The following is a 121,706-nucleotide window of genomic DNA, read 5'->3' on the forward strand; positions in this document are numbered from 1 at the left end:
GTGTTTGGCTCCCCTGCCATCCTATGGGGACATGCTAGGCTCCCCTAGAACCCCATGGGGACATGCTGGGTCCAGCTGGGGTGCACTGGAATGATGCTGGGGCAGGTGAGCAGATTCACGGGTGGCTGGGGGGGCTATATCACACTGGCACCTACAGCCTCCATACTTCCCTCTTCCCAGTGGGGCTCCTAACGTTGCTCGTCCCTCACCCCATCGCCTCTCCCCTCCGCGCGACGTGGCGTTGGGGGGGGGGGGGGCGAGGGGGAGCGGGGTGCCCCCCACCCCGGGGTGCCCCCAGCGCTGGCCGCTGAGCGGAGCAGAGCTGACAGGCTCACGTGGCTCGGTCCCCAACTGCGTTGCATTCACAGTTCGGGGAGCACGTCAAGGCTAAGGGGAGCTGACAGAAAAACCTTTACTGGAACAAACGGGAATATAGTATCAGGCAAGGCTGACCGGAGCGTGAACCGCAGCCCAACACGGAGCAAATTAGCATCAACCAAAATAGCAGGCAGCTCCGGCCGCTTATGTGCGAGGTACCAAATGCAACCGGCCTGTCAGGCTGCATCAGGGCAGGGATGCATAAGGAATGGGGCTCAGCCCCCGCAGCCGCTGCCTCCCTCTTCCTGCCTCTCCCCCCCCCCCCCCCGCCCAGACCCAGAGGGCGGGGGGTGGGGGTGGTGTGGGATGGAGGAGGCATCCTGGTGTGGGATGTGTGCAGGGATGGAGTGGGCAAAATCCGTGTCTGTGGGGCTGGGGGGCGCTGAGAAAGCTCCATCCGCGGGGATGCATGGGGCTTGGGGGCAAAATCCCATCCAGGGGGCTGCTTGGGGCTTGGGGGGGGACAAAATTCCATGGATGGGGACACATGGGGTTTGGGGGCAAAGTCCCATCCATGGGGATGTGTGGAGTTTAGGAGGACAAAATCCCATCCATGGGGATGCTTGGGGCTTGGGGGGGCAAAATCCCATCCACGGGGATGTGTGAGGCTTGGGGGGAAAATCCTGTCCATGGGGATGCTCAGGGTTTGGGGGGCAGAATTCCATCCATGGGGATGAGAAGGGCTTGGGGGGCAAGAACCCCATGCCCATGGGGAGGCACAGAGCTGAGAGGTGGCAGGCAGGTTCCGTGGGCATCCACGGAGGGGGGAAAGCCCCCACCCTGGTCCATGAGGATGCAGCGGGGCTGGGGGAGCATGAGAAACCCAGATACCTGCGGATGCCCGGCGATGCTGGGGGGCCATGGTAGCAGACGTTGGGGTGCCCACGCCATGGGGGTAGGGAGCGAGGAGGCAGAGAAAGAGGCAGGGGGGGTGGTGTGGGGGCGTTGTGGGGGAAGCAGCAAAAAGCTCTGTCAAATACATAAAGAGCTCAAAAAGAGAAGGGAAAAAGCCGGTCGCGCCTCCTCCCGGGGTGCTCTCGCACATTACTCACGCTTGGGTGCCCCGGCAGCACGGGCAGGGAAGGCAGCTCCCAGCGGGGCGCGGGGATGAACTTCGCAGCCATTTTGTTGTTGGGTTGAACTGGGGAAAAAAAAAAAGGGGTGGAAAAAACCCCAAAAATAGCCCCAGGACGCAGCCCAGTCCCGCATACGGCGTGGTGCCGTGCCCACCCACCCACTGCCAGTCTCAAATCCATGGCTGTTCCCAAACCCCTCACCACAGCCAGGTGGGATCCCCAAGGCCCCTCCAGGTCAGATCCTGCACCCTCTGGTCCCCAGCATGGAGACTGAGCACCGCTGTGCAAGCATCCCCTGAGGCTGCAGGCTCCAGGACAGGGACACAGTGTCTTGGTGGTCCCCAGTGCCCATGGGACGGGGAGTGGGGTGAGATGGGTGCTTTGCTTTGGGTGCCGCATCCCGTTTGTCCACGGATGGAGGCGACGTGGGGGCTGCAGGAGATGAGGAGTGCCCTGTTTGGGTGCCTGGGGTGCCCAGGGTTCTCAGGGTGTCCAGGATACTCGGCGTGCTTGGGCTACCTGGGATGCCTGGAGTCCCCAGGGTGCTTGGGGTGCCTGGGGTACCCGGGATGGCTGGGGTGCCCCGGGTGCTCGGGATGCTCGTGGTACCCAGGGTGCCCAGGCTGCTTGGGGTGCTCAGGATGCCTGGGGTACCCAGAGTGCTTGGGGTGCTCGGGTTTCTCGGGGCGCCCAGCATCCAGGCGGAGGCAAGGGGTGCTGATGCCCATGGCAGTTGCAGAAAAACTGCCCCCACCCCCTCACACCCCACTTCTCCCCCTCCAATGATTGCTGCTGCTTCCAGCCCCGAGCTCAAGGCTCTCGCTCCAGCCGGAGCTTCCCCCTGGGAGCAGGCAGCCGCCGGCCGAGCACGTGAGCAGCCCCTGCAGCAACGGCAGCTCCCCAAAGAGGGAGAACAGCGGGATTTGCGGGGAAAACAGGAAACCTTGGGGCAGGGGGACACAGAGAGAGAGCAACAGCCCACGAAAGCTGGGCACCACGGTCTCTGCTGACCACCGCTCCCAGCACGAGTCCCTGTAAATCCAGGTCGTCGTCTCTCCAAAGGACTTCCCAGCAGTTTCCAGCGGCCATTTTTTGTCAGATGTTTCCAGAACCGGTGTGAAAACCTGCTTTTTCCAGCAAATCCCAGACGGTGAGCACCATTTTGAGAAAAACACGTATTTTGCCATGGAAAGCGCTCGGCATTTCGGCTGTTCTGGGGGGCTCCCTGCTCCGTGGGGGGAGCTGGTGCCTCGTACCCCCGAAACTCTCCGGGTTTGCCATTACACCCTGCCACAGCCCAGCCCCCAGGGGCAGCTGAGCCCTCCGTCTGTGGCACTGCTGTACGGGCACGGAGGGCAGGAGCATGGCAGGCAGGATTCAGGCACGGGGCTTGGCCAGGGATGCTGGTGGGGAGCGCAGGGATGCTGGTGGGGAGCTCAGGGATGCTGGTGGGGAGCGCAGGGATGCTCTGCACCCAGCAGGGCGGGGATGGGAGAAGAGGAGCAGAAGGGGCTTCCCAGGGGACACGGCAGCACCCACCCATGCCTGCATCCACAGGGGCTGGGCACCGGCCCCGCAGCACCTTCCAGCCCCCCAAGCAGCCCCAGGGCCGGGGCTGGGGGGAGGCCGGGCTGGAGTCCCTGCGTGGGGGTCAGTGCTCGGTCACCGAGCCCCCGGGGTCAGCGCCGGGACCGGCAGCCGCCAGACGTGACAGGGTGCATTAGCACCGGGCTGCCACCGCCACAGGAGCGTGGGGGCCGTGGGTCTGCCCACCCCCCCGTCATGCACACACACACACCCCCGCACACCCCCCCCACCCCATGCACAGCCCCCCGTGCATGTAGACCCCGTGCACACATACCCCCCACGCACATACATGTCACGCACACCCCCCCCCCATGCATGTGCACCCCTGCACACACATATACAGTGCACATACACCCCTCCACACGTCCCCCACGCCCCCCCGCCCCCCCCAGGAATGTGTGTCCACGCACTCCCCAGGCACAGCCCTGCATTCACACATACCCCGTGCACCCACCCCACATGGAGATGCACCCCATGCACACCCCCCCACGCCTGTACCCGCTGTGAACAGCCCCCCAATGCACCACCATGCACTTACACCCCACGCACACACACCCCCCCATGAACACACAGCACCACGCAAACGTCCCCCAGGGATGTATACACCATGCACAGCCCCCGTGCACACCCCCCGCCACGCACACCCTGCAATGCACCCTCCCATGCACTTACACCCCATGTGCACACTCCCCCATGCACTTACACCCCATGTGCACACCCCCACACATGCATCCCCCATGCAGATACCCACCATGCACACACCCCCCATGCATGTACCCACCGCGCAGCCCCCCCCTATGCACACACCCCGCACACGCTCCCCGGAGCCTCAGCCATGTTTGGGGGCTGAGATGCTGTGGGGCAGCAGCGGCTGAGGTTGGAGGGGCCCCATGGGTGCTGCAGCCCCACACACACCCACAAACACACACACACACACGGCTCCTGGGGCTGGGAGCTGCTGGCAGGTGGGAGAATGCTGCTGTGCTCCGAGTGATTTTGGGGTGAATCCAGCGAAGCTGAGCGGGCTGCTTTGCTCCCTGTCACCCCGTGGGGCACCCCAAGCTCGGCGGGGGACGGGGATGTCACACACCCCAAGACGCAGCCAGAGCTGCCGGCGGGGACGTGGCGACGAAGCCTTCGTGGGACCCCCGAGGGAATGAGTTGCACCGAGGCCGGATCCTGTGCCAGCACTGGACCCCGCGCCCCGCTCGACCCCAACAGCGAGTGCTGTCCGGCTGCCCCCGGAGGGGTGCGCAGGGGGGGCACAACTCAGGGCAACCCTACGAAAACATCCCTGGGTACGCAACCTGGGACTTGCGCAACCCTACAACAACAGGTCGGGTCGGGTACGCAGCACGGTGCAACCCTACAACAGCAGCTCTTGGGGCACAACCCACTTCCCCCGCAGCCCTGTGACAACACCGTGGGTAAATAACCCACTGCTCTCGCAACCCTACAATAACACTTCGCTGCAGGCAGAGGCAGGAGCTGTTTCCTCCATCGCCCCCTGCCCTGCCAGGCTCCTCACTCCCCCTCCCCCCGGGGATTTTCCCACTCCTGCCCAGAAGAGCCCGGGGTGGGGGGGGGACGAGCTGCACCCCGCTGTCCTGCGGGTGCTCCGGGCACCAAAACAGCTACGTGGGCCAGGAGAGATGGGAGATGGGGGGGAGACAGGCAGCACCTGTGGAGGCAGCGGGGAGATGGGGGGTGCGGGGGGGGGATGCAGGAGGGATATAGGAGGGATGCAGGGGGGGTCCGGGAGGGATGCAGGGGGATGCAGGGGGGTGCAGGAGGGATGCAGGAGGGATGCAGGGGGGTGCAGGAGGGATACAGGAGAGATGCAGGAGGGATATAAGAGGGGTGCAGGAGGGATGCAGGGGTTGCAGGAGGGATACAGAAGGGATGCAGGTGTGGCACAGGGGGTTGCAGAGGGACGCAGGAGAGATGCAGAGGGATATAGGAGGGATGCAGGTGTGAGAGGGGGGGATGCAGAGAGATGCATGAGGCATATAGGAGAGATGCAGGGGAGTGCAGGAAGGATGCAGGTGTGATACAGCAGGGTGCAGAGGGGTGCAAGGGGAAGGCAGGGGGAGCAGGGGGATGCCAGGAGCGTGCTAATCATGCCCCAAAGCTGCAGACCCGGGGAGGTGAGTGTGAACTGGCCCATGCCCGGCACAGGGTGGCAAAGTGTGGGTGCAAAGAGCTCTTCTGAGCCCCCTTCCTGCTCCCTGGCCAACTCTGGTGGGGGGGACCAGCGGCTCCGAGAGGGGGACACCAGCTCTGCCCCGCTCTGCCCCTGGGGTTGTGCAAGGGTGTGGGGGTGCACACATGGGTGCATGTGCGTGGGTGCACGCACAGAAATGGGTGCATGCACAGAAATAGGTGCATGTGTGACAGGTCCTGCCCATGAGCTTGGCCTGTCCTATCTCTCCTCGAGCTCCTGGGGACATTGCCTCACCCCCCCAACACACACACAGAGCAAGGACCCCAGCATGCTGCAGCGAGACCCTGAGCACCCTGCAGCAAGGAGCCCAGCACCCACCAGTTAGGGCTTCCACGCTGGCACCCCAAGGTCTTCCCTGCGGTAGTTGCTCCCCCAAGGATCCAGCCGGGGCGGGGGGCTGCTGGGTGTCCTGGCAGGGCTGGGTGGGGGGTTCCAGGCACCCCCCAGGTGTGGGGGAAGGAGGGGATGGTTCCAGCAAGAGCCTTGGCCTGGATGCACAGCCCAGCACTAGCCCAGTACAGCCCAGTGCAGCCCAGCGCAGCCCAGTGCAGCCCAGCACCAGCCCAGTGCAGGTCAGTGCCAGACCAGTACTAACCCAGTACCAGCCCAGTGCACCCCCACTGCAGCTGCAGGGGAGGAAAGAGGCTGAGAGTCTCCCCCTCGGGGGGGCTCAAGCTTTGGGGTGGGGAGGGCTTGGTCCCAGACACACAGTGGGTCAGGATCCAGCCCAGTGCGAGGGTGCTGGGGTGGGGGTCCCTGCAAGGTCCCTATGTGGGTGCAGGGGGTCCCAGCCCAGGGTCCCAGTATGGGGCAGAGCTTGCCCATAGGGATGTGGGGGTCGCAGCCTGCGGTCCCCATGTGGGTACAGGGTGTCCCTATATGGATGGAGAGGGTCTCCATGTAGGTGGAAGGGGCCCTATATAGGTGCTGGTGTCCTAGCCCAGGGTCCATAGGTAAATGTAGGGGTCTCTATATGGATGGAGAGAGTCCCTCTATGGGTGCAGAGGGTCTTTATATGGATACAGAGGTACCTATATGGCTGCAGAGAGTCTCAGTATGGGAGCTGGGGTCCCTGGCATGCCCACCTGGCTTCTGGGTCCCTATACAGGTTGTGGGGTCCCTATACGGGTACAAGGCTTCCTATACTGGTGAAGGGACCCTCTTTATGGGCGCTGGGGTCCCTATGTGTGCTGCAGGGGGGGTCCCTATATGGGTGCAGGCGTCCCTATACAGCAACAGGGGTCCCTCCACGGGCGCAGAGGGAGGCCCTGGGGTCAGGGGGGGAGCCTGTTTAGGTGCAGCGGACCCCTATACAGCTGCAGGAGGGGTCCCTGTACATGGAGGGGGATCCCTATACAGGTGCAGGGGGGTCTCTATATGGTTTCAGGGGGTCCCTACACAGGTTTAGGGGGGTTCCCTGTACAGTTTGGGGGTGTCCCGTGCAGTCTTGTGTCCCTGTACGGTTTGAAGGGGTTCTTTGTGTCCTTTGGGGGTCCCTGTACGGTTTCAGGGTGTCCCCGTACTGTTCGGGGTCCCCATATGATTTTGGGGGGAAGTGTCCCTGGGCAATTTAGGGCATCCCTGTGTGGTTGGGGGTCCCTGTGTGGTTTTGGTGCATCCCTGTACAGTTTGGTTTTTTTTTTTGGGGGGGTGTCCCTGTGTGGTTCGGGGTCCCTTTACAGTTTGGGGGCTCCCTGTACGTTTCGGGGTCCCTGTACAGTATGGGGGGGTGGGGTGTGTGTCCCTGTATAATTCAAGGTCCCTGTACGGTTTGGGGGGTCCCTATAAGGTTTGGGGCCCTGTACAGTTTGGGGAAGCCCCGTACGGTTTGGGGGCGCCCCCTGGCGTTTCGAGGCCCCCCCGGGGGTTCGAGGTGCCTGTACAATTTTGGGGGTCCCTGTACGTTTCGGGTTGGCCCCGCGTCTCGCCCTCTCCCCCCCGCCCCGCCCCGCGGAGGGCGGCGTGGGCGCCCTCCCCGCCTGCAGGGGTCGCTGTAGCGGCGGGAGGCGGCGGCCGGGCCGGGCCGGGCGGGTCTCGCTTGTTCCGGCGCCGCGTGGTCAGCGCCGCGCGCCGCCGCCACAGCGGGAGCAGGAACCGGGAGCGGCGGGGCCCGGCCCGGCCCGGCTCGTCTCGTCTCGTCTCGACCTGACCCCGCCATGTGGTTCATCTACGTGCTGAGCTGGCTGTCCCTGCTCATCCAGGTGGCCTTCGTCACCTTGGCGATCGGTGAGCCCGCCGCCGGGGGTCTGCCGGGGGGACGGGCCCCTCGGGGGTTGCCGCCGTGCCGGGGCCGGGCCCGGGCCCTGCCGCAGGCTTCTCCCGGGGGTTGTCGCGATATGTCGTGCGTTTGTCGGCAGGGGGCTAGCTCTGGGAACGGAGCAGCCTGGGCTCCTGCTGGGATCGGGGCCGCCGGTCCGGCACCTCCCGTGTGCCGGGGCTCGGACTGGGTGTCCCGAGGCCCCGTGGGTGCTCCAGAGATGCCCTTGAGGCCTCCGAGTGCCCCGCGGGTCTGGTGGATGACCCAGAGACTGGGTTGGGGGTGGAGGGGGATGTCCCATGGGTGCTCACGAGTCTTCTGAGTGCTCCTGAGGTCCTGTGGAAGCCCCGGAGTCTGGGGGTTCCCTGGGTTCCCCCGAGGTCCCCTGGGTGCCACAGAGATTTGCTCGGGTGCACCCCGTCCTTCGGTCTGTCCCAGACTGTGTGAGCATGGACCCCCACGGCTGAAGACACCGGTGTTTGCCCCAGTCCCTCCCGATCTGTGGGGCTGAGCCAGGTATTTCTCCCACAGCTGCAGGGCTGTACTACCTGGCAGAGCTGATCGAGGAGTACACGGTTGTCACCAGGAGGATAATCAAATACATGATCTGGGTAAGTCTCTGTGCTTGTAAAAATGGGTGGCTCCTTGCCAAAATCACCCCTGGGGCAGCAGCGGGGCTGGCAGAGTGGCTGTGGCATGGTATGTCAGCTCTGGATGGAGTGGTCAGGCTCCTGCTTCTCCTGGCACCAAGGCAGCTCTGTCTCCAGAGGAGGGAGGTTGTTAGGGGCAGCTACTTCAATCGGCACCTCGCTTAACTGGGGAGGTGTTGATCCTGCCTAACTCCTCCTGTGTGACACCTCTCCCCGCTGGCTGGGGAAACTGAAGGCCAGGTGCCGCAGCAGCAAGGTGGGATTCCTGTTTAGACGTTCCCCAAGGGGCTGGTGCAGAGTGAGGGGTGGGTGGGGAGATGCGGTGCTGTCAGAGTGCATTAAAAGTCACCTTGAACATGGCAGGATTTCTGGTTGCGAAGCTGCCCACAGTCCTGCTGTCTGCACCCCTGTTTTTTTGCCCCAGGCAACCCCTGTTCTCTCTTCCAGTTCTCCTCAGCTGTGCTGGTCTGCCTCTACCTCTTCGAACACTTTCCCGGTTTCATGGTGGGTGTGGGACTCTTCACCAACCTGGTCTACTTCGGTTTGCTGCAGACCTTCCCCTTCATTGTCCTGACGTCCTCCAATTTCATACTGTCCTGTGGTGAGTGGTGCCATCGCCTTCCCACGGGGGTGGGTGCTGGGGCGGGAGTGGACTCTAGGGCGGAGAAATCCTCATCACCCCTATCACTGGGTGGGCTCTGGGTGGCAGCAAAGGTTTAGGTTTTGCGGTTGCAGCCCCCATGGCGTTCGGAAGGACTTTGAGCTTTGTGCAGCGCTTCTTAATTGCGCTTTATGATGTGGCTGTGATAATTGTGGGCTGGGCTTGGTGGTTGGGAAGTGCCTGTGGTAGTGTGCCCTGGCGCAGAGCTGGGGACATCGGACTTTCTTGGGCACTATCTGCTTCACCCTGTGGCCAGTTCCGCAACAAACCTAGGCAGCAGCACTAGGGAAACAAGGTCCCAGCTGGCCCAAAGCTCGGCCTCCTCCCTGCAGACCTCCTGTTTTGGGCATTCACCGTGTCTTGGTAAAGAGCAGGAGGGATTTGAAGCAAACTAAAAAACCTGACGTGTGTAATTACAGCCTGATGTCAGGCTGGGCTGTGAAAGAGACTGTATGCGTGTCATCATAAGAAGCTGATGTTTAGAAAAATGTCCACAATTACTGTGTGAATTCATCAGGGAGAAAGTCCTGTTAGAAAAGTACATCGCTGAGCTTAAATCAGGGATTTTTATTTTTCACGTTTGCACCTTTCTTGTGGTGTTTGCTGAGCCCATGACTCTGGCTGCCGTGGCCCCGTCCCCAGCTGGGCTGTGGGCTGCCTGGCCCTGCCTGGCAAGCCCTGGTGCGAGATGGGCATAAGGGTCTTTCCTCTTTTCTGAGTGGCTGGCATGGGCACAGGGTTTTGGTGTGAGGTCAGGCAGAGACTTAAATTAGCAGCACCAATATTCTGGGCAAAGTGGGCAGCTTAGTTCTTTGTCTGCCAGACTCGTCTGATGAATGGTCAGAGCCATGTCATAGGCTGAGTCTGGGAGCAGGTCCGCTGCCAGGTCTGGGGTGGTGAGCCAGTAGCTCTGACAATTAAACTGTTTTTTTGGCTGCTCTGAGTAGGTTAAATGGTTTTCTCCTGCCATGAGTTGCTGAGTCTCCTGCATGTTTTAGTGTCCTGTGTGCAGATCTGACTTCAAATCTCTGCTGAGAGTGATTTGTAGTGACACCTTAAGTAGCGAATGGGCAAAATTTTTTCTGGCATGACATTCTGATTCCTTATGCATATTTTAGGGTGCTGTCTGTGTACAACTGAAATACCTTTGCTCCTCAAAGTATTCACATAGGTAGGATTTTATCCGCTACTTGAAAATGAGTGTAGCTCTCCTGTGGCGTGTAGATCAGGAGCTGCGTTTTTTGGCAGACCCAGACTCTCATCTGGATCTTCAGTTTCATCTGTAGACTGGAGCAGATGGATGATAATGCAGCGTGGGACACAGCTTCCCATGTTGGTGGTTGTCTCTTGCTGGGGCTCTACTGACATGGTGCTCCTGGGCTGGGGTTGCTGTGTTGGTATCTCAGATAAAAGGTGAAAGAAGCTCTTAATTCCAGCTCCATAAGAGCTAAGTGGTATTTTTCACTGCTGAGGACACTGTTAACCCCACTATGCTGGCAGCATTTCAGCTTGACTTGGTTTACAGCAGGCAGAAGAGTTTTTCTCTGCAGCAGCTGTTGGGGACACAGGGTTTTTCACTGCTTCTCTCAGCGCTGCACAGCATTAGCGAGTGTCAGGCTGGGCTCTCCCGGGTGCCCTTGGGGACATGGAGAATAAAACACCAGAAGGACGAGGGGCTCGTCCGGGGCTGCACAGAGTAACAAAACGGAGCTGGGATGGGGGAGACTCTGGCTGCTCACACCGTTTCTCACTAGATGCATGAAAATATTTTAGCCACAGCAGGATTCCAGGTGTACAGGGGCTGCAGGAAAGGGGATACGTGGCAGGGAGGAGCTGCTCCTTGTGGAGTGTACAGCAGTGGGAGTGGATGTCCTCCTTCAGGGGACTAATGAAATAAGATGACGGTATTGCTTCTGGGCTGGAGACTGACTTTGCTGTGTTTTCCTTTGGCAGTGCTGGTTATATTCAATCACTACTTAGCGTTCCAGTACTTCGCCGAGGAGTATTACCTGTTCTCTGAGGTGAGAGACCTTTGGGAAGGAGTCGGTCCATGTTCTTCCAGCCAGTGTGGAGCTGTTGGTGGGAGGAGGGAGAGGAAAATGCCATTTTTTCAGTCAGCAGTAAGACACACTGAGGATATTTTTTGCAGCCCTTCCCTGGGGGTTCCTGTGCTTATTCCCTTAGAAGTACCAGGGAAGCTGCAGTCTCTTTTCTCGGGTGTGGACTTGGGGCTTTCTTGGCCAACTAGAGAGGCAGAAGAAATACTGTATATTAAGTGCAGATTTTTTTTTTCTGATATGCTAAAAACTAGGAAAAATAGAAAATAGTACTGTTTTAAATTTTTTTTACAAGCTAACCACAAATCGCTTCCCTTTTGTCATAATTGCTCCTCATTATTTTTACGTCTCTGATGTGCTGTTTCTTCTGTCTCACCCCCTTTGCACCTACCAAGAGGAAGGTCTGCATTCACAAAAGGGCTTGCTTGGGCCCAACAGGAGCTGCTGCTTAGTGTAGACTTTAAAAACAAACAAAAAAAACTCCACCAAAATAAAAAACCAACAACCTTTTTATGAAGTTTAACACTTCTCCAGCATTTGCATGCACAAGGAGGCTGTTGTGGCAGCTCAGCACCATTTGGCTTGGCTCTCCCCAAACCACAGCAGTGGCTGCTCCCGCAAGCACTGACTCCTCCTGCTACACCAGCATCCCACCCTGGGACAGGAGGAGCAAGTCCAGACCTTGACCCTTCCTTTTAGTCCCCAGAAGGTGTGAAGAGGATTTAATTAGTAATAACAACACAGCCAATCTCCTGTTTGTGTCTTTGTGCTGTTTAAAATTCTGGTTTCTGGGAGCAGTAAAGGTTTTCAGACACCTGAAACAGGAGCAAGGGCTTTTCCTGTGCATCCTGTCCTTCCATGGAAGTTGCTGGGTGAATTTTATCCCCTTATCAGCTTCATAGGGCCGTGCTATCTCAGCGCACAAGAGACTCGGGAGAGGTTGAGTTGCAGTTCTTCCCCTTCAGTGCCCTTTCTCTTGGGGGGTTCAGGCAGAAACTTGGGTTGTATCGTAGGGAGGTGCAGCTGGGGCTGAGGCAGCACTTGTGGGTGTTAGCGCGGACAGAATTCAGCCTGTGAAAGGCCACTGAGTGCATTGTGGCTCTGCTCTCACTACCTGTCTTGCTCTGCCCACAGGTTCTCGCCTACTTCACGTTCTGCCTGTGGTTAATTCCTTTTGCTTTTTTTGTCTCCTTGTCGGCTGGAGAGAACGTCCTGCCTTCCACGGTGCAGCCTGGAGGTGAGCGCTCCCAAGGCCCGGGCAGATGTCTGCTGGGTTTTGACAGGGGCTGTGCTCAACACACCGCATTCCCACCGCACTGAGGAGAGATGCGGGGCAGCTGGTTGGGTAAATCCTTCCAAAAGCCGAGGAAGGAAAGGTGGGGTTTCTGCAGGGTGAGGGTGAGCAGAGTGGAGGGCTGTTCCAGCTTTACATGCTGCATCTCTCCAGTCATGAGGCACTGTTGCTTTCCCTGGACTCTCCCTACAAGCTCAAGAAAGGGAGCTCAGGATTTGGGCTCCCTTGCCGTGGCTTACAGGAATGCCCAGATAGGCCAGATCTGAGCAAACCAGAAAGTTTCATACTTTAAAGGCAGCTCGTGCGTCACCCTGAAATCAGACATCCTGTCCCAAGGTTCCTGTGGCTGTCAGTGGGGTTTGTATTTGATTGTTCTTCCCTTTTCTCCACAGACGACGTGGTCTCCAACTACTTCACCAAGGGGAAGAGGGGCAAGCGCTCTGGTATCCTTCTCATCTTCTCTTTCATCAAGGAGGCCATCCTGCCCAGCCGACAGAAGATTTACTGAGCCCCGGATGCAGCCGGCATCGGCTGCAGTGAAGGAGCAGGGCAGACCCAAACTGTGCAGCAGGCTGCGAAGCAGCACTGTCCCTAGGCCTCGCTCGAGCCCTCCTCAATGTCTCTCGAAGGGATTTTGCTAGCAACCTGTAAACTGGACGATGGCCGGAGGTGCCAGCAGCACTGGACAGACACATGGGCAGGGCTTGCGCCTTTTTATACAGCTCTGCCGATCCCTCAGGACTGTACGCAAGAAGGATGTTTGGCTCCAGCCAAGCACAAGGAGGGTCTGGCTTCCCAGTGCTGCCCACCCTGCGCGGGGACCTGGGAGGCGTTGTCATCTGCTGGGGTTTAAAGCCAGAAGTCTGTGCGTGGTGTAGTTTGGCTGTGGGGGAACCGTTCCCTCGGAGTGGCAGCAGAATGCGCTTGATATTTAACTGAGGTTTACACAGAGCCATTAATTAAAAAAAAAAAAGAATAAAGTAACCAAACTGTTTAACTCCCACGTATTCCTACTGGGAGCCTGCCAGCGTTGGAGGATGCTGGTGTCCCCCTGCGGAGCACACGTTGGGAGGGAAGCGTGGGGGCAGGCACCTCTCCCAGCACCCCGCAGCTGCAGGGAGGTAACCTGGAAGGACTCGACATCTCTTTTTGTTTGATTTTAATGTTGGAAATACCCACTTTTCTCTTCTCTGGTTTTGCTGGCAGCCTCGCTGAGCGGCCGGGATGCTGCAGCAGTGCTGGCGGGCTGAGTGAGGCCCCAGGCAGCTGTTTCACGGAGAGCGATTCGCCACGTGCGTAGGCGTGAGGGGAGTGAGATGCTGAGCGAGTTGCCTCAGCATCCCTTGGGTGTCATCTGCTTGTCATTCCCAGTGCTGCTAAACTCGCTGTGTCTCCCTCCTTTGCTAAAAGGAAAAAAAAAAAAATAGATGATCCTACTGAGAAGGAGCTGAACCCTTTGTTCTTGTTCCTTGTAATCATAAGGATTTTTTCCCCCTTTTTTGCTTTGTTGTTGGTCACCGTCAGCCTGTGCCAGAACTAGATGTCCCCAGGCTAGCCGGGAGCCAGGGCTGTTCATGGCTGTAGCGCAGGAGCGCCCAGCTCTGGCAGCAGAGTTTCATCATTTGGGAAGGCTTTTTGAGGAATTTCTGAAGAAAGTGGCTCATTTTAATCTTCGGGCCAGTTCTGGCTTAAGGCAAAGGTAAGGAACATGGTCCCTGCCCCTGGATTTCTTCAGTGCCCAACAACACTGGCATGTTTTGATGCTGATTTAGTAGAAGTGTGGTTTCTGTTTGAGAGCTGCTCGCCTAATAAAGGCTATAGGTGAAGTTCGCCTTATTAGAGAGGCTGGATGCAGTGTTGTCCCTCTGGCTCAGGAGCATTTGTCTCCCGCGTTGAGTCGTTGTTGCGTGAGGAAGTTGTCCTCTGTGCATGCTGGTTATTTTTTATGTTTTTAGAGAAATAGTGGAGGATGAGAGAGCTATCGAGAGGACCTGAGGGCTGCAGAAGGCAGATCACGAAGGCCTTGGGAGATGTAGTCACTGAGAGGGGTTAGCAGGAGGTGTGTATTTTCCGTATGGAGCTCTTTGTTATCACGGAATCAGAAAAGTGAAGGTAAAAGCACTGAAAGCAAAGTGATTAGTAGCAGGCAAAGCACAAAAGAAGATGCAAGGGCACGGGTGGGAGAAAACCATCAGCCTTGCCCGTAGCACTGGGAAGCTCCTGGAGAACCTGCTCCCCAGCTCGGGTGCTGTGCTGTAATTTTGCTTCAAGGCCACAGGGTGGGGGACGCAGGTCCCAACTCTGTCCCCTGCCCCGGCTCGCTGCCGCCTAGGCGTGCAGCGGGACAAGCTGGATGCTTTTGTTCACTGATGGACAGCTTTAAGCTTGACCAAATTTAGGCTGAAAAATAGGTTTCTGCCATGGAGGAGGGAGGAGGATGCTGGCAGTGATGGGGGTGGCACCCCGGGGGGGGGCGGCAGGCTGCCGGGAAGCTCCTGGATATGTTCACAGCTCTGCTCCAAACTGTGTGTAACAGTTTCCATCGTCTCGGGTGCAGCCAGACGGGCCAGGGCAGGTGAGATTCCCTGGCTGGGGGCGGCAGGCGAGGCGAAGCCCCCCTGGGCTGGGGCTGCGTGACGTGCGGGGCACGGCCGAGGATGGCGGGGCAAGTGCCATGCCTCTTGCCATCCTTGGGTCGGGTTTAAATTTAGTTTTGTCTCTCTGAATGTGATACAGGAGGGATGTAAAACTCCTTGAGAGCTGTCACTGCCACCACGGGGAGAGCAGGGCACAATGGAGGGCTGGCCCCGGGGTCTGGGCCCTTCTTTCTGCAGGGTACTGCAGGAAGAGCAGAGGCCCAAGATGTGTCTGCCGCTGGACGAGTGCACAGGATGTAAATAGGGAACATCAGTAGCTTTAATGTCCCTTCTACCGCATCATTTTAATCCTCATTTTCCCATCCATTTAGCCAGAAAGCGAGGGTAGATTACTTTGTATTTTTCCAGATGACAAGTCCATTTTTCCTGACTACTGCTTGTGATCATCGGGTGTTTAAGATGTTAATGACACACATTGCTTTGAGCTGAACCAGATTCAGATGAGTCGTGTAACTGGGTGATAGCGAGTGAAACCCTATAAATATTTAAAAGGCGAGCATCAGAAAAAGCCCCCCTGAAGGCTCCTGCTGTGTGGGGAGAGATAATGCCGTGGGGGCTGCGAGGACCACGCTCGGCTCCCCGGCTCTGCTCTCATCTGCCATACGCAGAGAGGTTTGGGGCTGGCTCCTGAAAACGCACCCTCTCACAGGACAGGAGTTTTGGACAAAACACTGTTCCCTGCCCTGAAACATGGGGACCCCGCAAAATCTGGTGGATAAGATGCAAAACTTCTCGTTGTTCACGGGACGATGCAAGGATGCTCCAGAGGCCACCCACAGAGGGTTTGCAAGAAGCTCCAGCTTAAAAAGAAGTGTGAATTACCGCTTTGATTAAGTATTTAAGAGTTATGTATATTAATACGCAGCTGCCCTCCGAAGCGTCTCTGCTCGGCAGCTCTCCCCTGGCTGCGGTGGCTCTGGCGGCTCGGGGACAGTGCAACTGACGGGGCATGGCTTTCCCGTCCCGCGGGAGCAGAGCCGGCATTGATTTTCATGGGTGTTTGGAGGGTGTAATCAGGGGAGAGGAATTCACTCGATACGGAGCGGGCAGAGCGCAGGCAGCGCGGCGGTGGGAAAGGGCAGGCTGCCGATGAGTAACCGCGCTCGGGACGTGGCATTTCGCCCGACGGCGCCGAGGGAAAGGCCGAATTCGGCAGGGATCGAAATGCAAGAGCCGGGTAGTGCTGTGTCCCTTGTGATGGGAATCGCCCCAAAAGCTGGATGTGGAGAAACTCAGCTTTGTCCAGGGAAGGAGGAGCCGGGGGGGGGTGCGGGCAGCCTGGCTCCAGCCTCCTTGGGCTTTTGGAACTGGTTGAGCTGGTCCCAGCGCTGTGGTCCCTGCGGCTCTTGCCTTCTTTTCCAATAAGAGGTTCTGTTCAACAAGCTGACATTCATCCTTTAGTCTGGTGAGCTTGTACGTCTCGCGAGCAGCCTTTCCTTGTCTGCTTTCCACATGGCAGCCCTCAGGTGTCTGGAGAATCGAAAGGCCAGGACAAGAAACACTTAGTAATTAGAAAGATAAGCTCCTTGCTTTAAATATTTTAGTTCGAGTTGTCTACGTCTTCGAGAAGGAGAAAGAAAATGTATTAAAAAAAGCAGAGAGATGGAGTGCTGTAAGGCGGCAACCTGTCCTGGCTGTCCCCAGGAAACAGGGAGGGCCGTAGCCACCGCAGGTCCCCCAGGAAGGGACCCGACCCTTCCTTGAGTACATTGAAAACCACTCGCCCTTTCTCCAATGCCACTGTGGCCAGCAGAGTGGGTTTCCTGGCACGTCCTTATTCCTTCGGGCCGTTCAGTCTGATCCCAGACAGCTCTTTAATTATTGCGCAAAGGCATCATGAGATCGTTGGCTGGAAGCGGAAGGTACATAAATCCAGACTACAACCAAGGCGTGCATTTTTAACGGGAAGAATAATTAACTCCTGGAAGGAGATGCAGCGTGGAAGGGGGATGCTTGGGATCAGCCACGGTCCTGGCTGCCCCTGCCTGCTCTCATACACAACTGAATAAACTATTTAAGGAAGGAAGGGTCCTGCCCGCACCCTGCCTGTCCCCCAGGGCTGAGCAGCCCTGGATTAACCCCTCTATAGGGGATGCCAGATGTATGTGCCTGCTTCTATAGGGGCCTGAGCCCAAACAAGTGACCAGCAGTGCAAACCTGCCCTGACACCCACCGTGGCATCGTCTGAAGGAAGGGGTGGCCCCTCTGCCCGCGGAAGGGATGTTTGAGGACCCACCAGCCTCCCCTGGCGTGTGGCTTATCCCCACCAAAACCACGCTCCGGGGGAAAGCTGAGGGCCAAGCCACTGCCAGGAGCTCCATTTTCTCCCAAGTTTTAGCACAGACCCAGCCTATCCGCCCTGCCACAAGTTCAGGACCTGAACTGTACAATTTATTCGCAATAAAACCAGCCCCGAGAGGATGAAGGGAATCGCCCTGGCTAATTAAGCATCTGGTGGAAGGGATGAGGATGCTCTCACTTGCTTTCCCCTGCCCGCTGTCTCCTGCCCACAACAAGGCGGTGGAGATGGAGAAACCACAATTAAATTAATGCTTCTGTTGTTCTTTGGATTTAAAAGGAAGAGACACTGCCACGGAATCCAGCCCTTCAACCCTCACATCCCAGCAGTGCTGACTCCCCCGTCTCCCAGTATGTTCCAGCATTGCCAGGGGTCCCGCTGCGTGTTGTTCAAGTTGCGGTGGGCGACTCGACTGTACCAAGCTGTTCCCTTTGCTGCTGAGCGTGAAGGACTGCCTTACAGCACCGAAACACCCCTGCGGCAGCCGGAGGGGAGGGGAGCACATGGGGGGACACCGGCAGGGCAGGGGGCACTCCTGGGTGCCTTGGGGACCACGGGCACTTGGGAGGGTGACCTGATGGAGTAGATCCGTGCTTTCCACCTCCGATTGCCTAAATACAGAGACGCTTTTTCCTGGACTTTTTCCTTTTCCCTGGACCAGCCCCGAGGCTCCTCTGGAGCAGCAAATCTCTGGGACCAGCCCAATAGCTTCGGAGCAAGCAGCTCGAGGGGAAATCCTGTGGCCCTCAATGCTTAAAAACAAGCGTGGGCTTAAGAGCATTCATCCCTTTGAGTAAATACGGGTCTGCCGGCTCCCTGGGGAACCCAGCCTTGGAGCTCAGTGCCTGGAAGGACTGTTCACCCCTGAGCTGCTGCTGGGTGAAGGCCAGGAGTGCTGGTGGGGGGGGGACACAGATATCCTCCTCGCTGCAGGTAAGTGCTGTGTTATGTGTGTCCATGCCCAGCTGCTGGGCACCCTAGGGTGGCAGGAGAGTGGGTGCCCTGCTTCGCTCCCACAACGTCTCTTGGCCATTCCGTTTTGCAGCAGCTCCACTGCCATCCACGCCGGCCACAGCCCCGTCCCACGGCCACCCCCTCACCCAGCAGACGTGCCTCTCCGGTGACAACGTGGCGTGCAAGGACCAAGTGCTACCTCACTTTAATTAAAGCACAAGAGGATGCAAGCTGCTGGAAAACGAGGGTGAAAGTTTGCAGCAGCCATCCCTGCCGCCCGCCATTCTCCCTCCTCCCCCCGCCGTGGCTGTGCAGCTCTGGCGGTGCTGGGCGAAGGGCAGCGCGGTGGGCAGCTGCCTCTACCCTGGCTCCCCCCTGCCTCCAGCTGGGCGGGCAACTGGCCGGGTCCTGGGGAGGCCACCGGCTGCCCGGGGTCTGAACGAGACCCCATTCTCACTCCCCGGCGAGCGCCTGGATGGAGTTGTCCCGTTGTCCTTGTCCCCTGGGGAGAAAGAGACAGAGAGACAGAGAGGAGACATGGAGCGGGGTGAGAGCAAGAGCAGAGTCCACGGGGACCCGTGCCATCGTCCCGCACCTGGAATGGTGACAGGATGGGACCGCAGAGCATCAGTCAGGCTCCCGGCAGGGCAGTGAGGAGACACATGTGTGTGTTACCTCTGTGCCGGTCCCTGGGGACGTTTTCGCTCCACAGGGGTCATCCGGCCCGAGGCCTCCATACCCTCCCCACCAGGCCCTGCGCCGTACCAGTATCCAGCCTCCCCGCAGCCCCAGCATCCTCGTGGTCCTGTTGCAGGGGGAGGGGGGGGGGCGGTGGGGCAGGCAGTGCTGGTGCAGATGCATCCACCACCCGGCGCCGCCGCTGCAGGATGGACTCCAGCTGCCTGTCCCTGCCCTTCAGGTTGCTTTGCCGCCCGCTGGGCCTCCTGCTCGCCCTCCTCATGGCACCCTAGGAAACACCACACAGAGCCCAGATGCTGAGGGATCACACCCAGGCACTGAGACCCCCTGGGGCTGTGCTCCTGGCCAGCCCCAACACAGCCCCACACATGATGGCTGGAGCTGGAAACAATGGCTCCGAGGTCCCTGTGTGATGGCCTGGCGTGACCCCCCCTCCTTGGGACAGGGCTGCTCACCAGGATGCCCTGCAGCTCCATCGCCATGCTCCTCCGCTTGGTGGATGCTGCCGCCGGACCCTGCAGGAGGGGATGGAGGAGATTGGCCCCGCAGCTCCCTGGGGCTGCCAACGCTCCCCAAACCCACCCCGAGTCCCAGGGCTCCCTGAGGACATTCCCCCACAGGATGGGGGTGTCTGGCAGCAGCCGAGCCCAGGTCCCTGCCTACCTGGCCCACTGGCACCCGCTCCTTCGCGGGCCTCAGGACCACCCCGTTCTTTATCCGCTCCATCATCTCCTGCACGGCTCGAGCTTTAGCATCGTCAGCTTCTGGCTTGCCTGCACAGGGAGCACCACGCTGAGACCCCACGCGCTCATGACAGGGCTCAGTCCCTGCCGGGGCGGGGAGCTGCCACCTCCCTGCAGCTCCCCCCATGCCCGGGGTCCCTCCCACAAGGCTAAACCCGGCCGTGACCCAGGGCCAGGTATGACCTTGCTGTGGCTCATCTCCCACCCATGCCGGGCAGGACAGGGGTGCTGGGGCCTGAGCACTCTCTCTTTGGGGAGCGGGGGGCTGGCAGGGTGCTGGTCACCCCCCAGTGGGAACTTGGAGCAACACTTTTGGATGGCTGGGAGATGCCTGAACCAGTGTGGCATTGGCAAACCTCTGTCCCGGAGAAAGTCCATCTTCCCTGTGCCCAGGGACTCTCCCATCCCCATGGTGCTGCCAGCGAGCCTCCACAGTACCAGGACCCCCACCGCCCCCCGGGGTGCAGCGGGACAGCCTGAGGGGACTTACTGCGCTGCAGGTTTGCCATCCCTTTCCTCTGCCTGATCATCGAGAGCGGGCTGGAAGGGAGAGGGGAGGTGAGAGCCTGGCCAACCCGCACCCCTCGCCCACAAAAAGCCAGACATGATGCCCAGCCTGCCCACCCCTTCTCCATCAAGGAGCTGCCTGGACCCTCCCCATCTCAGAGACAGGCCCACCTCACCCTCCCCAACATCCCGCTGGGGTCTGGCCCCTGCGGCCAGCTCTGCTCCCCACCCGCAGCCTGCACCTCCTGCTGGGGACGATGCCCGGGCATGGCTTGAGGACAGCCCGGCATGACGGGCGAGGGTGGTGGGTTGCAGGGGGGAGCAGGGTTTGCCCCCAGCCCAGCTTATTTGCTATGGCAGAGACAAGCTGGAAGCCCCTGGGCTACTGGAACTGCTTTCTGCAGGAGGTAACGGGGATGTCCGGCGGCGTCACTTACTCCACGGGGACAGCGGGTGTGGGTGGTGGCAGTGGCGGTGGCGGCGGCGGCGGCGGCGGTGGTGGTGCGGGTGCAACCGTCTCAGGGGTCTGGCTCTGCGGTGGCGGACCCTGGGCCAGCTTCTCCCGCAGCGACCCCACTGCAATGGGGTGCGGTTGGGGCTGTGCGGGGGGCTGGGGCCCCTCCAAGCCTCAGCCCACCCCACCCATGGGCAGGCAGTGCCATGGGCATCCCTCTGGCACTGCTGCAGGTTCCTGCCTGCGTCAGGCAGGGGGGAAACCACCCACCTTCCTCCTTCAGCCCTGCCAGCCGCCCCTCAGCCTCCTGCAGCCGCTTCCTCAGCTCCAGTTTCTCATCCTCTGCCGCAGCCAGAGCAGCTTGGGCCATATCCAGCTCCTCCGGCTCCGGCCGCCTCCCCAGCTGCTCCTCCAGCTCCTTCACCTGCGGGACGCGGGGGACAGGAGGAGATGGATACAGCCTAGGAGCTGGTTTCCCTCCCCAACACCATCCCTGCCAGGGATGTGGATGCTCCACAGGCCCACAAATCGTCCTCTTGCAAGGAACTTGAAGCTAATTTTAGGGCAATTCTTGTCTGGGTGATGGCAGCCCAGCAGGCTGAGGGGTGCTAGCCCAGTGTGGGGGCTCCCACCGCAGGGTAGCCCAGTTGTGTGACCCTTTCCCTGGCACCCAAAATGCGCTAGTGGAAATCCATGGAAGAACGACCTCTCCAGGCTGCGGCACACGGCGTGGGATGGGCACGGAGGGGGCGATGGAGGGGTCTGATCCTGATTGCAGCCAGTTCCCCCACCCAGGGGAAACCACCACCAGCCCCGGTGCTGTGCCATGCCCCAGCCCTGCTCCCCACCCCCATGTCACCCCCTCCCTGTGGGGATGGGTCCTCACCTGCTGCTGCCGCTCCTGCCTGGCCTCCTCCAGCAGCTGGGTCAGGCGTCCCACCTCCTGCAGGGCTGCCAGCAGCTGGGCGCTGGGCCCCGAGCTCTGCAGCAGGATCATGCTCTGCCTGTTCGCCTCCTTCTTTTGCACCAGCATCTGCCCACAGGGATGGGGGTCAGGGAGGGAGTGAGCCCCCAGGCTCGCCCCAGAGAGAGAAAAACCCTTTCTGGGGAGGCTGGGAGCAAAACCCATCCGACCTCATCCCAGGGGACCATGATGGGTGCCCAGGAGCATCCCCATCCTCTTGAGATTCAGTGGTGGGATGAGGATTGGGGTGTTTGCACCAAGGGACACTGAGAGCAACCAGCCCCGCCCCGCTTTCCCACCCCCCCGTGGGTGCCTGTCTCCTCCCCCCGGCCCAGCACCCATGGGCAGGGTGACCCGGGGCCAGCAGCACCTCATGGGCGAAGGCTTCAGCGTGCAGGCGTAGGTCCTGCTCCAGCTCCAGCTGCTGCATTGCCTCGCAGTAATCCTGGGTGATGATCTGGGACACTGCCGGGGAGAGCGGGAGCTTGCGGGGTGAGGGCAGGCGCCAGGCCAGGGGGTGCATGCCACTGCAGGAGCCTCGGCACAGCCACCTCCCATGGTGGCACGTCCACATCCCGGCAATCCAGCTGCAGCTCCCAATGTTGCACCATTGACTTTGGCTTCACCAGTTCACCAGACTGGGTGGCACTGGTGGCAACAGGGAGCTGCCAGCTGCTCCTTCGCCGGCTTGCAAGGGTGCAGCAAGACAGGGAGGGGACACGGCCACGGAGACCCAGCACAAAATTCACCTTTCTTGAAGGACTTCAGTGCCCGCTGGCTGGTGCCCAGGGCTGCCCGCAGGCGTTGCCGCTCCTCCTGTCCCGTCTCCAGCTGCAGTGGGACAAGCCCCTGCTCAGCCCTGGGCTCAGACAGGGAGTCCCTCCATGCCCAGCCCAGCCCCCTGGGACATCAGGGAGATGGTGATGGGCTGCAGAGGGGGGTCTTTCCTCCCAAAAAACCTGTCCTGAGCTTGGCAAGGAGCCACAAGGATGAGCAGGAGCCAGGGAAGGAGGGGAAGAGCGAGGCTGATGAAGGGGGACCCTCCCCCAAGGGAGTCCTTGCTTGGCTGGGGTGTCCCAGTGGGGGTCCCAGGAGGTACCTGGTCCTTCAGGTCCTGGTTCTGCCTCTGTAGCTCCTGGACCTGGATGGTGAGGTCCTTCCGCTGCTCCAGCAGCCAGGAGATCTTCTCCTGCAGATCTGGGAGCAGAAGGGAGTGAAGGGTGAGAAAGGGGTTACGAGGAGTGGGAGAGGGGAGTGCAGCCCTCCCAGAGCTGGTCCCTGAGGACCAGGCTGGTGGGGCTACAGCATCCTCCTCCCCAGCTGAACCCTCTCCTGGCCGTGTCACTGATGACCGTGTTGGAAGCTGATACTGGGACGTGACCCAGAGGGACAGACACGTGGCAATGGGGTGGAATAGCAATCCACAGGACAGCAGGGTCTGTACTCAGCGCCCTCCTCCCTGCCCAAAGCTGCCGCCGAGCATCCCCCAAGGGTCAGCCCATGGGAAGAGTCACAACATTACCTGAACGTGGGGCTTTGGCTGGAGTGGGCCCCCCCTCCCCCGAGGGGTGCATCCCCCTTAAGGGGTGCATCCTCCCCTAGAAGAGCATCTCCCTGAGCAGTGCATCCCCCAAAGGGGTGCATCCCTCCGAGGCGTGCATCCCCCCGAGGCGTGCATCCCCCCCAAGGGGCGCATCCCTCCTCCCAGGGGTGCATCCCCCAGACCCGCCTCGTACCGACAAGCAGATCTGCAAACACAGCCGAAATTGCCGACATGGGAAAACAGGATGGGAAAGGAGGAAGTGTGAGCAACAGCACTTTCATTTCACCTTTTTTCATTTGACTTTAGTATCACTTTCTCATTGTTTATCCAGAACAAGGCCCAGGCACAACCTAAAGCCGCAAGGCCAGGTTGAGCCAGGCTTAGGGGACAGCGGGACAGGGCAGCCGGGCAGGGGACGGTGCTTCGCCTCTGGTTTCACCGTTTCTGCCTGGGGCTTAGCCAGGACCCCCCAGCCCGGCTCACCCTCCAGCTGCTGCTGGTAGCACTGGGCAGGGTCGGGGTCCTCCTCGGGGGGCTGCTCCTCGGGCAGGGCCGGGGGGGCCGCCGGGGCCAGGCTGAGCCGCTTCAGTTGCTTGTTCTCCTGCTTCACCTGGGGTGGGATGGAGACCCCCAGCATCGGGGTTTTCTACTGCACCACCGAGCCGGGTGCGCCGGCACCCTTGCATTGCACCCTTAGGAGGGGCTGCGGGCATTGGGGTGCTGGAGGGGAGTGGGGGAATGGTGGCGGAGGAGCACTGCCTGACCCTACCTGGGCTGCGTAAGCTTCGGCTCGCTGCCGGCACGTCCTCTCGATCTCAAACTCCGTCTCCAGCGCCGAGAGCTCGGCCAGTAGCGCCTGGGATGCTGGTAGCAGCGGAGGCTGCATTCAGACACCCGCCTGGCCCTCAGCGCCCAGTGCGGGGATCTCGGCTGGCACCCTGCCCCCCTCCCTGCCCGTGGCCACCCCCGCCAAGTGGCCAGCAGAGCCCTGCCAGGTCACCCAGGACCAGGCACGGCACCCGGCTCTGCAGCACCACAGGGATTTTCCCACTTCACCATCCCACTGACCCTGTCACCGCAGGCTCCAGTGAGGGGCTGAAGCCGCCCCCGAGTCCCTGTATGGGACTGTGCTGGGATGTGACACCAGGGCAGGACGGGGCTCACCTTGCTCGAGCTTGGCCAGCCGCTCCTCCGCTTCGCTCACCTCCTGGCCGAGGGGCGGATGCTGCTGGGGAAGAGACACGCATGTGGCATTGCCTTGGTGCGGCATTTCATTGGCACTGCCTTGGTGAGCCCCGAGCTGCCCAGACGCTGCCAGCCGTGCCGGGGACGCTGTGACCTTGACAGCCTGGTGATCAGCACCCTGATGTGCCACCATGGCACAAAGCCGCAGCTGGAGGGGAGGGCATGGAGGGATCAGCCCTTCATCACCTCAGAGTTGCACAGGCAGGAGGAGGAAATAAAACAGAAAACGAGCCTGCGAGTGATACCTGCACTGTAGCTGACTCTTCCTCCTCCTCTTCATCCTCCTCGCTGCTCTCCGATTCCAGGATGGCTGCAGAGGAACCGAAAGCACGAGAGAAAGTCATCAGCGTGACTGGAAATCCAGGAGGTTCCTCTACCTCTTTGATTTTTCCAGCCTCACACTGCTCTGCAAGGGGCTGGGGCTGAGCGCCCCCCGCACCGTGGGCTGGGGGGGCGCTGGCGATGCCTCTGCATCTGATGGAGTCACGTGTCCTAAGGAAAATGGGAAAGTCCCTATGGCAGGACAGCCTGGAGCAGGAGGAACAGCCTGCAAAAAATCCGACCCTACAGTAACCATCAGGAAAGCGGTTACAAAGGCGGCGGGAAAGGAGTGGTGGGCATTGGAGTAAAGGTGCTGCTCGGAAGAGGCAGGAGCACAGCCGGGAAAAATCCCAGTGAGCGATTCTGGGTGAGGAAAGGCCATCCCAGAGCACCCTGCTGCCCCGGCGAGCCCTTGCCCACAGCTCGCCCGAGAGGTGCCACCGCAGAGCTGTGCCCTTGCTGGGCTCGGCTGGTGCTTGTGGGTGTGTGGGGACACCAGGGTGACACGGGGAGGCTGGACAGTCCCCAATACCACTGGGCTTCCCCTCCACCACACTGGGGTGACTGGTCAGGGGGGGACCCATGTGCAAGACCCCACCGAGCGGACACAGGCATGTACGAGGGAGAGTGTCCCTGGGGACAGTAACCTGTGGGCTGGTGGTCCCCAGTGGTCAGGACCTGAGAGCTACTTTGTCCCCAGGTGCTCCAGGGTCCTCCCGTCCTTCCAGGGCAGGGGTCTCAGGGGGACAGCTGCTTACCCACCCACCCCCAGGGCAGCTCCCAGAGGGGCTGTGGTGCGTCACAGCCCCGAGGGGCAGCAGGGCAGGAATCCAGCACCTGCCTCCGACCCTTCCCATCGCAGACCTAATCCGGTGGGGAATGCGCTCTGGAATCTAAATCCCCCCACCCAGCCCGATTTTTGTAATCCAGCCACCACTGCTGGGACCTTACACCACCTGAAAGGGCTGGGGTTCCCCGCGGGACCCACAAGAGGGGTGTGCTGCTGCCGAGCAAAGGCTCTGGGACACTTTGCCAGGACCCTTGTCCTGGGACCCCCACGCCAGCTATGGGGCTCGAGCTGTGCAAATGGCGCTGCTGCCGCTTGGCCTCGGCTCTTTCGAGATAAAGCTGTACAAGCATGCAAACACCAGCAAAAGCCCTAAACTGCAGCTGGCAGCCGAGGTGGGCACCTCCTGCAGCACAGAGCAGCAGAGGGACGGATGGACGGACAGGCGGGCAGACACACTTGGTGCCTGGGAGCTGGGAGTCCCTCTAAATACAACCTACTGGTCATTGGTCCCTCCACGACACAGGGCTGAGTGGAGAAAATCCCTCTCCAGGCTCCATTCTGGGCTGGTTTCACCCCCTACAAGCCATCTCATTCAGCCGGCGGCGCCCAGAAGCCACGGTGATGGTCGCAGGGGACAGTCAGAACCACCCCCACCACCCTTCCTTGAGGTACAGGGTGCCGCGTGTGAGCCCACCAAGCCCACCGCGTCCTCAAACGCACACAACGGACCTTACCTGCGAGCTGCCCAGCACCGTCCCCAGCCCAGTCCATGGTGGTGGGACTGGTGGCACCCAGCACCCCGAGCTCGGTGGGGTGCCTGCCCCCCGCCCCGGCGCTTGCCTCGCCTTCCCCACCCTCTGCAGGGAAGTGAAACCGGGCCGTCCCGGCGCAGGCTCAGTGGCTGCACCACTGCCACCGCCTATGGCGGGGCTGAGCACCCCGATCCGGGCAGGACTGGTCCTGCCACGGCAGCAACCAAGGCCCTGGCAGGGATGCAAAACCAGACCCAGCTGAGCCCTCGGCAGGGATGCAGAGCTGGATCCAGCCGAGCCCTCGGCAGGGATGCAGAGCCAGATCCAGCCAAGCCCTCGGCAGGGATGCAGAGCCAGACCCGGCTGAGTGGGATGGCTTTTGCAGCCGGGGCTGTGCAGGGGAGAAGTGCTGGTGCAAAAGCCACCAGGAACCAAAACTCGCTGCGTCCTGCCACTTTGGCCTGGGGAGACGCTCAGGTCACAGAATCACAGAATCATTTCGGTTGGAAAAGACCTTTAGGATCAGCGAGTCCAACCGCAGACCTAACACTGCCAAGTCCCCCAGCCCCTTCCCCGGGCAGCTCTGCAGCAAACATCCCCCTCTCACGGCCTCTGCACCTCCCGTCTCATCCTAAAATAAAAAATGCCGTGGTTTGAGGAGGTGCCCGCTCAGTGGGAGCATGGGCAGCTTCCTGCCCCTCTGCCCTGCCAGGTGAGGAGCTCTGCCTGCGCCGGGGCAGCCAGCCTGGGCTGGGCAGGGATGCTGCTCCCGCAGGGTACAGGGAAGAGGATGGGAATGGACCAGGCGTCCCCACGGGTGGGAAGGAAACAGCCAGGGTGGGAAGTGCAAGAGCACGGAGGGTTTTTGGTCACCACGGTGGTTTTATTGAGCAAGGAGAAGAGGTTTCTCACCACTTTGTGATGCTGGTGCTGAGGTCCCGCAGCCCTCTGCACCCCCCCCCAGCAGCTAACCCTGGCCAGCCCCACCGGAGGGACCTTTGGATGGTCCGTAGAGGTTTGGGGGTGGGGGGGGAGAGGCTGCTCCCCAAAGCTGACCGTCTCAGCCCAGAGCCAGGGGGGGTTAGAGGGCTGTACTGGCCGCCCCCTGTCCAGATGGCTTGGCCTCACGTGGGTAGTACTCGGCCAGGATGTTCTCGGGGATGCGCTTCAGCAGCTGCTTGGGGAAGATGCGCAGCAGCTGCCAGCCGATGTCCAGGGACTCGAAGATGCTCCGGTTCTCGTAGGGACCTGGGAAGAGATGCAAGCAAGGGAGGTAGAGGAGCTGGGAGATGCTGGGGGTCCAGTCCAGTCCCGAAACCCCCTCCCAGCGCCGGGGCTGGGGTCCGGCCGCCCGCCTCACCCTGGGTGATGAACTGCTTCTCGAACTTCTGCAGGAACTCCAGGTAGAGCAGGTCATCGGGCGAGAGCGCCTCTTCCCCCACCACCGCCTTCATGGCCTGCACATCCTTCCCGATGGCATAGCAGGCATACTGTGGGATGGGTGGGCAGCCATCAGGCAGATGGATGCTCCGTGCAACCCACCGGGCAAGCAGAGGAAGGCGGCAGCACGGGTTTCCCCCTGCCTGGCTTTGGGAACGGCTCAGGGAAACACCAGCCTTCGCTCGGCCATTTGCTGCTGGGTTGTGTCACACTGCACCTTGGGGACACCCAGAGCAGGGTCTGCATGCCTGGGCTCAGCCTGTGTGACCAGGGACTTTTCAAAGCCCTCTGGTGTCTGTAGCATCCACAGCTATATTTATATATAATTATATTGTATATAACAATATACGCTGCATGGAAAAAATCCGGCTTGCTGTCAGCGCGGGATTCTTGCAGCAGGACCAGCTACAGTTCTGCTGCCCCTTGGGGCTCTGCATCCCCTGGACTTTCAACTTCCCAGGGCAAAGCATCCCACCCCCTTCCCCCAACTCCCCCTCAGGGCGAGAAGGTGACAAAATTAAGTCCTTGAGTCCATCATGGCCACGAGCACCAAGATCTCAGCCCCAAGCAGGAGGAGGAGGGCTTTGAAGGGACAAATGATCCCACTCCCCCCACCCCCTACCATCATCCCCCCTTCTGCCCAGCGCTTACCAGCTGGTTGGAGACATCCCCGTGGTCCTTCCTGGTCATGCCCTCCCCGATGGCCGACTTCATCAGGCGAGAGAGGGAGGGCAGCACGTTGATGGGGGGGTAGATCTGCAGGGCGAGAGGGACCCCCCACACACACAAGTTCACCTGCTGCCAGCCCTGCTGGGCACCCCGTGCAGGCAAGGGCACCGCTGCCCCCACTTCGGGCTCCCCCCTGCCCTCGGCACCCCCCCATTATGGTGCTCTTGTGTGGATTCCAGCCTCACGCAATGTCGGTGCGCGTGGCAGTGCTGGATCCATCCTTACTCCACCACGGCACAGAGCTGGGAAGGGGCACGGGAACGAACCTGCCTGTTGTGGAGCTGCCGGTCGACGTAGATCTGCCCCTCGGTGATGAAGCCCGTCAGGTCAGGGATGGGGTGGGTGATGTCTGGGGGAAGGCAGGGTGGTGTGAGCCCCGAAAGTGAGTCTGGCTGCTCAGCTGGGCATAGGACATGGCCGTGCCCCGCGCCAGGGGGTGACCAGAGCAGCACGGCCCTGGGGAAGCTGCACCGGCCTTCGGTTGTGCGCAAGAGCCAATTCCCCCCATCACCAGGCAGAGAACTGCCTCTTTTAGACTCGCCTGTGTGTCTACCCCCACACCCGCACCCCCCCATACCCCCCAAGTCTGAGTCCCCCTCAACCACAGCCTTTGGCTGAAACCCAGAACTCTGCTTTGGCTGCGGAGGGGCAGAGGGATGACTTGAGGGGGAAAAAATAATCCTAAAGCATCCCAGGAAGACCCATTACCCCGATGGATCCCACAAGATCCCCCAAAACTTATTAAACCAAAACAATTTGGTATTTCCCAGCCCTGAGGTTTCCCGGTGCAGGCACAGCGGTGGCACCGCACACCCCGCAGGGACCCTAGTGTCCCCCAGGGAGACTGACCATCATTGGGCATGGTCAGGATGGGGATCTGCGTGATGGAGCCGTTCCTGCCCTCCACGCGCCCGGCACGCTCGTAGATAGTGGCCAGATCGGTGTACATGTAGCCAGGGAAGCCGCGGCGGCCAGGCACCTCCTCCCTGGCTGCTGACACCTGCGGGACGGGGGGGGTTGGCGTTAGCGCTGGATGGGGTCTCAAGAACCCCCAGCATCCTGGGACCCCAAACAGTCCAGGCACCCTGAGCACCCCAGGCATCCCAAGCACCCCGGGCACCCCAGGCATCCCGGGCACCCCAACAGGGCAGTCCTCATCCCCTGCCACATGGGGAGGACACAGGGGACGGGGGCACATCCCGGGGGATGCGCACTGACCTCCCGCAGGGCCTCAGCGTAGGAGCTCATGTCCGTCAGGATCACCAGCACGTGCTTCTCGCACTGGTAGCCGAGGAACTCGGCGGTGGTCAGGGCCAGGCGGGGGGTTATGATCCGCTCGATCCTGCGAGGGGACAGGGCGGTGACATCCCCAGATCCTGCACTACCCCCCCCCTCCCGCAGAGCATCCCTGGAGCCCCACGGGTACCCGCCTGGTGCTGAGCTGCACGGCCTCCCTGCAGCACGCCAGGCTGCTGGCAGGGGTGATCGGTCGCCCCCAGGGACCCCAGCTCTCGGGGTCCCCACGCTGGGACCGGGTGCTGGCCAGGCAGGAGGAGGGTGGCACCCACTGCCCACCCAGGGCATCAGCTCCCAGCTGCTGCGGGAAGGCATGGGGGACCCAAAAGCTGGCCAGCTTTGGTGCCAGCTCCCCTGCTCGTTCGCTGCCCGCTGGGCTGCTCGCTGGCCAGAGCCCAGCATGGCCACAACAGCCCCACCAAGGGGGGGGCCCCCCGCCCCACCCCGCCAAAGGGGCATCCTTCAGCCCCACAGTTCAGAGTGTACCCAGCACAGCCCCCTGCACCCCCATGGTGTCCCTCACTGGACCACACTGGAGGCTGCTCCCCCGTCCCAGCATGAAGGCAGGTTTCGGGGGTGCCAGGAGAGCACATGGAGAAGCCCGAGACACTCAGCACCGTGCAGTATGTGGGCCCCCCCGTCCCACTTCTGCAGCCCCCCAGCTCTGCTGCTCAGGACAGGGCTCACAGCACCCAGGAATGGGGCTGGCCCCTGGGGAGCAGAGGGACCCACAGCCTTTGGGGTCCCAATGCACGGCAGGACCCTGATGACCCCCAGCTGCACCCAGCATCAGCCCCTGCACCTCGATCCACCTGAGGTGGATCAGGTCCTCAGCAGGGAGGGAGGAGAAGGGAGAAGGGAGAAGGGAGAAGGGAGAAGGGAGAAGGAGAGCTGTGTGCTGGAGCCATGGGGCCCACTCACGTGGGGTCATTGGCCAGGTTGAGGAAGAGGCACACGTTCTCCATGGATCCATTCTCTTCAAAGTCTGACTTGAAGAAGCGAGCTGTCTCCATGTTCACCTGCCCACATGGGAGGAGAGGCCAGTCAGCAGGAGTGGGGTGGCTTCGTGCATGGGGAAACTGAGGCAGGTGGGGGACAAGGTAGTGCAGGGAGGTGGCAGCAAGGCTGCCTACAAGCCCTGTGCAATTTGGGCTCCCCACCAACAGGCTTTGCCGAGGTCAGCTGGGCTGTCCTGTCCTGGGACCGACTCACCCCCATGGCAGCGAAGACAATGGCGAAGTTGTCTTCATGGTAGTCCACCACGTCCTTGGACTTCTTCACCAGGCCGGCCTGTCGGCAGATCTGTGCAGCAATCTGCAGTGGGACAGTGACAACTGTGGGGCCAGCACCCATGAACAAGTCCCCCCCAGAGGGGCCGCAGCCCCCCTGGGACGAGGATACGGCTCCTGTGGCAGCGAGGGGCAGGGGGTGGCAGGGATGGAGATGGGACGAAGAGGAGCCAGCAGAGGAGAGAGCATCCCAGGACGGGCACCAGCACCCCCAGCTGCCCACCCAGCCCGCAGCTGGGTACCCACCCGCAGGGTTGGGGGCGAGCGGGGCCTTCCCCCACCACAGCCAGCCATGCTCCCTCACCGTGGCATGGCGCCCATCATGCCAGGCCCTGACTTGACCATGGCCACCCTCCTCTGTCGCACCCAATCTGTCAGGGCTGGTTTTCCATCCCATCGCATCCCTGTCTGTGCCGGGGAAGGCAGGGGCGGCACTGCCCGTCCACCGTGCTGGTGTGCCCGTGGATCAGGCTGACATTTCCAGCGCCTCCTGCTCTGCCCAAGCTCGTGGGTCCATGTGGTGATCTGAGCCCCCCCTGCCCCACAGGCTCGGGCACCCCACATCAGCCCAGATCACCTCTCCCCACCTCTCTCTTGGCGTAGCGGAGTTTGCTTTACCCCCTCATTGTACAGATGGGGAAACTGAGGCACAAGGCAACACAAGCTTCCCTTGTCCTATGTGCAGTAGCCCATCGCCCTGTGTGGCTGGGGGTGTCAGGGAACACAACACACATGCCAAAAGGTTGGTCTGGCCTGTCGCAGCGAGCAGAGCACAGCAGGGAGAGGAGGAGAGATGCAGGAGGCGGGCTCCAGCCCTCCCGAATCCCCCCATGCTGCCTCCTCCAGCATCTTCCTTCTCCCCCACCTGCTGGTGAGGCTGTGCCAGGGGCTCCGCATCCCACGGGAACACACCTCGTTGTGGGGGAGGCCGGCAGCGGAGAAGATGGGGATCTTCTGGCCCCGGGCGATGCTGTTCATCACATCGATGGGCGAGATCCCGGTCTGGATCATCTCCTCGGGATAGATGCGGCCATGGGGGTTGATGGGCTGGCCTGGAGCAGGAAAGGGAATGAGGCACTCGCAGGGCACCCCAAAATGACAGAATCATCCTGGTTGGTGCCAAAAATTAGGCAAGCGTTTCTGGAGCTAAAAAAGAAACATGCTCTTGCACCAGTGCAGCCACCCAGCACCAGCCCTGGGGTGGGATGGGCTCACCGGGCACCACCCCTGCCCCTGTACCCCCACCCAGGGCACCCCAATGGGATGGTGGACGCCCCCAGAGAGCTGGGGTGGGGGAAGCACCGCGGGGCTGCTCTGGCCATCAGGGCACAGCTTTATCCCTGGATGCCCGGCTGCCCCCAAGACCCTCCCGCATCGCCCACGGCTGGTAAAAGGAGCCCGGAAAGCAACGCCGTGCCCAGAGACATCACCGTTAATGTCCAAGAAGTCCTCAGCCATCACCGGGGGACCGCTGTCGATGGGTTTGGCAGAGCCGTTGAAGACCCGACCTGCAAGGAGAGAGCTGCTGGTGCCCTGCTGAACCCACCAGCCGGGGAGGGCGACCCAGCCTGGCACAGAGCCCTGCGAGCGGGCAGCTGCCTGTCCTGCGGCTGCGGGGAAGGGTCTCTAGCCTGCTCCCAGTCCCCTGGGCCAGTGCAGGCAGCACAGGGACAGGCAGCGGTGCTTCCGAGAGCAAAGGTCTGCACCGCTGCTGGGGTTTCTGCAGCACGTGGGGGCACCCGGGGGCTATCCTGCCTCTCGGGGAATGGCTTCCTCCAGAGTACATCCCCCCGGCCATGGGGAAAACCGGGAAATGTAGAGGACCCTTGGGTGACACAGGACATCCCAGCTGCCTCGGGTACTTCAGAGAGGATGCGGGTACCAGTGCTGGGTGTCTGCAGGTGAGGAGCAGAGGATTTTGCACCCGGAGTGGCTGTAGGCACCCACAGCCTCGGGGTTGTGTCCCACAGCCCCCATGCAGGGGAACAAGGTGTTCCTATGTCACTGTACGCGGCGAGCAGGCAGCGTGTCACCCAGGGGCTGGGTGACACCACAGCCCCCAGGGTAGGAAGATGCCAGCGGACAGAGCCAGGTCCCCAGAGACACCCCCCCATGCCATCCGAGCCACCCACCATCACCTCCCCCTTGGGATCCCTGGATGCCGTGCAGGCGGGGTGACACTGAGACCCCCCCCCCATACCAGCACTGGGGAGCCAGGCAGTACGATGCATCACCGTTCACGCTCAGCCTCATCAGCTGGCTTTGAGACACCAGATCGATAGCAGTGAAGCCGGTGTGCCGGCCACACTGGCCTCCCCCCGCCCCCCCTAGCACCCCCGCCTGCCACTGCCGCCCCTATGGGACTTTCTGGTCCCCGACGGGGCCGGGGAAGCATCGCCGTTGTCAGAGCGGATCAAGCTGACGGCAGGGCCGGGGCGCGGGAGCACGGAGCATGAAAGGTCAGTAACCTTGGCGCTGGCTGGGCACCCACGTCTCGCCGGCGCGCAGCGGCTTAATTCAGCGCCGTGGCACAAAGAGTGGCAGAGGGGAGGGAAGGGACGATGCAGGCCAGCACCTGGGGGACCCCAGCCCAGTCTCGGGGGTAGGGAGGGGAAACCACCCCCCGAGCCGGGGAGGGAGGCTTGGGGGGGGACAGCAGGGACAGCCCAGGACAGACTCAGCGCACTCCTGCCCGACCCCTGCCCCCTCCCTGGGGGGACTCATGCATGCACCCTGCATGGGGACAGGGGCACTCTGCCTGGGAAAGGAGTGGGGGGTTCCCACCCCGCTGCCGGGGAGCGGGGACCTGTCAGTCCGTCACCGTGCGCTGCCGTACCGCGCTCGACACCTGCCCCCCCCAGACAGCCTGCCCTTTGCCGCTGCCCTTTGCAGGCAGGGCTCTGGCCGGGTTTCGTGCTGCCGGCAGAGACAGGAAGGAGATTGCAGGAGACACTCGGCCCTCGGCCAGGGAGCGATACCGTGCTTCAGCCCAGGTCCCTTCGCTGGGAACCTGAGTGACCACTGTCACCGGCTGCGACCCCTGAGAGTCCCCGAGGCTGCTTTGGGGCTGTAGGACCCTCGGGAGCCTCTAACACGACTGGGGAGGGGGGTGCAAGACCTGGGACTGAGCTTAAACGGCCCTGAGGGGGCTGCTCAGGGTCATGGGGGTCTGCCAGCACCCAGCTCTGCCTGGGCAGGTGTCCCCATGGGGTGGCCAGTCCCCCTATGTGTCCCAACGCCTGGACACATCTCCAAGCATGGACGGGGAAGATGCTGGGCAGCCCCCAGCTCTCCCAAGGTTGAGGTAATGAGAGTGCTAACGGCATGACCACAGGCTGAAGTTCACCTGTCCTCACCCAGGAAACCTCCTCCCAGTCCAGCCCAAGATTTTTCTCCTGGGACAACTGGGCAGAGTGGACCCAGAGAGGTGTTTTAGCCCCATATGCAGGTGACAGTCGTCATCTCTCTACACTGGATGTGACTCTCCCGGGATCGGAGCGCATGCCCAGGGATGTGCTCAGCCCCTGGGCGGCAGCAGAGCTAAACTCGGAGACCCCAACACCCTCAAACTGCCTGTCCTCCCCGGCTGCCTGCATCTGGGTTACCCCACCACCATCCATGCACCGAGATGTGTCGGGGCTCAGCAGCAGGCTGGGCTTACCCAGCATGTCCTCAGAAACTGGGGTCCGGAGGATGTCCCCAGTAAACTCGCAGGAGGTCTTCTTGGCGTCAATCCCAGATGTTCCTTCAAACACCTGCGGAGACCCCGGGGCAAGAGGCGGGTGGGTGGCAATTAGTGGGGATTAGTGGGCACAGAGGGCCCGGGGACTCGGGGGCAGCCGGGCTCTCCACGGGGAGGTGACGTGATCCGCGCTCACCCGAAAAACCCGTCAGGGTGAGGTGATAAAAGAGGGGGAGAAATCCCAGGGTTAAGAAAACTCCCTTCTGAGGGGCTTCAGCTTGGGGGGAAGCCGGGGGGGTGGGAGCAGGGGAGGGGGGACCACGCTCTTGTTAATGCAATGAGCACGGCAGAAGGGCCTCAGGCAGGGCAGGGAAACCAAAGGCATTTTGATCGGTATAATATTTGACACCGTTTGTATTAATTAACCTCCAGCTCGCTGCTTTAATTAGAGCCGTGTGGCCCCTGGGAGAAGGGCCAGCTTGGGAAAAGCCGGGGGCACCCGTCTGGTGGGGATGCCGGCATGCACGAGGGTGGGTGATGGCCGCAGCACCCGGGTGTGCGCAGGTGCATGCAGGTCAGCCCCCGACATAGCTGCTTCTGCAAAAAGGCTCTTTTTTTTTTTTTTTTTTTTTTTTAACACACTCCCCCCCCCGCCCCTTTCTTTCCTCTCCCGAGGCTGACTCCCTAATAGGATTAAAAGGGCGCTGCAGAGGTCCGGGCAGCATTAGAGGAGGCAGGTTTGGCAGCTGGCCAGCCTGAACCCCGGCCGGGTCGGCTGTGAAGCCACCCCGAGCCCTGGGATGGGCTGATTAGAGGCGGGGGACCCGGGCTAATTGGGCAGGACAGATGCAAACAGCCCCAGTATTCATGGTGAAACCCCACGGCATGGCTGTCCCGGTTCGGGGGGCAGCCTGCCTGCTCCAGGCATCCCAGGAACCCGCTGGATGCCCCAGTTCTAGCCCTGCAGAGGGCTGGTGGCTGTGGGGTGGTGGCAGGAGGGTCCTAAGTTATCCTGCTGGGATGGAGGGGGAGGCAGCCCAGGGAGGCCAATGGGAGGATGTGGGGATGAGGGCTGGGGGGGTCCAAAGGAGGCTGCTGCATCACCCAGCCAGGCTCTCCCTGGCGGGGACACAGGGGGGGGACCTGGAAGGGCAGCTCGGGTGAGGGGAGGACAGACACAGCAGGACGGAGACCCAGCACAGGGGTCATGCCCACATCTGGCCCCGGCATTCTGCTGAAGTTGTGCAGAAGTCAGCATTCTGAACTTGGCACCCAGACACTCGTGCCCTGAGCTGCTGGCACAAGGGCTGGCACAGGTACCAGCCCCATCCCTGCCACTGCCACCCCGCCAGCCCGGGTGCAGCTCCCCGCACTCCAGCTAAAGGGCCATGGGCCAGCAAGGAGCTGTGCCGCAGGATGCTGCCTGTCCCAGGACACCGGTCCTGCAGCCTGCCATGCTGGGAGAGCTGGGACAAGAGCCCGGCAGGGCCCTGCCGGCTGCGACAGCCACCACTGGAGGGGGACAGAACCCTGGGACAGAGCCCCGGGCCATGCAGCGCCTGTGCATCCCTCCCGTCCCACCACGTCCCCGCCGCGCCGGGCTCACCTGGACGATGGCTTTGGAGCCCATCACCTCCAAGACCTGTCCGCTGCGGCTGGTGCCATTGGGCAGCATGAAGTTCACGATCTCGGCGTACTGGGCAAACTGCAGGGACACGGTCAGGGTAAGATGGGTCGCGGGGGAGCGGGGGGGCTTCTCTCCCTGCTGCCAGACCATCCCTTGCACCCCTGCCTGCACGGGCCTGTCCGCCAGTGCTGCCTCAGTTTCCCCTCCTGTGGTTGAGGGGTTTGCACTCCCTGCAGCCACTGAACCGTGCCTCAGTTTCCCCAGCATTGCAGGGTGCCTGTAAAGGGTGCTCTCGGACACAGCAGGCTCCCCAGAGCCTGACAACTAACAAATTCAAACCCCGTTCCCTACCAGAAGCAGACAGACCCATCACCTGCATAGAGCAGCGTCTCTGAGACTCTGCCAAAGCGCATCCACAGCCCTGGATAAACCTCCCCAGAGCTGGTGGCATCCCTCGGGAACCCCTTGGGGACCCGCCCATGGCCAGCCCCCCCGGTGGGACAGAGCAGCCCGGGCTGCCCGCACCACTCAAGACGCCAGGGAGCCGTGGGATCCCCCGTAGTCCCCCCCTGAGCTGTGAAAGGTTAAGTCGGGGATCACACTGACACCACTTCGCATCAGAGTGGACAGAGGGGCGAGCAGGACCCAGCACCCGTGGGGTGCAAAGGCTGCAGCCCCTCCCCCCCAAAGGACAATGACCGACCTCCCTGACCCCCACCCAGCCGGGATCCCCCGAGGTGGATGGAGGGGACTTTTCTGCAACCCCTTGGTGGAGGGACAGGTCCTGCTCTGGGGACAACGTCCAACGGGGTCCACTCCATGAGCGTGCCTGCCCAGCCCTGCCTGCCCAGCACGCTCTGTGTTCCCTTCCATCTCCTCCGCCTCCTCCTCCTCCTCGCTCCCAGCCACCGGGGCTGGCTCCGGTGCTGTGAACTTTGGACTTTAATTCTTCTATAAAGACCTTTGCATAAAGGACAACAAAGCAAAGGAAACACCCGCCACGGTCTGGCTCTTTAATTGAGCTTATTAATTTCCATCCTGCCGGGCTTGGCATGAAAGGGGCCATAGAAATGAGCCACCGGTCAACAAAGCCCCTCGGAGGGTCCCGGCTGGCTGGGCCACGGAGGAATGCTGAGACACCCGGCGCCTACCCAAGTGAACCCAGACCCAGCTCCAGGAGCAGGGACAGGCAGGGTGCCACCAAGGTGCCACCCGGTGCTGGGGGGATGGGCTGAGCTGGGGTTCATGACATGGCCTCGCTCAGACCATGCTCCCAGATGGAACCGAGCGTGGGTAAGGGCACAGGGGACAGGAGCCAGAGCTTTGGCAGGGGCACAGGGGGACGGGGGACAGGAGCTGGAACTTCAGCAGGGGCACAGGGGACAGGAGCCAGAGCTTTGGCAGGGGCACAGGGGATGGAGGACAGGAGCCAGAGCTCGGGCAGGGGACAGAGGGACAGGAGATGGAGCTTCAGCAGGGGGCACAGGGGATGGGGGACAGGAGCTGGAGCTTCAGCACGGGCACAGGGGACAGGAGCCAGAGCTTTGGCAGGGGCACAGGGGGACGGGGGACAGGAGCTGGAGCTTCAGCAGGGGCACAGGGGACAGGAGCCAGAGCTTTGGCAGGGGCACAGGGGATGGAGGACAGGAGCCAGAGCTCGGGCAGGGGACAGAGGGACAGGGGACAGCAGGTGTCTGGGTGCAGGGGCACACGGGACGAGCGCAGGGTGCCCAGGCAGAGCGCACGCATGGCCACCCGTACGCTCACACGCGTCCCCGTGCCTGTGCACACACACATTTGCACACCCACACGCGTGTGCAGGCTGGCACATGGGCTCTGCTGCCGGCCGTGTCCAGAGGAGGGAGCTCGGAGCTGGCTGACAGACCCCAGAGAGGAGGGGACAGCCCAGGGGACAGGGGACACGCTCCCCCGTTGCACCCTCCCCGCCTGGGAGGGGGGCTGTCAGCCAAACCCAGGCAGGGACAGCACGGTGGTCCCCGCACAGCCCAAAGTGACACCCTTGAGATGTCCCCTCGTCACCCGCCAGCAGACAGGGTCCTACCTTCACATTGTCCAGCACCACCAGTGGCCCATTGACACCGCACACCGTCTTGTAGGCTGGGGATGGGGGGGAAGGACACACCATCAGCCCCCAGAGCCAGGGATGCTCCTGCCCCACTCCCGGCATTGCCACCCCCAAACCATGGGCACCAGGGGGGCTGCAGCCCCGGCAGGGCAGGATCCATCCCACCCCAGCACCGTCCATTCCTGCTATCCTATTCCTTATCCTAACTACAGACCAAGTGACTGGCAGCTGCTAAACTGGAAACCCAGAACATCCATCCTGCAGGAAACATCGCTTTTACTAAATTAATTTCATTTCAGTTCATATAAAACATTTCAATAGAAATAAATGTGCAGAAAGGAAGCACATTTAAAGCCAGGAACGTGGCGGCAGTGGCGGCAGCCTGCCCCAGCCAGCAGACTGAAAGACTTTCTGCAAGTCAATTATTTCCCCTGTCCAAGCACAGTTTTTCATTACACCAAGATTTTGCTTAAAACCCCCCCCACCACCACCTTTTTGTGGAAAAAAAAAAAATAAAAAAAAAAATATTGTATTACCAAGTCACAAGAGCCACATCCTACCCAGGCAGAGAAGGGCTCGGGGCCGTGGGCAGTGCAGATGGGTGGGCAGTTTCCATCCAAAAATGGGCCGTCACCCCACACCCTCTCCCACTGCGGAACCCCCTCCTCGCCCACAGAGACCCTGGTGACTCCCTTGTCCCCACCTGGACTGCCAGGGACAGTGGTTCACACCCTGCCACTGCCACCCCTCACCAAACACTGCCTGCAGCGCAATTAAGGCAGGATTAGGTCCGTGTCATTCCCCCCCTCCCCATGGCATGGCTCTGCTCCATGGTGGCTTCCTGCCATCGTGCCCGGTGACAGCGCAGCAGCCAGACCAGCCCGGGGGATGCTTTGCCTTCCCGAGGTTCCCCCAGTGCGCTGGGCAGGGATGCCACAACCAGGGATGACAGCACAACTGGCAGTTTTCAGACCCAGGATAAGCAATGTCCCTCCATGACTCAGCTTCCCTGGCTCAAAACCCCACCAAGCAGCACCAGCAGAGCTCCCCAGCCTTGGGCAGCCCCATCCCAATGGCACAGTTGCCCCGGCAAGGTGGCACCACAGCCTGGTGACCTGCTGGGCACTCCAGTAGCTCCTGCAGGTCCCAACCCCCTTCCCACCAAGGAATCACCATCTCACCAAGCTCCTTCCCATCCACCCTTCTCCACCTCCCATTCCCTCCAGCAGATCCTTCATAGTCCCAGCCCTGCTGTTACAACGCAGCCCCCGCGCCCTGCCCGCAGCCCAGGGACAGACAGCTCATCCTCCAAAAACCATGGCCACGGGCAGAGACAGCAGCCCAGGCGCTGCGTGATGGGCACAGCCCTTCCATCTCCCACAAGGCCCTTACCTTCAGCCACCAGCACATCAGCAGAGCTGCCCCTGCACCACGGCAGCCCAGGAAGTCACCTCTCATCCCCAGAGGAGTCCCCAGGATGGAGAACGCCAGCTGGACGCTGCCGAGCAGGAGGATGGGCTTTTGGGGCCACCACTGCCAAGGCAAGGTCCAGGCACCCAGTTTGGTCCAGGTCCAGTGCAGGGTGGCACTGCCCAGCTGCCGCAGGGTGCTAGCCTGGGACCCCGCGGTTCAGGATGAGACCTCAGAGTGCCAGGGACTCGCACAGCACTGCATTTGGGCAAGGAAATGAGGGTGCTGGGGATGTGACTTCTCCAAAGTGACTTGGAAGACCCCAAGGGATAGCCATGGGGCAGGGAGGCACCTGGGACGTTGAGCACAAGGGTGACAACTAGGGATGAACCCATGTACGAGCCCAGCAAGAGGAGGCAGGTCCCCAAGGCCGGGGAGAGCGAGGGTTGGGAGCAGCTTCCCAGGCGAGTGCAGGTGCTGGGGAACTGATCCGGCTCTTAAGCTGCTCCTTGATCATTTTACCGATGTGTCAAACGCCGTAACGCCTGCCATGGCAGGGCCTGGCTTTGCTGACCCCGCCGGGCCCTTTCATCCCTCTGCCCTCTCTTCTCACACCATGTTCTCTGATTTACTCACGATCCTAATAGGATTGGAGAGGCCAGGCCAGCTGGCGAGCTCGCCGGCCTCCCTCCCCGTCGGCTGCGGGGATGGGTGGTCCACGTCGCGGCAGCGGGATGCGGGTCCCCACGCCACAGCATCCCAGGCACCGGTGCAGCTCTGTGGATGCAGGAGCCGGCCCCGCGTGCATACTCGGCAGCACAGCCCGACCAGCTCCAGGAACTTCATTTCTGGGTCCCATTTGCCCCTTGCTGGCCACATCCCACATCAGAGAGCACCCATCCCTGGCGACCCCACAGCCCAGCGCGGGGTCACCCCCTGCAGCATAACCAGGCCCCCAGTGTCCCCCTTCCCTTGCCCAGCCCACCCCCTGGAGCGGACGCTGGCTGTGCCGGTAATCCCTGCCATTTTTGCAATTAGCCTTGTCCTCGTTTCCCAATTACGCCCAGTTCCTGCTGGTCACCCATTCAGCAGCCTGGGGGGCTGGCACGCCAGGAGCCAACCTCCTCGCCTTTTGTCTCCTTTATTCCCAAAGTGACCATTCTGCCTTTTATTTCCCCTTCCAGCTCCTTCACAAACATCCACCGCCGCCACCTCGCCTGCTTCCCTTCCCCTGGGAGGTTTTGTTGGGCTCTTTTCTTCTCTCCCTGTGTCTCCTCCGCAGCCCCAGCTGTTGGGGAGCCACCCACGTGGGACAGGGCCACAGGGCTCATCCCTCTCCCTCAAGCACGGTGGTCTCCAGTCTAGACCTGATGCCTGCCAGCCCCCTCGGGACCCTCCTGGCTTCCCTCCCAATGCACTGGGCTGTCTTCTCCCACCAAGGACATTGGACTCTCTGACAGCACTGCTTGGTGCCCTATGGCTGTGACACTGGATCATCGGCCAAGCTCTCTGCCTATTCATCCATCCATCCATCCTCCCATACATCCTCCCATACATCCATTCATCCAGCTCTGCATCCATCCATCCATTCATCCGTCCACCCATCCATCTACCCATCCATTCATCCATCCACCTACTTATCTTTAAATAACATACATATATACATATATTAGCCCTCCAGCCACCACTCAGGGAGGGGAGCACTATTCCTCTCATTTCCTCATGGGGAAACTGAGGCAGAGAAGGGTCCCCAGCCCAGACTCGTGGGGGTCCCTGGCAGCGCAGGGTCTCAATGCTGGCTTTCCCACATGCTCCTCTCTGACCACACCAGTCTGTTTACAAAGGAGCTGCCCTCTGCCGTCACCAGATCCCCTTCCTTCCTCACCATGACTTTGTTTTGGGGATGCGTTGTAGGGTGGTGACAACATCACCAGCATCTCCAAGAGAGAGGGAGAAATGTAACCCAAGGGCCTGGGCCTGGCCACACAGCCCTGCAACGTCACCTCCAACTCCAGTGACAATGATCAAGGCTTGCTCTTGGAGTCACAGCATGGTGGAGGTGGGCAGGGATCTCTGGAGATCTTCTGGTCCAAGCGCTGCTCAAGCAGGGCCACCGGGAGCCACTCCCAGGGCTCCATCTGGTGTGGTGTTGAAGATCTCCAGGGATGGAGGCTCCACAGCCCTGGCAGCCTGGCCCAGTGCTTGGCCACCTTTCCAGTGAGAAAAGGCATTTTGGAGACTGGGCCTCCAGAGGATGGACAGTCGGACAGCCAGACTTGGTCACGGAGAAATTAATAGGAAGGTGATAAAAAAAATGTTGCTCCATGATTCCCTGTTCTTCACCTTACAAAACTCCCATGGGCTTTGCCTCGCCAGCCGTCCTGGGGGACTCCCTTCGGGCTTGGCTTGCCTTCCTGTGCCGAAGCGAAACAACGCCCCAGCTGACGCTATGAAAAAATTAATCTCATGCAAGGCATCTGCCTGCAAAATTTTCTCATTTTCTACAAAGGATCCTGCAGCTCCTGGCTTTGCAAATGGGGCAGCCCCAGGGCTTCACCCCCCTCAACGCCTGCCAGCCCCAAACCCAGCCAGCCCTGGCCACTACGGCAAAGCTGAAGCCAGAGTCCCCCTGCCCAGCACTTGTTGCTTCGCTCCAGCCCCCTCACCCATGCCCATCTCTGCGCCGCGAAGGGCTCTATCGCGATAGAGAAGGAAATCACGACAGTAACGCCAAGTGACAGCCCACCAAACGGTCCTGGGGATGGAAGGACTGAGAAGGAGGAGGAGGAAAGGGATGGGGAGGGACGGGGCGGAGGAAGGGGAGCCCCCTGCTACCGGAAAGCACTAATTCAGATAATTAAGACGTTGAGCTGTTATGAACAAGCCGGGGGGAGGAGCGGCGGGGTGGGTGGGCTGCGGTGGCCGGCGGGGACGGAAGGCTGCCGGGGGGCACGGCCGGGGAGCGGGGGGGGGGGGTTGAAGGGGAGGGGGGAAGCACGGGGAGAAGGGCCAAGAGAAAAGAAAAGTCTTTCAACCTGGCCTTTCCACACCCCCAGCCCCAAATTCACAGCTCCTGTCAGATGCAATCTCCGTTAGCCCTGACACTCACGCACTACTAACCACCGCGGCGGCCGGAGCGGGGGGAAAGGGCCCCTGGTGACAAAGAGGACCCGACTCAACTACACCCGCCGCTAATTGCTCCCAGCACTCACCCGCCCTGCCCTCCCCAGCCCCCTGCCCCAGCCCGGCCATCGCTGCCGGCTCCCCCGGCCCGACACACGCCTTAGGGTTCTGCTCCAAAGTGTGACGGGGGATCGCTCCTGACCTCCGGAAGGGACGGTGGTCCCCAGGAGCTGCCATCTGCCGCGGCGAGGGGATGGATGTAGCCCTGACCCCATCCCTCCTCCAGCCTCGGCCACGGGGAAAAAACCTGCTGAGGGTATTACCTTCCCCGCAGAAGTGATGGAGGTTGATTTTGGACAAATTTTGGACCAGTTTGTCACCTGGCCGGTGATGGTCACCTTGGCCGATGAGCTTTGCACATCCCCTACCCCGAATTATGAACCTGGAGTTTGCACGCAGCCGTCAGAGCCTTCCAAACCCTCTCCCATCTTCAGCCCCACGCGCGGGCTGATGCCCGGGATGGAGCGGGCTGAAGGGGAACCGAGCTGGAGCAAAGATAGGAAACGGGACTCATAAATAGCCCCAAAATCCCCCAAACCCTCTGCCCTCCAGCCCAGAGCAAGGAGAGAGATGAAGGGGCATCTCAGGAGGTCCGGAGCCAGTCCTGAGCCACCCTGGGGCACCAGGACAGGTCTCCGGAGTCCCCCAGCACACACCTGGCAGGCACGGAGCGGGGGTTCCACTGCACTGCCCCACTCCTGGCACCCCACAGAATGGGCAGCGGACACCTCATGGGGCAGAGGGGTCTGGGCGTGCTGAGCACAAGGTGCAGGGCAGCCGTGGGCTGCTCCAGATGGGGCTGGATGAATCCCACATCCCCCCAGATGCTGCTCACCATTTCATCACGTATGCCTAATTTTTAACCAAAATGCAAAGCCAGGCTGTCCCTTGAAGTGCTCCCAGGATGGGGCATGAATTCGGCCCTGATGGCAACTTTGAGCTCAAAATCATGGAAGAGGATGCACATCCCCGGCACCGGAGCCGTGGTGGTGACCCATTCTCTGGGAATGGCAGGATCCACCAGGACGCACCTCACCAAGCCCCCTCCACCCCACCCCAAGAGCCAGCATCGCCTGGTGACCGTGTGGTGAGCGTGGCAGCCCAGGGCCGTCCTGGGACTTTTCCGACAGTCCCTAAGTGACCGCTTTCCCCCTCCGCAACCTGCCCATTGTGCCATGTGTCACTTTGTGCCGCGCTGTCAAACCCACCGGCCTGTCCCAGCCCGGCGGGGCCGGTGAAAAGCCCGGCGGGGGGTCGCACTCTATGCCACTAATTAGGGCCCCGGCGGCCGAGGGTTCCCATACACACCTGCACGTCATGTGAGGAAAGGCCAAAGAATGGCAGGACCAGCCGAGCGTGAACCAAACAAGCCAACGCAAGGAAAAAAAAAAAAAAAAAAAAAAAAAAAGGGGGAAAAAAAAATTGCTGGGCTTGCTGTCGCATTTTCTATCAGACAAAACAGGGGCCGGCCAGAGGTGGGGGCAGGCGGCAAGGAGCGGCGCTGCTGGACCCCGGCCCTGGGCGACCAATGCAGGCACCAGCTGGGCTGAGGGTTTTCCAGAAGCCGAGGGGAGATGGCCCCAGGAGGAAAGGAGAAGGGACAGAGAGCGGGACTGTGGGACTGGGGGATCCCGACGCGCCATGGGGCAGAGGACCCTGCTCTGGTGGGATGGAGCGTGAGGTGCTGGGGATGCTGCAGTGGTAGGACGGATGGACGGCTCCTGCAACCGGGAGCTGGAGCACGGGGAACAGACACAACCGGCTTGCCCAGGCTCGGCCAGCAGCAGGACACGGGCATGCAATGGCTGCAGCCCCCAGGAACCCGCCAGCCCCTTCGCCAGCCCTACGAACCCACGGCAGCCACCACCTCCTATAGTCACACCAAGGATGTCAGCCCAGCTCTGCTTCTGAGCAGTCTGGCAGCTCCATCAAAGAGGGCAAGGGGCTCCTGGAGTCTTCTCCAGGGCATCCACAACCCTCCCGTCTGCAGCAGTGGGATGCTGCCGTGGCAGCACTGGGAAGGGGGCAAGGTTCCAGCGGAGCCAGTTAGTTGTGAGACGGGAAAAGAGCCACAGGAGCAGCAAGCTCTCCATCACCAGCAACCTCCCTCTGCTGATGGACGGGCGACCCATGTGTTTATATACGTGAAAACAATCCAATTTCATTTAGGAAATGGCCATAAGGGGCTCGCACCTTCCATAGGCTCCTCCACCTGCAGGTCCCCATGGGGACAGGCTACATCCCCTGCACTGTGCCCCCCCGCAATGCCACCGTCCCCTCCCTCCCTGCCGTGCAGCCCCGGGCTCTGCGGCAGCCGACAGGGCTCCTGGGAACCCTCTGGTGGAGCTAAATTTGGACTCCTCCACCAAGGCTCTGCCAAGCTGTGACTCAGGGTCTCGCCCCCGGTGAGCAATCTCAGGTCTGAAACTGAATCCAAGTTGCTGGGCGAGGCAGGGAATGTCGAGAGAAGATAAACCAAAGAGACCAGACAATTTAATGCTCCTCCGTCTGGCAACTCAGTGCTGAGCCTCGCAAGCCTTTCGCTCCTCCCTGGAGGCTGGGGGGGACCTGGGCTGAGGGCACAGCCCGACATGGCCCCAGGAGGCTCAGCACCCAGCTCCTGCCCAGCAGCAGCCCCCAAGGAGAGACGTGTCGGGGTGCCCAGGGCTTGGGGATCTCCCTGGTTCCTCTCCTCCTGCTTCCCACATTCCCAGCGGGCAATGCCACATCCCAAACCCCACTGGCCACAGCTCCCAAAGGCACGGTCCCCAGCCCAGCGCTGGCACCAGGCCCAGACCCAGCAGGAGACAAGCACCATGGCTAACGGGGCCGGTTGGGACGCAGCAGAGAAGCTGAGACATGTCCCACCAAACTCCCCTTCCCAGGCTGCCATCGCACGGCACAACCATTGTGTCACCGGGCTTGCTGACAGCAAACTCCTGCTTTCTCCATCCATCCATCCATCCATCCATCCATCCATCCATCCATCCCACCCCCTTGCAGCCCAGCCCTCGAGCCGCTTCCAGGCTGTGCTTGCTGAGTTCAAAGTGCGCCGTGGGGCCCTGCCAGGCTGTGGGGCAGGGTGTGGGGCACCCCACTCCGCACAAGCAGCCGGCGAGCCCACGTGCGGGCAGCAGCCCCGAGCCCACGTGCGGGCAGCGGCATTGTTCGCTGGGTTGTTTTTCGTAAAGATGGGTCAAGTCAAAGGCCAGGAGGTGATAAGTGCTTCTTCCACTCGCTTGTGCTAATGGATTTGCAGCGCTAGGAAGCAGCTGCTAATACCTCTCCCGCCTCTCAGGAGAGCCGGCCCCAGCAGAGCAGCGCAGGCAGCGCTCTGCCTGCTCCTGCCAGCCAGCCCTGCCTGCCCGCAGCCCTGCTCGGCCCCCCAGTTCCCCCCAGCTCCAGCTGCTGGGCATCAAGGTGCTGGGGATAATGTAGCTGCTGCTGTGCCCAGTGTCACACTGGGACCCCGCGCTGCTGGGACCCCAGACCTGCCACGCTGCACCCACGTGGCATGGCACCATCCAGAAGCTCAGCTGCCCTTAGCCCCACACTGCCTCTTCCCTCATGCTGGAGGGGAGGGGTCTCCATATACCGCCCCCAGACCCCTCCAAATGTCACCCCAGGACCCCCACATTGCCAGGGTCCCTTCTCCTGGCTCCCACCCTCACCTTCTCCATGCAGCACATTTTTGGGGCAGCCCCTCCCACTCCAGGACCCACCTCTCCCCCCCCCGGCCTCCGTCTCCAGCTCCCCCCAGCACACAGGGCTGCAGAGCATCGGCTTGTTACGGTCCTGTGCTCCTCACACACACCTCTCCAACCTCTCTCCAACAGACGGTGGTGACAGGACATCCCGGGCAGGACTTTGTCCCAACCTGGATGTGGCTGCTGGGGGTCTGGCTTTGCAGAGCCAGCCTGGCAAAGCGGGCACTGCCCGTACAGCCAAGCCATGGAGGGGCAAAACATGGCTTCCTCTAAAATAAAAGTACTTGGCTGTGGTCATGGCAGGCAGGAAGAAACTTGAGAATGGGGATTTTTGCCTTGAAAAGGCAGGAAGAGCGCAGGAGCCACATGCCAGGTTGGCTGGGTCGAAATGGGTCCAGCAGAGAGCTCCAGGGAGGGGAAAGCCCACGGAGACTCTGCGGGAGCTCGGTCCCACGCTGCGCCAGGGGAGGACGACCCACCACTCCACGGGTGCCAGCCAGGTCCCGCAGTGCCAGCCCTCGGTCCCTGCCCTGTCCCCTCCCAGCTGGGGCAGAGAGCCTCGTTGGGGGCTGCTCTGGGGGGCTCCATGTTGGGACCCTCCATGCAGGCAATGGGGGTGGCTGCTCTCCCAGCCCAGCAAACCCTCTCCCATGGGCGTGTGAAGAGATGGCCGCAGCAGGGAGAGTCTGTGCCTGCAGGATCGGGCCAGGGAGTCCACGGGGAGGGCAGGACCTGCCCCTAATAGAACAAAAACCAGCCTTGGCTCCCCACGGCCACCTCCCTGCCCACCCAGTGGCCCTCCTCGGGCCAAGGGCTGGCTCTCACCTGGCGTGAGCTGGGGAGAAGTCACCCATGGGTGGCTGCTCCCTGCTCCATGTTGACAGCAAACACGGGGCGGGTGGCCGGGCAGAGCCGGCTGCGCTCAGCCATGCCGGGAGGGTGCAGCTGGGACCGTGGCAGCCCGGAGCCACCTGGCTCGGGACGAGGGAGGTGACAGCAAAGCCGTCCTGACCCGGGAGCGAAGGCACAAAGGTCACAGCAAATGTCCTTGATGCCTCTGAGCCTGCTGCGCTCAGGGCCGGGATGCTGGGGCGGGAAGGGGTGGGGGGGAGTGTCACAGCCCACCCCCTAGATTTTGGGGCTGGCATGATGCCAGGCTTCCCGAGGTCTGGGTGGGATGGGGGTGCTGTGGGGGGGTGAGGGTGCCAGTGTCAAGCCGGCAGGCCGGTGCTGCCTGTAGGTCCCGTGGGCTGCTGCGAGCAGGGTGCGCGGGGGTGAACAGAGCTGCCGGCACCCATGGGTGCACGCAGTCCTGGCAGTACGGACACACAGACAAACCCCCTCCCTGATGGATGCAGCCAGCTGCACAGGCTCTGGCACACGAGTGTGCTGGGAGAGGCCATGGGAAACGTTCGGAAAACACCTCCCCATCCCCCCCACTGCCCAGGCTGTGCCCCCAGCTCCCCCCCCGCCCAGCATGGCTGACCCCAGGGACACCTTGGCAGGGCCTGCACCTGCGCACAGGAGCACTCCACCGTTTCGGGGCCAGGGAGAGGGTCACACTGGGGAGGTGAACACACAGAGAGGACTCGGAGCAGCAACAGGGGCGGGTGGTCCCTCCCTCCCTCCTGCATTTCAAGGGAGGATGGGGCTGTTGACCTCATTTGCCCCCCCTGCAGCGGGTCGGTACGGGCTCCATCGCCTGGAAGGGCACCTGGTGCACCCCAGCACCGCTGTGGGACCGGACGCTGCCCAGCACGCACCCCACAGTCCATGGGGGGGGCCGTGACACCTTCGCAGCCCCTGCAGCTGCAGACCCAGGAGGGGTGACAGCCCCACAGCCCCACAATAGTCCCCGTGCCCTCCCACACAGCCCCTGTGCTCCCCCCAGGGGTCTCGGCAGCGAAAGCAGAACACCTGCCTGCAAGCAGGGGGCACGGAGGGATGGAGGGCTACCAGAGCCTGGATCCCTGCCCGTCCCAGTGTCACCCACCAGTCCCTGCCACCCCTGCCTGCCCCACTGCCGCTCAGTCATCCCTGCCATCCCTGCCTACTCCGGTGTCACCTACCTGTCCCTGCCATCCTTGCCTGCCCCTCTGCCACCCACCCGTCCCTGCCACCCGGGCCTGCATCAGTGTCACCCACCCGTCCCTGCCACCCCTGCCTGCCCCAGTGTCACCTGTCACTGACACCCCTGCCTGCCCCAGTGTCATCCACCCATCCCTGCCTGCCCCACTGCCACCCACCCGTCCCTGCCTGCCCCGCTGCCACCCACTAGTCCCTGCCATCCCTGCCTGCCCCGCTGACACTCAATCATCCCTGCCATCCCTGCCTACTCCAGTGTCACCTACCTGTCCCTGCCACCCCTGTCTGCCCCACTGCCACCCACCCACCCATCCCTGCCACCTCGGGGGTACCCACGGTGACCCCCCCAGCTCGGAGGCAGAGGGACGCCGTGACCGACGCCGTGACCACCCCCGTGTTCCCCCCCGCGCCTCTCCCCGCACTCACTCAGCCTGGGGCTGCTGCTGTAGTTGCGGGTGACGGCCAGGACGTGCTCCCGGGCTGCGGGCAGGGCTGCCGCCGCCGCTGCGTGCACCTTGGTGGCGGCCATGGCCGGGGCTGGAGCCGGGGCTGGAGCCGGGCAGGGCGCGGGGGCGGGCGGCAGCGCCCGGGGATTTTGTACCCCTCCACACCGGCCCTGGCCGGTCCCGGCCCGTCGGGGCCGCCCCGCCCGCAGTCCCGGCCGCTCCGGCAGCGGCCGCAGCCCCGTGTTGGCTGTAAACAGTGTGAGGGAGCGGCGGGAGCAGCCCCCACCCAGCCCCTCACCCGGGCGGCGGGGCGGCAGAGCCGGGACGGGGCGCGTAGGGGCGGGGGGGAGCCTGAGGGGTGGGGGGGTTAAAGGGAGGGGTAAGCCTAAAGGTAGGGGTAAAAGTAGGGATGGGAGTAGGGGTAAAGATAGGGGCAGGGATGGGACTAGGGATGGGAATAGGGGTAGGTATAGGGGTGGGGATAGGGATACGGACGGGGATAGGGGTAGGGGTAGAGATGGGGACAGGGATAGGGGGAGGGATGGGGATAAGGATAGGGGGAGGGACAGGGGGAAGGATGGGGATAGAGTTGGGAGCAGGGATAGGGATAGGGATGGGGTGGGGTGGGATTGGGGTGGGATTGGGGTGGGGTGGGATTGGAGTGGGGACAAAGTTGGGGTAAAGGTAGAGTTTGGAGCAGCATTAGGGGCAGGGGGAAGGATAGGGATATGTTGGGAGGAGGGCTGGGGTAAGGGTGGTGTTGTGGGTAGGGGTGAGGGGTTTCTACCCTCCACCCACCCGCCCCCAGCACTGCAGGCCCCGGGTGCCGGTGCAGAGGCAGAGCAGGGCTGGGATCGGGCCCAGGGGGAGGGGAGGCTCATGTCAGGTGCGATGGGTGTTGTACGGCATAGAGTCAAAGAATGTTTTAGGTTGGAAGGGACCTTAAAGATCATCTAGTTCCAACCCCCCTGCCGTGGGCAGGGACACCTCCCACTAGACCAGAATCTGGGATGGGGGTCTGTGCACAGAGCAGCCCTGTGCCTGCTGGGGAAGGGGGGGGTGAATGTCGTACAGGGGAGGGCGCGGGGGTGCTGCTGCGGGGAGTGGGAGTGTGTAGTCGAGGTAACTCCGACTGTGCATGCATGGAGGGGGCTCTGATGATGCACAGAGGTCAGGAAGAGCAAGTAATGATGGGCTTCAAAACACCTCCCTCCGAAGCCACCCACTAAAGGTTGCTGGTACTGGGAGAGCTGTGATCAAGAGCGGCTCAGCCGTGGCTCCCGAAAGCGATGGAGGAGGACGAGGCAGGCAGGAGGCAGGACATAACTTTTATTAACTATTAGAAACCATAAGAAACCACATTATTCATTAAAGATTTACATCCAGTACTTTTTTCTTTTTTTACTTCTTTTTCCAATTGTACAAGTCAGGAGGAGCTGCTGAAGGCGAGCAGAGCTGAGTGGGCTGGGGGCAAGCCGGCTCCCCCACAGGACCTTCCTAAACCCCCCCACCGGGACAGCTTCACTGCGGACATTTGCTTTGAGAGAAAAGACTTTGGAGAAGCAGCAGCTTTGGGGCTTTTGTGAAAGCAGAATTTGTGTTTAAATTTGTGGAAAGGGCTTGCTGTTTCATTGCAGGGCAGCCCGTGGCCTCCCTGCCTCACTTTCCACATCTCCTTCTGGCTGCTGAGCAGTGAGAGGAGGATGCAGGAGACCCATGAGGATGCCTGGAGCTGGGCAAACACTCCACGGACCCCACGAAACTCCCAGGCTTTGGGGGCTCTTTGGAAAATACAGTTGGACCTTGCTTTCTCTGAAATGCCCCAAAACCTCCTTCACCCATGAAGGTGCAAAGGGGTCACTTCTCCATCAAACCAGACCAAGGTTCCTCCCAGTGAGCCCAGGGTGGGAGGAACCGGGGTCCGAAGCCTCGGGAAATTCCCGCAGTTCAGCCACTCCCAGGGAAAAGAGGGAAAAGCAAAGCAAAACCAGTCCCGGGGGAGGTTTGCAGGCAGGATCCCCCTGTCTCGGCACAGCCGGGTGGGCACGGCTTCCCCACTGCCCGCTCTGCCCGCCTCGGCTCGCTGGCTTTAAATACCACATTTGCAGACCGGGAAAGGATAAAGAACGGCAATATAAATATAAATTAAGTGACGAGGGGAAGGGAGAAGGTCGTTGTCCTGTCAAAAATCCAAAACCTCAGTCAAACACGTCATTGGGGTGTTGGGGTTTGAGCACCCCAGGGCACCTGGAGGATCCGACAAATACCACACTTAGGGAGAGGTACGGAGGTGTTGGCAGCAAGCTGTGGTCTGAGCTGGGCCGGGAGAGGGGAGCTCGTCACCGTGAACCAAACTCTGTCCCTGCTTTCCCAGGCAAACCCTGCCTCAGTTTCCCCACCTGCAGCAGGGGGTCCCGACCCCTCCTGAGCTCCGCAGAGCAGCGCGAGACCTGAGGACTCGCTCCTATAAAGTGCTCCAGATGTGAGGTGATCAATAAATACTATTTCATAGAAACGCTTGATTTACAGGAAAAATAAAAAAATCACAAAAACCTTTTCATAAAATCGTTTATTTTAAATATTTCCCTGCAAAACCCTGTGAACACGTGGGCTAGCGGCTGTGTCCCCCTTAGGGACCAGTCCCCACAAAGCAGCAGCCAGGGCAGGGGTCTGCAGCCCATGCAGCGATGCTCAGGCCAGGCCAGGCTGGGGGGTTGCTCAGTGGTAATTGTCCTTATTATACATTAAACCACAGCGGGAGGATGCAGGAGCCCCTTGGTTTGGGGGTGTACAGGGTGGGGGGAAGAGCCCCATGGCAGCTCCTGAGCACTGGGAGGGGGCTCAGGGCATCACCTGGCTCCTGCCACAGCAATGTCCCTGCAGGGCGTCCTGCCAGGGCTTTGCCACCAGAGCATCCTGCCAAGGTGATGCCACCAGAGAGTACCCTGCCGTGGTGGTGCCACCGCAGAGCATCCTGCCAAGCGATGCCACCACAGAGTACTCTGCCAAGGTGATGCCATCTCAGAGCATCCTCAAGCTCATGACAGCATCCCAAGGAGGTCAAAGGCTACTTCAGTGTCCCCAAGGGTTTGCCAGGGTGGGACAGCACCAAACAGGGTCTGGGATGGTGGTTTGGCTCTGCACGGGCAGGCACGGAGGAGCCTGAGGATGCCTTATGAGTCAGGGCGGCCCCTGGCTCCTGAGCACAGGGACCACTGGTGCAGGGGGCTGGAGAGATCACCACCCACATCTCCCTTGCCCTCAAAGGACAAGCATCCCATGGGAGCATTGCTTCCCACCAGCAGAGGGGACCTGGATGCCACAGTCACCAGGATGCTCCAAGACAACCTCAGCCACAACACAAAGCCCTTTGCAAGTGGGGAAACTAAGGGCCAACGCTTGCCCAAGGACACCAGGGCCGGGCAGAGACCCCTGTGCTCTCCCTTTCGGGGTGCCCTCCTTGTCCTCAGGGCTTTGGTGGTGACCCCAACACCACAGTCCCCACGGTGACAGTCCAGCAACCCCCCAACATCCCCCCCTCAGAGCTGCTCCTCTCCCAGCCTGCACAGCAAGACCACAGCATCGTCTTCCAAACCCTGAACGGGCGATACCTGGAGGGGGGAATGTGGCCTTGACAGATCCAGTGGTGTCAGCGAGGGACGGGACGGTGCTGGTGACACGGGACACCCTGTTACCAGGCACGACCAGGTTCAGCGTCAGCCCTGGGGCGAGGAGTTGCAGGGTGCCATCCACAGCTGCATCGGTGCGGCTGGGGCGGGGGCCAGGGGGGGCACACTCACACCCCTGTGCGCACACTCGCACACACGCACCCCAGCGGGCAGCAAACCTTCTTCCACATCCCAGTTGCCAAATCAAACCCCGGTGTAGGGCACGGGGTGCGTGGGGGCCGCGGGGACGGGGGCGGGAGGGGGAGACCTTTTCACACTCGTTTTGATTTAAGGACTTGGCTTCTTGCTGGGTATAGAATTGTCTTTCCTTTCCAGCCGCGTGTAAGGCTCAAAAGCAGAAGTGCCCAGTCCGTAAGCGCCCGGGAGGTCGTGCAGGCTGCCCAGGAGCGGCCCCCCAAAACACAGCGGGGCGGCTGGCAGCCTGGGCGAGGAGGAGGAAGAGGAGGAGGAGGCGAGAGAAGGGACCTGCAGGCTGAAGACTCCCGGCCCCGGGGGGCTGCTCCCACCGCTGAGCCCAGGGGAGGTGGTTCCTGGGGTGGCCACGCTGGATCCGTTGCCCGTAGGACTGACGATGGGGTTGGAGGTGGGAGAGAGGAGGCTGGGGGGGGCCGGGACGGAGAGAAGCCGGCCTTGCTCCAGCAGCCGGAGGATGTTGCAGGTGGCGAAGGACTCGGAGGTGGCGGTGGAGCGTTTCTCAGAGTCCCTGCTCTGGTCTTTCTTCTGCTTGGTGCGACGGTTCTGGAACCAGACCTTGACCTGGGGAGGGGGCGGGGGAGCAGGGGGACGGGGCAGGGGGACAGAAAGGCACGGACGGAAAGAGAGCGCAGGGGGGGCCAGGGAAAGAGAGGCGAGAACCAGGAAAGAGTGAGAGATATGAGAGAGAGAGAGACGTATTAAAATAAACGCCCAAGCAAGATCCATCCCCCACCACAGGGACTGCAGAGAAGTGGCTCCCACCTGACGCTTCCAGGGAAATGGCAAAATCCCGCAGGTGCCAAGAGGGTGCAGGACAGGAGCCCGGGAATAAGAGTCCAGGGTAGGAGCCTGGAGCCAGGAGGCCGGGGCAGAGCCACCCCACCACTGCCCCAGCTCTGCCCTGTGCTGGCTCTCCCGGGGCAGCTGAGCTATGGGAAGTGCTGGGTTCTCCACTATGATGGTCTTCAAACCCAAGTTTGTGTGCCCACCCTTCCATCGCTGGGCCAAGACATGGGGCAGGGTGGAGGGTCCCTGGCCTTGCTACGGTGCAGGGGAACACGTTAGGGGACAGGATGGCTTCTGGTGGCCCTGGATCTCTGGGTACAGAAGCACTTCTGTGCCCGAATCCAGCTAGGGACATCCCCACCCCAACCTGCCTCTCGCCAAAGTAAGGAACGAGCCCGGGCTGAGGCCCTGTGGGACCATCCTGCCCCTGACTTGCCCAGTGGGATGTGGTCTCTAGTCCCAAGCCCACGGCTCCCTGTGGCTGCCCCCACGCCCCCTAACATCTCCCCTGGGAGGGCAGCCCCCCACTTCTGTCCCTCCCTGACAGAGCAGAGGGGTAGGAGAGGCAGAGAGAGAGACAGAGAGAGGCGTGAGGGACAGACAGATGGATGGAGATGGAGGTGAGGGAAGGAGATGAATGGGAAGACACTCAGATTAGAGCATGGCAGACGGGAGTGGACGAGTCAGGCGCTGGCCAGGACCCCAGGAGTCAACCCCAGTGCATCGGCACAGGCTTTGTCCCCATCTGCTCCGGGGCCAGCAGGTCTCAAACTCATCCAAGTCATCGGAAACTCATTGGGGCAGGAGAGTCACTCACTGACACGGCCCTCGCGCGTCCCCTGGCACAATAGACCCACAGTACAGAGCTAATGGAGCGTGGGGGTGGAGGAGGTCTCAGCCCCCCGGCCCCTTTCTGGGGACATAATAGTGGAACTGACATCTGGGCGAAGCTGGCCAGAGGCTGGGGATGCTCGGGGAGGAGCGGCGGGAGGTCCTCCAGAGTGACGCGGGGACACTAGGACCGCGGGGCTGAGCTAATATCCCACAGCCAAAACCTCCTGGGACCACTGGCCACTGCCAGCCCGCATCCTACCCCCTCTTACCCACAGGGTCCCAGGTGGAAACTCTTGAGGATGCTCCCTGCACAGGGACCCTGGATGCCTCATTGCCACCGGGACTGCTGCGCCCACATCACAGCCCAGCCGGGTCTCCAGGACTGACGTCCCCTGCCCACCGTCCCCATCAGTCCCTCCATGCCAGCGGGATGGGTTTGTGTGGGGCTGTGTGCTGCCACAGCCTAAGGCATGGTGACCTGATGCAGAATTAGCAGCCGACCAGCTTTTAAGGTGGGGACCTCCTCCAGCTGCCAAATTCTGGGGAACACAGCCCCGAAACACAACCGTTGGGGCTGAATGAGACTCCCACAGCCCCGCAATCCCATGCCATTATTGACATCTTAACAAAGGTCTGGTGTAAGCCCACACAAAAATGCACAGCCCCAGCGTGCTCTGCTCAAAGCATCCCCCAGCCAGCCAACTCTGGAAGAACAAGAGCTCAAAAAAACCCTGCCAGCACGATTATGTCCTTGAGGATGGGCATGAAGGCCCTAGGAGCTGCCCACAAGCTGCATTTTCCAGGCCCAGCCAGATGCACAGCAGGAGGCAACAGTGGGCTCCTCATCTTCTTGGCAGGGAGGGTGCACCAGCACCCACCCTTCCCCCACCCAACACCACCGCCCAGGGATCGGACTCAGCATCTCCTGGCCTTTCCTGGGTGCAGCATCCCAGTCCCAGCCTCACCTAGCCGTGCTGAGGAGCACAGACGCTGAGGGACGTGTTGGAGCCCACCCTCTCAGGTGAGGACCACCTCCATCCCTGTGCCCCAAACCAGAGGGTGCTCCAGAGCCCCGCTGCTGTAAGCCCGACCCAAACCCTGCTTTCTTCAGCCCAGCATACCTCTGAGCCCACTGCAGAGGCTCCAGGGCTGGGAATACACCACCACCTTTCCCCCCTCCCTCCCTGGTCTCTGGACCCTCCTGGTTTGAGTGCAACACCTCCAGGTACTCTGAGATGCTGATGGGTCTCAGAGACCCTCCCCAGCTGCACATGGACAGTGCAAAGGGAAACTGAGGCAGAGACAGCGCCTGCAGAGCTCTCTGCATTGCAAAGCACTCTGAAACACAGCTCCTAACACGGCAGGAGGAGGCTGCAGGACACACAACCACAGAATCATAGAATGGCTTGGATTGGAAGGGACCTTTAAAGGTCATCTTGTCCAACCCCCCTACAATGAGCAGGGACATTTTCAACTAGATCAGGTTGCTCAGAGCCCCGTCCAACCTGACCTTGAATGTTTCCAGGGATGGAGCGTCTGCCACGTCTCTGGGCAACCTGTGCTAGTGTTTCACCACCCTCATCGTAAAAAATTTCATCCTTATCTCTAGTCTGACATCATGCTGAGCAGCACTAGCCAGGGCAGGGTGCCAGTTGGTCGGTTAACACTCTTACCGACTTTGGAGCAAGTTACCTGAGCAGAGGCACCACCCCGTCACTGCACATCAGAGAAGGGCAAGCAGAGACATCAGGGCATCCTGCAGAAGGAAGGACCAAGCCCCAAGGGATGAGGCAGGTGCAGCGCACTCCCGCTCTGCAGCATCACAGCTGGTGCAGCCAAGGGCAACAGCCATGAGGAGACCGGGGTTTTCATAACACGAGGACTAGGAGGCATCAGGTGTGGTCACCAGGCAGCTGCTGGAAACCGGAGTGAGGCAGGAGGCAGAGCCTCTTTGGGCAGCACAGGTGGTGTTAGTCCCTGCTGCAGGGTGCCCTGGAAGTCAAAATGCAAGTGGGCTGAAGAAAGGACTCGGAAAAATTGCAGGAGAACAGATCCATCAAGATTTAACACAATGATCTGGGTACCTCCTCATGGTGAGCGCTCTCCAAGATGCCAGCGGCTGGAAAGATATGGCAAGGACAGGACCACTTTACACCCCACATGCTATTTTCTCTACTCCTCCACCACTGACCACCACTAGGGAAAGGGTCCTCAGCCTTGGTGTCCCCTAAGGTCAGCTCTTACGTTCTGGTTGTCTTCTACTGGTCGTGAAAAACAAACACAGCTCCATAAAAGCAAAGGGCCCTTGTCAGGGTCTCCAGAGGTCTGTTCGATTCCCCCTCCACCTCTGGCTTCCTGTGGGAGTTCATTTTTCCTGGCTGTTTTGGCTTTTGTTCTGTGCTGGGTCTGTGCTGCCGCCTCTCCTGGGAGCTCTTGGTCAGCTGGGGAGTAACTTTCCAAGGGCAGCAAGTCATCTGTTCGGGTATGACGCTGAAAACCAACAATTAATAGCAATACAGATGGGCAAGTCAAAGAAATAGATGGACATAAATTGAAGTGGATATTGATGTGCATGGATTTCCAGTGCTGAAACCCAGTTCCACACCACTGGGGACATGAGGGGAAATGCTAAAGGACAGGAGGGAGAAAGGGTTGAAGTGACATCCGTCCCAAATGTCCCAACACGGGGTTCAGCTGGGGAAGGGTCCTTGGGGAAAGAGGACAAATTGGGTTCCTCCTTCCCAGTGCTGCTGCTGGGAGATCGTCCCAGCACCGAGCCCCTTCCCAGCCTGGATATCCTCTGCTCTCACTCCTCGTTCACTAGGGCTGGCTGATGCCATCGACAATGGTTGCATCTCCATTTATAGGTATAGACAGAAACTTTCTGTAGCCCTCCCTGCCTTTGTTCTACATCTGATCCTCTCACAGAAGGTTCTCCCAGCCTCAACCCACCTCTGTGGTTCCTCTCTGCGCCCATCACTCTTGAACACCATGACCCAAGCTGAACGTGCTATGCTAAATACGGTTTCCTCAAGCCTCGTAGACTGACATGAGCTCTTCCCCATCTGCACTGGTGACATATCAGATGAGTAGGATCACATTTGCCTTCATGGCTAAAGTTCATATACAGCTTGTCATTAATTAGTAGATCCATGTCCTTTTCATCCTCCATTATTATCAAACCCTGAGTTCCTATCACTAGAGATGTAAATAAGCTCAGCCAGACGCAGTCCTTGACAAGTCCGTGAGTAATTTCCCTCTAGCCTTCATCCTTCGTCTTTTCAGCAATACCCTCCATCTTCCCTCGATTACAGTTTATACTCCACACTGTAAGTTCTCTAGTCATCTTTTGCTCTGGTTTCATTCACAACTAACCACCAGCCACCATAGTGAGTGCTTTGCCAAAGTCTGCTTTGGTGATATTGCCTTAATTTCCTTCTCTAAAAAAGCAGCGCTCTTGCTTGTCCAAGTTACTGGGTGAACTGGTGCATGCCTGTGACGTGGCAATGTCACCTTTCCCAGTCTGGCCTGGAGGAAGGGCAGGGAGGACCACGCTGGCACACCCCTGGTGGGCACCACACCTCCAGCATCTATGGAGGAGGTAAGGTAGCCCGTAAGGTAGCCCAGAGCGTGATGTTTTGTTTCTCAGTTACCGACCCAGTGAACTATGGTCATAACTGAAGGTCTGCGGGAGGGAAATAATCACCTCCAGCTCTCCTGCCAGACTGGGGATGGGAAGAAGAAAGTGAGACAAAGGGCACCCTTTCCATAGGAATGGAGAAAAAGGCCAGTCCACAGATGTGTCCCTCTGGGGGACAGCCAAGGCAGCTGAGGAGGGCAAGGGGAGGGAGGGAGAAGCCTGCCCCTGCTGCGAAGGTGTCCCAGGAAGAGCCCACGGCTCCCGGTGACTGCAAGTCCCCTGCCTGGGGCTGTGGGATCCAGAACCATGCATGACAGGCCGGTCAGGTCAAGCCTGGATGCAGACAAATAGACAACAGCACGTATTTGGAGGTGACTGAAGAGCAGGACATGAGAGGTCATGCGTTCACCAGAAAAGGAAGGTGACTCTCAGAGGATGGGGAGGAGGCAAGCTGTACAGAGATGACTCTGAAAACCCTAGGAGACATGGCATGCAAGACACAGCATGACGCTGAAGATATGAGGATACGCACAATCTGCAGATTTATAAGTCCATGTGAGTGTTTGGAGAAGGAGTCCTGGTGCTGGCTATTCAACCAATTACTGTGACCAGGTCTAGTGTCTACTTTTCCATAAGGTAAGTGACGGGCTGGAGGGATCACAGGATAAAACCCCTCATGTTTATGGATCTGGAAATTCTGCTTTGCTCAGTCTCTGCAGCAGGAGAGAGACTGGTAAGAGCAAGGGACTTCTTGTCAAAGTGGGCAGAGGTAGGACATGATCCCTGGCCCGAAGAAAGGCAGACTCAAATGGCAGAGACACTATGGGTGGATCATGCAGAGAACTGCCTGTGGAGCACCGTTCCTGGGGCAGGAGCATGCTCGCCATCACACTGAGACATTTCGCTAGAGCGGGCGGTTTTCCTAGGAGAGATGCCCTGGACCAACTACAGTGAGGAAGAAAGTCCTATGAGCTGATCAGAAAGGTCCATCTGCCTTTCGAGTCCATTTGAGCTTGGAAGCACAAGACTTTTCTAGGTCCTGCAGCATGAAAATCAAGTAAGAAAATCTGCTCTGTCCTGGGCTGGATGTTTCCATAAAAAATTCAGGGCAGAGATCTCAGTCTATTCACCAGAATAGCCACCAGCCACATGTGCACCCACCAGGGAGGGACAAGGGAGCTGTAGCTCTTTCACCACAACCATCCACCTTGACTTGCAGGTCTTGGGTCACACATGACAGATGTGGTCACGTCATCATGCATTGCCCCCTCTGATAACCCTATGAATGTACTGAGCCCTGCGAGCGCCGGTGCTTGGCCGGCATGAGATGGCTTGATGCTAAACACAGCAACATGGTGGTTCTGGAGGAGAAGCCTGTCATGTTGAAGATACAAGACGAGGTCCAAAGGTACCGAGCTGGGACAGAGGCATGCAGTTCCCACCTCTGGCACCAACCAGATAGGATGCTGGGACCTCTCACCCATCTGTTTTCTGCCCAACCTGGCATGGAAACGTGCTGCTTAGGGACAGCAGCGTTTCTGCTTCAGTGTCTGAGTATTGAGCGTGGAGGGTCCCCACCTCCCCTAGGGCCTGTAGGTGCTACCAGAGCATGAACTGCAATAACGACCAGCAGAAAAGGAAGGCAATAACCCCAGAGCCGTAACAGGTCTGTCCAGTCTGTCCCAGACTAGTAGAGTCACCCAAAGCCTTCAGGACTCACTACAACAGTCCTCAGCATACAATAAATCACCAACATCTCACTGACCCACCCATAACTGCAGGTCCCAGACACCCTTTTCTTGTCCCCTGTGCAAGATTTTCTTTCCACACACTCTTTTCACTACAGCAGAAGTTGAAGGTACCTACTCCTTGGAGCAAGGTCAATCCTTTTCTTGCTGGTGGAGAGGCTGGACGTGGTGTCCAACTAGCAATGACCAAGAGTATGAAGCCTCAAATGCACGTTGGGTAGAAAAGCAGTTTGGAAGGTTGAAATCTGCTGCCTGATCATTTCAGGAGATGCTTCCTAGTGCATGGTGCGTAAACCAGCTGGTAGCCCTCCCCACGGTACCACGGAGCTTCTCACCCCGTCCCCCTCTCCTTGAGAGTCCTGCTGTCACCCAGCAGCGCAGGAAAGGGCTCGACCCCCCGAGGACCTCGGGTTGCAAATTCATCCATCACAGGCTACGTGACTCCCATCACGTTCGCATTTACAGGGAGTAAGGCAAAAAGAAATCACAACAAACAAATCCCAAACTGCAGGGAGAAGGGTCTCAGGGGAGCTGTCAGCGTGGTGCAGCAGCTCTGGAGCCGGGATGTAAAGGCTGAATTTATTGTTTTCCCTTCTTCCCAAGAAAACCTTTCCCCTGGCCTGCTCCCCTCTGCTCACATGAAAGCTAACGCTGCCCAAACACCGAGCGAGCCCTCCAAGGAGAAGGGCAAGGGAAGTGCAGAAACACTGCTGACCACCGCCGGGGAAGCAGTATTGCAAATTCCCTCTGCTCCCAACCGGCTTTTACGGCAGTGAGAGTGTCCACAGGGCCACCGGCCGACTTGGCAAACGTGTGCCTGGGAGCAGGAAGTGGAGCCCCCTGAAAGCCCAGCAGGAGATCACCGCATCCCCCCTGGCCATGCCGCCTCCAGGTCCCACGTCTGTCTGACTCGGGCAGCTAGGGGTTTATTTTACGTTTTTCCGTTTGTTTGTTTGTTTGTTTGTTTGTTTTAAATTATCCTATTTTAGTTTGATTTATTTTGTTTTGGTTTGGTTTGTTTTATTTTTTATTATATTTTTAAAATTTTATATTGTTTTATTTTATTTTAAATGCACACACCCCCCTAGTGCCTGTTACGTGACTGAATGAGCTGCTGAAGGTCACAGAGATGTAGCCACAGACTTCTCCATCTGCTGGGGTTTTCTCTGCCTGTGGTTTCCCTTCCCTGAGGATTGATTCATCCTCCAGGAACCGGCTCCAGGAGCTCCCTGGAACCTCCACCCTGCACCGCCCCATCCCTCCCATGGAGCCATGGCCGCTCCCCGCCTGGGAGGAAAGCAGGAGAGCCGTGTCTTTGGTGTCACCTGCCTCCCTCGCAAAGGGAAACCGATTCAAAATGTCACCGAGCATCTGAGCTTCTCGGGGCGCCGCTGGGGGGGTGTTCTGCAAAGGCACCGTCCGTCTGTCCGTCTGCCTGCCAAGCAGCAGGATGGGCACGCAGACGGCTGAGCCACCCTCTCCCTTCGCTCCAGACCCCTGCCAGCGCGCCCTGCTCCTGCGCCGAGCCGTTTGTCAACCCTTTCCCGGATTGCAAATGCCACACAGCCCCGGCTGCACCCACGCTCCTGCACACACGTGTGTGCTCGCACACGCCCCATGCGCGCGCACAGACCCCCACAGCGGAGCATCTGCAGGGGTGTGACATCTCCCTGCAGTTCCCGAGCTGCTGGAGAGGGACTTGCCGAGCACCCCGGTTCCCTGGTCAGGCAGGGGCAGGGTGAGGGCAGCAGCGCCGGCAGAGCTCCGGGGAAGGGAATAAACCAGGGACATGGCATCTCCCCACCCGCTGGAGCAGCGGCCGCAGCCCACAGCATCAGCTCTGGGCAGGCTCCCAGCTCTGGGCACAGTGTGGCCAGTGGCACGCGGCATCCGTGCCATGGCACGGCAGGAGCGGGCAGCTCTGATCCCGCTCCCGGCAGTGTCAGGAGCAGCCATGGGGCAGTGTGTGCTGTGAGCATGGCTTTTCCATGGCTATCGTCCCTGTGGTGGCACCAGGATTGAGTACATGAGGGTTTTGGTCCCTCCTAGGGACCCTAAGGAGTGCCTGAGTACAGTCTTCGCCTCCACCAGCCCCTTCTCTGGTGGCTGAGCCTGCCCTGCAGATGCTGGGAGCTCGGATGCTGCTCCAATCCCTGCCCTCCATCTAACACCTCCGAGCTGCAAAACAAATTATTTCCGAGCGGTTAATCCCAATGGAGACCCCCGCCGGCAGGCCAAGCTCCCCGCACGCTCCGGGGATGGAAAGGTGCAGGGTGGGAGCCCATCACCACCACGGCGCTCGGTGATCCTGGGATCTGCTGAGGGTTTCAGTCCAGTGGCTGCCTCGCTCAGCCCCTGCTCTGCTCGCCCATCCCAGCACGCTGCCCAGAGCTCCCGTCCCTGCAGAGCAGGATGCGGCCGTGCTGGCCAGCCGGGGACTGGGCAGTGCACTCCTCCTCTCTTCGGCTAATTTTTAATATCATCTGGCGCTTAACTGATGCATTTTGCCAGCTCGTGGCTGAGCAGCAGTGGGACGCTGCTCCCGAACAATTCACGGTTTGCCGGTGGGAGCCTGAAATCCATGTCCCTGCCCACCCCGGTCCCAAGCAGCGGGCACGTCACGCCTGCTCATTAAACCCTCCTCGCGCCGGCGCACACACTCCCACACGCCCACGTCCCCCACAGCCCCCCAAAACGCCCGAGCCCCTCGGCCTCCCCCTGCTCGGTGGCCAATGGGATGGTCCTCATCCTCCCCCGGGACGCCCAGGAGCATCGCCCCGGACACCGGCACCCACGCAGGCAGGGCTGGGGGATACGTCATTGGTTTTTAATGGTGTTTATTATTTGGCAGCCCTGCCCCGGAGGCTAATCCCGGCACACACACCCCATGCCGTGCACACCTCCGGCATGCCAGCCATCCGAGACTATTCATAGCTGCTGGCCGAGGCCATTTTCCTCACTGGGATTAGCTCCCCGCTGCCATCAGCTGATGCCTGCCACAGCACGGGGGAAGGTGGGACCCAGCCTGCCGCACCACCATCTCCCCAACCACCCTTCCTCCTCCTCTTCCTTCTCCTCCCTTCACCCCAAGCGGGGCTGTGGGCTTGCGGAGCCATCGAGGCCGGGGCAGGAGGAGGCTCGGCGCAGGCTCGGGCTCCCTGCGTTGCATAAGCCGGCGGGCTCGCTGCCCAAAAGAGCCAGAGGTTTCATAACGGCACGGCGGCTGCACAACCCGTCTGCCTCTCCCTGACCACGGCAGGAACGGGGAGCATGGCCCTGAGCAGGGATGGACTCATCCCTTGGCTTCTCCTCCAGCCCCTCTGCGGCCCGGCAGCGCCTGGGGCCACCCCGGCTGCACCACCCACCCCAAACCCTCTGCCACAGCCCAGGACGGACATGCTTGGGGCCATGCTTCCAGCTGCACCGAGCCCCAGCCCACGGCCGGGCAGTGTGCTGGGGACAGTCAAGGTGGGACCCAGCTGAGCCCTTGGCCAGGAGCCCGTCCCCAGAGCGCTGGCTGCCCCACTGCTGATCCCAAACTCCAGCCAGAAGCATGCCCACGGCCTGGTTTTGCTGCAAAATTCAGGATGTTTTCTGCTTCACAGCAGGGGAACCTCCGGGGTGATTCCACGCCCTTTGCAAGTGGAAATGAGATGAAGGAGCAGGGAGAGACAGTGATGGGCCCTGCAGGCAGGTCTGGCACAGGTGGAGTGTCCTTCACCATCCAGCCTGGTGGCTTCAGACCGAGGTGTCCCAAGGGAGCATCCTCCAACACACAAAGAACAGGCAGAGACAACCCCTTGTCTCCTCAGAGGTGCCGGCGAAGGCTGACGGATGATTTCCCCCTTTCATTGGGGTTTCAGAAAGTGCAGCCTGGGATGGATGGATGGATGGATGGATGGATGGATGGATGGATGGATGGTTAGATGGTAATCCCTCCCTGGCAGGGACATTCTCCACACAGCCCCAGCTCTGGGGATACGATACCCAGCGGGATTTGCTCAGGACTGGCTGCAACGCAAGTGTGCCTGGTGGTGTCACCCACCACAGAGCCCCCCTTAGCCTTTCAGCCATTAGCACCCAGTTTGGGTGGCGAGGGAGTCAGGTGGGACAGCAGGGCCGTCCCCATGGTCACGTCCCCTCCCGCAACACCAGGATCCAGCGGAAAGTATCCACGCGGATGTGCTGTTTCCTCCCATTTTCCATGCACAGGGCAAACTGGTATGGTTTCCTTCCAGTGTAAAATAAAATATAGCTGGGGTGGTGGGAGCACCTGGCTGGAAGGTGAGGGCGGGTGGTGGGACACTGGACAGTGGCCAGGATTCAGACCCTCACCTCTGGGGTTCCTGCCCCAGCACCGGAGCCGGCTCCAAAACTGTCACCACAACCAATTTCCATCAGAAACTGTCATCTGTAGGAAACAATTTCTCTTAGGTTATACCCACTTGGAGTATGCCGAGAAAGCCTTGGAGATCACTCTGGAAACACTCAGCCCTCTCGCAACATTTAGAAATGAAATTTTCTATCACAAATTCTGAAATTGTTTTTTTTACTGCGCAGGCATTTTCAATTGAAAACGCGTAATGATAAAAATCTCAATTAACTATTTCACGTTTACTTACACGAGCCATTTTGCCCAGTGCCAGTTGAGCTCAGGGAACTGTAGAGGTTTCCCAGATATTTTGGGTTATCTGATTCACCACAGGAGCAGCTGTCCTGTAGAAGAGCGCTATTTCCAGAGGGCCCCCTTGCTCCCCCCTGAGGAGAGCTGCTCCTCTCCTCTCTTTGGAAATGTTTTCCATTCCCCCACCAACACGCTGGTGCTCATCGCCCGAACCCGCTTCCCCAGCTCCCTGGCGTGTTTTGGGAAACGAAATGCCAAAAAAGGTGAATTTTTGAGGAACCCAAAGAGTCAAGGGGGCTGGGGCCAGGCAGGCAGAGGCAGCGGCCGGGCTGTGCCAGCCTGGTCCTGCCGCTACGTGGTACCTGCTCATAACGCAGATTTATTGCCACCAGCCCAGGGCCCCGTGGCTGCAGGGTAAACCCCACCACGTGCCCCCGCCGCAAGGAGGGGATGGGATTAGCTTCTCCACGTGAGCAGGTTTACTCCGCAAGCGTGCTCTGGCACAGGCTGGCATGTGGGAAGGGGACCCAGAAGCTACTGGAGGTGCCCAGCTTCTCCCAGGGTGACCCTGGACATCTCCGGTGGCCACCACATGCCATGGGAACCAGGATCCACCTCCCTTACAAGCCAGTGGGAGCCAGATGCCTTGAGCATCTGGATCCAACCTGGAAGTCATTAAATATGGGCTCACTCAGGCTGACATCCTCCATTGACACCCACTCACTTCAGAACACTCTCAGTACCCAAGGTTTTAGCAGCAGGAGCTGGCTGCAGGCTGCCGCGGTTGGACATGATGCCTTTCCCCAGCTATCTGCCTCTCCATCCTGCTGTCCCCATGTTCCCTGAACCAGCCCCGGAGGACCCCAGCTCCCTTAAGAAGGTGGGTTAAACCCAGTCTGGTGGAGAATTGCTCCAGCAGAACAAGGCACCCTTCTGCTGGCTTGGTTACTTCAGACCATCCAGAAAAAGCTCCACCAGAAGTGGCCCAGGGGGGTGGACAGGAGCACCCAGCTGGGAACAGCACGGGGGGGTGGGAGCAGCACCCCCAAAACAGGGCTGTATGAGGATGGGACACCCCAACCCGCAGCACAGTGCGTGTGGGGCTGCAGCTTCCCTGAGCAGAGGGGAGAAAATATTCCCCGCTGGGCAATTACCCACAGGAGAACGGTCAGCGCAAGCACCCATGGCATGAAACACCAACGCTACAAAAGCAGCTGGGGGGAGGCAACACGAACCACAGAAGATCTTAGAGACTATTTTCCTATGCACAGCAGAGCATGATGGATGGGTGGGTGGGTGGGTGGATGGAGGGATGGAAGGATGGAGGCCTCCTCAGAAAAGAACATACTGGGCTACTACACCTGTATTTTCTGTACGGTCTAGAAAAGGGATTTCCAACAAAGCTTTGGAAATTCAACTTTCCTGTACCCTGAGGACTGCAGAGACTACAAGGATGAGGAGTGCACTACTTTGCAGCAAGCAGAGCAGCGTTACGGTCCTACCTGCCTCTTGTCCGTTGAGGAAGCCCCAACCCACAGGTCCCATCACCAAGCTCTGGATGACTCTCACCTCCTCCAGACCACAGCTTTCCTGCGGTTCTCCCTGCGAGAGGACAATTTGTGCTGGCACCAACCATTGTTTCATTGTTCTCTCGCTGCAGGGACTGATAGTTGTTAATGACTTGGGGTGTAATTAATTTTTAACGGCATCATCTTAATTGCCAGGCTATAAATAAACATTCCCGCCCCTTCTCTGGCTCAGCTGCTTTCTCACATATGTTTTGCTCCACGGCGGGGGGATCGCAGTCCTGAAGGCTCTGTGCCCCAAGTACCCTCCCCATGCTGCGCAGGATGCTTGGGGGTATCGGGCCACTGGCAATGACAGAGCAGTAGGAGCCCAGCCTCTGTCAAGGATGGCCCAGGTTTTTGTCCAAGAAAGGTCTGACAGACCAGCTGTGATGGAGCCCATCACAGCAAAAGGAACACCAAGGGATCCATGGGGGTCCCACGGACTTTCTGGCAGCCAGGCAGGCAAGAATCGCGATGCTAAGACCTCTCTCCACTCTGTGCTCCACCATCCCTCTACAAAGGGTCTCCAGATGCTGCACAGGAGCCAAGGAGACCAAAAGCTCACCAGTATCTTCCAGGAGGTGCATTGGTTGTCCACAAGCCGCCAGCAGTGCTCCTGGGCATGGCCTCCTCGACTGAGGACATCCCTGTCCCACAAAGCTCTTGCCTTTGGGATGGGGTGAGCTACCTCTCGGCAGAGGGACAAGGCTCGGAACTGGGCGCTAAGTGGAGAACATCTAATAAACCAACCCTGGTCCTGACCTCCTGGGTGCCCAGCCCTCCAAAGGGGCCCTTGTTCGACGTGTCACTTTTCTGTCCTCACTCTAATGAGGGCAGGAGGAGCTGGCAAATACACCTGGTCACTTGAACCTGAGCCTGGCATTGAACTTCTGACCCAGAAAGCAAAGCCTCCTGGCACAGGCAAATCCCCCTCGGCCAGCCCATCCCGCCTCTCCTCCTGCCAGGGGATTTATGGGAATTATCCTCCCTCTGCCATCCCCCCGTGGTCCTTCTGCCTCGCAGCCTCCTCTCTGCCTTGCATTTTCTATCCTTTAATGACACTAAGAAGGGGCACTTTTCCCCTAATGCCTTGGGATGCGTTGCCTGGAGAAAGCCCGATGCACGGATACAGGCTACTCTCTGCTCGGAGCATGGGGATGGATTCTGGATGGGTTGTGCCAGGGTGGGCTTGGGCAGCCCCTCCGCAGCCCTCCGCACCCGGGACGTGGGAGCTCACCTGGGATGCAGCAGCCGGCACATCCGCATCTCCAGGCTGCTGCTTGACAAGTTAATGAAAATATTCTACTGGCTAATTAAACTCGCTTAACACTGTCTACGTCCACGGGTTAATTAGAAAAAGCACAAATGGCATTGGGCTGGAACCCGAGCCGCTCCTGGCGAGACAGAACAGGTACACGGCTCCCTGGAGGGAGGAGGCAAATTCCCTGGGCTGGAGAGAGCTGGGGTAGATGGAAGCACCCTCCTCATCCTCGCCTGAGTGTGGATGGCTCCAAAACTCCCCCTGTGTCCCTTGAGTGGCTGAACCCCGCAGACGGGCACAGGTACAAGGTGCGGGGCTGGCTCCAGAGGGACAGCAAGGTGACCCGGGGCACAGTGGGATGCTGGTGGACGGCTCTGCGAGCAGCACGGGGAGGACAGGCTCATCGGCAGTGACACCAGCTTCTGCAGCTGCTGCTGCTCCGGGCCGGGAAGTGGCACGCACGGCTCTGAGCCTTCCCCCGGCACCGAGGGGCTGTGCTGCTGCTCCCTGCCTTAGCCTGGGTGAGACCCCTCTGTGCTGGGTCACCTCCCTTCTCCGCTGAGTGACCTCCCCTCTCCCTCGGAGCAGGGGCCAGAGACAAGAAAGCAAGACGATCCCTACTCCCCAACATGGAGGTGGGGCATTCTGGCTTCCCTGCAAGACGCAGCGATAGCCTCCTGCCCCGAAGTCTGCCAAAAAGCAGGATCAGATGCCAGGAAAGTAAAATAAGGGCTTAAAAGAGGCCTTTTTTTTTTCTCCGGCAGGATTTCTCAGGGGCGCAGCCTGATCGGCAGACCCACTTATGGGGACGCTTGGCTGCAGCTCTCCAGCTGTGATGACATCGTGTCTCTTCCTATCTCATCACGCTGTTTGCACCACTCTCTCTTTGCAGAGGAGCGGAGATGAATCATTCTTCTCCCTCCCGAACATTCACAGGCACAAAAAACCCTCCTCAGCGGCCCCTTCCTCCATGCCCCCCGCTTTGTTCTTCCCTCCCATGGTGGGACACCATGGGGTGCCATTGCACCCAGGGGTCCCTGCAGAGAGCAAAGTTGGGAGCAGTTGGTGGGGGGAGCCTTCCTAACCCTGAAACTAGTGTATTGCTCAATGAGGGGACAGAAAGGATCCATCCCACCATCCCAACCAGCACAACACAAATGTCAACCAAGAAAGAGCCACAAGATGCTGCTAGTTGGGAATCCGCCAACAAAACATTAAATGGAGCAATTATACTACGAACCGCCCTAAGTCCTGGGAGCTGCTTCTGGATAACACTGGGAGAAAAATCACCAAAAGTATCCAAAATACTCTGACTGTTGTAAATGTTGGATTTGTCCCTGGCTGAGCTGATGGACATCGAGGAGCCCTATGGGACAGGAGTGGCTGGTGGTCACTACCCAGTCCCCAGGCCACATCCAAATCGCACCAGCACGCTGCATGAAGCCGTGCAACACCCTCCAGATCTAAGGGGTCTTGTAAAACCCCGCGGTTGCCCAGCTCTTGTAACGACTGAGGAAACCTCCCAGCCACGAACGTCAGGGAACTGGGGCAGGGAGTGACGCCTGAGTGTGCAGAGAGCCTGGAATGATATCCCAAGGGGGCCTGCACCCTGCTAATGAGAGGAGGAAGCCAGGCACCGAGCCTGGCACTGCAGTCCCTGGGCACGGTGGTGGCTGGGGAGAGATGGGCAGCAGAGGGGAGCCAGGAAGGTACAACCGGGTGTTTGCTGCAGGGAAGGAAATGCTGTGAAAAGCATAGAAAGGGATTAAAAAAGACAGAGATGAAGGAGACAGATGGGAAAAGGAGGATGCGGGAAGGAGGAGAAAAGAGGAGAAGAGACAGCCGTGGCCTACAGGGTGTGAATTTTCTCACTGAGTGATGAAGGCAGCAGTGAGGCACCAAGCAAGCAGTAAATAAGCAGACATTAGTCCCTACAGAGAGGCTGCGCCCTCCCGGCCCCCGGCTGCCCACCCAGCCCTGCGCTCCCGACAGCCACACCAGCTGCCCGTCCCTTCCGGGGAGCCGAAGCTCTTCCCATGGCATGGCATCACTGAGCCCACCACTGTCCCTCCCAGCTTCGTGGAGGTGATGCTGGGACTGGGGCTTTGCCTGGGACCCCGGGAGAGGGACCCGCCAGCACCTCCTTGCATGTATCTCACAGACAGAAACCTGCTCCTTACCGAAAAAATCCTGCTCCCCCACCAAAAGAGACAAGAGCGACTATTTTTGTTGGTGCACTGAGGCTCTGCTCCCCCTTGCAGGACCGTGCAGCAGCTGCACAGCAAGTGCCAAAGCCCCACAGAGCAACAGGCTCTCCCCAAAATCAGACCTTGGAGGCAGGGGCCTGGTTGCTGACAACCGGGGCAGATTTGTCCCACAAGAGGTTTGGAAAAATTGAAATTATTTCCTATGTGAATCAATGAAAACATGTGGCTGTCTCCAAACATGCCTTACTGGCCGGAGAAGGGGCAGACTGGCCTGACAGCATTTTTCTGTGGTTCCCAGCTGTGCTGTTTTGCACTGCAGACTTCATTAATTTTATTACTATTACTATTTCTGTATAAATTTTCAAGCCAAAACCATTGCAAACCCAGCAGATGCACTTTTTTTGCTTAGCAGACATCAACACCAACTTCCAAGCAACGCGCAGCCTCTCCCACCTCCGCTCGCCCAGGCTGCGCCGCTCAGCCCAGCTCCCTCCGCACCCGGCAAACCTCGTCGGAGGAGAGACAGGAAAATCCCTCCCCACCTGCAGGGAAGCTCCAGCTGGGGACAAGTGTGCGGGGGGTTGGAGAGGGATGGAGAAGAGATGCCCAGGCCACACCGCAGCTCGGGGGTCTCCTGGTCTGCAGGGGCAGTCCCCAGTGCCATCCACACCCTGCTGGGAGCGGGAGAGTGAAGCCACACAGGCTGCAGGGATGGGGTAGCGGCGGGGTGCAGGATCCGTGCAGGATCCGTCCAGCTCGTACACAGCCAAACACCCAATCCTGGCAGCACCCACGATGATGCCCAACGACCCCACTCACCCCCCCTGCGCTGTGGGTGCTGCATAAGGACCTCAGGTCCCCGCTGATGCCCCCCCTGCTCTTTTCTCTTTCCCGCTTTGCCGGACCCTCACGGGGAAGCCGGGGGACGCTGCCCGTGGAGGAGAAGGTCAGTGGCTGGGGGTGTCCCTGCGGACCCCACTCCCCCTTTTCCCACCTAACCCAACTGCTCCTTCGGCTCAAGAGAAAGGGGTGGAGGAAAGCCATTGCCCGCAGCACCGCGCACGCTTCCCCCCGGACACACTCAGCCCCGGCTCCCAAACAAAACACCGGCCAGCGCCCCTCCACCCCAGTTAGCACCGAGTCCCGCCCCCCGCCTGGGGACACAGGCTCGGCTCAGCCCCGACGTCCCCCCAGGACAGCTCTCGCCCACCCCAGCCCCGCTTTCTGCCCACTCTGCCTGCCCCTGCCTCCCCGCACTGCCACCACCACGCTGGTGACCAGCATCCCTGTCCCCAGGGGGGTGGCCACATCACGGGGATGTCCCCACCGTGGAGGAGCCGCCACGACCCTTACCTGGGTCTCGGAGAGGTTGAGCTGCCGCGCTAGCTCCGTCCTCTCCCTGCCCACCACGTACTGGCAGCGCTGGAATTCCAGCTCCAGGCGGTAGAGCTGCTCCGCCGTGAAGGACGTCCGCGTCCGCTTGGGCCGGTCCAGGTCCAGGCCCTTGGGGAGCACGATCTCCCGGATCGTCCCTTTGGCATCTGGGAGGGAAGCGGGGAAAAGGGCCGTCAGGATAAAGTCTCCAGGGAGGAAAAAAGCTGGGCTGGGGAGGAAAGGGACTGGGAGAACTGGTTCAAAATAGACATTACTAGCGGGGGGGAAAGCTGAATTAAACACCGGCTGCACCATCAGGGCTGGTTTGAGTGTCTGGGCTCGCTGCAGGAATAACTGTAAGAAATCCCCCAAGCCGTGGCTAAAACAGGAGGCATCCCACAGTTCGGTTGTCCCCTCTGGCCCCAAATGCTGCAAGTTTACAAACCTCCAGGGAACAGTAACAAGTCTTCATACAAATAGGGATTTTTTTTTCCCAAGAGATGAATGGAAATCAAAAAACAGACCATCTAATCACAGAAATAATAGCTTCTGAAAGCCAGAAGCAGAAAACAGTGCTGTACCAAGAAAGAGTTCAAATTAAAGATTTTTTAATAAAAAATATTTTTTATTTCTGTCCTTCCTTGGGAATACTGGAAAAAAATTACCTATATTACAACTCCCTCCTTTCCAGAATTAGTCTCACTGAAGGAATATTTTCTTGAAAAGCAGCACCTCCTACTTTGAGGCAGTTCTTTATTAAAGCACAACTTTTGGGCATGCCGCATGTTCCAAGACGCTCACGGCAGCAGATTTTATGAGACCAGGACTATTGCTGCCCATGGCTGGACGTGAGGAAACAAAAGCCGGAGGGTTTACCTCCCACATTAGCCCCGTACAGCCCCTTCCACGCCGTGGGATGCCGCTTGCGACCCCTCCAAAGGAGCCACAGCTTTACTATACACTGACAAAGGACGAGCTCTCACAGAAAAATCCACAGAGTCCCAACACAGGACACGTGTCCCAGCTCTATGTGCTGGGATGTGCCCAGTCACCCCCCTGTCAGACACCAATGGGCTCTGTGTGCCAGATGTGGCACCAGGCATTAAAAATCAGCCTTGGAAATTGCCCACTGCGTTCCTGCCAGACCCCAAACCCCTCGTTCTCCTTGTCCCTTGCGCTGCCTTTCCTCAAGCACCAGCAATGCCAGTGGAGAACCCAGTTTGGGTGAGCCCCGGCCGCTGAGTTCCCCATTTCTGCCCAGTGGCTTTCCCGCAAGTTAAAAACCAGCCACAGAAGCCACACTGGGCAAGCAGCGCCAAGCCTGGAGGGACCCAAGGTCCCCAGCAGCCCTGGCCAGAGATAAATTGCTTTTTCTCTTTGTGGCTGACTCAGGCTTGGAAGGATTATAAAATTGTTGGGGCAGGAAGGGGGGAAATAGTGAGCAACAGCCTGGGAACCGGCATGGGGATGGTGGAGCTGGCATGGGGACGGCGGGAGCAGGGAGAAAGCACAGACCTGGGAGAGGGACCCCAACTCTGAAGCCGGTTTCCCACTGCCACATTGTGATAAATGGCAGAGGCACCATCCCAACACGGCCAGCCTATTCCAGGCTGGAGAATGGCACTGCAGGGGGCACCGGGGCTGCAGAGGGCTTGGGGAGGGCCAGGGTGGGAGAGGGTCTGGTGGGACCAGGAGCGTGGGCTGTGATCCGCACCCCCCAAGTCTCGCCGGTGGGCATGGCGCTGTTGGAAAGGAAAGGGGCTCTAGGTGGATTGGAAGTATCTCTGGTGGGGTATCTGGTGGGATTTGGACGCCAGCCTGGGAACCATTTTGCAAGGAGAAGGGCGTTTGCAGGGATGATGCCCAGACCACGTCCGCACTCCCATGGCCATGCCGCGGTCCCCCGACACAACAACAGCTGGGGCTGCCAGCAAGGAGCAGCTTAACAGAGACGCTCATGCTTTCCAGCCACAGCTGCAAATATCTGCCCCTCTGCCCTCGTCGCTCTGTACGGCGCTGCCGGCATTATTATGGGTATTATTTGTTGTTATTTCCCCCCAGCAGCTGGGGTGCAGGGCGGGGGGAGCAGGCTGGGCACAGCACCAGAGGCAAGGGGGGCACAGCCCATGGTACCAGCTCACCAGGGGAGAGGCAAAACCGCTCGCCCCAGCCTCTCGCCCGAGCCCCTTGCCGCTCCTACAGCACAGGCGGGTCACAGCCCTATTGCAAGCCACAGACCTTCCCCGCTGCCCGCCCGTGCAGGTTCTGGGGGGCCCACAAGCCACCCCCCCATTCCAGGAAGGGCACAACACCATCCTGCCTGAGGAACCCCCTCCTGAGAGCCCACCCCCATCAGCCACTGGATCCTAGATTCCCAACTGTGTGGCTCCCACAGGTCCTGCTGTGGCTGCCTGGGGTTTTCCAGCAGCCCTTGGCCTCCCCAGCAGGGCCATGGTGGCAGGTTCTGCTCTTGGGGACCAGGCTACACCTGATGGCAGCACAACCAAGACAAGGTCTGGGACTGAAATTCCCCAAAATAGGTCTGGTGCCAAGGGGATCAATCTCTTCTCTGCCTTAGCAGCTAAATACGACAAGGCAGGACAGGCAGGCATGGCTGGGGAGCAGGAGGGAAGGCAGGTGGGCATTAGCTTTGGGGAACCGACCGCTGAGCTGGTGAACAGGGATTTTACAGCCCGCACAGCCTCTGCAGCGCAGCACAGCAGGCGCAGGAGGGACGCATCCTGCACACCGACACACGCAGCAGAGCCAGGCACACGCAGATGCCCCCATACGCCCAAGGACACACCGTGCACACCCGTGTGCATGAGGGACACTTCTCCCCCACACAGGGACACACTGCACACACCCGTGTATACGGGGGGGTTTCTGCACCAACATGGCTGCCAGGACATTTCTGGGGCGCACGCCCGCTCTGCCAGCCCCGAACATGTACACCCGTCCCTCCCCACGCCTGGGGCTGGGGTAGCCATGCTGGCACACACACCTCAGGGCACACTTGGGGTGCACAGGAGCCCACAGCCCTTCTCAGTGCACCCCAAACGGCACTGGGCTCCCCCCAGAGCTCCCCCCAGAGCTCGCCACCTTCTGCCTTCACCCCCCGGGGCACAGCACTCAGCAGGTGACCGGGAGGACGGGGGTGAACACCCCGAGATCTGCTCCCCCCGCTTCCAGCCGTCCCTCTGGATGTAGCCCCCACGCTGTCAGCGGGGTCGGTCCCGGAGCTGCCCGGCTCCTCCGGCCACCGCCGGCGAGTCTTTGTCCCGTTAATCCCCACTGAGGACAGGCCCGCTGCCGGCCTGCAGTCCCCGGCCGTGCCCGCGTCCAACGGCACCCACCAGCCCTGTCGCCTCGACGGAACGGGGCTGGCCGGGCGGCCAGGGCCGCCTCCGTGGCCAAAGCCACCCTGTCGCGGCGGCTGGAGGCTCCGTCCCGCACGGCCGGTCCCCGGTACCGTGCCGTACCAGTGAGCGGACCGAGCCCGGCCGAGCCCCGGGAGAGCGCCGGGCCGGGGAACCCCCCTCCGCTCCCGGCCGTCCCAGGGCCCGGGGAAACCCGCCGCTTCCCAAACGGCTCCCGCCGACGGGGGAGGCTCCCCCGAGAGCCCCTTCGCCACCAAAGCCACGGCGGGCGAGCACCGGGAATGGCCCGGAGCGGGAGGCAGCCCCGGGGCAGCCGCTCCGCGCCGGGGCCGTGGCTGCAGAGGGAAGACGAGGGGGAGATGCGGCCCCTTCCCCCGGGGCAGGCAGCGAGGTGCGCGGGGGAGCGGTCCCTGCGGCACCCGCTGCCGGCTCACCCCGCGCCTGGGGGGAAATTAAAAATATTTTAAAATATATTAAAAAAAAAAATAAATTGTAAAACCCCCACCTTGTGCAAAAACCAACCTGGAGGAGCTTCCCTGGCGCCGGCCGGTGCTTGGCACCGACCCCTTCCCCGGGAGCGGGTCCCCGGCCGGGGGAGGGCTGGGAGCCGGCGGGACCGTGGCCCCGCAGACCGTGTTTCCCCGCCGCATTTCCCCGCTTTATTTCGGCTCCGTTCCCGTTTATTTGCGCCGTTTTCTCCCCGCCACCATTTTGTCCGCGCCGTGGCGGCTGCAGCAAGATGGTGAGTCCGGTCTCTCCCGGGCGACGGTCCCCGGGACCGGGAGAAGCGAGGCCCCTGCCCCGGGGTTGAGGACCGACCCCCGTCCCGCTCCCAGCCCCGGGCCCGTCGGGGCGGCCCTGGTAGGGCCGAGGCCGGGCCCGGGAGAGGCCTGACCCCGGCCTGACCCCGGCGGGGACTGCGGCGGCTGGGTTCGTCCTCGGCGAGCACCGAGGACCCGGAGACACCCCGGGGGAGACCCCGGGACCGGCACCCGAGCGCTGCCCGCTCCCCCGCCGAGGTGCCCGGGGCGGCCGGGGAGGGCTTGGGCTGCGACAGCCGGGCTGTCGGCGACAGGCGCCTATCGCGACAGTCGGGAAAGGGGGTTCGGTGGGCGGCGGGGCTGTTCGCGACCCGGCCGCCAACCGCTCTGCAGCCGCCGGGTGGGCCGCGATGCCCGAGCCGAGCCGAGCCGTGCCGTGCCAGGCCCCGCTCATGGCGAACGAGCAAGGACCCAGCTCAGGCCTCGCCACCCCCGGGGCAGCAAAGAGGGAAGGAGGGAGGGAGGACACGGCCGAGCCGGGGACGCGGCTCCGATTCCCGCCGCCCTGCCCGAGCGCTGGGCTTGGGGCCGGGGCAAAGGCCGGGCGGCCTCGGCCCTGCTCTACCGAGCGGCCACGGAGCTTCTCCGGGCTCCGGCTTGCGGGGCGGCGGAGCGGGGGGATGCTGAGCATCCCCGGGGAGGGCCCGGAACGGAGCCGCGCTGCCGCCCCGGGATCCGGGGAGCGCTCGGCACCTGCCCGCCTGCCGCAGCCCCGCCGAGGCGCCCCAAACTTTCGGGGTTCGCCATAACCCAGGCTGGTCCCGGCGAGCCCCGGGCCGGCGGCGGGTTGAGCGCCGGCGGTGGGCAGGGATGCGCCGCTCCGGCTCCCGCCGTGCCCCGAGCCCGGGCCGAGCCCGCCGCGTCCCCCCCATGCCCGACCGACCGAGTGCTATTATAAAGAGGGGAAAAAAAAAAAAAAATAGCCCCTAACTCGCCGCCGCTCCGTGACGCTTTTCTCCTGCGACAACGCTTTAAAAAGCAAAGCCGATGCTTTCGCCCCTCTCCCGCTGCCTGCGCGTCCCCCCGGCGGGACTCAGCCGGCCCGGGGGGTCCGCGGCCCCGCGGCTGGTCCCCCGCACCCCGGCTCGGCCCGCTGAGCCCGGCCGAGCCCGGCCCCTCGGCCGCAAACCGAGGCGGGCACGTACGGCTAACCCGGCTGCGCTCCCGGCCCCGCTCCCGGGAGCCGCACGGCGGAGAGGGCTTGGGGACCGGGCCCGGTTCCTGCCGCACGGAGCGGAGCTGGGGGAAGCCACCGCCTCCGCCGCCGCGGTGGCGCTGGGAGGCCGGAGCTTGCAGCCGGCCAGCGCCCGGGAGCGGCCGCGGATGCGCTGGAAGCGGTGGCGGGGAGGAGCGGGGCGAGTGTGCCCCATCCCGCTGCCACCCGGCCCCAGGGCGAGGAGAGGGGAACCCGGTCGGCGGGGGCGAGCGCAGCCGAGAAGCGGCCGGTGGGGGAAGCGGAGAGCGGGAGCCGGGAGCCGGGGACCCTTGCCCGTACCTCGCACCAGGATGCGGCGGCAGTAGTCCGCTTCGCCGGCTCCCGACGGGCTCTCGCTGTCCGGGGCGCACTCCTTGGAGGAGCCGGGGCTGATCGCCGACGTTCCCGGGATGTCCTTGAAGCCGCCGCGGCCTCCTCCGCCGCGCAGAGCGCTCTCCAGCTCCGCCCGGGTCGGCGCCTTCTCCCGGGCCCGCCCGGTGGCTGCGGGCTCGGCCAGCAGCACGGGGCTCCTGCCAGGCTCGGCCCCTCCATCGCTCATCCCTGCGGGCGCCGCGGCGGGATCAAACATCAGGAGGGAGAGAGACAGAGAGAGAGAGAGGGAGAGAGGAGGCAAGACTAGGCGGGGGGGGAGGGGAGCCCCCCCCACCTTCCCCAGACCCCTTCCCCTCCCCGCCCATCCCCGGCCCCCCCTTCCCCCGGGGGCTCAGCGCCCTGGCAGAGCCGGGGGCACCGAGCCCCAGCTCACCCCCATGGCCGGAGACCGCCGGGGGCCGTCGCCCTCCCGCCTCTTCGCGGCGGAGCCAGCCCTCTCCCACCCGGGGGGCTGGCATTTAAAGCGCACCCCCCTCCCCGCTCCATCGGCCGGGGGTGGTGCCGGGCGCGGAGGTGGGGGGTGGGGGGGGTGGCGGGACCCGTCGGGGCGTCCCGAGAGGCTAAGACGGGGGTAAAAAGGAGTTAAAAACTTTGACAGGTGGCTGAGCCCCCCATCCCACCCGCCGAGCCCTCCCCACCTCCGCTTCCCGCGGCACCTCGCTCCGGGCAAACTTCGGGCGCTCCGGCCGCCGCCGCTGCCCTTCCATGGAGCGCCGGTCTCGGCGAGAAGGCGGCGGGGAGACGGCGGGAGCGGGCGAGGGAGCCGCCGGTGCCCGGGCTCTCCGCGCTGCGCTGGGATTCGCGTGCAGGGAAATCAATACCGGGAGATGGGGAGGAGAAAGAGGGGAGTGATTTTAGGGGGGGGCGGAGGAGAAGGGGAGGCCGAGGGGAGGGAGATGCGGAGGAAGCGGGCGGGGGTGGGACCGGGGGAAGAAGACGGAGCCCTTATTCCTCCGGCCCGGCCCGGCCCTCCCCCGCTCCGCCGCGCTCCTCTGCGCATCCCCCGGCCGCCGCCGGAGCCGCAGCCGGGAGCGGGCGGCCGAGCCCCCGGGGCGGCGGGGAACGGCTCGGGGAGAGGCGGTGGGAGGAAAGGAGCTATTTTAAATTAACGGCCCGGCACAGACGCAACTTCCTGCTCTCCCGGTCCGTGATACCGATTGGTAAACAAAGAGTCCCTCGGCGGCCGCTGCCCGGCCCCGGGAGTGCGGGCAGCGCGGCGGCAGGGCCGGGGGCGGCGGCTCCGGCTGCTGCTCCTGCTCCCGCGGAGGGGGTGCCCTCCTCTCGGGGGGCTCACCCGCAGGGACCCCCGCCGCGGCGGAGAAGGGCCAGTCGAGATGGAAACGAATAAAGAAATAACCCGGCCCCGGCCCGGCTCTGCCAGGACTCCCCCTGGAGTCCTGGGCTCCCCCAGGACTGCCCGCGCCCTTCCGGGCCGGGTGGGGGTCGGGGGGGCTCCGGCCCTTCTTCCCCACGGTGCCCCGCAGCCCCTGCAGCCCGCTAGTCCGAGGGTCTCCGCTGCTACCGGAGTTAGCCCACCGCCTCCCCGGGATAGGGCAGCGGGGGATCCCCGAAACCCCCCTGCTCCGGCACAGTCGCTCCCGGCAGTCGCATCGCCCCCGGACTGGCTCCGGGCACCGGGCCGGCTCCGGTACCGGCACCGGCTCCATCACCGATGCGAACGGGTCCCCGTGTCCAGCCGGGGAGGCCGGGCTACCGGGTGGCCTCACAGGCCGGGGGTTCCGGGCAGCTCTCTTCCCTCCCCAGGAGAGCTCCGTTCCGCCGCTCTCTGCAAACGGGGCAAAACCCGGTGGAAAAGCGGCGGCGGCGGCGATGCTTCACCTGGGGGGAGAGGGCGGGGGCCGGCGGCACCCCTCTTCGTCTCTCCCTGAATCCCCTCAAATCGAAGCGGTTGTAATGACGCTGGATTGAAAATAAATAAATTGGCTGTTAATCCAATTGCCGAGAGCCTAGCATCCCCGAGAACTCGATCCCCAGCGACCGGGACCTGGAGAAGGACACACCGGGTCTCCAAACCCCCCGACACCTACCCGGGCTCCGCCGCTCCCGCAGCCCGATATCGAGCATCGCCCGGGGCTGCGGCGGGCTCGGCCGTAGCCGAGGTATCCCGGACCGGTCTCGGTCCGCCCGGTTCCCCGGAGGGAGACCCCAGCCGAAGCAGAAGGCGCCCGGCTCGGGGTTTTGGCACGGACGGAGAGTTCAAGGCCTTCAAATTTGCTCTTGGGCGAAGGTGGGCCCCGAGTCTCCGTGTCTGCGGCAGCCCGCCCCCATGCCTGAAATAACCCAAACGGCGCGGAGCAAATAAAAATCGATTAAGGAAAAAAATAAAGTAAAAAGAGAAAAATAAAATAAAAGGAAATTGAAAAAAAAAAAAAGAAAAGAAAATAAGGCAAACGAATAACCCGGAGGTGGGGGAGAGCGGGGAGCAGGGATGCGGCCGGGCGGGCGCGGAGCAAGGGCCGAGCCGGCTCAGCGGAGGGCTGGTGCCCTCGGCCCGCACCCTCGGTTCTGCGGCGCCGGGAGGCTTCAGCGGGACGCGGCGTCGGGATGGAGCCGTCGGTTCGGGGTAGGTGCTGGCGGCGGCAAGCGGTTCCCCTCTCCCCCTTCCCCGCTCCAGGCTCCCGGAGCTGCGGCAAGGCCGGGCCGGGCCGGGGCTGGGCGGCCGGACTCCGCGCTCCCCCGCCGCCGGGCGCGGCTGGAGGGTGGTTCATGTCGTGACATTGTCAAAAGCTTCATAACAAAACCCAAGAAAAATAATCACGACCCAAAAACCACTCTCCGCCCTGCAGAGGCGATGCCCGGCGGCCACGGGTGGGGAAGGGCTCCGGGCCGTTCTCCGGTGGGGAAGGCGGAGGGCAGCCTCCGCCCGGGAGCTGCTGTAACGAAATATCGTCCCTCCGCCGAGCCGGCTCGGGCGGCGGCTCAGGCCGCGGTACAACCGGGCGAGAACCGGCTCAGGAGCCCGCTCAGCACCCAGTTCCCGCCGCTCCCCGCGTCCCCCCCTTCCCTCCCGGCTCCTGCTCTCTTACTGCTATTTTTCTCGTTATCGCTATCGCTATCATTAATAATAACGGTAAGAGATTTGCTCCGGGTGGGTCTGAGCTTGCGGGGAAGGGAGCAGAGGAAGGGAAATACCCGGGTGCGAGCCGGCGCCGCCGCTCCGCCGCTCCCGAGAAGCGGATGCGAGGGGATCCGCGCTCCTCCGCGGGGGTGCGCAGGGTGGAGCGGAGCCACGGCAGCCTCGGCCTGACCTGCCTTATCCTCATAAATAATAATAACACTAATAGTAAAAATAAAAATTAATGCTGCTCGTTACATTATTATTGATGATGATTTTGTTTTATCGTTGTTAGTACAGTTGTTATTGTTGTTGATATTAGTACCATTATTGCTATTGTTATTATTACCATTATTGCTACTTTTTCTGGCTCGCTCGGGCCGTATGGAGCAGGACCCGGCCCGGGGAAGCCCGGCCCGGGGGGGGGCTCCCTCGCCCGAAGCAGACCCGTTTTCAGCGGCCCCTCGCTGGCTCCGGACACCGACGCTCGCCCGCTGCCATCCCCGCCGAGCCCCCCGGGGCCCTCCCGAGCCGCCGCCCCGCTCTCCCCCCCGCCGCTCCGGGGGCGGCGAAAAGGCGAAAAAAGTCCAAATATTCCTTTATTTTCCCGTTTGACACCCTGGCGAAGGGGCCCCATCTGCCGCCCAGAGCTCCCCGGGCCCGGCACCCCCGGCTCGCTGGAAATGAAGGTAACGCAGGGCCCGCACGGTTCGGCGCCGTTCAGCCCGGCTCTGCTGCGCTGCGCTCGGTGCGAGCGCGTTTCCCCGGGCCCACGGCCCACGCCGGCGGCCTGCGGGCCCCGGTCCTGGGCTGCGGCCGGGGGATGTCCACCGGGAGCGGAGCCGGGACTTCCCCGGACGCTAAACCCTCCGACCCTGGGGACTCCCGGCCCGCCGGGCTTACGCCAAGCACGGCTTTACCGGCCCGGGGGCCAACGCGGCCGCCCGGGGACGGGGTACCCTCTTCCTTCCCCTCCCCGCAAACGAACGGTCTTTCCCGGGAAGAACCCCGTCCCCATCCCGGTGCTCCCGGCCGGAGGCTGCAGAGCCCCGCGGGCACCGCCGAGGGTCCCCCGGTGCCGGAGCAGCGAGGCGGCGGCCGGTGGCGGCCGCGGAGCCGGGCCCAGGCCGGGAGAGCGCGGCGGAGCACGGTAACTGTTGCGGGGCATCCGTGGGCGCGGGGGTGCAGTGCGAAAACACGGGGGGAATGTGGGCGGACACGGGGTAAACATGCATGGACACGCGGGAGATGTTCACGGACACGGGGGAGCCGCGCATGGACATGGAGGGACTGCGCACGGACAGGGGTAAGCGTGTACGGACACGGGGGAAATGTGCACGGACACGGGTAAACGTGTACGGACGCTGGGTAAACGTGCACGGACCCGGGTAAGCGTGTACGCACACCGGAGAAATGTGCATGAACACGGGTGAGCGTGTCCGGACACGGAGGAAATGTGCACGGGCAGGGGGTAAACGTGCACGGACACGGGTAAGGGTGTACGGACACGGGAGAAATGTGCGCTGACACGCGTAAAAGTCTACGGACACAGAGGTAGTGTTCACGGACACGGGTAAGCGTTTACAGACACGAGGGAGAAGTGCACGGACACGGGTAAACGTGGATGGGCACGGGGAGCTGTGTGAAAACACGAGGGGACTGTGCACGGACATGGGCAAACGTGCACGGACACGGGGTAAACATGCATGGACACGGAGAGATGTACACGGGCACGGCTAAACGTGGGCGGACACGGGGGAGATGTGCACGGATACGGGTAAACGTGCGCGGACACGGGGAAACCGTGTCCGGACACGGGGAACATCTGCACGGACACGGGGAACATCTGCACGGACACGGGGTAAACGTGCGGACACGGGAAACACGGGCGTGGACACGGGGAAAATGTGCGCGGATTCGTGCACGAACACTGTAAAAGTGCGTGGATACCGTGTGAGTGTGCACGGACACACCGTGAATGCGCACGGACACGGTGCGACCGTGCAGAGACAGTGTAAGTGTCCACGGACACGGCGTGAGTGTGCACGGACACGGCGTGAGTGTGCCCGGCTTTACAGAGACTCGGGGGGACAAAACGGGCTCGGGGGACTGCAGGAGCACTGTGTGGCCGTGCACGGACACAGGGACACGGGGCAGCCGCCCGTGGGCACAGTGTGACCTTGCACCGCTGCCTTATCGCCGGGTGATTCGTTTGGGGGTTGGTTGGTTGGTAGGTTTTTGTTTGTTTGTTTGTTTGTTTTTAAAGCCATCAGGGAAGCTGCACCCTATACAGCGTATCCAATTATCCGATATAGCCGTGCACAGACACGGGTGAGTGTGGGTGGACACACCGTGACGGTGCAGAGACACGGGTGAGTGTGCGTGGACACGCCGCAACGGTACACAGACACGAGTGAGCGTGGACGGGCTCGTAGCCGTGCACATGTCACAGTGTGGGTGCGCAGGGCTACACCGTAGCCCTGCACGGATTTACTTATTCATTGCTGGTGCGTGTGTGCACGGGGACGGTGCAGCCGTGCACAGCCGGGATCGGGGCTGCAACGTAACCGTGCACGGACACGGGTGGGTGTGCACGGACACGGTGTAGCCGAGTACAGACACGGGCGGGTGTGCACGGCCACGATGTAGCCGCGCACGGACACGGGCGGTGTGCACGGACACGGTGTAGCCGAGCACAGACACGGGTGGGTGTGCACGGACACGGTGTAGCCGTGCACGGACACGGGTGGGTGTGCACGGACACGGTGTAAGCGCCGGCAGACAGTGGTGTCCGTGTGCAGGGTGCCCTGTCAGGGTGCACCTGCAGCTGAGGGCGAATTTTGCCACGGACAGGGGTGGGTCCCTGCCCCGGGGACACCCCCGGGGCCACCTCTGCCGGGCCGGGCTGGGCCCCGGGGTTGCTCGCCGGAACAAGCCCGGACTGGGCGGCCTCGGCGTCTTCTCCCGTCCCGGGCTCCGGCGGCTGCTCCGGGGACACGGACGAAGGCAGAGGACGGCGGGGGAAGCGCTGGGGGTCCCGGGGGCACCCCCTCGTCCCGGAGCCCTCCCGGGGGTGTCCAGCTGTGATGTGCCCCCCCACCCCGAGCCCTCCGCAGCGCTGATTTCGTTAGCGGAGCCGGCTGTCCCGGGGAGCCCGGGGCGGCCTCGGGAAAGGGCGGGCGGGGGACGCCCTTCCCCGGGCAGAGGACACCCCTCCAGGGTGGGGAACACCCCTCCCCGGGCCGCGGCAGCCCCCACGCCCCGGAACGGTCCCCCGCGGGTGGGTGCTCTCCCTTTGTCCCGGCCTGCCCGGCCCCGCCACGCCCGCTCGGATAAAACGAAATAAAACGAAATAAAACGAAATCTGGGCAGGCCGGCACTGCAGACCCCCCCGACACGGCTGTTCCGACACTCTGCCAATGACCGAGCCCGCCAGCACCGGGGATCCCCGTCCAGCGCCCCGGCCCTGCGAGCAGCGCCTCATCCCCTGGGGCTCCACACTCCAAGGGATTCCAGGGCGGCGGAGCCACCTCGACACGGGGAGTGGTGGGGTCCGGGGACCGCAGAACCTTCCCCACTCCTGGGACCCTGCGCCTGAGATCTCCTCCTGTGGCATCCCTGTTCCTGGGACGCGGCTCCTGGCATCCTCTCCCCCAGCATCCTGGTTTCTTGGATCCCTGCTTCCAAGCAGATCCCTCTCTGCAATCCCGGCTGCTGGGGTCCCCACTTCAGGGATTCCTGCTCCTAGGATCTCTGCCCCAGGCTGTGTCCTGCTGTTGGGCACCCTGGCACAGCCGGTGCCACCCCCGCCATGAAGGCTGGAGGCACACAGGTGTCCACAGGCTGGTGTCTTCACTGGAACACCCATGGCAGAGCCCAGACCAACAAGGGACGTGGAGTCACAAGCTGTGAAAAACCAACCAGGCACTGGGATGGCACCCAAAAGGGGAGGCAAGGAGAAGGAGGACAAACAGACCTCGAGGCTCAGCTTCTCCAAAGTGCAGTCACAGGTTATTCTGCACCATGAGATGCTGCTCAGCATTTGCAGGCGGTAGTTTCTGGTTCACGTGCAACCCTGCTCATCACTCCCTGCCCTTCGGCAGCTCCCAGCCCTGGGGTCTTTCCTGCCCGGCCCAGGCAGGCACACAGCGAGGGCGAGCGGGGCTGCAGGGACACGCAGGTGACAAGGTGTCGGCGCTGTTGGCACACCATGTGCCACCAGGTGTGTGGAGGAGGGTGTGATCACACCCCTGGGGAGCTGCTACCACGTTTTTATAATCTTGACCTTTCCAGTTTCTCCAGCCCCTGCTACGTGGGAAACCTCCCTGACCCCAAATCCCCAGGCCCCCCCAGGACACTCACTGTGGGTCCTCCAGGACACTTACCTTGGGGCCCTGAAGCCACTGTTACCCACCCTGGGCCAGCTGCTTCCAAGGAAGGGGGAATCATCTCCAAACCACGTTTCATCCCCCAGGCACCCATCATCGCTGCACACAGGCAATTCCAGTTAATGAGCATAAAATTAACATAGCTGGGAGCCTTGTCACACCTTGTCCATGGAACCCCAGGGTGCTCCTGAGGGACCCCAATAAACCTCCACTGCTGTCAGGAGGAGCAGTGGGGTCTCGACGGCGTGCAGGAAGTGCTGGGGCTTGGCACTGGGACTGGGGGTGCTCCAGCAGCCTCCATGGGACAGACAGTCCCAGTCTCCCATGGGTTTAATGGGGTGATGAGACCCCAGGCAGAGAAGAAGGGAGGGGGTCCCTGGGGGCTGGGCAGGACCTGGACCACGGCACACGGGTGTTTGGTGTGGGTTAAGGGGACTTGCAGAGGGTCCGTAGGGCTCAGTGAGGCTGGGGCCGCTGAGCTCTGTCTCCTCCACCCCACCAGTCCCAGCCCAGGCCCCCTGCATGACCGCAGCCATGAGGTGCAGCCACATACCAGGAACCAGGCAGTGTGTGTGACAGTAGGACAGGGGGAGGAGGGAGGTGTCTGGCCACCCAGCCACCCCGGCCTGCATCCATTGCTGCTGACTCGGGCCCAAACGGGAGTATCAGGCAGGGGTGGCCCCACATGGTTTCCCACTGCAGCCACCAAGCCTTGCCGCCACCCAGCCCACAGGTAGCAGTGACCTTCAGATAATCGATGATGATGGCGAGGAAGAAGTGGGACGGACTTAGCAGATGTTACAGAGAGCGCTAAACCTTGGGGAGGGAGGACGTGAGAAGCGCTAGAACTGGGATGGAGGAGAGATGGCCCTGGCCGGGGACACCCTTGGGGAGGGCTGGGGAAGAGGTCTGCTCTGAGTGGGGGGCTTTGGCTGCCAATGGTTTGGGTTTAGGGGTAAATCCTAGGAAGGGCAGAGGCATCACAAGCTGGGTGGCACGGTGTTGCCCCACACCTGTTGTCCTGACATAGCAGTGGCACCTCCTTATCCCACGCCACCAGGACCGACCCACTGGGCTGGCATTGTTCAGAGATGATCCCACCACAGAGCTGGCAAGCACCGGGGTCCAGGACAGGGGTGAGGGCCACCTCTGCGCGGGGACATCACGCCACTGCTCACACAGAGCAGGTGGGCTCCTTCCCCGCCTCTGAGCCCGGCAGGCCAGCAATAATCATCGCAAGACCCATCAGCATCGCTGTCACACTGAGGCCGTCCGGGCTCACGCTTGTGGACAGCTCTGCCAGCACAAAGAGAGGGCAACGAGCCCAGCCCTCTGCGTGCCCCAAGATCACCCTCACCACCGGGTGCATTTCAGCCGTCCCCAGGATTACTGCAAACAGCAAATCAAAGCACACACTAATTTATCCAAGGAGAAATGCCTAGCACATTTCTGCAAGGTCCTCTGCCCGATGGCAAATCCGTGGCCTCCAGTTCACCTTCTGACCTGCCCTTATTCCCCTGCTCTGCTTTTAAACCATGTGACGGGAGGATTTGGCTTAACGTGTGTCGCTCCAGAAGGAAAGGAGGAGAAGGAGCTCAGAGGGCCCGGAGGTAATCGCTGGCTCCCTGCCCGCGGCACAGGGGCGTTCCTGCAGCCGTGGGGCTGGATTAAGGCGGGTGCACACCCTGGTCCTCTCCCAGGCTCCCCCCACATCTCTGAGCCCCTCCGTGCGGGTCAGGGCAGGTGGTTTGCAGAGATTTAGCAGTACGGGACCAATCCCTCAGCTCTCCCTCGGTGCTGCCAGGTGCCTTCCCTATCCTGCCTACGGCCTGTCTCCGTGCTGCCCTTGCTCCCGGTTGGATGTAGGTCCTGTCACTGGTGGGACCCTCCCAGTATCCTCTTCTCTGTGCCCTCAGGACCAGGCTGCACCAGTTGCACTGCAGGGAAGAGCCAGCATCTGGCATGGCCGTCCAGCAGCAGGTCACGGGGCCGAATTATGCGTGCCAGCCGGCAACATCTGCCCTGGCCCCCCCCGCAAGCATCTGGGCACGGTGGGCAGGAGGGGACAGCTGGAGCAGCCCAGCCACCCTGGGCAGGGGGGGATGTGTTTGGGCAAGAATTAAATAACTTCAGGCTGGGGAGATGTGGGAGGGAGGGAGGGAATAGATACGCACCAGGAGCCTTCGCAAAGCCTGGGGGCTCAGTCAGGAGGCGGCGAGCAGCGTGGGCGCAGGTGGTGGAGGAGGACGCGGGTTCGTCGGCAGTGGAGTTGGAGGGCTCTGCCATGGAGGTACCTTGAAAAGGTGATTTCCAGCCAGAGGGATGGACCTGCCCAGGTCACCCCAACTCCATCTGAACTCATCTGTCTGGACTTGCAGTTTAGCAGATGACTGAGGTTTAACCTCGCTGCCACCAGATGCTTGGAGGGATCTCAGCGAGGAGGCAGCGGCTGCTGCAATGGGCTGGGGAGGGGGATGCCTGCCCCCATCCTGCCTGCCACCGGTGGGCTCAGCTCAGCTCATCCCACCCCATCCCATCCCACCCCATCCCATCCCATCCCTGTCCCCAGAGCACGCACAGACACAAGCTGAGGCCAGCAAAAGGCGAGCAAAGCCAGCCCCTCGCTCCGAGAGCCCAGGGCCTTCTGGAGCACCCAGGGGAGTGCAGACAGGGGTCACTGTATGGGGCAACTCCCCCCCCCCGCCCCAAACTGGTGTGCCCATCTCCCAGTGCAGAAAATAGGTTGCATGAGCCCCTGGCTGGTGTAAATTGGTGTTACGTGTCTGTGGTGGAGCAGGTACATGCTGGCGGGAATTGCTTTTGGAAAGCTTGTGCCAAATGCTTCCAAATGGCTGCTCCAAAGCCATGGGACCTGGCCACCAACTGGGTCCCCAGCACTGTCCCCCACAGCCATGGCTGAGTCCCCAGCCAGCGCCAGTCCCTCAGCTCCCCATCCTAGCGCTGTGAGCAGGAGCAGCTCTGTTGCGGTTATTCCTGCCCAGTGCTAGGTCCAAGCTCCACGCCCCAAGTTCTGCTCCCGCCACTGCTGGCATTGCCCCTCACTGGGGGTTGGGGGATCTCCTGAGATATTATCCCCCACCCTCTGCTCCGAGGGCAAACCGCCCAGATCAACTCTCTCAGGTCCTTGTCCTGCCAGCTTTTGGATAACCCAGGGATGGAGGTAGCACAGCTTTTCCACATCCCTCTTCCTGTGTCAGCAGCACTCGCAGTGAAGGATTATTTTTCCTGACATCAAATCAGCCTTTTGATTTCTGCAGCGTGTGTCCTTTGCCCCCTGGTCCTGTCACTGTTCTCCCCAGGGAAGTGTTTGCCTCCGTCTCCTCCTTAACCCACCTTCTCCCAGATGCAGCTGGCAGAGAGGTCCCCCCTTTCCCAGCCTTTCCACTGCTTTGCCCTGTAGGCATTTTTTTCGGTGCTGGGAGCCCCTGGTGGGACAGGGACCCATGGAGCCAGACCCAGTGCTGGGCAGAAGGAGGCATCGCTGCCCTGCGCTTACATGGGGCACCCAGCCCCACATCCCAGCCTTGTCCTTCCTCCTTGAAAGGCCCCAGCGAGCACCCACAGCGGTGGGCTGCTGGAGGGGGCTCCCTGACACCCTCCCCACTGAGCCACATCTGGCTGCCACCAGCCCTGGTTCTGCTGCCTGCCCTGGGGACTGCAGGAGGAACAGGGATGGGGATGGGGACAGGGACACATCCCTCCTGCTAGCTAATTGAAGTCCTGGTCTCACTCTGGGCACAGGCACAGGGGAATATTGCACATCTGCTGGTGAAACTGGAGTTCTGCTGTCCCACCAGCCCTGCACCCGTGGGACCGTCCTGCCCCGCTGGCCTCAGTCACTCAGGGGAAGGGGCGGCACCGCTGAGACATGGCACTGGGAGCCACGGCGCTGGGGGAGCACCTGAGGATGATGAGGGTCTGTGCGATTCTAAGAGCTGAGGAAGAGGGAGATCAGGTAGAAATATGGCTGGTAGCTCAGTAAATTGGATTGCGGGGAGCTGGAGAGGCTTGGGGGGGTGGCTGGCTGGCGCGGGGGCCGGCTGTCTCTCCCACGGCCCATGGGAATGGCAGCACGCTGCTTCTGTGGATGAACAGGAGCAGCAGAACAGGCGGATAAGGGGGGATTAAGGTCCCATGTGAGAGGAGCATCACCCCCGAGCCCCCAAAGCCGAGCTCTGGAAACTCCAGCTCCATCCTCGAAGCGCCGGCTGGCTGCACGTCCCTGGCCGAGACCCTGTCTGGCGGCGTCCAGAGGCGAGGTGGCCCCAGAGTGACATCTAACGGCAGCGGGCCGGGAGAGGACACGGCCCAGCAGCTGCCTTCCTCCTTGGGGGCTGCGACTTCTGCAAACGAACCCCCCCCCGTGGCCCCCGGCCCCAGCTCCCCTCCGGCGGCACGGAGCTGACAGGACAGGGGTCCTCCTCCTCCCCCACCTCTTCCCAGGCACCGAGGGGACACGTTTGGCCTGGGGACATCTCTGCCTTCTGTCCAACAGGCTGACGAGACAGATGCCAGGAAAACGGGATGCTGTGACCATGGGCTGTCTCTGAGCTTCACGTCCCTGATCTCCCACCTGCCCCACAGCCCTTGTCCGCAGACCAAGCCGTTGCTTCGCAGTCGCAGACCGGCTTCGGGGGATGACACAGAGAAGAGAGCAGGGAAGGAATCACATGCCAACATGGGGGAGTCTCCAGGCAAACAAGCCCTGCCCAGCCCTGCTTCTTCCCAGCTCTCCATACTTGCCAAACCAGGGCAATAAAACCCTTCCCAGCTCATCCCAACAGACACCGGCTGCATGTTTCTCCGGCTTTTATTTCCAGACAGAGGAATAGCACACAGGGACACCCAGCACAGCGGGCGGCACCCTGAGGTGGTGGCTTTGGTGGGGGGACAGGAGGACAGTGGCGATGGAGAGGCTGCCCCCAGGCTTGCACCGCCACCGGGAGATTATTTTTTTTCCTGGGATTTTGCTGCTGGGGAGCAGCTCTGAGTCGTCACAGCTTGCTGGTGCCTGGCACATGCGGCACACCACGCACGGTGGTGAGCACAGACCGTGCCTGGCGTGAGAACACCATCCACGGTGAGGAGGGCAGGAGAGGGGCAGAGGGGACTGGGAGGGGATGGAGACAGGGCTGGGTTGTCCCCAGGGTGGTGGCTGCCAGCTCGGCCATGGCTCTGCCTCCCTGGGGATGGGGAGTGATGGAGTGGGCTGCCTGGATCCAGCCAGGATGGGGCTGTGCACTTCCAGCACCAGCTCCTACAGTTGCTCCTGGGCCAAAGAGCCATCGGCTTAAGAAGCTCCATCCACCTGGAAAAGGTTGGGGGCTAGTTGAGGAAACCCCACCCATGGTGGAGCCCGCAGGGCCAGGGAAGCACCCAGAGCATCTCCCAGAGGGGTCAGCACCCATGTGCTCTGTAAAGCTCCCCCTGGGACAAGCCTGCAAGGGGTAACTCTGGTCCTCATGAGGCTCTGCCCCTCCTGCCCTTTCGCCGCCTCCGGCAATGACAGGCCAAGGCTGCGGTGGCAGCATGTAGCAGCCTGCCTGGGCCAGGTCCTGGCCAGCGTGTGAGCCCAGACCCGCATCCCACAGCCCCACGCCAGGGCAGCACTGAGATGCTCTGCAGCACAGCACACCCCACGGCCCCCCCCATGGCGATCCCCCAGGAGGTCTGGGCGAGGGGGTCCTCAAAGCTCCCTACCTGCGCCTGCTCCTGTTTGCTCCTCAGCTCGAAGGTGTCCTCAGCACTGGACCAGTCCCAAAATTTTCTCATCCTGAACAGGAGGATAGGGAGCTGCCACCCATGCCGGCTCAGCCCAGGGTCCCTGTCCCTCCCTTCCCCGTCCCAGCTGGGGACATTACCTGGGCCACAGCTTCACAGCCAGGAGGGCCAGGGCGGCCACGCAGACCACAGCCATGAGCAGCCCGGCCAGGATGGTGAAGGCCAGGAGGTGGGTGAGAGCTATGGGAAGAGGGGAGACAGGGCAGATCCCTGCCGGTGCCAGCAAAGCCGGGGGGGCAGGCTGACACATTTCTGTGTGTCACCCCAGGCTGGATGGTGTCCTGTGCCCTGCTGGCACCCAGGGACGGGCAGGGCAGGGGGTGTCACCCAGCACAGCGACAAGCAGCAGCATCGTGTTTTGCCGTTTGCTGAACCCAAGCCAATTCCTCCTCACTTTTTTGATCGTTCTGCAGCACTCAACTCAATTTTCCGTTTCTGTGGGCTTTTTCAGCCCTTTCATAAAACCCGACCTGGGATGCTTCAGGAGAAAATCCCCTTGAAAGGAAATGCCCCATTCTCACAGTAAAACCCTCTCTCTTTCCCCATCCACCTAAAGGTTCGTGGCTGATTCAACCCACTTCTGCCGGTCATCCCCACTGCTCTGAAATCACCTTTCTGGCACAATTCCCCCTTCCCTGCAGAGCCCCCAGTGTCCCCAGCACAGCACCCCGGGGTGGGGGGGGGGGCAGGATGCGGGCAGCCCCACTCACTGTGCGCGTCAAAGTAGGCACCGGCTGTGGCGTTGCCCAGGGGGTTGCCGGCCACACAGGTGTACTCCCCCGAGTCCTCCGGCCCCACAGCCCCCAGCTCCAACCGGAGGGTGTTGTGGGAGGGGGAGACGCGGACTCCCGGTGTGGTGGCTGGGGCCAAGCTGGAGGCCAGGAGCTGGCCACGGCGGTACAGGGCGATGGTGGAAGCCGGGTGGCTGTCGGCCGTGCACAGCACGATGCCCACTCGCCCGCTGCGGTTCTCCAGGAAGGTGCTGACGGACACGTCCCGGGGGGGGTCTGCGTGGGGGAGATGGGGCTGGCGGTGGGCCATGGCGTGGGACCCCCTCCCACACTGGCCCAAATGCTCACCAAGGGCTGCTTAATGCATCCCTCCTCCAGTCTGGATCAGCTCCAGCCCACCCAGCCTGCAGCTGGAGGTTTCCCAGCCTCTCCAGCCCTTCCCTTCCCCCCACCAGCTGGAGCCCCCCCCTCTGTCTCAGAGCATATTGGCTCCAAATCTGACTTTCAAGGGGTACCTGCAGCCACTGCTAGACAAAACCCCAACATCCTCTTCCCTGGGTCCAAAGGGAGAGGAGCAGGGCAGGGAGAGGAGGAAGAGGAGGAGGAAGGCCCCCTCGCTGCAGCAGGACCATGAGGACAGGATGTGTGTGATGCTGGGCTGGATGCACCCAGCATGTTGGGGGGCTCTGTGCCCCATCCTGTCCCCGCGGGGCTGGAGGACACTCACAGAGCACGTTGAAGCTGAGGGTGGCCGAGGCGGTGCTGCCCCTCGTCCCGCTCGCCCGGCAGCGGTAGGAGCCGGTGTCAGCGCTGGAGACACGGGCAAGGATGATGGAGCCGTCCGGTCCCTCCTGCAGCCACCGGTTGTTCTTGTACCAGGTGTAGTTGGCCTCTTCCCCCACCCAAGGGATGGCTGAGCAGGTCATGGTGGCTGTGGTGCCTTCGGGGACTTCTGGAGAGGGCTCAACCATGATTGCAACCCCTGAGGAGGAGGAGGGAGGCCGAAGAGTCGGGGGGGTGCGGGGCTTGGCTTTGCACAGGACAACACCAGCTCCAAACCCATGCTCCCACGGGAGGGCCCCCCGGAACCCCGACACGGGGCTCACCCTGGCCATGGCTCGGGGCTGCCCTCACCTCCCACGTCCAGGTGCAGGGACGAGGACGCAGTGCCGTAGCTGTTGTTGGCCGAGCAGACGTAGAGCCCCGCGTCCCGCAGCTCCAGCCCCCCTATCTCCACCCGCAGGGAGTTGGGGGCCACCTGGACGGTGAAGCGTGGGTCGGACGGGCCCCATGTGGAGGCCAGGGGTGCGCGGCCGGGACCCCGGTGCAGGGCGATGTCGGAGGGCGGGAAGCTGTCGACGGTGCAGAGCAGGACGGCCTGCCGGCCCCCCCAGGGCTCCACCAGGGAGATGAAGGAAGGCTCCTGGGGTGCATCTGCAACAGTAAGGACAGCGTTTCCCCGCCAGCCTGCCCCCTAAAACAGCTCTGGTGGCAGGGAACCAGCCGGTGGGTTTTTGGGGGGTGACGAGTTTGCTGCTGGCTGAAGCGGGGGGGGAAGGGGCGCGATGCGAGGCCGAGGAACATCTGGGACCCCCCACCCCCACCCAGACCCCATCTGGGAACAGGCCACGGGCTGTCGCGGGATATCGCCAGGTGGCGACATAGACCGTCCTCCCAACAGCAGCGTCGCGACAACGACATCCCACCCGGGCCACCCCGGGCCCCCTTTCCCGGCAGGACACGGTGTCCGCCCCCTCTTCACACCCCCTACACCCACCCAACCCCACCCCCCCCCAAAACGCAGCCGCCCCTCACTCACAGAGCACCCGCAGGGCGGCGGGGGGGGCCCGGCGGCCGCGCAGCCCCCTCCCCGCCCGGCAGGCGTAGGCTCCCGCATCCGTGCGGCGGGCAGCGGGGAGGGCGAGGGAGGCGTCCGGCCCCTCCGCCAGCCACCGCCCGTTCTTGTACCAGGTGTAGAGGGTGCCCGGGCGGGCACCCGCGTCCCGGCAGGTCAGCGTCACCTCGGTCCCCTCGGCCACCTCGGCAGAGGGTCGCACCACCACCCGGACGGCTGGGGAGAGGGAAGCGAAGATGGCCCTCACCGGCCCAAAGTTTGCCCTCCTCGGCTGAGGCTGGGAAAAGATTTTCCCGGCTCCAAAGCCCCCGTCCCGCTTTAGCGGGGTGCGCGCGTGCATGGGGTGGGTGCCCACCCAAGCGGGCAGCAGCACCTCCCTGCCCTTCCACCAGCCCCACACTGTTCCTGACCCCCCCCCCCCCAATGCCCTGCTTCCCAAATTATTTGGGCCGTACCCCTCCATGCCCACACCAACCCTTCTGGGGGTCCCCAGCCAGAAGCCCTTCATCCCCCCATCCTGCGGGGAAGCCGGACTCACACTGCACACGGAGGGGCAGGGACGCTTGGGTGCTGCCGAGGAGGCTGTGTGCCCAGCACTCGTACTCGCCCTCGTCCTCCTCGGAGGCCTCCCGGAGCTCCAGCCTCAGCGTGTTGGGAGCCGGGGAGATGCGGCTGCTCTGCCTGGGGTGGTCACCTCCCACCGGGAGGCTGGAGGCCACCGGCTGCCCCTCCTTGAGCAGGGTGATCTCGGACAGGGGATTGCTCTCCACGGTGCAGAGGAGGATGACCGCCATCCCCTCGCCACTCTCCACAAAGGCCTTCATCTGCAGGTTCCTGGGGGGATCTGCAGGAAGGAAAGCAGGGAGGGGGGAAGAGGTAGACTGTAGGATCAGAAGCATCTCGGAGAGTCGGAGCATCCCCAGCCCGCGATGCTCAGGTTGGGATGGCTGCTCCTACGGTCTCCACTGGGCTGTGAGCTGGGGCAGCCACGCTCTGCTGCCAGGCTCCACTGCCTGAAACACAGGACCTGCTCAGGCAGCGCTGCCTCGTCCCTCAGCATCCGCCATCCGCTCGAACCAAACCGACACCCAAAACATGACACAGGGTCATTTGCTGAGCTCATTTCTAACCTGCAGCTCCAGCCATGCCGGCCAGGTGTGGGAGCATGGCATGGCACGCGGCCCGTCCCAGCTCAGTGCTCCGCTCAGACCCAACCTTGACAAAAAACACCCTTTGCACATCAGCGAGCCTAAAACCTCAGCAGCGCGGCCTGGGCAAAGGCAGCACAACTGTGGGTGCAACTAAGGCCCATAATGCCAAGATATTTTTAGCAGCATCCATCCAGCATTCCCCATCCAAAATCAGAAGGAGGGAGAGAAGCAACAGATTTGTTGCCAGGGTCTCAGGCTCTCTGGAGGACATTTCCAGGAGTGCTCCTCTACACTCACTCCTCACAGCAGATTTATGAGTTAAAGCCGTCTTTTTCTAATAAAAAGGAAAAAAAACCCCTTACATTCTGACTTGCGACTACATTTTTTTTTTGCACGTCTTTTTTTAAACAAAGTCTGGTTTTCATTTTCCAAATCAGGAAAAAAAAAATAAAAAATAATCCCGCAATGTTTCCTGAAAGCCGAAGATTTTTCTGTTTCAGTTTGGTGCAAAGCACAAGGACAAACTTGGGGCGCTTGGAGAAGCTTCCCTGAAATCTTCTGCGGACGACGTAGGGGTTGTTTGGCCAGGTCTGCTCGCCGGGGGTCTGACACAGGATTGTGGGGTATAAAGCTCAGCTTATTTGTCACCTGGGACAAAGGCTAATTTTTAACAAGCTCCCCAAAACTAAGGCAGGGCCCCGCTACCCATAACACCCCACAGACCGTGCCCCCAAGAGGGTTCCCACCTGAGGCCAAGGGACAAGTGACACCCCAGGGACCTCCCTACAGCGTGGCTGGGTCCCTGCCTTGGGTGGGCGCTGGGGACCTCCCCCCTGCGGCGTGAAGCCCCCTGCCCGCAGGGACTCACAGAGGACATTGAGGGTGGTGGGGGCAGAGCTGCGGGTCCGTGCCGGGGTCTGCACCGTGCAGTGGTAGGAGGCGGCGTCAGCGGCAGCGACGCTGGGGAAGATGAGGGCCGGGGACGAGCTGCTGCGGAACCAGACCTTGTTCTTGTACCAGGTGTAGCTCAGCACTTCCCGGCTGCCAGTCTCCACCGCACACGTCAGGTTGACGGCGTTGCCCTCCCGGATGTCTGGGGAGGGGGAGATCCAGACCCTGGCAGCTGCAGTGGAAGGGGAGGGTGGTGATGGTCGGGGAGAGTGAGGTGGGCAGGAGGGGACGGAAGGGCACCCGAGCAGGAGGGTGGTGGGACGCTTGGTGGGAGAGCTGGTGCCATCCAGGACTTCAGCTTGGGGCTCTTTTCCCATCATTCCAGATAAGAAGTGATGAAGATGCCACAGCCCCCTCCCTGCCAACCCCCTCTGGCAGGACAGCCCAGGGTGATGCCAGCTCTACAGGCACAGCCAGGACGGTGTCATGGATAGATAAGGCAAAGCCAGCCCTTTGCATCACCTCTGAGAGGAGTTGCAGTTCCTTCACCCTGTGCGGGGGGATACATGCAGCTCTCTGGGAATGCTTCTGGCGTAGCCCTCCGTCCCCATAAACACGCACCTTCCTCCGTTTCTTCTCTGTTTCTGTGCCGTCCATCCTGCTTCAGCTTCTCTCCCCTCCCTTCCCCATGAGCATCCTCCAGTAGCGCTTACCATCACCTCCTCACCATAACCCCCTGCCTCCATCCGTTCCCCCGCTGCCCACACAGCTCCATCCCACCTCCATCCCCTGCCTGCACCCTGCCCGTCCCCGGACACACTCACTGCCAGCAGTGAAGTTCACCGTGGCGCTGGCGTTGCCATAGGCGTTGCTGGCGGAGCACAGGTACTCCCCCTCGTCCTCCAGCAGCACGGGGTGGATGCTGACCCGCAGCATGTTGAAGGCCAAGGCGACGCTGAGCCGCGGTGGGGCGGTGGGCTGGGGCAGCGCCGTGGAGGCCACCAACGCCTGGTCCTTGAAAAGTGACAGCTCTGCCCGTGGGTTGCTGTCAACCGCGCACTGCAGGACGCCCCGCTGCCCCTCGGGGGTCTCCAGGAAGGAGGTCAGCACCGGTGCCCGCGGAGGATCTGCCCAGACGTTACACGGAGGGTGAGCAAACCCTGAGTCTGCACCCAGACCCCCCTGACGGTGGGCTGCCGGGCCCCAGCTCTGGCCCAGGAGGTCTCCTGTCTTCCCCTGGCCCTGGGTGGCATCCCCCTCCCCAAGCTCCTCGTACCCCCTGAGGTGTTTGCGGTGGGTCCTGGCACCTCTCAGCCAGCACCGGGGCAGCAGCAGCCCACGCTTGCAGCAAAAGCGTAAGCCAGACTTTCTCTCCCCAGAATTTTCCCCTCTGTCACAGACAGACAACACTGAAGTCTTGAAAAATTTGGGTAATTTCAGGTTGATTGAAACACGTTGTTTTAACTGAACCAAAATATTTGTTATTCCATTTTTTCCCCCCATTTTTATGCAACATGGCAGGCAGCTGAGACATGCAGTGGCCCCACCGCTTCTCATCGGAAAGTTCTGCTTGAAAGGGTTTTATTCAGACTAGGAGTTTATCGAGGAGATATGCTCCCATAAACTTTCTACTTTTAACACTTCGGCATTTTCTAAGGGCGGAGGACGGTTTATTACAAAGTGTGCAGAGCTCTAGTTCAAGTCCTGTGCGTGGGACATGCAGCGTTTGGGGACAGTGCCAGCAGCGAGGGCTGTGCAAGGTGCCCGCTATGTGCCAGCCATAGCCCTGCGTGGCCAAATGGCCTTGCTCAGCATCCCGTCCCTGGCACCGTCCCACACGCAGCACCATTCCGCTCTTGGCACCATTCCAGCCCCAGCACCATCCCATCCCCAATCCACCCCCAGCACCATCCCAGCACCATCCCCATCCCACCCCCAGCACCATCCCATCCCTGGCACCATCCCGCTCCCGGCACCATCCCACCCCCAGCAACCCGCTCCCCCTCCACCTCAGTTCCCAGGAGGATCCCACTCACAGGAGATGCGCAGGGCGACGGCCGGGGAGATGCTGGTCCCCGAGGGGCTGTGGGCTCGGCAGTGGTAGGAGCCGGCGGCGGCACTGGCGATGTGGGGCAACGCGAGGAAGTTGTCGGGGCTCTCCTGGAGCCGTTCGCTGTTCTTGTACCAGGAGTAGACGGTGTCGTCCTGCGGCTCTCCCACCACTTGGCATGTCAGGGAGACATCGTCTCCCTCCCGCACCTCCGTGGACGGTGAGACGAGGACTCGGGCAGCTGGAGATAGGATGCCGCCAGCTCAGAGGGCACCGCAGCAGAGCTCGGCACTGCCGGTCCCTGAGGAGCCCCGACACAACATGGGACAGAAACAAAACGCTCATCACTTCCATAACGTGCACCACAGGTCTTGTTCTGAGTAGGGGGGGGGTCGCAGACCCTCGCAGCCCTGGGGTTGGCACTAGACCTCGATTTTTCAGAAAACGTGTTGGTCCTTGTCCCCATCAGCTGACAGCCCCCCCAACTCTGTCACTTGTGGTGCCCAGGGCTGAGGCTGAGGTGTGTGAATACAGGTGCCTGGTGCGGGGGAGGGATGATGGGAGCTGACACCTCCGGAGCAGCAGCCAGGGCCCTTGTGGGATCCAGCAGCACTGGGTGGAAGCGCAGACATGGGCTCCCATGTGGACACCTCCATGGAGACCCATTCGGATCTCTCAGTCTGAGTCCCCCCCAGCGTCACCACCCCACCAACGGGGCACAAGCCATCTGGCACGCGGTACTCACTCTGCACACGGAAGTACAGGTGGCGGGACGCGGTGCCGTGCGCGTTGGTGGCAGTGCAGCGGTAGCTGCCCTCGTCCGCCGGCGTCACCTCCCGGATCTCCACCCGGAGGGTGTTGGGGGTGGCCGAGGCAGCGACCCGCGGGCTGGGGCTGCTCCCCGCATCACTGGCGGCCACCAGCTCCTCGCCCAGGTGCAGGGCCAGCCGGGCGGGAGGGTTGCTCACCACCGAGCACTGGAAGATGGCCAGGCGGCCTCTCTCCGTCTCCAGGAATGCCGTCAGGTCGGGATCCCTTGGGGGATCTGTGCAGGGCAGAGAACGGCGGTGGAGCAGCCACCGCTCCCCAGCATGAGACCTCCTGGAAAGCTGCAGCCTCCTCCCAGCATCCCAGAAAGACAGGGAAAAGCTGCATCACCTTTGGGAAGGGGAAGGGGAAGGGGAAGGGGAAGGGAAGGGAAGGGAAGGGAAGGGAAGGGAAGGGAAGGGAAGGGAAGGGAAGGGAAGGGAAGGGAAGGGGAAGGGGGAAGGGAAGGGGAAGGGGGAAGGGAAAGGGAAAGGGAAAGGGAAAGGGAAAGGGAAAGGGAAAGGGAAAGGGAAAGGGAAAGAAGGGAGATCTCTGCTGGACCTGGGGGGGACTGGGAAGGGGAAGGGAAAGGGGAAGGGAAGATCTCTGCCAGACCCGGGGGAACCACACCATCCCCAGGGTGACCACAGTGTCCCCACCCGCAGCAGCCACCCCCATGGGCTCTCCGGGGCATGCTACACCATGCAGCGTCCCTCAAACATAGACAGGCTTTACCCCTGCAGGGCCACACGCACACGTGCCCGTGCAGCTGTTAAGGGCGTGCTTGCTCGGTAGGAAAGTAAAGGGGCTGCAGGTGGTGGCACAGAAGGACGGACGCCCACAGGAGGAAGCCCCGGGACATATATAACATACTCAAAGATGCCGCACGTGCACCCACCCACATCAGCTCTGCCCAGACCCCGGGCACAGCTGCAACGTGAGCAGGGCTGGGCACGCTTGCACGGGCATAAGCCACAAACCCTGATATAATAACAAACCCAGCGTCCCCCTGCAGCCCGTACGTACACAGCACATCTAGGGAGACAGCGGGGGAGCTCCGGCTGCTGCCGTCGGTGGTGGCTCTGCAGTGGTAGAGGCCCGCATCCGTGCTGGCCACTTGCCGAAACACCAGGGAGGTGGCCGAGCCCCCGGCGAGCCACCGGCCGTTCCGGTACCAGGTGAAGTTGGGCAGAGCCAGGGAGTCGCTGCTCAGCCGGCAGGTCAGGTTGGCGGCATGACCTTCCAGCACGTGGGAGGATGGAGACACTGTGATGCTGGCAGCTGCGGGCAGGGGCAGAGGCAGGGGACAAACATGGTCCATCATGAGCTCAGCCAGGATGGCCAGCACCGCCTCGGCAGCGTTAGGGTGAACAACGCCTCCCAGGGCCGGCCAGCTGGCAAGTGACTTTGTGGCTATTCCAGGAAAAGGCAAATGCTGGCTAACCCTGCAACACTGCAACGGGGACATCTCCGAGCTGGAGCAGCACCCATGGGAGCCCAGCAATGGGGTACTGGCCACCCAGGGCTCCACCAGCTGAGGGATGATGTGCCGGCAAGGAGGGGGCCCAAGGGAACCCCCTCGGCAGCGTTTTGCTCAGCATCCCTTGTCCTGTATGGGCAGGGGTCAGCAGCGAATCCCCACCAGGAGCTGGAGCCCTCGCTCTAGCCATCGGGGGACCCTCCAAACCCAGCAGGAGGGGCTGGAGGGGCCAGCACCCCCCCTTCCTGTAGCAGCCCCCACTTTAACCCCACTCACACTCCACCCTAGCACCAGGCAACTTGTGCTTGGCAGCGCTTTTGAGACAGATGCTGTTTGATAGCCTGGTTTTCATGGGCACGTGGCCTACTTCTGCTCGTTCTGCCCTTCTGCCACCATCGCCTTTGATCTCCTGAGCCTGTCTCCTTCCCTGGCATTCCCTTCCCAGCCTCCCCTCTCCCAGGATTTTCCCAGACGCTGCGGACTTGTGTAGCATCTGGCTGTATGCCGCCCACCAACCTTCCACCACACTCACTCTCAGCCCTGAAGTCCATGGCCGCGCTGGCATTGCCTTGCGGGTTCCCAGCCCAGCACACGTAGGTCCCCTCGTCCTCCAGCACCACATCCTGGATCTCCACCTTCAGGCTGTTGTAGGACAAGGTGGCGCGGACCCTGGGGTTGGGGGCTGTGGGGCAGCCCCGTGTGCAGGCTATCACTTCTCCTTCTCTCCATAGGGTCAGGTTGGCCTCTGGGTCACTCTCAACGGTGCACTGGATGATGCCCAGGTGCCCGCTGTGGGTCTCCAGGAAGGAGCTCATCACCGGTCGCCTCGGTGGGACTGCGGAGTTAAAACACCTCTCATGAGAATACTATGGATTCCTGAGGTTGGGAGAACCTCAAGAACCTGAGGGATTGCTGCTTTCCAGAGCCACCTGAGCATCCCACAACCCTCCAGCTGCCATACCCCAGAGTCCCACATCTGCTGGCTCTCTGCATGCCCCAGGCACCTCTGATAGCACCTCTGTTGTCACCTGGATTGAGCTTAGGTTCCGAGTGCAGGTGCCCAGCCCTATCCCAAACCCTGGAGCAGATCCACAGAGACCCCAGTGGTTCAGGCACCTGGGGTCCGGTTGTGATGCACATTTCCTACCACAACTATGGAAAAATAGCATTTTGACTGAAAATTCCTAATGGTATTTTTCCTGGTTTGGTATCACAGAAGATTTTTATTTTACAGCACAGAAAATATTTGGAAGGCAAAATCCTAACAGATGATTTTTTATTTTTTTTTCCACAGGGATCACTTATTGTTCTGAGAAATTGAATTTAATTTCACGGGACATTTTAAAACTCTTTGATCCTTGGGCATTTTGGGATTCTCCGATTTTCTCCTCCCCAAACTCACAGACTTACCTGCAAAAGGGAATTTTCCTCCCTCTCCACATTTCTGCCGAAAAGCTCCTTGGCTGTGTTCAGGGGTAATGGGGGAAATCTCGGAGTGGGAACAGCAGAGGGGCTTCCCAGCAGGGCCACCCACCCCAGACCCGGGACCCCATTGTCTAGCCCGGCCATTACGGGGGGAAGGTGACCCCCCGGCAGCACTTACAGAGCACACGGAGCGGGACAGCTGCTGACTTGTCGCTGCCATTGCTGCTCCGGACCCTGCACTGGAAAGCGCCCGCGTCCTCGCCGCGGATGGAGGGGAAGCGCAGCGTCGGGGCCGAGCTCTCCCGCAGCCACCTGCTGTTCCTGTACCAGGTGTAGAGGGTCTCCTCCGCCGCCGCGCCCCGAGCCCCCAGGCAGGTCAGGGTGACAGCTGCCCCTTCCCGCACCTCCGCCGAGGGCTGGATCAGGATCTCTGTAGCTGGAGGAGGGATGGGAGCCCTGTCAGGGAGGGAAGGGAAACCTCTGCCGCAAACCTTCGCCCTTCCCCTGGCTCCGTCCGGCTAAAGCTCCCTCTAAGGCAGGACCTGAGCAGCCCCCTCCCTCGCAGGAGCCCGTGGCATCGCTTGCTGCATCTTTGGTGGGTCATGTTCCCTGGGGACACTGGATGTGTCCACTCAAGCCGTTCGCCCTGGCTCTCTGCCACCAACAGAGACAAGCAAGACCTTTCCTGAGCCTTCACCTGCTCTCTCCGAGCACCTGCGTTCAGCCCGGTGAACTGCTCCCAGGACAGGCTCAGTCCCCTCTGCCCATTGGTGGGTGACCGGCTGGGCTGGAGGCATCTTGGCCAACTTGAAATGGACCCCAGCTAACCACTGTGGCACCCAAACTCAGGTTTATTTTCTCTGGAATGGCACCCTGAGGTCCATTTTGGTTTCTTTTGACATCCTAAGGGAGGCTCGTCCTGGACATGGTTTTTGGGAGCTTTTCTCCCCTCCTTTTCCATGGCCGCCACCTCTGTCACCCCAGACCATCGAGGCTGGGTACAGAGGGTTAGGGGATGGAGCAGGACGAGCTGGTCCTTGCTGCGTGCTCAGATGCCGTGCACCACTGGGGGCTTGCGGGGACAGGGAAGAAAGAGTTTGGACAAACTTTACTACAGATTTTGCAGCATTTTGAAAAGCAATACTCAGAAGCGCCTCCAGCTCTGAAGCAGCTTTGACCTCCCCGAGGTGGGGAAGGGCTGCTGGGAGGGCACCGCCACCACATGGTCCCCAAGACACCGATGTCCCCTGATGCCACACAAGTCCCGCCAGTTCTCAGGGCTGTACGCACCCCACCCCCAGCCCTGCAGAAACAGCCCCGGGGGGGTTCATCGGTACCCAAACCCATGGCCAGGAGCCTGGCAGCCCCCTCGCACCAGGACTCACCGCGGGCAACGAAGGGCTTGGTGGCACTGGCGTTGCCGTAGGCGTTGGTGGCCACGCAGCGGTACGACCCGCTGTCCTGCGGCCCCACGTCGCGGATCTCCAGCCGCAGGGCATTGCGGGAGGTGGTGACACCCAGCCGCTGGTGGGGGGCTGCCTGTGACCCACTGGCCGCCACCAAGGTGTCGTCACGGTAAAGGGCGATGGTGGCCGGGGGGTGGCTGTCCACAGCGCAGCGGATGATGGCCAGCCTGCCCCCCTGTGTCTCCTGAAAGAGGGTGATGGTGGGGTTCCGGGGGGGGTCTGCAAGAGAGGAGAGGATGCTGCAGCTCAGGAGGTCCCAGCAGTGTGGCCACCACCTGAACATGGGGCACGTGGGGCACGTCCACCCCCAGCCTCCCCCCAGCTGCTCCTCCGAGCAGCTTTCCCCTTTACATAAGCGGGTTATATTTACTCGCAGAAATGTCAAAGCCAAACCCAGGGCTGTTTTATTTTTCCCCTGACTTGCAAAAGCTCCTGGGCTGTTATTATCATAGCTGGCTCCTCGGTTAGTAACCTCCCCGCAGTTTATGGTGTGCAAGTGATTAGTGGAGGAGCGGGAGATGCTGCAGTGAAGGGACGGGTCCCTGCAGCAGTAAATACCAGTTAATGGTACCTTCAAACATGGCTCATGACCAGAAATGATTGCATTTACAGCAATTTCTACCCAGGAGGGCTGAAAAACCCCACTTTTAACTGGACCCAAGGTGTTTGGGCAGAGACTTTGTTACGACTCAGGGAGGTTTGCGCAGCCCCTGGCACAAAGGGACCCTCGTCTGGTGGGGGGAACCCCCACCCCCTGGCAGGAGCCGTGGGCACTCACATGTGACGCTCAGGCTGATGGCCTGGGACGTGTCGCTGCCCCGGTCGTTCATCACCTTGCAGGAGTAGTAGCCGGCGTCGCTGGCGGCTACGCGGTGGAAAAGCAGGGTGTGCACCGTGCCCTCCTTGAGCCAGGCATTGTTCTTGTACCAGGTGTAGTTGAGGTCCTGGCCCTCCCTGCCAGGGACGTCGCAGGACAAGGTGGTGGCCGTCCCCTCCTGCACCTCAGCTGCAGGGCTCACCGAGATCTCTGCAGCTGACGGAGACGGGAGCACATTCAGGATGGCCTCAGAGGCTGGAGAGCCGACCTCCTCCACCAACCCCCTGCCCCTGCGGCACAGGACAGACTCTGGGGACAGGCAGGACCCCCTTTGCCCCCCGGGGATGATGATGGAGGCAGGAAGCGTTTGGGTTTGTTCCCTGCCAGCAACACCTTGCCAGCTGGGGTTCAAGTTCTGGATTTAATGCAAAGCCCCAAGGGCAAAACTCATGGTGGCTGCAGCAGTGTCCTTCGCCCCTCACGGTCTGCACGGGGGGCTCTGGGGGGGGCAGACTGGCCCCACCTGCTCCAAGCCGGGGGGAGATGCTCCCTGTGGGGCTGCAATATGGCCAGGCTCCTGGGTGATGCGGCCGTCTGGGGCTTGTCCCTACCACAGGATCTGATGGGGGACCATGGCTGCCCTTCCCCACAGACCACCCTGGCTCCGAATCCCCATGAGCTCTGGCAAGCTCCTTCCCAGCAGAGACAGCGAAGCCTTGCAGCCTGTTCCACTCCCCCGGCTTGGCTGGAAATCCCTCCCTGTCCTGTCTTTGGGGCTCACCACAGCCCTGCACCGTGAAGGACGAAGGATGCAGGCGTGTCGCGATGGAGGCATCACAGTCCTCCACCACGGATTCTCCAGCTCCTGGACCTCCAGCTGGTACCGGCCACCTGAGTGCCAGCCCCTGCCCACCCCGGTCCAGACTCACTGGATAAACTCCATCCTGCTCCCACGGCCCCACTCCTCCTCCAGCGACACCCCAGCCTCAGGCAAGCTCCCCTGGCACTTACAGAAGACGTAGAGCGTCACGGCAGGTGCCACGCCAGCCCCGACAGCGTTCTCGGCTTTGCAGTGGTACTGCCCGTAGTCCTCCCGGCGAACACCCCGGAGGGTCAGGATCTGCTCGCTGCCCATGACCACCCCGTCCTTGTACCAGTGGTATGCTGAGACAGGGGGGTAGCTGCTGCTCACCTCGCAGGTGAGGGACACCGTGTCACCCATGCGGATGTTCTGTGTGGAGGGGTTGACCGACACCTGGATGTCCTTAGGGGTGTCTGTGGGGAGGACAGACAGACAGCGGTGAGGCTGGGCAGGACCCGCGGGATGCTGCCGCAACCCGTCCTGCTGTTTATTCGTGAGGGTTTGGCGTGGAGGAAGGAGCAAAAGTCTCCCCCAAGCACAGGAGCTGGCCCTGGCACAGGGATGGCGACTTTTCTCAGAGGAGAGCTGGGAAAGGGGACAAAGCTGCCACACCAGCAGCAGAGAGGGGTGGGCGCACCGGTGGGTGCCAGGACGTGCCACGGAGCTGGAGCTGGCAATTCAGCAGCGTTTATGGGACCAGCGCTGGCCCTGGCTGCGGAGAGCCATGGGGGAAGAGGAGAGGGAGGGAGAAGCAGAAGGAAAATCTGCTCTGGCTTTTTGCAAAGGACAGCAGGAGGGAGGCACGACAGGTGGCAGGAGGGGTGGCAGGAGGGGGACCTGAGTGGCATGGCTGTGACAGAAGCCCGTCCCCCTGCCCTGCTGAGCCACCCCCTGTGCAGAACCGTCTCACGTACGTCTCACCCGCAGGACGACCTCCCCGGTCGCCTTCCTGGAGCCGTAAGAAACTTCGCAGAGCAGCTTTTTGGAGTGGTCCTTCCAGGAGAAGGAGGTGGTGAGGGTCAGGTGCTGGCCGACCCCGCTTGTGTCCAGCTGGACCCGTCCAGACAGAGTGGAGACCTGGGGGTTGTAGCCCTCCCAGCGCAGTGCGACGTCGCCCGGCGGGCAGACGTAGGGTGTGGAGCACTCCAAGGTGGATGTTTGCCCCTCGGTCTGCTCCTCGCTGGTGGCAGTGCTCGGGTGCTCGAGGGCGTCTGGGGATGGAGAGCAGAGGGTGGGATGTCAGCGTGGGGCGAGCAGGCAGGGGGCTGGCAGGACCGGGGTGCCTCACCGCCATACCCACCCGAAACGCTCAGCATCACATCCCGCGCCGCCGACCACCGGTCGCCGTTGACGATCTCGAAGCGGAACCTGTAGGGCCCGCTGTCCTCCGGCGTCACCCCCCGCAGCAGCAGGGTGCAGTTGTGGGTGGCGGGGTCCCCCAGGAGCTGGGCACGGCCCCTGAAGCGAGCATCCACCTCCTGGGCCGCCGAGTGGTACACCAGCGCCTTCTGGGTGTCATAATCCTTGTACCAGATGGCCACGATGCCGTCGCCGGCCGCCACGTTGCTGGGGTAGCTCAGGGTGCAGGGAACCACCACGCAGGAGCCCCTGACGCCCTGCAGGGCCTCGGGGTAGGTGACCCCCCAGGAGCCCAGGGCTGTGTTAGAGGGAGGCAGCGGGAAGCGGGGGTGAGGGGGTGAGCCATGCCAGGGTCCTCCTCACGTTCCAGCCCCCTGCTCCCCTCCTGGGACCCTCTGGAGCCAGGACACATCTCCTGAGCTGCCTGAACAGGCAGGGGGTCGTGGTGGGGAGCGAGGGGCTGGGGGGGGAGAGGTGGGAGAGTAGAATGGCGGGTGGGGGGTGGGGGAGTTGAGACAAATTCCCCTGGGATAACTTTGAAGTGGAGAAGGGGGAGATGACAGGGAAAAGCCAGATCTGCGGGTGGTGCTTTTGGGCAGCGCAAGGCAACAGCCGGATTTGAAAAGCAAAGGCCTAAAAAACTAGTAAAAAAGGAAAATTTGCCCTCATGGCCCTTCATAAGCTTGTTTCCTTGCCCCTCTCTCTGGCTTCTTGTCCTTTCTCTCATGCCCTGGCTGAACCTCTTGCCACCCCACGCCCACCCCATCCCAGAGCCCACCCCATCCCTGCCCATGGACACCACGCGCCTGCCCATCGGGAGGAGGGGGCACGGGCAGAGCTGCCACGTGGGGGCACGGCACCACGGGGCATGTGCGAGCAAACGTTGCCAGAGCATCTGCTGTGCCATGGCCTGTGGGACAGCCAGGACCAACCTCGGGGTACCCAGAGCCCATCCTGCCCATCCCTGGGGTATCATGGATGGCTCCTGGCAGGGCTGGGGCATCAGCGCTCCCACCCTTCCTGGGCAACCAGCCCTTGCAGGGGACCGGACCATGCCAGCGGGTTTCTCTGTGGCATCGTACCTGGTGGGACAAGGCTGGCCAGGAGAACGAGCCACCAGGGCAGGCCCATGGTAGCACCCCGGGCACGGCTGGGGGTCCCTGGGGGCCGAGGCAGGGCAGGGTCACACCGCGAGGGTGGGAGGTGGCAGGTCTTCGAGGTTGGCGTTCGGCGGAGGGGACCCTGACAACAAGAAGAGGTGGCCAAAGGCCTTGCAACACGTTGCGTGCCAAGAGGTTATTGATCCAGGCAGGGTAAATCCTGCTCGCAGCAACACCGGCATCATTCTGGATGCACGGAGCTGCCGGCAGGGAGGAGGTGGAGATGCGGGGTGAAGGGGATCCCCGGCATTGCTGAACTCTCATGGGAGTTTAAGGAGCCAGTCCGGGTTCTGCAGTGAGGTGACAAGGTTTAGGGAGCTTATTCACGTGCTCTCTGCATCCGGGCAACCCGGGGAGCAAATGAAGAATAATATAATCCTGACATGGGAAATGTGTGTACCGGTGTGGGATGGGGTTGTGCAAATGCCTGTCATGGGAGTCGGGGTTGAAAATTAAAATGAGGACAAAGGAAAGCAAGTGGCTACCCAAAACTAAGAGGAGAGGTACTTCTAAAGAAGCACTCTCAGGGAAATCCCGATGAAAGCAGAAATCCCAGCGACCTGCTCAGGGCCACCAGCCAAAGCCCAGACGGTCTGAGCATCTTGGGGAGGGGGCACAGATGTGGGAACAGGGGACAGAGGACAGAAGGACATGGTTGGGCTCGTGTTAAAGCTGGCCTGATATGGCAGCTCCGCTGGGCACATGGTGCCAGTGCCCTGTGGGAGCAACTGAACCGCGGGCTGCAGGGGGCTGAGGATCAGGTCCTGGAAGTGGGGTTGAAGGACACAGATTTTTAGACTCCGCCGTTGTGATTTCAATAAGAGCAGCTGCGGTGAGGAGCAACGCGGCCGCAGCCCCCAGCCTGGCACGGCCGGTGCCCGTCCCGGGGTCTGCCTCTGCTTTTTGCTGTTGTACATTCAGGTGGGACGGTTTTAACTGGGGATTTATCAATTTTTAGTAGGTTTAATGGCTTTTTGCAGTTCTAGACCTAAGCAAACTGATGAACTTATTTTTAAACTTAAAAAAAAAGTATTCTATGATAAACCAGATTTTTTTTCAGAAGTTTTTTTCATTATCATGGAAATCAATTAATGGATCCATTTCAATTTAGATCTTTATCAAACAACTTAGCAACGTCTTCATACTGAACAAGGCAGCTCTTTACTCCCTGAGCCAACCTTTTCCTCCTTCAAACAATGATTTGTTACTTTGCTAACACCTTCTTTTCCAACATATGCTTTGAATTTGCTGGCTGCTAATTTGGTTTAGGGAGGTATTTTAGACTCCAAAGCACTCCTGAGAGCTCTAGTTCTGCCCAGGACTTTTCCTGGCCAAACCGAAGCACCAAGAGCAAATAAAACGGCCCTGCCAGCGCCCTCTCAGGGGGTCCCACTGCCCTGGCCCCCCCCCCAGCACCGTGGGGCTGGAGGGCTGCCCAGGGGCTGGGGGGGAACCAGGGACTGAGCCGGGGCCAGAAATAGCCATGGGACCAGCGGGAGCCGCTGGACTCGGGGCAAAGGAGGAAGGAAGTGCCGGCTCAACGCCGGGGTCCACTCCCCAGCTCCCCCCCCCCCCCTCCCCGACACTGAGTTTCATTTCTTCTGCCGCAGTTCTCTGGGTTTCAGTTTCTGGGCAGCATGGACCCTCTGCTGGGGACCCCAGCTCCCCTCCGCCCCGTGCTGCCGCTGGGGAGCAGGGCAGCCCGTGCTGGGGCCCTGGTGCTCATTGGCTCAACAAAATTAAAACATTTGTAAAGGTTTTTCTCGACACAAAAAAATTTTGCATATGCACAACACATCGGCGTCCCGGGCCAGGCATGCTGCAGACATCAGAGCAGCACAGGTTGTGTGTTATCAACTGATACTGACTGGGCAAGAATGTTTAGCTGTCACGCACTGGAAAACAGGGGGGGAAAGGCAATTACCTCGTGATTATCAAGTCTCCTCTGCACCCACGCTCAGGCTGAGCCTGAGCTGCCCCTGTCCCATCTGCGGGACAGCCAGCAGAACCCCCACAAGGGCTCCTGTGCACGCCAGCAAGCGCAAGGGAGATCTCCCACTTCTTCAGGCTTCAGCAAAAAAAAAAACCCACTGCCATAAAAAGGTGGCTGAGCATAAAGAGGGGAAACTTCTGGTGTTGGTTCCTTCAGCCTCCACCATGTCTCAATGAGGAGAAAGCGATGGAGATAGGGACCACAGGACAGTCTGGGAGCGTACCCCCAGGATGAGGGGTGGAAGGGAATTGCCTGCAGTTGTCCCCCAATGCTCCCACCCACCACACAGCTCCTTAGGGCCAGGGAGCCCACCTCCCCGCTGCCTGTCCCGGTCCTCTGCCTGCAAGAGCCAGCGAGGGAAGGGGGCAACCCCGTACTCCAGCCCTGCTCCTCCGCTGCCTGCTCTGCACACATTCTGGCACAGATCCTGCCCCAGTCCTGGAGGCTGGGAGAGCACCCTCCGCACGGGCTGGGAGGCTGCACAGTCCCACACCACCCTCTCGCTGCCACCACAGTGGCTTTGCCAATCTGTCACTCAGGGACCTGCACCAAGGGATGCAGGTCGGATGCATCCCTGTCTCCAAACCCAGCGAGCCTGGACTCGGGGCCCAGAGGTGTCTGGGCAGCTCTCCCAGCCCCAGCAGGAGACAGACGAGGCTCAACCCCACAGAGATGCTCTCACCTCCGCAACCATCCACCCTGCAGTGAGGTGCCTGTGATCAGCCCATGCCAACCCCCCACACCCCCACACCGCATCATGCGGGCACCTCGTCCCAGCTCAGCGCGGTGAACCCCAGGGTCAGTCTCTACCCCCGGTGTCCCCGTCCCAGCATCTCCCCAGGGAGCAGTGGCATTACCTGGGAGTGCCTGTGCCTCTGGTGATGTGGAGGGGTGTCAGGGACGGTGTGGTCTCAGGGACGGCACGTGCCCTCACCGCTCGGGGAGAGCTATTTATCTGGCGCGGGGGGTGAGGAGCCCAAAACCACATCACTTCCCCGTTCAGGGGTTTGTGCTTGCCGCTGCTTTTGGGAAGTGGCTGACATCATCAGATATTTCTTTCCTTTTCCTAATTGGGGGCTGTTTTGGGGCAGGGGCCGTGGTGGTCCCCATAGGAGGTTTTTGCAGCATCCCAATGCCGCAGGCTATGTGGGACATGGGGAGGCTGCATTTGTTTTGCACCGCTGCAGCCCAAGCAGCATCGCTCTCCTGGCCCCCCCCCGGAGCCCCTCGGGGCATCCTTGGCCCCGTGCTGTGCCAGAGCCAGAGCAGGACGATACCCCAGCCCTGTGGGCACCCACCCAGCACACCCAGAGGGTCGCTGGGTTTAGTGGGGAGAGCCCACGCTGGCGGTGCAGGGGCCTGCGGGCATGGCAATGCCGCTGCAGCCAATATTCCATGTGCCCAAGTCCTCCATGGGGCAGCCTGTCACCCAGAAACTTTGTTCTCTCTGTTAATTTGTGGGTTTTCACTGCAGCCCACATGCCCAAAGCGAGAAGGGGACTCTGCCAGCCCTCCTGAAGGGGGTTCCCAGCTCGGCACTGAGCCCATGCCAATACAAGACCGAGCCCCACGCAGAGGCTGCCGGGGCCGCCTGGCCAAGCTGCGGGGTTTGCCCTGAGGGCAGGACACCGGCCCCTTGGATTTTCAGGGGGAGGCACCAGAGGGGCCTGGGGGAACCTGCACAAGGAGCAACCAGGAGCAAGTCACCCCAGCAGCACGGCTGCCCCCAGCCTGGCACTGCAGCGTCACCTTCAGGCAGGGGCTGAGCTGATCTTTGGCCAGTTTGGGGACAGGATCCAGATCCAGCCTCTGCCGCAGGTGCTGGTATCTAAAGGCTTTGAGCAGCCTGGTCTAGTGGGAGGTGTCCCTGCCCATGGCAGGGGGGTTGGAACTAGATGATGTTTAAGGCCCCTTCCAACCCGAACCATTCTGTGATTCTGTAAAGCAAAGGAACTGTGTCAGGAGCCCGTCCGTGCACTGGGTAAAGCTTGCACTCAAATCTGATGGCTCGGGGTCAATGCTCGACCTCGTGTGAACAGACTGGAAGTGTGGGAAACTGCCCTCCGGAACCTCATGTTATTGTCCCCTCCCCAGCCGCCCCGTGCCCGTGCCAGGCTTGACTCAGCTGGGTCTGGTGCTGAGCCAGCAGGGCAGGAGCAGCAGCTGCCCGGCGAGCCCCTGGGGCTCTGCCACCCACCGCTGAGCAGCGATGCCCAAAAACCGGTCCCAGGCCCCTATGGTGAGCGGTGGGGGTGGGGGGGGGCTGCCAGTGCAGGGAGGCCATGCTGAGCCTGCACCCGCTGCGGCAGGGGCCACCATGAGCTGCCATCTCGGTTTGGGAAGGAGCTGAGCTGCGTTTCCTGACACAGCACTGAGCGAAGAAACCCTGACTTAGGCAAAAGCGGCCATATGGCATCTGGGCTTAGGCTGGCCAGTGCCAGGGCTACTGCAAATAGCCAGAGTGGCCATCTGGCCCCGAGGCAGGAAAGCCTGAGGCAGATCGACCCATCTCCAGCCTTTGTTCTGCATCAGCTTCCTGAGCCTCTGCTTCCCTTTCGGCCCCTCTGCGCCGCTTTTGCCGGAGCAGACGCCATCTCCGTAGTGCCCTTGCACAGGATGGTGCTGGGTGCTGCCATCCCCACTCAAGATTTGGGTGCTGCCAGGCCTGGATGTGACCCTTCGCTCTGCAAGGACTCTCTCTGAAGCCCTGGTGGGAATGCATCCCCATGGGGGGTGGCAGCGGGATCCAGAAGGTACAAGGTTGGGGCGAGAGCAGCCAGCCCAGCTCCACAACATGGCAAGCTCTGCCTGAGCTTGAAGTCCACTGCCAGGACAGAGTGGTCGTCTCCCACGGGGGTCTGGGGAAGGATGGAGTCGGGCCTGTGAGCAGAGCTGGGGAGCTCTCCTTGAGCATGGTGGGCAGACCCAGCCCAGGCTTGCAAGTCCCGGTGATGATGGGTCCTGTCAAGGCCCTTTCAAAGATCCGTTGGAAACCTGCACCCATCTCCAGAACAACCAGGCTGGGTTGGCCCCCATGGAGCCTCATCCCACCTTGTGGCCATGTCCTCCGGGTCAACAGCCCACCTTGCCCCCAGCTTCTCAGGAGTCCAGCAGACACATCTGAAACAAGATGTTGGCAGGGGCTCCTGCGCCTGTTCAGCATCACGCCACCGCTTGGAGATACCACCCCACCTGCCCCCAGCCAGCCAAGCCGCAGGGACCCATGAGCTTCCCCAAATTGGTGACATGGGCATCAGCAGAGCTTGCTGTCCCTGCTGGATCAGCCACTCGCACGGTGCCAGGCACGCAGAGGCTGCCTGCCTCCGTAGCCCTTTGCCCCCAGCCTTCGTGTGGGCAGCATCCAGGGCAGAGCCCCATCCAGTTCCTCTTTCCAGGTCCCGAGACACGTTCCCCCAGGGTGGTGACCATCTGCAAAGGGGAACCTTATGGGGAAGCCGAAACAAATGGAGAAAATCAGGGAAATCAGTGAAAGTGCGCAATGTGCCAATGAAACCCATGCCTGGCACCCAGGGAGGGAGGGGTGGCTGTCCCTGCAGCCTGGGACAAGCATCTTCTTGGGGGCAAAGCTCTCCCCACTTTGTCCCGTGGGGTTTCCCCCCATGACATCTGCTGGCGTGTCCGGCTGTGCTTTCCAGGGCTGGTGGAGGGGCCAGGACTCGAGGGGGAGATGTGGGAGGCAGTCTGCTCCTTGCCCAGGAGGAATGTGGGCTGGCCGGCATACCAGAGTGATAAGGGGCTGCCTGGGGGCATCCTAGGAATTCGAGGTGTGGGCTGTCAGGAGGGAGGGGAGAGGAAAACATCGATGGGAATAGGGAGCATAAATCAGCCATCCCTTCCCTGGCTGGCAGGGATGTGTCAGGCGCCTGCCCCAGGGACCCCCCCTCTGCTCCCCATAGTCCCCACTGGCTGAGGGCACCCCAAAGCCAGCTCCGTAGCGGGAACAGGGGCAAAACCCTGCTTTCCCCTGCCCCCGCCCCAGCAAAATTTGCCTTTTGGCGTTCTGTCGGTGGGATGTCACTGGAAGCTGGAGGAAGCAGGTGGAAGAGGTGGCGGTGCTGGAGGATGGGGCCAAATCTGTCCCCCACACACCCCCCCGAAGCCTCACCTTAACCTTCCTGAGGTGAAAGGCTGGAAGAAAAGGACAAACAAAATAAATAGCCGCTCCGCTGGGAGACAGGCTATAAAACTGCGGCCAAGCCCCGGCGTCGCCACTCTCAGTGCTGGCACCTGAGTCAACAGAGACTATTTTTCTTTGGGAGGGGAGATTTGGAAGCGCAGGAGGGGTGGGGTGGTGTCGAGGGGCCAGGGGCTGGCTGGGGCTGCTCTGGGGGCAGCCCCCAGGACTCTATCCCCTTGCTTGGAGTCAGACAGAGGTTGGGGACCTCCTGCACCGTGGTCTGGGTGCACACCCCGCATCTCTCCAAGCCCCCCCACCATCGGTAGCAGCACACCCCGCAGCCACCCAGGCATCGGCAAAGCCAGGCACATATGGAACCCCTGTATCTTGGAATGTGCTGGGGGACGCCGAGGGGGCTGGCAGGTATTTAACTCTTCCCCTCCGGCCCCATGGAGCCGGTTCGGGCTTGCAGCGAAAGCCGGCTTCCTGCCGTCCCCCCTCCTCCAAGTCCCCAGCGCCGACGAGCCGCCAAGGGTCACCCAGCCCTGGGAACCCAGCCCAGCTCATTTCAGCGCTGGGTAAATATTTTCTTTGGCAGCGGGGTAGGTGTGAGGCCCCTGGTGCGCCCAGGCAGCCCCCGGGCTCCCCCCGGGCTCTGGCTGCAGGCTGGGCTCTGCAGAGCCAGTGGGGCTGGGGGAGGCAACAGCAGCATGGGGGGGTGAGCCGGTAAGGGGGTCCATGGCATGGCAGCCCATCCCGGGGGCTGCCCCAGCCCCGCTGGTCTCCTCCCCTGTATCTGGGGTGTCTTGTCCTCACCCCAACAGCATGGGAAGAGAGGAGGGAGAACAGCAGGGGGGTGAGCCCTCACTCAGGGGGCCGGTTCAGCGGCCTCTGCGATGAGATGAGATGATGACATGAGATGAGATGAGATGAGACGAGACGAGACGAGACGAGATGGCATGGCACGGCATGGCATGGCACGGCACGAGGTGGCATGGCATGGCACGTAACGGCATGAGATGAGATGAGATGGCATGTGATGAGATGAGGTGAGGTGAGGTGGCATGGCATGAGATGGGATGGGATGAGATGGGATGACATGACATGGCATGGCACAAGAATCGTATGGCATGGCATGGCATGAGAGGAGATGGGATAGGATGACATGGCATGGCGTGGTGTGGCATGAGGTGGATGGGATGGGATGAGATGAGATGGCATGGCATGAGCTGGGATAGGATGACATGACATGGCGTGGCGTGGCGTGGTGTGGAGTAGCATGAGATGGTTGGGATGGGGTGAGACGAGACAAGATGAGATGAGATATGAGATGGCATGGCATAACATGGCATGGCGTGGCATGGGGGCTGCTGGTGGGGTGCAGAGCTGTGGATGAGGGGCCATGGGGCTCAGGCAGAGGTGGGGGAAAACAGCTTGGGGGGGGCAGCAGAGAGAGGGGCAGTGCAGGAAGGGCAGGAGAGACCTGCCGAGGCGAGGGGATGCTATGGGGCTGATGACCGGGGTTGTGCCACAGGTTCAAACCTTTACTCATACCTATGGGCAGAGCATCACCTGCCCGGCCCCTGCTAAGTCTGGGTCTGCAAAAGCATCCAGCTAAAAGAAAAAGCCCTGGCTTGGGATGGCCCTGGAAGGTTCTGCTGGTTTCTGTGCTTATGAGAGCAGAATTTTCAGGCTGAGCTGTTGCTTGACTCAAAGGAAGTGTTTTGGGTTGAATTCAACATCTCCAGGAGACTTTAACATTCACATATGTAGAAGCAAAGTAGGCTTTCAAGTGAAAAATCAATTTCAAATGCAGAAATCTGACTTTTAAATTTAGGAAATGCTGGACTGAAGTGTTCTAAGCATTTCGAGTCACTGATCCCAGACGCTTCATTAGTTCAAGAGCCAGACAGGGTTTTCTGCAGTCCCAGATGAGAAAAGCGACTTAAATTATTCCTGTGACACAATGAGCAATAAAGTACAATGTAATGTGATATGACACGGCAACGCTCGTGCTGCGCTGCCGGGGAGCTGCGCCCACGGCCGTGGCTCGTCCCCGTTGCTGCCGGGTAGCGATGGAGCCAGCCCAGGCGAGACGGGCCACGAGCCGCCGCAGCCCCGAGGCCAGGTGAGGGACATCCTGGGGACTGCAGGTTACCAGCGGCATCGCTCCCACCCTGGCCGCTGCCACAGCCCACCTGAGTGGTCCTCACGAGATGGGACCCAGAGCCCAGCTCAGCCTAAACCCAGGTTTGCTTTTCCTGAACGCAGTGCCTGTGCGCTCCCCTCTCCCTCAGTGACCACACGCCCCGAGGTCTGAAGCTATGGCAGCCCTGTCCTGACCTGGGGCGATGCTCTGTCCCTGCCGGCAGCGTGTGTGGCGTGAGCAGTGACTGGCTCGGCAGCACTGTCCCGCAGGCAGCTGGGATGCTCCGAGGCCATCCTGGTCCAGGCACCGCTCCCGGGAACGCTGGGTCCCACCAGCCCCAGGCTGTGCATCAGCAATCGAGGAGCTTCGAAATACCCCACCGGGTCCTGTGCTGTGCAGTGGAGGGACTTGGGAGTTTCATACTCCGAGGTCTGGGGTCGGCTGCGGCCTCACTGCGTCCCCACGGGCAGGTCCCGTCTCCTCCAAACTCGGAGGGGCTGGATGGGACCCAGGGGGTGCTGGCTGTGTGCAAAGGAAGCACCACTGCCCTCGCCCAGCTCTGGGACACTGAGGTCCCCACCAGCCCACAGCCGCCCCCCCGCTGCAGGGTTTGTGCACACAGGGATGGTGACGGGGAAGGGAACCCCCCAGCATCCCTTTGCTCCGCTGGGCGGAGATCAGGCTGCAGAGCTCCTCCATGGAGCCCCTGGGGATACTCCCGGGGGCCTGTCAGAAGAAATCAAATTATGCCAATGCTGCTGCAGCCTCCCACTGCGGGCAGCCGAGGTCCGGCTCAGCTCTCTCCTCATCTCCCCCTTCCAGGCCATTCGAGCATCCTCCAGGACACGGGGGATGAGATGAGAGCACAAGGATGCTCGAGCGTCCCCCAGGACAGTGCAAAGCCACGGAGGTGCCGAGCCACCCTCACCCCATCCTGGCCAGGATCCTGAGGTTGCTTTTACCTTCCCAGGCATGAGGGCCGGGCCGGGCCAGCTCCGTATCTTTTGCTGGTAGCTCCACAGAAGACATGGAGACCAGCTCCGGGCAGAGCCAGCCACAGGGACGAGGATCAGACCCTCAGTCCCAGCTCCTCCAGCCACGGGCAGCCATTCCCACATGCTGGGGCCACCTTTTCACACCCGGAGGAAGCCGGGCACCCCTGGTATGAACAAAATGCCACCTTGCAATGCTGGGATGGGCTGAAAGCATTTTCCCAGTGGCAGTGGCAGACCCAGAGAGGGTTTCGCTGCTCCGAGCAGAAGCCTCGCCTGCCCCCAGCACAGGGCGGGGGCAGCCCCGTTAATGTGCCTATGGCCCCCATGTCCCGGGCTAAAAGCTTTCTTGTCCGCAGCAGACGAGGAGCCCTGCTCACTGTCAGCGCTGGAGTCGCTGCACTCCTGAAGGGCTGTAACACGGCGGGGGACAGACAGCACCGGTCCCCACGGGGACACGGGGCTGGGAAGGGGGGCGGTGAGTGGGCAGCAGCCGGGAAAGATCATAAATGATGGAGGGAGCATCAGCTGTACTCCTGCCCTCCTCTCCCGGAGCAGGGAACAATCCCTGATGGCTGCCAGCGCAACTCCCCTTCCTTGGGTTGTGCTCCACAAGTCCCCCTGTTACACCCATTTTTAAGATGAAAAATACACTTGGCTGTGTGGCCGAGGGCTTCGGCAGTGTCCCTCCCTTCTGTCCCCTCACCGCCCCCCCTGGACCCCCAGGAGCTGCTCGGGCTCTGCGGGATGAGCCCCTTGGCGCCAGGAGATCCTGCTGCTGGTGACTCCGGCGGCGGAGGGATGGAGCGGTGCCTGCCGAGAGAGCTGCCGGGGGGCGAGAAACGGCTGTCCCATTCACGAGAGGTTCTGTGGAGAATAACAACAGCAGCTTCGGATGGAAACACTCTGATTTGGGGTTTCTCTTCAGTTTTCTGGCAGGGGGAAAAGCAGTTTCTGCCAAAACTGCTGGTAGTAAAATGTCGGCTTGAAAATCCCGACGCTTGCAGGGGGAGTTAAGAGAAAGCAGCTTCTCAGGGAATTTTTAAGGCATCCTCCCACGACATGGTTTTCCCGTGAAGGGATCCCTTGCCCCGCTGTTGCCCATCCCCAGGGCAGTGAACGGCCAACCCGGGATACTCTGGGGCCGTCACCGCCTGGGAGACAGGGACCCCCCCATCCAGGCACCTTTTCCCCCCCAGAAAGCCCCCTCCAGCCCCAGTGCTCGAGGCTGAACTGGCAGGGCCACGCTCGGCTGCTGTGGGGGTGCGAGACACTCCCGATGCATTCCCAGCCATCCCTCCCACTGCACAAGGGGCAGGACACTGAGCCTGAAGTGACGGACATGTTTAAAAGCACTCAGGGACGGCCGCTGTCAAGACGATGTCCCCGACACGGCTCTCGCCTGCATCACATTACTAACAGCGGCCGAGATTGCGGGGAAGAGGCTAAAGATCCCTCCTGCGCCGCGCAGCTCCCTTGTTCCTGGCTGCAGCCACTTTGCTACATCATTTTGCATTTTGCTCATCCTTTTTTTCACCGCTCACGGTTATCAGGACCTGAAACATCAGCCTCCGGAGCTGTAGCTGGAGGCCGGCGGGAGCCCACCCCCCACTTCCCACTGTGCTGCCAGGGGCTGCCGGGTCTGCGTTGAGCAGGGCCAGGACATGGGGTCCCCCAGGACACAGGAGGGTGGAAAGGTCCATTGTGGTTTCAAATCCTCTGTTTTCCTTCCCAAGGAGCGTGGCGATGGCCCAGATGGCTGAGGATGCCTCGGGGAAGCAGCTCTGCAGGGGCTTCTCCTCCCCCGGTCCCAGGCAGCTGGCCAGGAGCTGGGTGTGAGATCCCGAGGGAATTCAGCGCAGCCCAATTCCCTCTGGCCTCACCCAGCGGCGCTGTTTAAAGGGATCCACGGGTGTCGGGTGCCCCTGGTCTGCCCCAGCTGTGCCCTGCCCACCCCACGCAGAGACTGGGAGAGGCAGGTGACCACCCGGGACAGCCTCGGCAGCACCCATGGATGCTCCAGGGAGAGTCCGGGGCTGGGCTGAGCAGCTCCAGTAGGAGCAGCCCCTCCTGCCACCGGTCTGCCAGCCCTGGCCCAAGTCCTGGACCAGGTTTCCAGCCCCACCATGGAGCGCGGCACGGCACGGCACCCACCTGCAGGGTGGGTTAGTGGAGGACAGAGTCTCCCCCAGGACATCGGAGAGCTGGGAAACTCGGGCAGCGGCCAGGCAGGCTCGGCACGGGCGACGCTGTGGAGGGGTGATGCTGCAGTGGGGTGATGCCACGGTGGCCGATGCTGTGGAGGGCGATGTTTCAGCGGGATGAGGCCATAGCAGGGCAACACCACAGCAGGGCTCTGCGCAGGTCCTGGAGGCAAGGAGGGAGAAATGTTTCCCCCATGCACACGACTGCGTGATGGGATTTTTCTGGGTTTAAGCCCCCACATCCCCAAGGGGTGGCAAAAATCCCAGGGAAATAGCAGCTCCCTGCTGCAGCCCCTGTGTCGGGCAGCTGTCCTGGCTCCTTCATCCCCACATGCCTGTGGCCACCAGCTTACAGTGCCCATGGAGGAAACTTCTCAGGTGGGGGTGCCTGGGGGTCCAGCACAGAGGCAGGGGATGGGGAGCCCTGAGTGCACAGCCCCATGATGGCTTTACCAGCAAATTAGGGCCACATAGATGGGGATCGTCACTAGGGAGTGACGGAGGTAGATGCAAGGGCACAGCTGGGCACAGCTGGACACTGGGAGGGGACCCAGGAGTCCTGACCCCCCCCACCCCTGGCTGGGATGGTGCAGAGATCCCCAAGGCATAGCTGCTGCTCTTGTACTCCTCCAGCCCTGTGCCCCCCATCCGGGCCCTCTCGCTGGGTTTATTTTCCTTTCCCGGAGAACTCCAGCTGACCCAGTTCAGGAAATATTCGCTGACTGGTAGCAGGAGCCGTGGGGAGCGGAGGGGTGAGCGCAGCGCCGTCTCCTCTCTGCGCGCCTCTGTGCCCAGAGCAGCACTCACGTCCTCTCCTCATTAGCGGCTAACGCACCAGCCCGGCTGGCTAATGCTTTCCAGACACCCGGCCGATGGGGGCTCGGGGCTGAGACAGGCACCACCGCACACCCCACGTCAGCTCGCCCCAGTGCTGCCTCCCCGTGCATCATCCTCCTCCACCATCACAACAGGGACCCCAGGGCTGGGACGAGGACCCCGGGGGTCCTGCTGGGTCAGCGGGTGGGATCACACTGGGCATTGGGCCGCCAGGCAGGGGAAGGGGAGAGGCCGGGAAGGAAGCTGGCATGGCCACGGGGCGGGGGACAATGCCGGGCACAGGGAGATGAAAGGTCCGGTGAGGACCACGAAGACGCTGTGTGCTGCCGGGGTTTCCTGGGGAAGTCGGGGACGCGTGTGCACACGCGTGTGCATATGCGCATGCGTGCGCAGGGCATGTTTGGCAGGAAAAGGCGGCTGTGCAGGGCTTTTGTTTGCTCTGTGTGTGTGTGTGTGCACACGAGAGTGTGTGTGTGTGTGTGTGTGTGTGTGTATAAGAACATGTGTTTGTGTGTTTGCATACAAGGGGGGGGGGGGGCTGCCCCTCTCTCACCATCAGCCCCGTGCCGGGGACCCGGGTAGATCATGGCCAATGGGGTCATGGCTGCACCAGGTGGATCACGCCTGGGTTGGGGTCACAGCTGGACCACGTGGGACACGCCTGAGGAGGGTCACAGCCCCCCATCATTTACTTGAGACCGAACGCCCAGGGCCTGGCGGGCTGCCGGCATCCTTGGAGAGGGCAGGCGGGATGTTACCACTTTGGGACCGTACCCAGCGGGTAGCCACGGTGATGGCACGTTGGCTGGCAGTTGTCTGGGCATCCAGGAAAATACCGGAGCCGCAAGCCAGCTCATCCCCACCCGCCCCCAGCGGGCAGGGAGGGGTGTCTGGGGGCAGCCACAGGCATTTTTGTGGGGCTCATCTGATGAGAGCCAGGTCTCTGTGCCCACTTCAGCCTTTCTCGACACCTCTGGCACAAGGATGATGGGGAAAGTGAGGCAGGGGCTCTTTGCTGACAGCTGTTTGCTGACAGCCCGTCCCAAACCACGTGCAAAACAACCACAGATGGCCCCTGCGTTCCGGTGCTTTCCATCTCCCCGTGGTTTCCGTGGGAAGCTGGAGCTGGGTCTGCCAACACTAAAAGCACACACACACCCTGGGGCAACGCTCCGCCACTGCTGCAGGGTGGGAGAGTGTGGCGGGATGGGGCATGGGGGGATGCTGGCAGCGGGGCTGTGCCACCTCGGAGGGACACGAAACAGCCTGAGAGAGGGCCACGGCTCTGCAAGGAACAGCAAGGCTGGACAGGATGGCCAATAATGGGAAATTTCGTAAATTGGCTCATACCCACCTCGCCTGGCCGTCGTCACCACGGCCTCCTGCAAGCACTGGCCCCGCCGGCAGCTCTGCCCCCGGCTGCAAGCACGGGCTGTGCTGTGAGAAGGAAGCGAGCTGGACCTTCCCAGGCTGGGTGTGCTCCTTCCCTGCTCCCGGTGTGCCGGCGCAGGGAGAGGGGGGGGGCCGCGAGTGACAGCACCCCCTTCCCCATGGGATCCCCTTGGCAGCAAGGGTAAGAATTTGGTCTGGTTCGTGGCACCTTCCTTCACCTCCTTTTGCACCAGCCCCACCGCCTGCTTCTCCACCACGCTCCCCCAGCCCCATGCAGGGATGCCTGGCGATGGGAGATGATGATGACGATGACGATGAGACGATGATGATGATGAAGAAGAAGAAGAAAATTGCCCTCCTCACGCTGCAGGTCCTGGTGCAGGAAGGACCAAGTCTCTGCTTTGCTCGCCCCTGGAGATGCTGCCTGCCTTTGGAGGAGCAAACTGGGTGAACTGGGCAGGAGGGGACAGGCTGCCTGCAGGGGTATGGCCACCCGGCAGCTGCCGCAGCTCACGGGGAAGGGGCACCGATGCCAGCCCCAGGAGCAGCACAGGGTGCCCGGGTAGGGGACACACCAGCCTGGCCTGTCCCCAGGTTTTTTTTCCCACCCCGGCAGAGCACAGGCTTTGCCTCCTGGCCAGGGACCGGTGCTCGCTTCCCAGCTCCCGTTCTCCGTTCTCCTCCCGGGCTTCCTGTCTCACCGAGGCATTTCCATGGGCCTTGCCTCAATTACCGGAAAGCGCTACCTCATCTCTTGATGAGGCGCCAGGGAAGAAAACACAGGCGTAGCCCCCTCCGCCCCTCTCTTCCCCTCCTGCTCCTCCTCCCCTGCCTCCAGAAGCTTCCCCTGCTCCGGGGCTACAGCAATGCAGAGCAGGACTCCAGGGGGGACTGAGACCTCCCTGCTCCTGCCACCCAGACCGCCACCTCAACCCCCGCCAGCCCTGATACGACCCCAGTACATCCCCGGTACGGCTCCGGTGCAGTCCTGGTACAGCTGGGCACCTGCTGCCCCACGGTGCCCTGCAAAGCGGCTTTTTCTTTCCAGCCAGCGCAGGAACCCGGATGCAACATGCGTGTGCGTGTGTGTGCACACGTGTGTGTGCGTGCACAGCCTGCTCGGGAACCCACGACGACTAGTCATAACTCCGTACTTTGCCCAGCTCCTGCCCTACCTGCCTGCAGGAGCTGCCTGCTCAACCCCCTCCCAGCCCAACACGCATCCAGGCACCTTCTAGGCTCTTCCCAGTTCCCAAACTGGGACCAGTGACTCGGGCGCTGCTACAGCAAGAGGAAGAGGGGGCAGGCAGCAAACGGGCAGATAAACATGTCTGTGTGGGTATAGATGCACAGGTATAGATAGTTGGGAGATGGATAGATGTGCGTGTGCATCACTAGGTGTGGGGGGACAGACAGACCATCGCAAGCACCCCTGGCACACCAGCCCGTTTCCACACCCATGAGAGAGAGTCTCCTAACACCCTCCCAGGGAACAGTCTAGGGAGGCAAGCATGGAGCATGGCTCTCAGGCTGCACTTGCCCTGCAGGGCCAGTCACCAGGGTGTCTGGGCTGCTCAGCAAAGACCCAGCAGCTTTGCCTCCGCTTCAGAGACCTGAGCCGCTGGGAGGAACTCAGGCTCTGCGCAGAGAGCTCAGCTCCTCACCGCTGCTTCAGCATTCACCCTCCTGACCTCTTCGGTGCTTGGATGTCCCCGCAGCAGGGCAGGCTCTGGCACAGGACAGTGCTGCTGCAGTGGCCCCTCTGCTCCTGCCCGTGTGTCCCCCACCAATGTCAGCCCGTTGCTCGCAGCCAATAATCCGGCATGTCCTCCTCCAGGCCACCGCATCCCCAGCCGATGCCCGTTCCCAGCCAT

General features: G+C 61.5%; 5 protein-coding genes across 9 annotated transcripts; 1 reads left to right on the forward strand and 4 right to left on the reverse strand.

Moving 5' to 3' along the window:
• Nucleotides 1-7,306: 7,306 nt before the first annotated feature.
• TEX261 (testis expressed 261) lies at nt 7,307-13,181 on the forward strand. Its single transcript, XM_054203719.1, has 6 exons — nt 7,307-7,491; nt 8,054-8,133; nt 8,620-8,773; nt 10,787-10,854; nt 12,025-12,127; nt 12,577-13,181. Exons 1-6 carry the CDS (start codon nt 7,422-7,424, stop codon nt 12,690-12,692), a joined length of 591 nt encoding a protein of 196 aa, XP_054059694.1. The 5' UTR covers nt 7,307-7,421; the 3' UTR covers nt 12,693-13,181.
• Nucleotides 13,182-18,281: 5,100 nt separating this feature from the next.
• LOC128910568 (shootin-1-like) lies at nt 18,282-26,233 on the reverse strand. Its single transcript, XM_054203963.1, has 16 exons — nt 26,095-26,233; nt 24,495-24,559; nt 24,169-24,232; nt 23,774-23,868; nt 23,488-23,614; nt 22,561-22,658; nt 22,211-22,292; nt 21,832-21,926; nt 21,384-21,530; nt 20,768-20,921; nt 20,481-20,619; nt 20,027-20,076; nt 19,457-19,566; nt 19,249-19,308; nt 18,860-19,061; nt 18,282-18,596 (listed from the first exon to the last, which is right to left on the reverse strand). Exons 1-16 carry the CDS (start codon nt 26,129-26,131, stop codon nt 18,454-18,456), a joined length of 1,668 nt encoding a protein of 555 aa, XP_054059938.1. The 5' UTR covers nt 26,132-26,233; the 3' UTR covers nt 18,282-18,453.
• A 621-nt stretch (nt 26,234-26,854) lies between these two features.
• ATP6V1B1 (ATPase H+ transporting V1 subunit B1) lies at nt 26,855-49,200 on the reverse strand. The gene is made up of 14 exons (XM_054203964.1): nt 49,073-49,200; nt 38,238-38,293; nt 36,155-36,253; nt 34,528-34,621; nt 32,297-32,374; nt 31,779-31,918; nt 30,790-30,891; nt 30,499-30,596; nt 29,500-29,623; nt 29,131-29,281; nt 28,548-28,630; nt 28,204-28,308; nt 27,473-27,602; nt 26,855-27,360 (listed from the first exon to the last, which is right to left on the reverse strand). The coding sequence occupies exons 1-14, from the start codon at nt 49,173-49,175 to the stop codon at nt 27,194-27,196; spliced, it is 1,530 nt and encodes a 509-aa protein (XP_054059939.1). The 5' UTR covers nt 49,176-49,200; the 3' UTR covers nt 26,855-27,193.
• A 1,283-nt stretch (nt 49,201-50,483) lies between these two features.
• Nucleotides 50,484-77,655, reverse strand: VAX2 (ventral anterior homeobox 2). 3 transcript variants are annotated; one of them, XM_054204255.1, is made up of 4 exons: nt 77,464-77,655; nt 76,715-76,975; nt 70,998-71,185; nt 50,484-53,537 (listed from the first exon to the last, which is right to left on the reverse strand). In XM_054204255.1, the coding sequence occupies exons 2-4, from the start codon at nt 76,971-76,973 to the stop codon at nt 53,049-53,051; spliced, it is 936 nt and encodes a 311-aa protein (XP_054060230.1). In that variant the 5' UTR covers nt 76,974-76,975; nt 77,464-77,655; the 3' UTR covers nt 50,484-53,048. The 3 variants fall into 3 exon arrangements, with proteins under 3 accessions (XP_054060230.1, XP_054060229.1, XP_054060232.1); XM_054204254.1 differs by having other exon boundaries at nt 77,446-77,655; XM_054204257.1 differs by lacking the exon at nt 77,464-77,655 and having other exon boundaries at nt 71,059-71,185; nt 76,715-77,003.
• An 11,435-nt stretch (nt 77,656-89,090) lies between these two features.
• SIGLEC1 (sialic acid binding Ig like lectin 1) lies at nt 89,091-109,116 on the reverse strand. 3 transcript variants are annotated; one of them, XM_054203904.1, is made up of 22 exons: nt 108,978-109,116; nt 106,050-106,209; nt 104,909-105,265; nt 104,523-104,819; nt 103,758-104,021; nt 102,708-102,962; nt 101,849-102,148; nt 100,642-100,899; nt 99,571-99,873; nt 98,585-98,839; nt 97,497-97,796; nt 96,738-96,992; nt 95,526-95,828; nt 94,679-94,933; nt 93,198-93,503; nt 92,624-92,875; nt 91,939-92,238; nt 91,532-91,786; nt 90,784-91,080; nt 90,154-90,253; nt 89,993-90,065; nt 89,091-89,600 (listed from the first exon to the last, which is right to left on the reverse strand). In XM_054203904.1, the coding sequence occupies exons 2-22, from the start codon at nt 106,096-106,098 to the stop codon at nt 89,583-89,585; spliced, it is 5,052 nt and encodes a 1,683-aa protein (XP_054059879.1). In that variant the 5' UTR covers nt 106,099-106,209; nt 108,978-109,116; the 3' UTR covers nt 89,091-89,582. The 3 variants fall into 3 exon arrangements, 1 of the variants encoding a protein (XP_054059879.1); XR_008466751.1 differs by lacking the exon at nt 89,091-89,600 and having other exon boundaries at nt 90,019-90,065; nt 90,154-91,080; XR_008466752.1 differs by lacking the exon at nt 89,091-89,600 and having other exon boundaries at nt 90,019-90,065; nt 90,154-91,080; nt 106,050-106,237; nt 108,978-109,066.
• Nucleotides 109,117-121,706: the final 12,590 nt, after the last annotated feature.

This window comes from Rissa tridactyla, chromosome 5 (genome assembly GCF_028500815.1).
Source record: "Rissa tridactyla isolate bRisTri1 chromosome 5, bRisTri1.patW.cur.20221130, whole genome shotgun sequence".
NCBI classification, from domain to species: Eukaryota; Metazoa; Chordata; class Aves; order Charadriiformes; family Laridae; genus Rissa; species Rissa tridactyla.

Bases quoted from the DNA above. Each gene is read 5' to 3' on its own strand.
- TEX261 (XM_054203719.1), top strand. From the start codon at position 7,422: ATGTGGTTCATCTACGTGCTGAGCTGGCTGTCCCTGCTCATCCAGGTG. The intron at 8,774-10,786 runs GTGAGTGGTGCC...TTCCTTTGGCAG, and splicing joins CAATTTCATACTGTCCTGTG to TGCTGGTTATATTCAATCAC. The intron at 12,128-12,576 runs GTGAGCGCTCCC...TTTTCTCCACAG, and splicing joins TTCCACGGTGCAGCCTGGAG to ACGACGTGGTCTCCAACTAC.
- LOC128910568 (XM_054203963.1), bottom strand. From the start codon at position 26,131: ATGGACTGGGCTGGGGACGGTGCTGGGCAGCTCGCAG. The intron at 22,293-22,560 runs GTACCTCCTGGG...GTCCCACTGCAG, and splicing joins ACCAGGACCTGAAGGACCAG to CTGGAGACGGGACAGGAGGA. The intron at 19,567-20,026 runs GTAAGTCCCCTC...CTCCCTGTGCAG, and splicing joins GATGGCAAACCTGCAGCGCA to GCAAGCCAGAAGCTGACGAT.
- ATP6V1B1 (XM_054203964.1), bottom strand. From the start codon at position 49,175: ATGGCCGCCACCAAGGTGCACGCAGCGGCGGCGGCAGCCCTGCCCGCA. The intron at 28,631-29,130 runs GTCAGTCTCCCT...GCCTTCCCCCAG, and splicing joins CCTGACCATGCCCAATGATG to ACATCACCCACCCCATCCCT. The intron at 28,309-28,547 runs GTTCGTTCCCGT...CTCGCCCTGCAG, and splicing joins GGCAGCTCCACAACAGGCAG to ATCTACCCCCCCATCAACGT.
- VAX2 (XM_054204255.1), bottom strand. From the start codon at position 76,973: ATGAGCGATGGAGGGGCCGAGCCTGGCAGGAGCCCCGTGCTGCTGGCC. The intron at 71,186-76,714 runs GTACGGGCAAGG...CTTCCCTCCCAG, and splicing joins CCGCCGCATCCTGGTGCGAG to ATGCCAAAGGGACGATCCGG. The intron at 53,538-70,997 runs GTAAGGGTCGTG...CCCCCTCCCCAG, and splicing joins TCAACCTCTCCGAGACCCAG to GTCAAGGTCTGGTTCCAGAA.
- SIGLEC1 (XM_054203904.1), bottom strand. From the start codon at position 106,098: ATGGGCCTGCCCTGGTGGCTCGTTCTCCTGGCCAGCCTTGTCCCACCA. The intron at 96,993-97,496 runs GTGAGTACCGCG...TCCTATCTCCAG, and splicing joins CCTGTACTTCCGTGTGCAGA to CTGCCCGAGTCCTCGTCTCA. The intron at 91,081-91,531 runs GTGAGTGTCCTC...TCCCCCACGCAG, and splicing joins CCTCAGCTTCAACGTGCTCT to ACCCCCCCCGGGACGTGTCC.